Genomic DNA, 144,179 nt, shown 5'->3' on the forward strand with positions numbered 1-144,179 from the left:
GGAAATATTTTTCATTCCTCTAATTTCTCTCTTAATATTTTTGTATATCGTATGCCTGGAAATTCTGGACTTTTTGCATAATAGTAACAATACATAATTTCTTTCTTATCCTCAATAATCCACTCTATCATCTTTATGGCTCTTCTTTGGTCTATCAGTTTTTGTGATTTTTGTGGACTGCTACTTTTTTCTACAACAGGGAGGTGATCCTCCCCCTGGGCCTGGCCCCACTGTAGAAATGTTTCCATATTTTGAGGATTCTGCGCTGTCAATTTTCCAGTCCTAGCACCAGTGTGCCTACCAGGACTGGGCACTTTTTTATCCTAGGTCGCATCCAGCTATCATTTTTAATTTTTGACCTATTTCTTTCCATGATATATGCTATATAAATACAGTCTTCATATCAATGTCGGCTTGGCTAGGTCTTGTGAAAAACAGGGTCCACCTCATGAAGGTATGCACAAAGACTTGCAGATGAATTAAATTTCAGCAATACTACTCTCATTTGCTGACTTATCATTTCTCTATTTGGAGCCCCAATATTCTGTATGGCTGTTGTTATTTTCCTTAAGGGCCAGCATCCAAAATCTGTCTCCTTATTTCTTGAATTCCCCCTCCCCTTTATCATCGTAATTTTACACTTAGAATTAATAACTTTGAGTTCAGTATATACTCTTTAATTGCGTAGCTCTAAAATAATATCCCTTAGTTCAAATCAAGTATTCCTAAACCACCTTGTTCTATTGGAAGGATCAGATTATCCCTCTTAACCATTGCCCTCTTCTCCTCCCAGATACATTCCTTCAACTTTGTATTTATTTTTGTCTACATCTTCTCCTCTGGTGCATAAAAATATTCCTGAACTGTATATAAAACTAAAGGGACTAAAAACATTTTTGCTGCTTCTAACTAACCATATCCATAAACAAGAGATTCCAGTTTCTCAGTTTTTGTATTAGCTTTTGTTTAGTCTATTCCCACATATCTTTAGCTGCCATAACAGAAGCCTTTTTAAACCATACTCCCAAACCCTTCATCTTATTGTGCCCCCATTAATATGGGCATTACTGAACCAATTCATGTGTGGGTACATAATTTACAGCTATAGCCTTTGTTTTATCTTCATTAACCTTACATTCCCTAAGTGATTTGAAATTGTCTCAAAATGTTCCATAACACTGAAATGTCATGTTTTAGATTCATCAGGTACAAAATAATATCATCTGCAAATAAAGCCAAATTTTTCTTGATTACCATACCAATTATATCCCGCTTGGTTCTTCTTTTTCATAGGTTCATAGGTGTATACTAGGCTAATGGCCCTGCGACCTTTACAAGCCTAGCCATAGGATTACCCCGGCATCGTGCCACCCAACCTTAGTTTCCAGTGCCTCTGTCAACTAGAGCCACTGGAGTTATCCCCGGGTGAATTTTCTATTTCCCATCCACTTATCAAGATTTTCTTGAAGAGGGTCAGTGAGGTGCTCTGCTTGACATGTATGGGAAGTCTATTCCATAGCATGGGCAGTCTCTGGGTTATGAACCTGTCCCTCCACCATGTTCTGTTGATTGTGGTAATGAGGTTGAGATCTCTGGAGCATGTGATACGGACGGACTGGGATTTCTTTAGATGTAGCATTTCTAACAGAGCTGGGTTAGACATAGGTTTGTAAGTCAAGTAGAGATCACCTCTAAGTAGGCGATATGAGGCAGAGAATAGTTGGAGTTTTTTGAGGTTGTCCATATAGGACAAATGTTTAAAGCCTAAGATCCTCTTTGTGAGGTACTTTTGTGGCCTCTCCAGTTGTTGCAGGTGTCTAGTGAGGTACATGCCAAATGGGCCATTGTACTTGATGATTGGCCTAATGAGGGAAGAGTAGAGGGAGACAATGACCTCTTTCTTCCTGGATGCAAAACTCTAGTAATGAGATGTGCCACATAGAAGGACTTTCTGACCACAATGGCAATTTGGTGATCAAAAGACAGGTTGCTATCAACCTGTGTTCCCAGATCTCTTATAATGCCTTCTGTGTTCAGTGGACTACCATCGATGTGGTAATTCATGGGAACTGGGTTTTTCCCAAAGGGGATGACAACACATTTTTTGGCATTGAGCTTAAGGCCATAGTTCTGACACCAGTAATTGGTCTCAGTGAGACCATTCTGTAGGATGTCAACATCACTTGGGGAGTTAATAATAGCTCCCAACTTGCAATCATCTGTGAACTTTGTCAGCCAGAGTCCCTTCATGTTGGCCTGGACTTCAGAGAAGTAGATACCAAACAGGAGAGGACCCAGGACCAAACTCTGTGGGACTCCACTTGTGACTAGTCAGCAGTCTGACATGGAGTCAGCTACTTTCACACTGTGGGTTCTATCTCTGAGCCAGTTTGCAACTCACCTAGTGATATAGGGGTTTATGCCTAGCTTAGTGAGTATTTCTATGATTCCTGAGTGGGGAATGGTATCAAAGGCCTAGGCCAGATCAAGGTAGGCTGTATGAACCACCTTGCCTTCATTCATAGCTCTGGTGACTGACTCATAGAAGTTAACCAACTTGAGCAGGCATGCTCTACCCTTCACAAAACCAAACTGTGTGGGATCCAGAACTTGGAGATTCCCTATATCCTTGTTTATTAGTTCCACGATGATGCATTCCATAGCTTTGCATATCAGACTCATCAGGCTAATGGGGCAATAGTTCCCAGGGTCTCTAGTCACTCCTCCTTTGTGGACAGGGATGACTGTAGGATGACTGTAGCAGTGCTCTATTCGGCAGGGACAAAGCCTGAGCTAAGTCTGTGACTGAACATGGCACACAGGTGAAGTGCCAGTTCACTCTGTAGTTCATGTAGAACACAGCTAGGGATATTGTCAGGTTCCATAGAAGCTATATTCTTGGCCTTGGACAGTGCTGTTTTAACCTGTGCAGCAGTAATATTGGGTGCCTGGCAATCTACTGGTATTGTGATTGGTCCTTTGTGGGGGAGGGGTAAAGGTGGCACTCAATCTGTCGCCCAGTATATTGGCAATATCTGTTGGAGGAGGTACCACTGTGCAGTAGCTCAGAGCAAATCTGGGTATTGCCATGGAGTTTCTTTACATAACTATAGAAGGCCTTGTGGTTGCTTTACTATCTTCTGCAATTCTGTTTTCATAGCTAGCTTTAGAAGATTTGATGAGAGATCTCAACTTTTTGTTGAGGCTGATGAGGGAGTTTTTCCAGTCTTGGGACTTCACCTTATTCCATATCAGTTTCCTCCTTCTGTTGTAGAGTTTGCTTATGGCAGGGGAGCACCAGATTGGCTTCCTATTTTGGAGTAGAGCATCTTAGTTCTATTGGGTATGGCGAGAGCCATGCATTTGTGTACGTGTTTGTACAGTGCATTGGTGTATGATTCGGCGGTCATGCAACTATTTTCCATTTGCATGGGTGCCGTGAAGTTAGCCACCTCTGTTTTTAGGAGCCCAAAGTTAGCTTTGGAGAAGTTTTTCATAGTGATTACCTTTGCAGGGGGGTGGGAGGGATGTGGATTTCCAAGGTGATTAGTTTGTGGTTAGATCTAACCAGGGAGGAGCTGACTATTGGTGTAGAGCAACGGCTGCCCATGTTATTAATGACCAGGTCAAGAACGTTGCTACCTCTAGTGGGGGTAAGAACGAGCTGGTCCAGGGCATTGGAATTAATGAATTCCAGGAAACGTTGGGCAAGTGCATTGGTACATGAGTAGTTTTCCCAGTTAATGGAGTGGTAGTTGAAGTCGCCTAGTATGAGAGTATTAGGTTGGACCCTAATATTCTCCAGAGTGCTTAGGAATGTGGAGTGCAAGTCTTGGGACATGGTTGGGGACCTATAGCAGGCTATGACCTGAATCACTGTCTTACCCAGTATTACCTACACCTGAAATATCTCTGATGCATTATGTTGGGCTACCAGTCTGGAGGTGTGCACATCATTTATGAATATGGAAACACCACAGCCTTTGGAGCTTTGGTCCACATTCTGGTGGAGAAAGGTGTGGAATGAGTTACAGCCTGGTAGTGCAGGGGTGCTGTTTGCTGCCTTGAACCAGGTCTCTGTTACAGCACAACTGTCGATGTACTCCATTTTAAGGATTGCTTCAGACACAACTTGTCAGAGAGGACCCTTGCCACTTTAATTCTTGCCACCAATCCTTTATATACCCAACTAATTAGTCTTATTCTATCAAGGAATGCAAATGTTTCCATTGCCATACTCATAAAATCTGAGCTTACTCTGTCAAGTGCTTTCTCTGCATCAAGACCCAACAGCAACAGTGATATTTTCTTACATTCTGCTTCCCTCTAGATCATCATTGTTCTATTAAAGTTGTCAAATGTTTGCCTCCCCTCCACAAAACCACATCAGTCCATATCAGGTTTTGCAACATCTTTGACAGTCTTTAGCTAGCATAGACATAAACAATTTATAATCATGGTTTACAATTGAAATGGATTGATAAAAAGTTGGGTATGATGGGTCTTTACTGACTGTAGGTGTTACAGCCATTACAGTTTTCTTTCAGTATAATATATTTGCATTTCTCCTCATTTTTAAATACAAAACAAAACCTTAAAGATCTTTATCACTTTCTCCTCTCCTCTCCTAACTTCCAAACTTCCACAAGAATACCATCTGTTCCTGGAGACTTTCCTGCAGATTGCTTATACGTCACTGTTTTCTATCTCATTCCTCCTAACTTAACTGTTCATTTTTGAGTCTTATCTACCTCTAGCCTTGGCATACTTAAGTCTTCCATAAATATTGTGCTGTTTCTTGATTTTTACCTTTCTCTGCAATACACAAATTTTATAACATTTCTGAAATATCTCGAATACTCCTATAGGATATCTTGTTATTTATTTATTTATTTTTTTTTATAGGTTCCCTAAGTCTGGTGACAACACTTTCTACTGCCTAAATCATTGGGCTAATAGTTTTTGTGCTCTGGAATTATTATCAAAACAGTTGTTTAACAGCAATCTTTTTAAATCCATGCATATTATCCAGATACTCCCTTATTTTCTCTTTAGCACTCTGCAGTTGCATCCTCCTCTTATTCTGTAAGATTCCCCTTATTTTGCAATACTTTAACATTTGACAGCCCATGTAAAGAATTCCTATTTCTTTCTATTACTTCTTAACGATATATCTTTCTCTTTTATTTCTATCTCATTTTAAACTTCATTTTATCCCCCTCACTAGCTATAGCTCCTGAAGAAATGTCTATCTTCCCTAATAACTCGTGAATAATTTCTACCACCCATTCCTTAAATTCCTCTCTTTTTTAACAGGTAGGTGAGAAAGCAAGTGTCTAATTTTTACTTCATTACCCTGCATTTTTTATCTTAGTTTTTATTGGAGCATGATCAGAAACAGTTATTAGATGTGTGTCAAAACTTTTACTCCAATACATAAGTTCCTGTGGATATAATTTCTATGTAGTCTAGTCCAGTTATTTTACTTTGGGGAAGAATGTGTAAATTTTCTCCAAGTTCCTATTACTGAATTTGTGGCTTCCATACCAAGTGCATTCATAAATGTCTTCAGAAATCTACCTTCTTTTTTTATATTTTCCCTTCTAACCCCCCCCCCCCCGATACATCTCCACTGTTGCAAATCAAGTTCCAATCCCCATCTATAAGTAATATTACCTGCTAAAAGCTGATTATTTCTCCCAAATTTTTCTTAAGGTCCATAATAGAAGTTTTTGGTGGAATACAAATACATGCCAATGTAATCCTACTCCTTTGCAAGTAGGCCCTTACAACCATAAATCTAACATTGTTATCTTTTTTCCTTCTTTTATCACAACTGAAGCTCCTCTAGTAGTTAATTTAACTATCCCCCTCTTCCTTTGTCCCTGATATATTGCTGAATATCCATCCTGGAGTTCTTTCTTTATCAAATTCACATGCTCATTTCTTTCCAAATATGTCTCCTACAGCATTGCTATTTGCAGTTTGCATTTCTTGCCTTTTGGTGTATACCTGTGAGTTCATTTATGTTCCAAAATAATGTGGACAGAATAGTCATTATGCTAAGAGGTTACTGTTACCACATATTATATATGATATCTTTTTCGAATGTGTATTTTCAGCTTTTGTGTTACATGGCACATTAATGTTTGGCAGGTTGGATTTTTATACAGTTTTTTTTGTCATCTTCATTTGAACCTATGTCACATTGTTCAAGATTTTTTGTTTTAATGAAAACATCCAAACAAAAAAAAACATTTTCAGAAGACCCTCATAACTTATTAAAATAGAACGAATACACATAACTATGTACATCTTCAAAAAATGAAGTTTAATCCTCCAGATAGGAAAAATTGTCCCAAATCAACAGCTGCACCCCACAGGCATTGTCTAACCTAAAGTTAAGGTTTACCATGCTAAATAGCATGTTAAAGCCTGTGTTCTCATTTATACTGACTGCTGTATGTACTTTTCTTATCTTTATTACCCTCCCAGATGTGAAAATCAGCTTGTATGCATTCAGAAAACATTAATCTTTAAGAGAAGGTGCACTGGCTATCATTAAATAAAACTAAATTATCATAGGAAGTTATTAGGCTATTGGCTCTGAGACCCTTATAAGCCTAGCCAAGAGTTTAGCTCATGTTTAGACAAGTCAGCACCCAAAGCCCCTGTCCAGCAGGGACACAGGAGGAATCTCAGGGGGTGTATTTTGTGTTTCCCATCCAGTTATACAGGTTGCACTTGAAAAGGGATAATGAGGTACTCTGCTTGATGTGGAGAGGGAGTCTATTCCACAGATGGGGGAGTCTCTGGAACACAAATCTGTCTCACCAACAAGTCCTATTGATGTCAGAGAGCAGGTTGAGGTCACGCATGTGGGTCACTTGAGTGGAGCTTGACTTGCGGATATGCAGCAGTCCCATCAAGGCGGGGTCTGAGATGGCTTTGTATGCCAGACAGAAGACACCTCTGAGGAGTCTGTATGAAACTGAGTAGAGCGACGGGGCTTTAAGCCTATCTGTGTAGGGTAGATATTTGAGGCCCTGTATTCTTCTGGTGAGGAACCTCTGTGGTCTCTCCAGCTGCTGCATGTGCTTTGAGAGTTACATGCTGAAAGGAGCATTGTACTCAATAATTGGTCTTATAAGGGAAGAATACAGGGATGTTATGGCCTTCTTATTCCTGGATGAGATATCCTTACTTATGAGGTGGGCCATGTAGAAAGCTTTCCGTACAACGGAAGCAACATGGTGGTCAAAAGTCAGGTTGCTATCAACTTTGGTGTCCAAATCCCTCAAGACTAATTGCATGCTTAAGACATTGCTATTAATGTGATAATATGTGGGGATGTCACTCTCCCCAAAGGGGATGATGATGCATTTTCTGGCATTCAGCTTGAGGCCATGTTTCTGACACCAGTCACTTGTTTAGGTGAGACCCTCTTGGTGGATGTCCACATCACTTGGGGAATTGATGACCACACCCAGCTTGCAGTCATCTGCAAACTTGGTTAGCCATAGCCCACTGGTTTTTGCCTGCACCTCAGATAACAGAAGCCCCAAGACCGATCCCTGGGGTACGCCACTCGTTACAGGTCTACTGCTTGAGGTGACTTCCCCTATTTTGATTAGGTGGGTTGTATCAGTGAGCCAGTTTGCTACCCATCTAGTATCATATGGATTGATGCCTAGTTGAGAAAGTTTATCTATTATGCCTGAGTGGGGAATAGTGTTGAAGGCTTTGGCCAGGTCAAGGTATGTGGTGTGCACCGTCTTCCCCTCATCCATGGCTTTGGTGACTGTCTCAAGGAAGTTAACCACATTAAACAGACATGACCTCCCCTTGACAAAGGCTGTTCTATTAAATGCATTAAGGTATTAAGGCTACTAGGGAAGCTGCTATCTCTTACTTACTTCAAATAATTTAAGACTTTTATTTTCTACTGAACTGCTTGCCCTTGTATCTTTAAATTTTGCATTTCCCTCAGCAAACAATTCTCATAAGTTACAAGATTAATTGCTTGTACCTGCAAGCTCATCATCTCCATGGAAACAGCAATGGAAAAAAAGACAAATAACTCTGCAGATGCATAAAGGAATGAATCCTTGTCAGTTTCACTCAAATCAGAACAGAATGTATGAAAGCATTCAGCTGCAAACTTCTTGACTCCCACAGAACATTTACTAAAGAAAAAAAAGCTAATATCATTGCATATGCAAGAAACTTAGCACTTTACTTGACATTCATCATTTTGTCTTATTTTTCAAGCCTACTTGCTTACAGAAAAGACTTGCTTTTAGATTAAACAGAGGTCATTAATCCAAACACCTATGCAAAAATAAGAGAAACATCTCAGTTCTATATGTAACATAATCAATGCACTTTTAAACACCACCCCATCCCTGCAGCCTAAGATTACAACATTTTAACTTAAAACTTGCTTTTTTCCAGCCTTTCATCTCATTTTAAATTGTAAAGCCTGTATTAATTAAAACTTAAAAGGGTACTTCTTTATTTTAATATCTTTATCAGATAGTACAATCAATGAAAAGACTCATCCTCAACACCACATTTAAAATACATGACTACATACTACACAAAACTGCTTTGCAACATAACATGCAGTTTATACATTGAAATGTGTTATACAAAAACTAATAAGAACAAAAATTGTTGTACTTACTGTTATCCTTAGTGTCTTTCTAAACATTAATGACAAGGTATATTATTTACAATCCACCCACAAGTTTAACAAAGTCAACAAAAGTCCAGTCTTTCTTAGTCACTTTTTCTTGCAAAGCCATGCTGCAAAAATGTGATTGATGCTTTATAATCTTATTTATTCACTAATTTCAGTGTTGCTGGTCTTCTTGCTGTTCATCTCCACCTCCCAACACCCGACTCTGGTTTATGTCTAAGGTATTTCAAATTCTTCGCATCAACTCCTGTGCTTTTTCTATTTCTCAAGCATTTTCCTTCAGAACATCGCTAAAGGTTTTACTCTCAAAGTCTTTCTAAGACCTTTATTGTCAGAAGAATGAGAAGAAGGGCTACCTTCTCTCTGTTGGCTTACTTTATGTTGTATACATTTTTATATTTCCTCCTTAGCCTGTTCTACATAAAAAAATGTCTTTGAATCTCCAGGAAAAAAAAACATTCTGAAGACACCTGCCTCTATACCTTCCCTGACTGCTGGGATACATTTGCTTCTCTTCTGTCTGGTGTATAGTGAATAATTATTTTCCAGACTCCGCTGTCTCCAATTTTTAATACTCTTCCCTTCTGCCAAAGTTTTGTCAGGATCAATATACTCTGGTATGATTACATCTTTTCTAAATAAGACCTTGACTGCTTTATCATCAGGTTTGGAGCATAGACTTGATGCATATCTCTCAAGCTCTTAGCGCAAGAAATCTGGACAAAGCCTAAATGAATGGGGGACAAAGGCCCAAAATAGGGACAGATTTTAAATATTGCTCTTATAAACTTATAGAGTTGCTAGAATAACAGGATTTCTATTAGCATGCATTTTCTGATGAATATAAAGTCTGGAACTCAAATGCGTGTTGCTATTCAGTGACGTCAATCTTCAGTGATCTGCCAGCAAACCACAAATTTTATGCTGGACAAACCAAAAATATGAGGCAAAAATCTGGGCATTCTTTGAAAATTTGGGCAGTTGAGAGGTATGACTCAACATGCTCTTTTGATTAACAAATTCTTCTGTGGAATACCAGTCCAGTTGCTTATTTATGCTTTTATAAATTTAATACAGCCTCTTCCTTTCAGTTTCTCTGGTACAGCAGAAAATCTCAGGTTTTCTCTATGTGCTTTGTCTTCTAACGCTACTGTTTTGGAAACAGCTCTTCTTGAGAAGTGGCATACTTGGCAAGCTTTTTCTTCATTACAACCTTTGATTTTTGCAGTTTTATTTTATCAGCTCATCTGAATAGCTAGTTAAAGCGTCTTCTATTTTTTCAGCCTTTTGTTATTTGAGTTGGCATACTTCTTCATTGTTTTATTTATTTTAATGAGCTCTGAGTACATTTGCTTTATTTTTCCTTTAAATTACTGAAAACCATCTCTTGGTACCAAAGTTGAAGCTTGAGCTACTTTTTGCTGAACAGCTGCAGGATTCTTCCCAGTTAGTATTTTCTCTTCACCTTTTCTAGTTGATTTTTTCAAGTTGGCTAAAAGTCTTGTTTGCTGGCATCCAGGTAGCGTATTTACTAGCCAGTAACCAAATTTTTCTCAAGCTGGAAAAATTACTAGCTCTTATTTCTCGCTTTCTTTTTTTGGACTGCGGAGCTAAAAATCAAGCTGTTGATCGGTGTGCAGCCATCTTGGAAGTTATCTTGGAAGTCATCTTTTTGACTCATGAAATATCCAGTCCTAACTGACTACTTATTTCTTCACAAATCAATGAATCTACAAATACCCAAACTAGAGAGCTAAATCTGGACCAACAGATAAAGAGTAGTAGCTGGAAGTTTATGTTCCTAACTCAACATATTCCCAGTCTAGGGAATAAGTTAGCATTACAGGTAAAAAAAAAAAATAGTACTATGTCTACCTTTTTTGGCTAGTCTTGAAGAATAGATCGGTAGAACCTTAGCAAGCTTATCATGTATGGCCCTGCTAGATTTGGACTATGATGTACTTGAAAAGTGTGGCAAGAGCTTTTAAGTGTGTCAACCTACAGTTATATATGACTACCCATCATATGGCCCCACATGATCGTTTGCCTTGTGTTATTCTTATGTTTCTTAAATGATCCTAAGCTTAACAACAAAAATGTCAACTTCTATTGATTAGCCTGACTGAACACTCAGTGTTAGATTTAAAAGTGGACAGAGAATGTATATTAAACCAACAAATAACAATGTTAACATTGCACTTAACAACAATATGCTCACACCTTTAATGTTATCTAATTTTAGATATGAAAAAAACTGAATACTTTTTCAATGCAGGCAAATCGCTGATACTGACAGGCAACTGGAAGTTAAAGGTCAATGATTTGCTAATAATGAACCACTGCAGAAGTTCTGAATCAGAGTACCTGACAGTACTGCCTATACAAATGAGAGATCCAGGTTTGCTGAAAGAATGTTTACAAAGATCCCAAGCCAAGAAAATCATCTCAACCATTAATAATGGTACAGGTAAAATATATGTTGGATTGGGCCTATATTAGTTAGTCGCAACGCAATTGCAGTGAACACTGGATCGTTGACCTTCATTTAGCAAAAATAATTTCAGTGATTTGCTGAATTTACTGAGGGCACATAAATACTTGCCCTACAACACAATGAGCCAACAGCTATGCAACTCAAACCCACCCAATTAGGGGCTTGACCCCCCCCCCCACATCCCCAACTATGTATACCAAATCTGAGAGTGTACTACAATAGAGAAAAGGGCAAAGTTGTGCTGTTGGCAAGTATTTACTTACCTTCAGTAAATTTAGTGAATTGTTAAAGCCATTTTCCCTGAATAAGGGTTGACGATCCAGTGTTCACTGCAATTGCATTGCAACAAACTGATATAGACCTGTTGGATTCTGCATATATATTCTAAATTTCTGGGACAAACTTCTGTGGGAGGATGGTAGTGTTATACAAATTATTTTGAGACAATGCATACAGCAGCATTCCTTTCTCCAAGTTACAATATGCCTACTTTATGATCAACCAAATCTATTAATACTCCCCAGCAAAAGTAGAATTATTTGGACTACAGGTATCTCTAAATTGTTCCATTTATGAGAATGAACTGGTAGACATTAATCTCATATTATGGGATTGTGTTAAGGGGCAGACTTATGAATTTCTGCTCAACAGGTATAGACAGGAACATGGCAAGAGGAGAAGAAGATGTTCAGATAATAGATACATGAACTGCATGTGACAGAAGACCTGTGACAAGTGGGAGTGATTGCCAAAGAAAGTGGGAGTATAGCTTTGTTTTGAGACAGGTGGTGACAGCTGAAATGGCACTCAGGCCGATATAAATTGGGAAAATGAGAAGGTTGATGATGATGATGGTGGTGATGTTCAGCAAAGTTATTAAAGAAGGCATGTTTAACTTAGCTCCATCATGGTGTACCTGCATCCTTAATGTCAAATATAGGAACACTATGAAAGCAAGTGTTGTGATAAATATCTTGCCATAATTATTACATGGTTAAAAACTGGCAGTCTAGAAATGAAAAACCTACACAGGATGAAGGCTCCGAGTCAATCATCAGATTACTGTAAGCAATATTACAAAATGTAGGAAACCTTCGTAAGATTCCTTGCAAGGATGTGACACAATGCAAGTGAGACAGCAAGCACTTTTACAATGTAAACAGGTAAAGCATATTAAGTACAGAATACCTTCGAGTAAATATGTGACAGGCACCATCCCATGCATTTTGTGATATTCTCTTTCACATTTTATAGTATGTGTTGATGTTATTTCAAAGAACATAATAAAGTAGTTGTAAATATGCTTGTATTCTGATGGTTGTTAAGTAATCTTCGAGGGAAAAAAATCATATATTTTTATGGCTGCCATCCAGTTGCACTGCTTAGCATGATTTGGTAAGCTGTTATAGCTTTTATGTAACTCAATAATCCAAAAGTTGTTTGCTGACTTCCCTAGAAATGCTATGTAAGTGCAGCTGTGAACCTATAAGGATTTTCTATTCAGATTACAAATTACTGGCTACAGCATTTATGAGAAAGTCTGAGGTACTAATGTAATTTTACCAGTGTGCTTTAAAAGGACCTTAAAATAAGAATATGTTTTATAACTGCTTGCTGCTACTAATGACTGTAAAGGATCACTTGTTTGTTACATTTCTGTGCAGCTACCAACAGTTGTGATATGGCTATTATATAAAAACATCCACATGTATACAAAGAACAAAACTGTAAAGTCAAATTAAACTGTAAAAGTGTCCAGACCTATTGGTTTTAGTCTTATGTTTGACATTACAAATGTTCACAAAAAATGCTGCTGGAAGAGTAAATTGAAAAGTGCTAAAAGCTTGCCACATTTTTCTACATATTGTATCATTTACAAATGTAGAAGAATGAGCTACTGCAAAATTATATCAGTTAGAACTGAGTAATGCAAAACATTTGGGTAAACATGCAAATTCCTAGGAAGGAAGCCAAACAAAGATTATAGCCAACATATGTCTTTCTTTTTTTTAATTTTTTAAGACTCTTCACAGAATAACACTTCTGCTCAGACAACAGCTAACTCTAATGTATAGCATGTGAGCAGCATCTATTTATTTATTTAAATATATATATTTATTTCCTTCCTGTCATACCACACTTGGTCTGAATGCCAGGCTGCCAACCAGTTGTGAAGAAAGGACCGAACTGCGCACACACACACACACACACACACACACACACACACACACACACACACACACACACACAGACACAAACACAGACACACAGACACACACACACACACACACACACACTCCCAGGGGAAAAAGTTGGCAAAATTCTGCAATTCTCATAGCTTTACTACTGGCACAGTAGTGCTGCTTCCACTCTTTATAAGGTTGAAGCCTAGTTACACCAGTTACCAGGCCACTCTTGATTTAGCCAAATATAAATTTATAAAAAAAAAATGAATATTTCACAGGGTAATAGGTTCAACCAATCTGGCAAATTCATAAGATGGATACTAGAGTATGATCAAACCACAGTGTTCAATACTCCCTTTTCAGATATTAAATGCAGTACAGAAATAAATATGTGCCAATTACAATATCTTGATTGAATAAACAAAGTTTACTTAAACAATAAGTAAAAACAATTGTAAGTGCAGATTTAATATGCAGGGGAATGAGAAAGTACACAGTGAGTATCAAAATCACAGTCAGTTATACAGAGTATGTTAAGATCAATCTAATCTGCATCTAATTAAATATCCCAAATGTCTCTTATTAAATAAATACTACACCTAATAATTTATTTCAAAAAAGATTAATAAATAAGACATAGCTTCATCCTCTTCACAGATGGGTCACCAAGGCATTCCAAGCAGATACTATCTTCCCATGTTTACTGGGAAGTGATGTGCAGTGCTTGCTGAGCTGAGTACAGTCCAAGCAAGTGCTGTGACAAATTCAAGAATGATAGCTAGAGTACATGTGCCCACCTTGGCAATCCCATCCACTCTCCTGTATTTCAATGTTCTGGAGCTGCAAAATCTGGCCAGCCAACAGGTGACAATACTGCTGTCAAACTCTGCCAACTCCTTTCTCCCAGAAGGGGCAAGCTGCCATTGGCTGCTCACTCCTGCCCTCCCTGATCAAATCTTGAAGTGATCAGACTTGCTATTCAAATGTGAGTTGGATGGGGTATAGTCCTACAAAACCATATGCACAATGGAGCAGACTTAACAGATTAATGGAAAGATTAGGAAAAAAACCACTTGTGGAAAGTAAATTCTGGTCTGCAGAAAATTCTAAGTCTGGTCAAAATACAGTGAGTTGATACACTTTAAGGATTCCCTGCGAGGTGCACTGTTGGAGATGCAGAGTGGGCAGACTGGTATGACGAGTGAGATGATTTTTCTGAGCTATGATACAGAATCGGAATTGCCTAGACAAGGTAAGGCCTTGCTGTCTCTAATTATGGTAGCTGCTAAAAAAGCAATTACTTGAAAATGGAAATCAAAATCTAACTATATTACAAATAGTGAATATAGTAACAGAGATAAAACAACTGGAATTGAGATATTTATATAAAGGTATGAGCAAACTACATTAGAAAAAAATGGGAATTGTGGGAACAATACATACAGAGGAGGATGGGGTTTAAAAAAAGGCAGGACTTAATTGAGCTATGTATGTTGGGCTAAAAACGATTGGATAGATTATACGTGATGCATAATGTTTCCTCAAAAACAAGGTGGAAATAGTGCCTTGAAAGTCACAATAACCAAAACACACCAAAGCACACAAGAATCCAGTAACCACAGCTCCACGAAGTGAATAAGGCAGCAAAATTTAATTTTGTTTTAACGCTTCAAACAAAACAACCACGTTTTCGTCCACCTACATATAGGACTTCATCAAAAATACAATAAAAAAACAAATTCCCTCCTTTTATACTACTTCCTATAAGATTGACTCACTTGAAAACCCTTTAATATAAATTAACTAATTAGTAACTAAGCAACTATAATTATCTAAAATTCAAGTTACAAGCAAACTATAGTAATGAATGTTAGTATAAAAATTTGATATAAATTCACAATACTACATATAAAATGTCAAAAAGGAATGCATTTTTCAACCCATTTAAAAACACACTAGTGTGCAAAACAATGTTAACATTCTAACTATATACATACAATAAGTTAAAAGTAAAACATGTAAAATGCTATAAATATAATGGATATGGTATACAAAACTAAACAATACTGCTATCTCTTGGTTTTGTAAGCACAATACAACTAAACAAATTTCAACCAAATCTTGTCTTAGCAGAAGCCAACTTTTTTTTTTTTTTTTTTTAAAAAAGACCCAGTTAAAGTTTAGTAGGCCTGAGTTTAAGAACTGAGGCCAATGAGACATGATCATTGAGTCCTGGTAGCCTATTGGCTTCGAATTTGAATTGCCAAAATAGCTCCCTAAACTTAATTGTGGTCTCCCAGGGACCTCCCCTAGGGTCCAATTCCACTTTTTCAGTGATAAAAAAAAAAAAAAAAAACTGCTTCAGTGCAATACGCACTATGTTTGTAGAGGGCATTATTAATGTCCTGCTTCTTAATATCGTTAAGGTGTTCATATATATGCCTCTTAAATTTCCTGTTTGTCTTTCCTATATAGAAACACCCACATATTTTACAAATAGCAATGTATACAACCCCAATAGTATTACAATTACAGTGTGTGTTAGTCTCTACCCTCTCATTCCTATCCTTTAAACTCACACCGTTTCCCTGAAGTACATAAGGACATTGCGTGCAAGAACCACACTTGTATGTGCCCTTCCTTTGCCTGCCCTGTTTTGTTTTAAGATTTTCTAACATTTCCTTAATATTCTTGCCCTCCCTGTAAATGAGTTTCAGGGGGTCCTTAAATAGTTGTTCTAAGTCTGAATAGTTACCAAACCTCTCCCAATTCTTGGAAACAATGCCCCTAATATAATGAACATTTTTATAAAAAAAAAATGTTGGCTTCTGCTAAGACAAGATTTGGTTGAAATTGGTTTAGTTGTATTGTGCTTACAAAACCAGGAGATGGCAGTATTGTTTAGGTTTGTATACCATATCCATTATATTTCTAGCATTTTACATGTTTTACTTTTAACTTATTGCATGTATATAGTTAGAATGTTAACATTGTTTTGCACACTAGTGTGTTTTTAATGGGTTGAAAAATGCATTCCTTTTTGACATTTTTTATGTAGTATTGTGAATTTATATCAAATTTTATACTAACATTCATTACTATAGTTTGCTTGTAACTTGAATTTTAGATAAATATGATTGCTTAGTTACTAATTAGTTAATTTATATTAAAGGGTTTTCAAGTGATTAAATGTTATAGGAAGTAGTATAAAAGGAGGGGATTTAGTTTTTATTGTATTTCTGATGAAGTCCTGTATGTAGGTGGACGAAAATGTGGTTGTTTTGTTTGAAGCGTTAAAACAAGATTAAATGTTGCTGCCTTATTCACTTCGTGGAGCTGTGGTTACTGGATTCCTGTGTGCTTTGCTGTTTTTTGATGTATATATAATGTTTGCAACTGGGAGTCTGACAGTATGGTTTGTGATGTAAAATGCTTGCAACTAGGATTGTGTCAGTGTGGTTTGTTTTCATTTATATAAAATATATGATTGCTTATCTCGTAAGTGATGGTTTAATAAAGATGTTTCTTGTTAAGAAAATGTTTGGGAGTCAAAACATCAAAAATCTGGCAAATATATGAGCTTTCATTCACCAGATAAGTGTGTACTAAAACTTGGTGTGGTTCAGCATTTTTACTTTATATTTTCAGTAAATACAACAGTAAAGATAGAGTAACTGTGTGTTGTAGCTCTTACTTATCTTTGCAGACACTGAGAGATGTGATACCTCATTCACAGCATCCTGGAATAATGTCCTATTCCCTACCTGAATATGGTCTGTTTAAATCCCTGTCAATGATCACAGAAGATTAAAACTTTGAACTGTTAAAGCTACTTCCTGTAGTCTATAATACAGGATTTGATTCCTTACGCCTTCATTTGCTTACTGTGTAACTCTGAGCAAGTTATTTAACCAGGCATTGCTCCCAAGTTGGCCCTGAAAAGAAGTATTTGTATCCAGTGGGCTTACCCAGTCAAAAAATGAATAAAATAAAGTAAATAAACATGCACTCACTTTCTCATAGTTATCCGGGTCTACTTTCAAAACCCAAATTGCCATAATACCAAACCTCAAAACAGAGATGAAAACACTGAAGTATCAAAACCCTGAAATTCAGCAACACCAAATGCCAGAATATCGAAACATAGAAAAGTAGAGCTATACTCTATGTAAAAAAAATGGCATAGTGAAATCGTAGTCATTGTAAAAGAATTGGCTGCAGTTTACTGAAATGTGTTTAAACATAGAAACGGCAAGTGGTTTGTTGGTGTGGTTTTCCTTTAAGGGTTTGTAGTACGTATGTAGTGCAATATGGCAATTTTTATGTACAGTGGCTGTGTTGTCTGTGGGTATGTTCATTTTAGTTTGAAGTAGAAAATCAAGTTGTTATAATTGCAGGATATGTGTTGCTGTAGGAAGCAGGTATTAAAGAATGTTGGTATCTTGTGTAGTGATCACTGCAGTGTCCTCTTTTACTCAACATAGTGCGATCTCGGAGTAAACATGTAGGGGGTGTGAGGGCGCAGCTCCCCTAAAAAATTGCTGAAATAAAAACTGTAAGTTATTTCTGTTTTTTCGGTTTTGACATTTTGGGATTGAGTGTTGTTGAATTTCAGGGTTTTGATACTGCAATGTTTTCACCTTGATGTTTTGAGTTTCAGTATTATGGCAATTCGGGTTTTGAAAGTAGACCCAGTCATCCCCTGAAACAAACAATCACTTAGTGGCAATGAAAGTAGACCCAGTCATCCCCTGAAACAAACAATCACTTAGTGGCAATGCTATTTTATCAGTAACACTTTTACAGTGCTCAAATATTAAATATGAATTTCCTAAAAGAAAGTACAATCTCCATAGTATTTTAAAAGCTTGAACACTAAAGTCATTTTTACACCCACGACCACTTTAAACTATCGTCTTCTTTACAATTCAATAATCTTGTTCCTCATTTAATTATAATTCTCTTAATAATCATTTGACAAAAAATGTTTTCTGATGCCACTGCTTAACCAAACAGCAGTGATCATTTCAGTTGGGTCAGATTTTTAAAGAGACAAATTTCATTTATCTGAGGCCTGGCAAAAGATGTATACATGAAAGGTTAAGCATTTACAAGAAAATAATTCTGAGATGAGGTGAAACTGTTTGTGGGTAAATGTTCATATGTTGTAGCCATATCACAACTGTTGGTAGCCTACCAGAAACTTAACAAGACTGGAAAGGCAAATTCCTTTCAATGGCCTAAGACCTTTATGACCATTTGTTACATAGTACGTTCACCATGTAGTCACCCAGAATGAATTCCAGTTACAGAAGAAAACATAAACATGGTTTAATTTAAACATGTTTCTACAGTGCAATGTATTAATATGTGCTGGGGCTGGAATAGAAAAGTATAGACTGAAGGATGTGGTAAACAAAAGGTAGACACCTGAAGCAGAAACTATATTATAATTTTTGATAAACACTGTTCTCCTTGAATTTGACAGTTTTTCTGTAATGACTGGCCTCACAGTTAAGGGTCTAGGAATTATAACAGGGAGCCTGAAAACTCACACTGTTAACAGTCGCAATATACTGTACAAAACTGGCAGTGTGGTTCAATGTTTGCAATGTCAATAGGTAACAATCTTCAAAACCCCAGGAGAAGTATCCTGCCATAACCATCATATAGATAGTGTTACCACACACTGAGTGTAACTGGTATTTAAGTCTATTTAAAATTGTAAAACTCACCTATTCTTCCTCAATACAGGCAGTCTTTTATATTTTCATGGATGAGATTGCCTGAAGGTAACATATTGTGTTTTGGTACCATTCTAGTGTTCAGTATCAGCATTGATAGTATTACTAAGTATTTGGTACCATTCTGACTTACACACTACCACTGATGGGAACATATAGTGCTTTGATACCATTCTGACCTATAATATTATCCCACATAATAGCATATAGTACAGTAGCACCATTCTGACCTTTGACATTACCACTGAAGATAACATATAGTGTTTTGGTACCTCTCTAGTGTACAATATCAGGATCGATAGTATTATATAAGTATTTGGTACCATTCTGACTTACGCACTACCACTGAAGATAACATATAGTGTTTTGGTACCTCTCTAGTGTACAATATCAGGATCGATAGTATTATATAAGTATTTGGTACCATTCTGACTTACGCACTACCACTGAAGATAACATATAGTGTTTTGGTACCTCTCTAGTGTACAATATCAGGATCGATACTATTATATAAGTATTTGGTACCATTCTGACTTACGCACTACCACTGAAGGTAACATATAGTGTTTTGGTACCATTCTAGTGTACAATATTAGCATTGATAGTATTTATATAAGTATTTGGTACCATTCTGACTTATGCACTACCACTGATGGGAACATATAGTGTTTTGGTACCATTCTAGCGTACAATATCAGCATTGATAGTATTATATAAGTATTTGGTGCCATTCTGACTTGCGCACTACCACTGATGGGAACAAATAGTGTTTTGGTACCATTCTAGTGTAAAATATCAGCAACACTAGTATTATATGCGTATTTGGTACCATTCTGACTTACGCACTACCACTGAAGGTATCATATAGTGTTTTGGTACCATTCTAGTGTACAATATCAGCATCAATAGTATTTATATAAGTATTTGATACTATTCTGACTTATGCACAACCACTGATGGGAACATATAGTGTTTTGGTACTATTCTAGTGTACAATATCAGCATTGATAGTATTATATAAATATTTGGTACCATTCTGACTTACTCACTACCACTGATGGGAACATATAGTGTTTTGGTACCATTCTAGTGTACAATATCAACATTGATAGTATTATATAAGTATCTGGTACCATTCTGATGTACGCACTACTACTGAAGGTAACATATAGTGTTTTGGTACCATTCTAGTGTACAATATCAGCATCGATAGTATTTATATAAGTATTTGGTACCATTCTGACTTATGCACTACCACTGATAGGAACATATAGTGTTTTGGTACCATTCTAGTGTACAATATCAGCATCGATAGTATTTATATGTGTTTGGTACAATTCTGACTTATGCACTACCACTGATGGGAACAGATAGTGTTTTAGTACCATTCTAGTGTACAATATCAACATCGATAGTATTATAAAAGTATTTAGTAACATTATGACTTACGCACAACCACTGATGGGAACATGTAGTGCTTTGGTACCATTCTAGTGTATAATATCAGCATTGATAGTGTTATATAAGTATTTGGTACCATTCTGACATGCACTACCACTGAAGGTAACATATAGTGTTTTGGTACCATTCTAGTGTACAATATCAGCATTGATAGTATTATATAAGTATTTGGTACCATTCTGACCTATAATATTATCCCACATAGTAGCATATAGTACAGTAGCACCATTCTGACCTTTGACATTACCACTGAAGGTAACATATAGTGCTTTGGTACCATTCTAGTGTACAATATAAGCATAAGTATTTGGTACCATTCTGACTTATGCACTACTGCTGATGGGAACATATAGTGCTTTGGTACCATTCTAGTGTACAATGTCAGCATCGATAGTATTTATATAAGTATTTGGTACCATTTTGACTTATGCACTACCACTGAAGGTAACATATAGTGTTTTGGTACCATTCTAGTGTACAATATCAGCATTGATAGTATTATATAAGTATTTGGTACCATTCTGACTTACACACAACCACTGATGGGAACATATAGTGCTTTGGAACCATTCTAGTGTACAATATCAGCATCAATAGTATTATATTAGTATTTGGTACCATTCTGACTTATGCACTACCACTGAAGGTAACACATAGTGTTTTGGTACCATTCTAGTGTACAATATCAGCATTGATAGTATTTATATAAGTATTTGGTACTATTTTGACTTATGCACTACCACTGAAGGTAACATATAGTGTTTTGGTACCATTCTAGTGTACAATATCAGCATTGATAGTATTTTATATAAGTATTTGGTATCATTCTGACTTATGCACTACCACTGAATAGTGTTTTGGTACCATTCTAGTGTACAATATCAGCATTGATAGTATTATGTAAGTATTTGGTACCATTCTGACTTATGCACAACCACAGATGGGAACATATAGTGTTTTGGTACCATTCTAGTGTACAATATCAGCATTGATAGTATTATATAAGTATTTGGTACCATTCTGACTTACGCACTACCACTGAAGGTAACTTATAGTGTTTTGGTACCATTCTAGTGTACAATATCAGCATTGATAGTATTATATAAGTATTTGGTACCATTCTGACTTACGCAGTACCACTGATGGTAACATATAGTGCTTTGGTACCATTCTGACCTATATTATTATCCCACATAGTAGCATAATACAGTAGCACCATTCTGACCTTTGACATTACCACTGATGGTGACATAGTGGTTTGGCACCACTGTGACCTATGACATTAACATAATCATAGCCTACACAACTTCGGTTGCATTATGACATTCCCATCATAGTGCTTTGGTATATTTCTGATCTATGATATTATCCCACATTGCAGCATATAGTACCGACCCCATAGTATTTTTAATGATTATATCATCTTTTACCACTGATGGTAACATATAGTGCTTTGGTACATTTCTGATCTATAACATTACCTGATAGCAACATGTAATGGTTTGATATCAGTTGGACCTGTGACATTTAGCACTAATGGGGATACTAAAGTATGTTGATACCATTCTGACCTATGGTATTACCACTTATGGCATCATATTGTGCTTTGACAACATTCTGACGTATGTTATTACAACTGATAATAACATACAGACACCTTGCCAGAATTCTGACTCATGACATTACGCAAAGTGTTAGCACATAGTACTTTGGCACCATTCTGACCCATGGCATTACTAATTATTGCAATATCTAATACTTTGTTACCATTTTGACTCATGACATCACCACTGATGGTAGCATATGGCATTTGTCATTATTCTGAGCTATGATTTTCCACACATGACAAAACATAGTATGTTGGCACCATTCTGACCTATGACATTACCCCTCATGGTATCATACAGTACCTTGGTTCCATTATGACTTGGGGCATTACCATAGATGGTAAAATATATCACAGCGGCACCATTTTGACATGTGAAAGTACCACTAATAGTACTATATAGTACTTAAGGAGAACTCTGACCTCTGACATTAACACTGATGGAAGCACATATTCTGACCTATGACATTACTAGTTATGGTATTATAGAGTACTTTTGTTATCAGTGTGACTTATACGATTATCAAAGATGGTAACACCTAGTAATTTACCACCATATTGATTTCTGACATTTCCACTAGTATAGAGTTTTGGTACCATTAACCACTGAGGTAGTATAACGTGTTTAGTAACATTCTGACATTTGTAGTGATGGTAAAATATAGTTTGACACCGCACTGACCAATGTTATTGTGACTGGTGGTGGCATACAGTGAGACCTAAAAGATTACCACTCATTGCAACATATGTTTTAGCACTCTTCTGACCAATGGCATTACCACTGGGGTTCTGAGAGATTCACTATCCCAGGAAATGTGTGGGAATTGACACTGGCTGCCTGTTGGCTGTGTTCCTTTTTGCTCAGAATTGGTCAGATTGGGACTACTGGGGTGAAGGATGCATGAACAGCAGTTGGTCTAGAAGCTCTAATCCATCATTAGCATTAAAATCATTCTCAAAGTTGTGAATTAAAAGTTTCTCTATTGTGAAAAATATCTAGCTGTATGTCAAACCGAATAAATCCTAGAAAGAAGAATCGACTGAAAAAGATAACATTTTAACCAAAATTTCAAAGGCAGATCATCTGGCTTACAGTGGGAATCAGGAAAGGAGCCAGCAATGGTCCATTCATTGGGAGAATCTAATCCGACAACAGAGCAAAAAATCAACCAGATGAATGGTCAGATCTTCAAAATAAGCAGTGCCATGCCTGATTATATTGCTGCTACCAACAAAAGGGTGGCCAAAATAGAAGAGGCTTTAACGAGGCATGAGCAGCACTCTTAGAGCTGCAATAAGTGGAAAGGGGAATTAAAGAGAAGGTAGCCCGGCACAGTATTCTTTGTGATGAGGTGGTGCACAAACTTGTAGATCTGAAAGACAAGACTGGAAGGAAAAATCTTGGATTGTCACTATTTCTGAAAATGCAGAAGTACTGAACTGTAAAAATACCATATTGATTGCATACAGCAATGGACTGAAATATTGCTACAAGACATTACAATTGAAATAGCTCATAGGGCATGTCAAGAACCAGATCACCTAAATAAGCTAGACCTATAGTTAAGAACTTTGCTTCATTCCATCTGAAAGAAGAGTTCTTATACAGCCTATGGAGGAAAGGCACAATACTACTAACGTGAGACTCGAGAATTTTTATTGGCTTTGATTGATCCTCCTAAACCCAGACTAAATGAGGTGTTTTCATCCCATGTTTTAAGTTATGCATGGAGCAGAGACAGCAGTTTAAACTTACGTACCTGTCTACCTTACAGATATTCTGTCCCTCAAGGGCCAAAACCTACATTGATCCTGTGAAAACCAAAAAGGAGATGACTAAATGTTATGAAGAGAGCGGCAAATCTGACCCGAACTACAATGATAGTGTGGGTTAAAAGAGGCACTCTAGTGTAAAGGAAAACTTTCCCATTAAGCCATTCCCCATGTTTCAGAAACATACAATGGACAGATAGAAAATGGTGCAAGAATTTGCCAAGAAAATGAAAGCTTTGTGCGAGCAGGATATCATAGAAGTTATGGAAGAAAAAAGGGATGATGAAAGTTTAATGGCAGCCAAACCGAAATTAAGCCTCTTGCAAACTAAAAGAATGGCTTTCTGATATCCTGCACAGTAAACAACAAAGGAAAGGAACTTAAATAGCGTGAAGAACAATAAATCAATCTTTTAGACCATAGCGTGCGCTTAACAAGTTACATGTAAAGATTACTGCTTACTTATCTGTAATAATGCTTATGGTTTAAGTATGGATGCCAAGAAAAACATGTCTTGGGGTTAAGTACAACTGTGTTTTTTTTGTTTGTTTTCTAAACATGGTTAGAAAAAAAAGTTAACTTGGGAGGGCGTGTGAGGAACAGGCAGGCTCTTCATGTCAAAACTGACTAGCATATGAATAGTGGTATGAGAATAGTCCTTGACTGGCGAAGAGGGTTGCCTCCTTTGAAAACTGATAAATAGATAAGAGGAAAAGGAATTATGTCATTGGTGGGGAAAAAATCTAATTAAGGAATGGGGAGGCAAATTACAGGATCTTTGCATAACTCCTTTTATAACATTATAAGTGTACACATGAGGTGAAATAGAGTGTGACTTTTTTACATCCACAGAGGCAAAGAAGGCATTTTTACATGACTGTCAGATGCTCACAATCCTTTTAAGGGATGAATAAGAGACAAACTGTAAAACATACGATTCAGAAATACGTTTTGAAGTATATAAAGAGGGAAACTGCGAATGGAAATGATCAGGAAGGAGGAGGTAAAAAAAAAAGAAAAGAATGACTGTTTTGAGTCAGGGCTACTGGCTGCTGAAGGAGCTTGTGAAGGATCAGAGTACTTGCGACACATTTTTTTTTCACTGTATTAGATGAGTGTTAGGTCAGTAAGGTGGTTTGGAGTGATGCAAGCCTTGACTACAGTTATAACTATTGGTTACTATAGGATGGGGGAGACATAGTTAGAGAGGGTTATGTCAGCACCTATAAGATAAGTCCCTATAGTATAAGGATGACAGATACTATTATAGGCACTGATATAAGAACTGCCTAAAGCTCACAGACGTTGGATTACTACTGGACACATATGATACTATTTGTGAACATGGAGGCTACTCTCTTTTATGAGTACAACACAATACCACCTGAGCCTCTGGACCAACACAACAACCTGACATATGCTGTACAGACAAAATGTCACTTCCAAAGTCTCTTAGAACCAAGGAGATAAAGTCTCAGCTGAAATCTACTAACACAGCATCACTACCCTCAGACATATCAAATAGTCACCAAAAAGCAGACTGTAAATGCTCTTTTGCCAATTAGTTAGGGAGTTCAAAATAAAAATGGCCCAGTAATTGGGGACTCCACCATCAGGTAGAGGTTCAATGTTTATAAAGCTGGTAATGGATACAGCATTGGTTAATTGTCTTTCTAGATATGGTTTTACAATGTTATGAGTACCTTCTAGTCTATCATCTTGAGCAAATATGAATATAACCTATTGGTAGCCCATGTGGGCATGAATGACTGCACTCACCCTTGAGGGAGATGCAGAAAGGCATGTTGGATCTCACCATGCATGTGGGAAATGCAGGGAAGACTGTTGTTAAAAAAATCCTACCTTTACCCAGAATGATGCACAAACACAAAGAAAAGATGATTGGCTTCAATAATTGGTTAAGTAGCTGGTGTCATTCTTGGAGAAGGGGGGTTGTCTTATATATGTCAGGCTGGGTAAGATGGTAAACAGGCCTACTTGCTTTGCAAGGGCTGACCTGTACCTCTTGTCCCATGGCTTCTGTCTCTTGGCAAAAGCCCTCATTGTCCCCATAGTGCCTTTTTAGGCAGACATCAGATACTGGACATCCCAGTGTAGGATATAAATTACAGAAAATCCAAATTTTGGCTGTATTAATGTTGCTGTTTTTAATGGCAGAAGTCTTAATAATATGCCCAACCTCAGGGTTTCCTGCAACTTGAATGCATCCATGTCTGTATCTTAACAGAAATTTAGTCTTACTGTGATAACAATACTCCCTCCTTACCTGGGTTTTGACACATCATGCAGTCAAACTAAATGGAAGCTGCAGATGAATTTCTATATTTTAGAAGCCATACTATCTCTAGGCAGACCCCTGAGGTCCACAAATTTAACTTGTTGAACTCTTTCCCTAAACAACACAAATTATCAATTGGTAGCCTGCAACAGAACATCTTCCATGTCTCCTGGAGAGCATGAGAGATTCTTAAATGCATTCACTAAAGTGGTCATAAAGAAAAATGTTTTTGATGGGGGATTTCAATTGTCCATTGATTAAGTGGAGCACTTATACCTCAAAAGTTGGGTATCCCCAAAGATTCCTAGACATAATAAATGCTAATTCTCTAGAATGAATAATAAACTAATGCAATGAGGATTGGAACATTCTTGATCTGGTCCTTACCAAAACAGACTCCACTTAAACCACCACTATAGTGTCTCCATCAGACCATAAATTAGTGGCATTTTCCTTTAAAGTCTCAAATACTACCACGGTAAATGGTTCTGAATGTAAGGACTTCAAAGTTATTCAAACTATGCGATGACCTCTTGAAATTTAGGCTGGGATTCAGAAAGGCTCAGTGTGACTGGAAATAGTTTGCGTGTTTGAGGAAGTGTGTGTATGCCTGTATAGTTAAGAATGAAACTGCATGAATGTGTATATAAGTGTGTGTGTGTGTGTGTAATTAGAGTATGCATGTTGGTATATGGTTGACTGTTCCTGTGAGTGTGATCAATGTGTGTGTGGGGGGGGGCACTTGATGATTTTGTGTGTGTGTGTGTGTAGGGTGTACCTTCATTAACATGATGCATGTACCATTAGGGAGAACACTAGCTCAGTCAGGTCTGTTAGCACTAGTGTTCAATTCAGAGACATGCTAATGAGCCAATAATGAGGGCTCTCTGAGTCACATTTTCTCATTACTGCATTAATTGTCCAATCCGCATTGGGTAATTAACACAACCAGTATCCATTTTCCTGTATCTTAAGGTTATTTCACCAGTCCACAGGTACCCTCAGCTGATACCTTTTCATCTCAGCTCTATTCCCCTCCTACAAAAGTGTATAGCTCCAGCAGTCCCTACCAGAACCAAATATAACAGGAAATTTAAAACTATAACAAATCTAAATCTACCCGCATTAAAGACTCTATCAAAAAGTTCAACTGGAAGATCAGAGAAAAGTGTGAACTGAAGCTTGCATTCAAAGACAAAAATAATTGCAAATCCTTCTTTAGTTGCGTCAGAAAATTAAGAAGTAACATTTAGTAATATTCTGAACTAATCTGAAATGACATCTCCCACTCAGACACTACATACCTTGCTTATATACTTGCAGATAAGCTTAGTTCTAACTTTACCCCCATAACAGTCATCAGAATTCTGCAAATCATGAGGGCTTACAGCCCCTCAAGATTATCAAGGAACCACCTAATAGGAACAATTCATCCAGACCACCTTTCATTGCATCATTAGTATTTTCAGGCTAGTTTATATAATGTGTATACATGCAAGCTGTACATCATCTTAAACCATCACAATAACAGGTTACAGCGGCATGCATAACTGTGTCTTCTATTAGACTGTTGCATATTTAAGCTTGGAGTTTCTGTTTCCATTTTGCATGTCAGATTTGACCTTCTCCATTAAGACAATAACTTCATATGAAATGCTCTTTGCTTCTTGTTACCTTTATCTTCTTCTTTCAGCTTTTCCCGGTTAGGGGTCGCCACAGTGGATCACCTGTCCACTCATGATTGGCAGTGGAGTTTTACGGTGTCGAGTTGCCAGCCCTACATCCAACCTTCCACAGAAGGAACACACACTCACATACTCATGCCTAGGGCCAATTTAGACTGTCCAATCCACCTGCAGCATGTCTTTGGGATGTGGGAGCAAACCGGAGCACCTGGAGGAAACCCACACGACCACAAGGAGGACATGCAGACTCCGCACAGAAGTCACCCCAGCCGAGGATCAAACCAGAGAACCTCTTACTATGTTACCTTTTTAAAACTGATAAATCCTTCTACTGTTGTATACTTATTCCAGTGCATATAATTTAAAAAGCATAACCACTAAGTATACTTATGTATGAAGGCTTTACTATATTTTAAATTGCACAGCGTTCTCTCTAGCCATACCACATCCCTATGCCATATGATGGGATCATAATCTATCAGCTACAATTCGCTGCTACTATAGGCAGCTCTCTCTCTAATGCTTCACATGCTATCAATAATTCTTCCAAATAATATCTTCCGAGTTTAAATAGGTCTCTATGGATTCCTTGACCTTGTACTAGGGCCACATATTTTCTCATTAATTTGTTTTATTTATTCACTCACACTTATTAATTCTATCAGTCCTTCCTAACTTCCCTGGCACACACAACCCTTCTAATTATTCATTCATTCATTCATTGATGTATTCTTAGATCACTTTCATAATCCTGTTCAGGGTCACAATGGATTAGGAGCATATCCCGCAATTAATTGAGAAATGAAACTAATTTTAGATTTGATGCCAACACAATTCTGTACCTTGTTAGTGTTAACATTTTCAACAATTCGTCAAATAAACTTAAGTTATTCCAAAACCCATCTCCTTTACCCATTTATAACACAGTTTTATAGTGTTGTGTCTAAAAGTATGGCATCTGTTAAAAACTCAAAGAACATTGTTTGCAAAAAAATAAATAAGACTAGCAAAATACCCCCACTATCCAAATCGCTGACCAGTTCAGCAGTCAGATAGAAATAACGTCAACATTTAGATATCTGGGTATCAGGCTTGATCAATCCCTTAACTTTCAGGAACACATTGAAAAACTAAAATCAAAGTTAATTTCCTACTCAGCTTATCAAGGAACTCAGAAAAATCTGGAAGGGATGATTAGTAAAAGCCTTCATCGCTCTATAACCCCTGACACAATGGCAGACCACAATGATAATCTAATTTAAGGATGCACAGTGCAGATGTTAAAGCACCCAGAATGCACATCTGATTGAAGCAGAACTTAGATTAACAAACTAAAATTCAAATAAATCTTATACCAGACATAAATTTAGTTCTCTTCTTCTTCAGTGTGATTTTAGACATACTGAATAGTGTGCACCTACTAGAATCAGTAGTGTGAAAAACACAACATTATCCGGCAACAGTGTGGTTAGAAATACAAACAACACCACCAGATAATCCAACAGAATTTATTGTAGCAAAAAAATTGGTGTTATCTTTGGTATTTCTACAACAGTGGCAGTGTTATCGTTTGTATTTCCAAAACAGTGTGGTTAGAGCCAGATGAGATGAAGCACTGAAAATTTATTAAAAAAAATAAGATGTGCAGCAGGTAAGGGTGATAAAGGATAATGAGGGAAACATACTCACAAGTGAGGAGAGTGTGTTGAGCAGATGGAAAGAGTACTTTGAGGGGTTGATGAATGAAGAGAATGAGAGGGAGAGAAGGTTGGATGATGTGGGGATAGTGAATCATGACATGCAGTGGATTAGCAAGAAGGAAGTTCCCGCCCTTGTGGCTCTGATGGATCTAGATTTTTGAGGTGAAGCATTCATCAAATCTGGGGGTTTTTTGACTTGTATGTTAGATCTAGATGAGAATCCCTTCATGATAAGGTGGGCAATGTAGAAAGGTCTCCTAACTACTTTTAGCTACATGGGTTGTGAATGACAGACTACTATCATCAACCCCCAGGTCCCTGATAACTTCTTCTGTGCTCAGTGGTGGATTGCCACCTATCCAGTAGCTAGGGTCTTGTTTTTTTTCCACTAAGCATATGACTATGCATTGGCATTTAACTTTAAGTTTGCAGTCATCTGCAAACTTTGTCAGCCATAATAACCCTCCTTGCTTTGCTTGTAAAGTAGATGCTAAACAAGAGTGGCCCCAGGGGAGCCCTGTAGTGGGACACCCAACTCTGACCCTGTGGGTTCTGTCACTAGCCAGTTTGCAACCCATCTTGTGATGGCCAGATCGAGGTAGCTGTATGACTGCCTTTCCCTCATCACAATGTTTGGTGTGACTTTCAAAAGTCGTTGGATCCAAAGTCTGCAATTCCCCTATGTTTTATTTATGAGGTCCATTATGATCCTCCTCATGGCTTTGCAGATCAGGGTCGGTGGAGGCACCGCCTTGTGAAGTGGGGACCCAGTGCAGTGCGCCACTCCCCCCTGGGTATATCCAGAGGTAAGACTTTGAAACAACAGTCCTAGCTGTGGGTTTAATTCCTCAGGGTTTGCACTGAACCTGTCAGCCAGTATGTTGGCAATGTCTGTAGGATCAGTAATCTTCATCATTTTTGTTCTGAGCATGGAGCATATCTGGGAGTTTCCTAGGTTTCTAACATAGCTAAAGAAGGCCTTGATTGTCCTTTGGATGATTTTATGAGAGCTCTTAGTTTTACTTATAGTGAGGTGTCTTTTATTTCAGGTGGGGGTGGGATGAGGACCTCAGCCGAGATTAGTTTGGATCTGATCTCACCAGTTTGGGCTCGAGTAGTGTTCCCAGTCTATAAGGGGGTAATTGAAGTCAGTATAGGATAACTATGAAGAGGATGAAGAACGGAAAGGCAGTTGGTCCAGATGACATACCTGTGGAAGCATGGAGGTGTTTAGGTGAAATGGCAGTGGAGCTTTTAACCAGATTGTTTAATGAAATTTTGGAAAGTGAGAGGATGCCCGAGGAATGGAGAAAAAGTATTTTGGTACCGACTTTTAAGAATAAGGGTGATATGCAGAGCTGTAGTAACTACAGAGGGATTAAATTGATCAGTCACAGCATGAAGTTATGGGAAAGAGTAGTGGAAGCTAAGTTAAGAAGGGACGTGATGATTAGTTATCAGCAGTATGGTTTCATGCCAGGAAAGAGCACTACCGATGCAATATTTGCTCTGAGAGCGTTGATGGAGAAGTACAGAGAAAGTCAGAAGGAGTTGCATTGTGTTTTTGTAGACTTAGAGAAAGCATATGACAGGATGCCTAGAGAGGAGTTGTGGTATTGTATGAGGAAGTCGGGAGTGTCAGAGAAGTATGTAAGAGTGGTACAGGATATGTATGAAGGTAGTGTGACAGCGGTGAGGTCTGCGGTGGGAGTGACGGATTCATTTAAGGTGGAGGTGGGATTACATCAAGGATCAGCTCTGAGCCCTTTCTTATTTGCAGTGGTGATGGACAGGTTGACAGATGAGATCAGACAGGAGTCACCGTGGACTATGATGTTTGCAGATGACATTGTGATCTGTAGTGAGAGTAGGGAACAGGTGAAGGAGACCCTGGAGAGATGGAGATATGCTTCAGAGAGGAGAGGAATGAAGGTCAGCAGGACTAAGACAGAATATATGTGTGTGAATGAGAGGGAGGGTAGAGGAATGGTGAGGATGCAGGGAGTAGAGGTGGTGAAGGTAGATGAGTTTAAATACTTGGGATCAATAGTTCAGAGTAATGGTGAGTGTGGAAGAGAGGTGAAGAAGAGAGCGCAGGCAGGATGGAGTGGGTGGAGAAGAGTGTCAGGAGTGATTTGTGACATACGAGTACCAGTAAGAGTGAAAGGGAAGGTCTACAAGAGGGTAGTGAGGCCAGCTATGTTATATGGTTGGAGACAGTGGCATTGACAAAAAGGCAAGAGTTAGACCTGGATGTGTCAGAGTTGAAGATGTTAAGATTTGCACTGGGTGTGACGAGGATGGACAGGATTAGGAATAAGTATAATAGAGAGTCAGTCCAGATTGGAAGGTTTGGAGACAAAGCCAGAGAGGCAAGATTACGCTAGTTTGGACATGTGCTGAGGAGGGATGCTGAGTATATTGGGAAAAAGATGCTAAGGATGAAGCTACCAGTTAACAGGAAAAGAAGAAGGCCTAAGATAAGGTTTATGGATGTGGTGAGAGAGGACATGCAGGTGGTTGGTGTGACAAAGCAAGATGCAGAGGACAGGAAGAAATGGAAACAGATGATCCACTGTGGCAACCCCTAACGGGAAAAGCCGAAAGATATATCTATATGGATGGATTCACTTTGAATCATTGAATGTTCAGAACATAGACATTCTGATCATCGAGACCAGAACATCGATGTTCAGAAAATCGAAAATTCAAAATGAACCGTAAAAAAAAAAAAAAAAAATCACAAACACTATATTAAGCAGGGGGCCCCCTTGCACCCCCACACACCCCCACTTTAATATTCCAACTCCAAGTTCGCACTACAGTGGAGTAAGGGAAATCTCCCATTTACCGCTATATGCTGTAGCGCTAAATGGGTGATTTCCCGTACCTTACCTGCAATGCCAACACTCAGATGGCGCACACACAACATGCAGGGGACCTTGCTGCCCTGCATATACACCCAACATTCCACAATCTCACTTACCTGGCACTTCCACTTTAAACCTTCGATGTTCTGAACATCGATATTCTGGTCTCCATGATCAGAACTTTGATGTTCTGAACATTCGATAATTTAAAGGGAACCTGCATATATTGGGTGACACAAAGTCACACAATGCTTCCAGATTTTTTTTGAACAGTAAATGCTAATCTTTAGCCTGACAAGTAAAGAAAGACATCTACTCAGGCCTATAGCATAAAAATTTGAAGCAACCGTAAGGATTCTGGAAGGGTATTAATAATCTGCTAGGTAAAAAAAACAGCAGTACCAAATAAGATTCACACTGACTGAACTCTTCTACTAAAACCACCAAACCTTTCATGGACTATATTTTTAACAGCTCACTAAGGTATTAGTGGTACCCAGGGAGCAACAATGGCCAGTAACCACCCAGCCTTTATTCATTTCTGTCTTGCACCAGTGTCTGTCACTTTCACAAAAAAGAGTATTAGGAAAAGCAGAGCTGTTGCAAGGTTGGTTGGCACTGGGTGATTCTTCCATTTGGCACCTTCATTCCTAGACTAACAACTAGAAAGAAAAAGTCTTTGCCCTAAGCAAATAGTGACTATACAGATAGATGGTAGTTTTTGTTAAACTACAGCAAAGACCCATTCTGCAGACATATAATGACATTTTGTTCTAGCACCTCATAAACACTGCCATTTCAGAGGTTATAACTTCATTATCATGGTACAGTAAACTCTCAGTTAACCATAACTCTCAAGTAACCAAAATAAATCCAAGAAATACAGTACAATTTTTATGTGTTGCACTTTCCGTTTCACCCCGCAGAAATATACCTTACATTTTTAGAGTTTTAAAAAGGAAGATAAGAATTAATTCCCTCAATCCCCAACCTAAGAAGAAGTCAAACCAAACAAACAGTATAGGGTGCAGTATTAGTCAGGCCTGTTTTTAATAGTAACTCTCAAGCAACCAGAAACTACAGTTATCCGGCATCTACCAATCCCCATGGCTGCTGGTTAACTGAGAGTTTACTGTAGCTTTAATGCTTCCCATTAATGATTTCAAATTTCATTGACTGATTGTTGCGCAATCATCCCTCCTAACAGTTTGCATGTGGGGCAGCCATACCCTTCACCCACTCTTACTATAACTTTAATGAAAATGCAAGGATTATTGCTCACTATCTGAAAACAATGTACCTCCAGTATGTATAAGAAGCCTGACACCCAATATTCTGAACTAGTGTGCTTGGCCAGCAACAGAAATCTATGAGCAGGCTGTGTATTAGATATCTGGAAACATGCAAAAAAGATCCAGGTACCAGTGGGGTGCAAGCATGGCCATGCTTATGAATGAACACATCTAACTGCAATTCTCCCACACAGGTGAATCAAAAGTTATTGACTGCTGTAAAAGTGACTTGCTAACTGAAAGAAAGTTAAATCCTTAGTGTCACATATGTATTGCCATATAATAGTTCCCTTTTAGTACACCCTGGTTCACAGATAACTGCTTATAGTAGATCTAGTCAGTCAGGCTTGAGCTGAAATGGAAGAGCAAAAGCTTGGCAAACAACCTGCTTATCAAAGAGGAACTTGGGGTAAATTCACTCCTTTATAAAAGTTTGTTTGTGTCTTTCGGCTTTTCCCAGTTAAGGGTCGCCACAGCGGAACTCCGGTCCGCTAATGATTGGCAGTGGATTTTTATGTACCAGGTTACCAGCCCTGACGCACATCCTTCAACGAAGGCACGCCCCTCACTCCTTTATAAAAGTGCTGTCTGAAATAATACACACCTCTGCAGAGGATGTTAAACAAATTAAAGCAGTACAATGAATCATGACAATCAACTCGACTCCATCCCAGCTGCCTTATCTCATCAGTAAGCAGACCACATGGAACCTCGTGGAAGAACGTGCCACCTCTGCTACACTCTCACAGAATATACAAGGTCTGCAACTTTACTCTTAACAGCCTGAGTGAAAAGTGAAAGAGCCTGAAGTCTGACCGGATAGAATAATTTAAGTCATTGACCCACCTGAAAAAAATTTAAAGTACTGACCCTATTTCTTTAATAAAAAAAGGAACTCTAGTCACTGCTAAATGTTAGCAAGGACTCTGTAATTAAACGGGACCACTGCATTGCACAAAGCATGCATAACAATATGTACCTAGTCACTTAATCCTGAATTGCTTCTATTTTAATGATTGTAAAATCATTTTATTCAGAGCTAGAGAGCTGACTCCTAAACTGACTATAGCTGGGTAGCATGTTTACATAACTCCAGATTATAGTGCATCACAATAAATCAGGAGAAAATCAATGGCTCCTTATCTAAGAAAATGCAGGGAACTTAGTTATTTGGTCCATTACCCAGACACCATTCACCTTATGAAAGGAAACATTCAGATATCCCTGAACTCTCCACAAGAAGAGGAACAGTTTTTATGAAGTCAGTCAGCCAGGACCCAGCACATATATGGAGGTGACTAATAATACAGAGGCTCAACCAGTTTTATATAAAAAATAGGCTAGACCACTTTCCACCTTCCCAAATAAAACTCCAGCGTCTAAGGGTCTATATTAAAACACCAAAATCTTAAAACTTTGAATGTTCTAATATCGACCCCTATTCAGTGAATGCTTACAATATCGAACATGTAGAACAGCAAATTTTTTCCCAGGGAAAAAATTCACTGTTCCGAAACACATACACATAACACAAGCACACCAAAAAAACAGCAATCCACAAACATATACTTAAAACCCTACATCTAACCCTACACTAAACTGTACATACACTACTATCTATCCACTTAGCTTAACCCAAACCCTAACCCTAAAATCCGTCACTATTGCACACTCACCTCACCCGCGCCCTAACACTAACTCACCTACCCTGCCCTAACCCTAACGTCCATCACAATCGCACACTTACCTGACCCGCACCCTAACCCTAACTCACCTAACCCGTGCCCTAACCCTCATGTCCACACAATCGCACACTTACCTGAACCCAACCCGTAACTTTCCACCACAGTGCTGAAAATAGTGACGTGACAGAAACGGCCAACCAAATTCTTTCCCTAGGTAAAAATTTGGTTCTGCAGCTTCGCTATTTTCAGCATTCGCTGAATAGAGGTCGATATTAGAACATTTGATGTTTCAAGACTTCAATGTTCTAATATAGACCCAGTGTCTAAGAAAAGCAAAGGGGTACAATTATGCTCCCTCTGTGACCTGAAAAAAAGGAAAAACATTTGATTCTAGGTCTAATCTTTTCAGCCATCCTTTACAAACCAGGTTGCAGGTGCTGAATGATCACACTGATATAGAGGTCATGGTGATAGAAAGTGAAAGGATAGTTTATCCTCGTGAGATCTCACCTGTGGAAATAGTACTACAGGAACCATCATAGTTCAAGAATTCTGAGCCATCCACTTCTAACATGGGAGTCCAGAAAACTGCCTAAGAAAGTCCATTCACATGACCTTTTATGACACTTATTGCCCAGCTTTTCATGTTTCTATCCCTGTAGGTTTAATTCATAGAGTATTAATTGGGAGTCTCTTACAGCAGTTCCTTTTTCCTCATCTATGTATATTGTTTTATGTTGCTGCTGTATAATCTGTAGTTGTTGATGCACCAAAATGTGTTTAAATAAAGCAGTTCTACTCCATTTACTATATAACTCAACTACAAACTAACTCATTGAGCATTCTTGGCATTTGTCCAAATCAAAAAGAATTGCAAACACATTGAGCTAAATAAATAATAGTGATAGTGATATATCTAATAGTAGCTCCAATGTCAAACATCTTAAATGGATTTCTAGTGAAAACATAAGAACTGATCATCTTGTTAAGAACAACACTGGCCTTGATGATGTGGAAAATATATTGCTGAAAAAAGAAAGAGTCTAGATATCTGTAGCTGGTGTCCTTTTCTGTCCCTGGTTTAAATCAAACATATTAACATTGAGGGTTTATTTATAGGGTACAGATGTTTATGTTATTTCCCACTGAAGTAACTTTTCAGTGAAACCAGTTTGGGGTCACCAGGCAATCGGTGTTGGTATTAAAAAAAAAATAAAAATTTCTTACTCCTTCGTACATTGCAGAAGGGTGGTGTGCTCCTGGCATGGTTTGTTTTTATGCACATATGTATGTGTGTGTGTGTGTGTGTGTATATGGGAAAAAGGGGACTGATACCAAGATACACACTCACATCTATCTATCTATATAAAGTAACAATTATAAGATTATAGGAAATAAAAGGCTAATTAGTCAATGACTGTATGCACCTTTCCAAAAATACCCTGAGGCTTTATTACCATTTTCAAAGGAGGAGAGGCCTGATTAGTCCAAGTTACACTTAAAAGAGGACAAAGAGTCACACTGCTTATTCCAGAACAGGGGAAGACAATGAGTGAGGATCTTATCCCTTCAGTGTGTTTTATTTATTTGCTGAAGTATGTTAGCACCTCAACCACTACTCAACAACATCACCAGGATCTGTTATGATATAGTAAGCAAGGCACATATCACTTCTCAGATGTCTATATGACACAGAGTACAGGGACAAGGTTTTTAGTCTTTCCTGATAACTAAAATTCTTAAGACCAGAGTTTTTTTTTTGTTGTTAGTTAGGAGTCTCTGTTTTCTTTTCTTGTTTTTATATAAAACTAATGAAGTACATGCCAATGTGCATGTTATATTCTATAATGGATCTGACCAGTGCTGAATATAGGGGATCAGTCGCTTCGATGGATATGCAAGAGACACCTTTGGCTATTAGTTGTGAAATATGGGAGGATTGGTGATCAAAGGAGAGGGAACTATCCTCCCAGGTGCCCAGACCTCCAACTACTGTTTCACTTGATAATGCAGTGTTGTCAATACTGTAGGCTGCAGTGCTTTGCTGCTTCCTGAAGGGGATAGGACTACATTTATTTGCTATTTAGTTCATCCATTTTTGTATGCACCAGATGTTTACTAGTATAAATAAATTTTGAAGGGTGTAAGCATCTTCAGAGGTTTTGACAATGATACCCAGTTTGCAATTAGCAGTAAATTTGGTCAACCAGACATCCTGATTCTTGGTTTTGAGGTTAGAAAAATAAACCCCCACCAGGTGAGGGTAAGGCATGGATCCATAGGACACGCCACTAATCACCTTCTCTCTGTTAGAAGAGGCATCTGCTATGCAGACAATGTGCATTCTGTCTTTGAGACAGCTGGCTATTCGTCTTACCACAGAAGGATCCATGTTTAAAGATGATAACATCTTTACAATTGCGTCATGTATTAAATTCCTTAACCAGATGTTGATAAGTAGCATGACCAGCTAAACAACTGTCAGTCACTTGAGTCATCTTCTTAACGAAGTTTGCAAGATTTAACAGACATGTTCTACTCTTTACAAAGCCAAATTGTTGTCAGTCAAGCTTAGTGAGATTTTTGATATCATAGTTAAAGATGAAGCTGGTAATAATGCACTCCATGGCTTTACAGATCAGAGTTGTAAAGCTGATGGGCTTGTAGATTCCAGGGCTAATGGTGGGACCACCCATATGGAGGGGCATCACTACAGCAGTATGGTCAGATTTAGGAATATAAACTGAAACTGGGCTTTGGTTAAACAGTTTAAGAAAGAGTTTAAAAACCTGGTGTGCTATCAGAACCCATAAATACAATGTTTTGTTTTTGTCTTTGAAGGTATTTTAGGATAGGTTTCTTTGTAATAGAGGGTGAGAAGAATCAGGGATGACTGGAGTTAGACTGGGAGTTCTGGAGAGAAATTGGGATGAAACTTATTGGTCAGTATCATTTGTCATTTGGGTTAGAGAGAGGTGCCCCATTGTGCAAAAGTTCAGATCAATTTTGCAATTTTCTTAGTTTTCTAACAGTGAAAACCTGGCTTGCAGTTATCCTTTGCTTCAGATGCTAACTTCAGTGCATGGGATGTTTGGCCATTGTATTACTTTCAGTTTCTTGGTGAGATTTTTTATACTGTCCTCATTCTGATAAGTTTTGGTCCTAATTGTTGTTTTAAGGATTTTCTTCTTCTTGTAAAGTTTATTTATAATGACTGACCAACAGTTTGGCTTATTTTTGAATTTCCCATTGTATTTGGTTTTAGTGGGACTGCTAGATTGATGCATGTATCTCTCCTGGAAAATGCAAGCAGATGTATGTACTGTTTAAAGTTGACCCAGCTGGCAAAATTAAGCATAAAAGTAAAACTGATTCTAAGAGAAACTGCCTTTGCAAAAATAAATCAGATAAAGTGGTTCACCAAAAAGAGCACGGAGTTCAGAAATTGTTTTAGCTGAAATAATAGCTACAGAGAAGAGTGTCTTCCACATAAGGATAATTAACTACCATACTAGCAGCTGCAAAGAGGACATGAGTATTTTTTTACAAAATGAAGTAAAATTCCCAAGGAGATACTGGATCTTGTAAAACAGATTTCAGGAAGAAGATGCCTCTAAGTGAATCTAAGGAATTACAGTCTCAGCCTACAAGGAAGTTAGAGATGGCAGCTTAATGGACTTTAACACAAGAATAACTTAATCCATGTCAACATTATCTGAGCGATATTCTAGGAAAGAGGCAATAGGAGCAGAAAAGGGATCCAAACCCTTGGAATAAGTGTGTCCTTTTGTCTCTAAGTTTTTGTCATACTGGGTTTCTGAGAAACACAAAATATACTAATCACTTTATTAAAAGAAGATTACAAGTAATTACTGAAAAAGCCACCTAGAAAGCTAAAGAAATTAGATACCTGCGTGAGATTCATCTCTTGGATGGGTCTATAGCACTATTTTGGGACTCAAAAAGAATATCTTCTCCAAAAGATGAGGCAGAAGTAGAGGGAATCAGATCCATCATGGTCAGTAAAGAACTATGAGGATGGCTTTAACTTTGTGGAGCTTTTACTTTTGTATGAATTTAATTATACAAAGGAGAGATGGAAATTGTAGAGAAGACCAGGTGGCCACTTGTGGGCTAGGACACCCCTCAGTGGTTTCTTCAGCAATGGAATGAATGAAGCAAACAAGTCCCCCTTCCTTTGGTGTTGGTCAGGGTTTCCTTCAATTTTGAAAAATCTTTCTCATTACTGTGATGCCAGTGGCTGAGGTGAGCATCTCTTCAGCTTGTTTGCCAAGGAGTTGAACTTTCAATGGATATGGATGGCAAGAAACTAACACTTGCTTGATATCAACCATTTCCAAACTCTCATAACTTCCCATCAGAAAGCAAAGGACTGGGCTTCTGCTTGCTTGTTGATATATGACACCACTGACATCATGTCGATCTGTCTTATAGGTTCATAGGTTGATACTAGGCTATCTATCCTAGGGCATTTATAAGCCTAGCCAGAGTGTGTTTGGCTTTTGCCACTCTTTTAGATTAGTTGACTGTGCCTCTGTATAGTAGGTCACAGAAGATAGTCCTTTTAAGGTTAGTTTACTGTGCCTCTGTCTAGTAGGGACACAGAAGAGATCCCAGGGGTAAACCTAGGATCTCCCATCCACTTGTCAAGATTTCTCTTGAAGAGGGTCATTGAGGGGCTCTGCCTAACATGGATTGGGATTTTGTTCCAGAGAGAGGGGAGCCTCTGGGATATGAATCTGTCCCTCCAGCATGTCCTATTTATTTCTGTGCTGAGGTTTAAGTCCCTGGAGCGTGTAGCTCTAAGGGATTTGGATTTCCTGAGGTGGAGCATGTCCATTAATTCTGGGTTGGACATGGCTTTATACATCAGGCACAGATCGCCTCTGAGTAGGCAGTAAGCAACTGAGTAGAGCTGGAGTTTCTTTAGCCTAACTGCGTAGGGCATCTGTTTGAGTCCCTTGATCCTCTTGGTGAGGTACTTTTGGGGTATTTCCAGTTGCTGCAGGTGTCTGGTAACATCCCAAATGAGGCATTGTATTTAATTATGGGCCTTGATGAGTGATGAGTAGAGGGGCACAATGACCTCTCTTGATCTAGATGTGAACCCTTTCATGATAAGGTGGGCTATATAGAAGGTCTTTCTAACCACTTTGGCAACGTGATTGTCAAAGGAACGATTGCTATCTACTTAGGTCCCCAAATCCCTAATTACTTCTTCCATACTTAATGGATTATCACCTATTGGTAATTTGTGGGCACTTTGTTTTTTCCAAAGGGGATGACTATGCACTTTTTGGTATTTAGCTTTAGGCCATGGCTCTGGCACCAGTTATTCGTCTCTGTGAGACCCTTTTGGAGGATGCTTGTGTCAGTTGGCGAGTCGATTATGGCACCCAGTTTGCAGTCATCTGTGAACTTGGTCAGCCATAGTCCTCCCGTGTTAGCTTGTACCTCAGAGAAATATATACCGAACAAGAGAGGTCCCGGGACTGAGCCTTGTGGGATGCCACTTTTAACTGGTTTAGAGTCTGACATGGCACCTGCAATTCTGACCATGTGGGTTCTATCCCTGAGCCAGTTTTCAACCCATCTTGTGACATAGGGGTTGATATTTAAGCTGGTGAGCTTATTTATGATGCCCGAGTGGGGTATTGTGTTGAAGGCTTTTGTGAGGTCCAGGTAGGCTGTGTGGACTATCTTCCCTTCATCTATGGCCTTGGTGACTGTTTCAAAGAAGTCGACCAGGTTCAAGAGGCAAGATCTGCCCTTAACAAAGCCGAATTGGGTAGGATCCAGTATTTGGAGGTTCCCAATGTCTTTGTTTATGAGTTCCATGATGATATGCTCCATATCTTTGCAGACCAGGCTAGTCAGGCTTATAGGGTGATAGATTCTGGGGTCCGTTGTGGCACCACCTTTGTGGAGTGGGACCACTGTTGCTGTTCATAGGTTCATACTAGGCTATCTGCCCTGGGGCAATTATAAGCCTAGCCCGATTCTGTATGGCTTACGCCACCCCTTGATTTGAGTATACTGTGCCCTTTTTAAGGTTTAGTTTACTGTGCCTCTGTCTAATAGTGACACAGGAGTAATCCCTGGGACAAACCTATGATCCCCCATCCACTTATCGAGATTCCTCTTGAAGAGATTCAGTGAGGTGCTCTGCATCACATGAACTGGAATTCTATTCCAGAGCGAAGGGAGCCTCTGGGTTATGAACCTGTCCCTCCAGCAAGTTCTATTTATTTCTGTGCTGAGGTTCAAGTCCCTCGAGTGTGTGGCTCTAAGGTATTTAGATTTACTGAGGTGGAGCATGTCCATTAATTCTGGATTTGACATAGCTTTGTATGTCAGGCATAGATCACCTCGAAGTAGGCGGTATGCAACTGAGTAGAGCTGGAGTTTTTTTAACCGAGCAGCATATGGCATCTGTTTGAGACCCTTGATCCTCTTGGTGAGATACTTTTGGGGTCTTTCTAATTGCTGCAGGTGTCAGGTAAGGTACATCCCAAAAGGGGCATTGTATTCTATGATGGGCCTGATGAGAGATGAATTAAGGCACGATTACCTCTCTTGATCTAGATGTGAAACCCTTCGTGATGAGGTGGGCTATGTAGAAGGTCTTTCTAACCACTTTGGCAATGTGGTTTTCAAAGGAGAGATTGCTATCAACTTGGGTCCCCAGGTCCCTAATAACTTTCTCTGTACTTAATGGGTTTCTGCCTATGTGGTAATTTGTGGGCACATTGTTTTTGCCAAAGGGTATGACTATACATTTTTTGGCATTTAGCTTTAAACCATGGCGCTGGCACCAGTTATCTGTCTCTGTGAGACCTTTTTGAAGGATGTTTGTGTCAGCTGGAGAGTTGATTATGGCGCCCAGTTTGCAGTCATCTGCGAACTTGGTGAGCCATAATCCTCCCACGTTTGCCTGTACCTCGGAAAAGTATATACCAAACAAGAGTGGTTCCAGGACAGAACCCTGTCGAATGCCACTTGTGACTGGTTTCGAGTCTGACATGGCTCCAGCAACTCTCACTCTGTGGGTTCTGTCTTTGAGCCAGTTTGCAACCCATCTTGTGACATAGGGGTTTATATTTAAGCTGGATAGCTTATCTTTGATGCCCGAGTGGGGTATTGTGTCAAATGCCTCTGCAAGGTCCAGATAGGCTGTGTGGACTACCTTCCCTTCATCTATGGCTTTGGTGACTGTTTCAAAGAAGTCAACCAGGTTCAAAAGGCAGGATCTGCCCTTGACAAAGCCAAACTGGGTAGGATCTAGTGTCTGTAGGTCCCCAATGTCTTTGTTTATGAGCTCCATGATGATCCTCTCCATAGCCTTGCAGACTAAGCTAGTCAGGCTTATGGGGCGATAGTTTCCAGGGTCCGTAGAGGCTCCACCTTTGTGGAGTGGGACCACTGTTGCTGTATGCCATTCTGTGGGCACATATCCTGTAGTGAGGCTGAGATTGTATAGCTGTTTTATTTGAGGGATTAGTTCTTCTTGGAGTTCATGTAGCCTAGTATGAACCTGGGATGCCATCTGGTCCCATGGAAGCAGTGTTTTTGCTTTGGAGTGGGCAGCCTTCACCTGAGCATCTGAGATGTTTGGGAGGCAGCCCTCTGCCGGGATAGATACTTGCTCTTTTGGGGGGGTGGAGAAGTTTGCACTGAACCTGTCTGCCAGGATAATGGCGATGTCTGTGGGTTCAGTGTATTTTTTGTCGTTTAGAATCAACTCAGAACAAGTCTGGGAGTTGCATCCCAGGTTTCTAACATAACTGAAAAAAGCCTTATGATTGTCTTTGGTGTCCTGTGCAATTTTTCTCTCGAAGCTGGCCTTGGAGGATTTTATGAGGGATCACAATTTTTTGCTAGTACTGATCAGAGATGCCTTCCCTATTAGGGATTTTGCTCTATCATGTAGTAGCTTCCTCCTTCTGTTGTACACTTTATTTATGGCAGGGGTCCACCAGACCGGACGCCTGCCTTTGGATGATTGGGTCTTGGTTTTGTTTGGGATAGCATGATCCATGCATTCCTGGAGATGTCCGTAGAATGCATTTATATAGGATTCTGCAGTTTGGGCCATAGTTTCCACTGGCCCTGGGGCCTTGAAGGATTTCACTTCAGTTTTGAGAAGTGAGAAGTTCGCTTTTGAGAAGTTTTTCACTGTGGTTTTCTGGGCTGGGGATGGGGTCGGGATGTGGACATCCAGTGAAATTAATTTATGGTCTGATCTTACCAATGAGGGATATACTTCTGGTGTGGAGCATAGAGTCCCCATGTTGATAATGATCAGGTCTAGTATGTTGTCCCCTCTTGTGGGAGTGGTGACCAGTTGTTCCATAGCATTTGAGTTTATAATTTTCATGAATCTTTGGGCTAAGGTGCTGGGGCTTGTGTACGCCATTTCCTTGGGTACATATCCTGTAGCAAGCCTGAGATTGAACAGTGACTTTATGTGAGGGTTCAGTTCTTCTAGGAGCTCGTGTAAGATGCAGCCCGGGACACTGTCCGATCTAATTGATGATGTGTTTTTTGCTTTGGAGAGGGCAGATCTCACCTGTGCATCTGTGATGTCAGGGAGGCTACACTCTGTTGGAACAGACATTTGCTCTTTTGGGGGGAAGGGGGGGGGAGAAGTTTGCACTGAACCTGTCTGCCAGGATGTTGGCAATGTCTGTGGGTTCAGTGTATTTTTTGTCATTTTGCACTAACTCAGAGCATATCTGGGAGTTGCCACCCAGGTTCCTGACATAACTAAAGAAGGCCTTGTGATTATCTTTAGTGTCTTGTGCAATTTTTCTTTCGAAGCTGGCCTTAGATGATTTTATGAGGGATCATAGTTTCTTGCTAATACTGATCAGAGATGCCTTCCCTTTTTGGGATTTTGCTCTATCATGTAGTAGCTTCCTCCTTCTGTTGTATAGCTTATTTATGGCTGGGTTTCCACCAGACAGGTCTCCTGCCTTTGGAGGAGTGAGTACTGGTTTTATTTGGGATAGCACAATCCATGCATTCCTGTAGGTGTCAATAGAATGTGTTTGTAAAGGATCCTACAGTTTGGGGCATATTTTTCACTGGCCTGGGGGCTTTGAAGGATTCCACCTCAGTTTTGAGAAGTGTGAAGTTGGCTTTTGAGAAGTTCTTCACCGTGGTTTCCTTGGCTGGGGGTGGGGACGGGATATGGATGTCCAGTGAGATTAATTTATGGTTAGATCTTACCAATGAGGGGGTATACCTCTGGTATGGAACATAGAGTCCCCATGTTGGTGATGATCAGGTCCAATATGTTTTTCCCTCTTGTGGGAGTGATGACCAGTTGTTCCATAGCATTTGAGTTTATAAATTCTAGGAACCGTTGGGCGAGGGTATTGGGGCTTGAGTAGTGCTCCCAGTCCATGTTTGGGTAGTTGAAGTCACCCAATATAATAGTGTTTGGAGAGACCTTCATATTCTCCAGTGTTCTCATGAAAGCCGAGTGGGGTTCCTGAGTTTGGGAGGGTGGTCTGTAGCAGGCTACAAACTGAAAGGCAGTTTTGCCCACTGTTAGTTGCACATGGATGGTCTCCGATGCTTCGTGCAGTGCCACTAACCTGGAGGTGTGGGTATCTTTGATGAATATGGATACTCCCCTGCCTTTTGTGGTTCGGTCTGAGTTTTGGGGCCGAAAAGCATGGTATGAGGTATAACCTGGTAGTGCTGGGGTGCTCTCGGGAGCCTTGAACCAGGTTTCTGTTACTGCACAGATATCGATATTCTCCATACTGAGGAGAGCCTCAAGTGCATGCATCTTGAGGTTTAGACTTCTGGCGTTGAGCAGCATTACCCTTAGTTTCTTTTTCATTGTGTTGTCTATGGAGGTGGGTTTGTCTTTTGAGCCTTGCATAAAAAAGGCACTATGGGGGTGGCAAGAGCCTTAGCCAGTATTCGAAAGCCCAGGGGTGACAGGTGCAAGCCGTCCCTAGTGAAGCAACGTGGCTTGTCGAGCATGTCATCCCAGGCTGACAGACATTAGATCCCCTTTGAATGACACCAATACTTTAGCCAGTTGTTAAAATTGATCATTTTGTCTTTATACTGTGGCATCATTCTTGGTGAGGGTAAGATGCTACTCAAGGTCAGGGTCATACCGGCCTCTATGTCTCTTTTCATGTAGTCCAGGGAGGTACGTCTCAGGTCATTCACACCAGCATGGACAATGACGGAGTCATATTTGTACTTGCTTTGGAGTGACCTGAGTGCTTATGTTATGTGGCGGATCCTGGCACCCGACAGGCAGCTTACAGTGACCTTCTCCTTGTTCAGCCTGGTGAGTGGGACGTCAGTGTGTCTGACAACAGAGTCACCTGTTATAAGTGTATAAGGCTGTGACTGTGTGAACTATGTGATACGTGGGCCTGTCTGGTTATAGCTCCCATAGGGAGGGAAGCATACAATGCTTGGAGGGTTAATGGGACTGTACACACACACACACACACACACACACACACACACACACACACACACACAGACACAGACACAGACACAGACAGACACACACACACACACACACACACACACACACACACACACACACACACACACACACACACACACCTCTTGAGTTGCAGTTCTGTTTAAGACATTTAGAGTGTCTGTTTTTGCCACTATCTTTTGATGGGGTGGGAAATATAGCAGAAAACTGCCTTCACCCACCCATCTGTGTCAGCTGCTTTCCATGTAAAGAGGTGCAGGACATATGACTCCTAACTAAAGACACCAGTATCAAACAAGGCCTCAGAGTTTCTACTAGTGATGTGTAGACTGGGCATAGCTACCAGATTGCTAAGAATCCTTACCTCAGGGCCCAAAACCCCAGTGGAACTGATTCTGGTTGTGAATGAGGTTTATCCCACTGGTGGACATGCCTAAACAACATTTGGCAGGGGCTTCTCTGCATTTCAGAAAATGTGGTTGATGGGGCTAAACTCTAACTTCAACAGCAATAAGAGAGTCTTCTATCCCAAGTTTTCCACTATATCCATATCCTTTACTTCTAGCTTTAACAAAAGTTTTTTAGAATGCAGCATTCATAAAGATCTCTTTGGTGTCTGTAGATCAGTATGTATGTATACCTTTAAGAAGCTTTCCATGGGCTTGCACGTGTATAAATATTAAGCATGTACGAGACATTTTTTGTATAGAGTTGTTGAGATGTAAGTATGCATGTATGTAATGGTCGGTCAGTTAATCAGTTTGTTTATATTTTATGTTGCTGCTATCCATCCTGATGTTTCTATATAATAAAGAATATAAATGAACTACCCCACCTGTTCATCTTGAATCATAACATAGGATGACAGCGTTCTCCACAAAGTTGTTTAACTGGAGACACTAGTGTCAGTAATCAGCTATGTCAAATCTCAGGGGCCTTAGAAGAACCTTCATCAACATAAGTGTTGTGCAAAATGAAGTCTGCTATGGCAGCTGATGCTGCCAGTTGGACATGAATTTGTCCAATAGGTCATTCAGACAACTGGATAATAATTTGGGGAATTTCATCAGACATACCTGTTTTAAATTTCTCCACACTAGCCATGTAGTCATGCGTCCCTAAAAGAAGGTGTAGCTATACTTTGTAAATGTCTTCCTCAAAGTTTCATAACTAAAGTCAAAAGTGAATGGAGTAGGTCCCTGCTTTGATTCCAATGGTTGTGAATTTAATATTATGCCAAACTCCTTCCTGGGGCTGTATTAATTACAAGAGATAATGCAGGAGATAGTATGTACCGAAAAAAAGTTATGTACTTACCATAACGTTCCATCTGTGTTGTCCATTTTCATTCTTCCTCAACTGATGGGTTTGGATCAGATCCTCAGATCTGACTCGGCCGTTACTAAAGCTTATGGCAACCAAAAAATTCTTGAGCTTCTCTTACCCATAATGCACCACCCTAGGTTATCTCAGATCTTGTTTGCTGATGTTATGCCAGAAAGGAAATATCTAATATGAATAAATATAGGAGATACAACACTGCATTTACACAAAACAGAAAGAAAGTATATCTGGAGCTCAATATAAGAACAATAATGTCCCTCTAAGAGATCATTCTTCCAGAAGTTTGTAAATAGAAAGGATGGGGGTTGGTGGGTGGGAAGTTGAGGAAGAATGAAAATGGACAACACAGATGGAACGTTATGGTAAGTACATGACTTCTTTATCTGATGCTGTCCATTTTCATTCTATCCTCAACTGACAGGACAGAGTCCCCAGCTACCTATAATCCCAGGTGGACTCCACGGAAGGATATTCCTGAGCACAGTTGAACCAAATGATGTTCTACCACTGGAGACTAGATCTAATTTGTAATGAGTAATAAAAGTATAGGGAGTAGCCCAAGTTACTGCTGCACATATGTCGCCCATGGACGCTCTGAAAATAGAAACTGAAGAAGTTGCCACGGACCTAGTTGAATGAGCTCGTATTCTCTCTCATAAGGTAATACCCAATTTGTTATAGACAAATGAAATACACTCAGTTAGCCATCCGGCTAAAGTTACCTTTGCAACTGGTTTGTCCAATTTCAATTTTGCAAAGGAAACAAATAATCTGTCTGTTTTCTGATGTCTTTTGTTCTATGCAGGTAAAAACGTAATCGTCTGTGAATATCCAATAAATGTAACATGTATTCACCCTTGCTTGCAAAATTAGGAAAGAATACTGGCAAATTAATGGATTGATTAATATTAGATTCTGATACCACCTTGGAAAGGAATGAGGCATTAGTTTGTAAGGTCATTCTATCCTTGTGAAAGATCAAGTATGGAGGTTTTGCAGACAAGGCTTGAATCTCTGAAATTCATCTAGAAGAGGTAATGGCTACTAGAAAAACAGTTTTCCAAGTAAGATACTTAAGGTTGCATTTAGCTGCTCGTTCAAATGGGGAATGTATTAGAGCCTGCAGTACCAAACTGAGATCCCATGAAGGAATAGCGCCCTTAAACTGGAGTCTCAAAAATAGAGTGCCTTGCAATGTGAGAGACACCTGAAGAACCTTTGAATCCAATGTGAAAATTTGACATTGCTGCTAATTGAACTTTAATGGTTGAGGAACTAGCCCCTTCTTTAAAAGGTAAGGCTAAAAACTCAAGTATGTTAAGTATCTTTGCTGAAAATTTCTCAGTGTGATATTTTTTTGTGTCCAGTAAGCAAATCTTTTTGATTTACTTGTATAACGTTTTCTTGCTGAAAGTTTACAGAAAGATAAAAGAATATGTCGAAAAGGGGAAAAGAGCATCAGTTGTCTGGCTGTTAATGGGACTGGAGAAACCAGGCCATCATACCAAGATTTGAGATGTCAGGATGGATCATGCCCTTTGGGTGAGACAGGAGGCATGGATTTGGATCCAGGATGTTGAAGTAAGTGAGGCCAAAGGATAGGAAACCAAATCTGTCAAGCCCAATATGGTGCTATGAGGATGACTTTGCTCTTCAAACTGACACCTTTCTGTAGAAATTTTGGAATTAATGGGATTGGTGGGGAGGTGTAAAGCAGACTGGAGGATCGATCTTGAAGTAGAGCATCCCTCAGAAATTCCCCCTGTGGGGAGATTAGGTCAAAGTAGCTGCTGCATTTGCTGTTCAGGGGAGAAGCAAAAAGATCGCAGCAAGGCTGCCCCATTGATGAAGAATCATTTTCATCATGATCTTGTTGAGAGATCCCTTGTGAGGTAGAAGAATGTACCTGCTCAGTTTGTCTGCGCTCAAGCTGGCCTTCCCCGGAATGTGTGCGAAAGCAGTTGGATGAGATTGCCCACTGCCACACTCTGAGTACTTCTCGACACAAGGGATATAATCTGGTCCCTCCTTGTTTGTTGATGTATGAAACTATTTACATATTGTCCATTTGAAATGCAATTGCCCCCAAAGGGAGGGCATTTTGTAAAGCTTGCAATGCTAAAAGCACTGCTCTCATCTCTAGGACATTGATATGCAAGCTGGCCTCTTCGGGGGACCAAGTGCCTTGGACTGTGTCCCCCAGAAAATGCCCCCCACCCCAACTGGGAAGTGTCTGTGGTCACTATGGCCTTGGGCTGAGGGGGAATGAACAGACAGTCTTGTAGAATGTGATCTGACTGAACCCACTACCTGAGATCTCTCTTGCATGTCTGGGTAATTCGAATCAGAGTTGACATGGGTTGTTAAAGTATGGACCATTGTGTTGCTAACATCCATTGGAGAATCCTCATATAAAATCTGGATAAAGGCACTAGTGTTATTGCTGCTGACATTAATCCTAGAGCTTGGTGGACCAATTGGGCTGAAATCTTGATACTGCAGATTATTTTGCTGACCTGTGATCTTATAGTCTGAACCCTTGAGGGAGGCAGTGAAGCTATCACTGAGTTTGTGTTGAAAACTGCTCCTATGAATTCCCAACTTTGAGTTGGTTCCAATTGAGGCTTGTCATAGTTTATGGTTATTCCAAAATGAGAACAAGTCTGGAGAACCTGATTTCTTGCCCATATCAATTGATGCCTGGGTGGGGTGATAATGAGCCAGTTGTCTTGTTATGGAAACACCTGGAATCCATGCAGTCTCAGGTGAGATGCTACTACTGCCATACATTTGGTGAACTCCTGGGGGCTGTGGTAAAACCAAAGGGCAGAACTCTGAAATGGTAATGACTGGCTCCCAACTGGAAGTGTAAGTACCTTCTGGATTGTCTGATCATCCTTTTGTGATAGTACGCATCCTGAAGATCTATCAAGCACATCTAGTAGTCCTTGCTCAGAAAAGGGAGAATGGACTGAACCATGACCATCTGAGACTTGGTGTGTTGAACTGACTTGTTCAAATTGCTGAGATCCAAAATTGGTCTCCAATCCTCTGTTTTCATTGGCCTAAAAAGAACCTTGAGTAAGCTCTGGATTCTATCTGGTCTGGCAGGGCTTCTTGGATGATTCTTTTTTTCTAGGAACATTTGAATTGCTGCTTCTTCCCTTTGATTGGGTGGAACATTGGGGATTTTACTTGAGATTGGCGGTGGAAGGGAAAAGGGTGTTTTATAGCCTCTGGATATAATCCTCTGCACCCAAATATCTTTTGTTATGTCTAGCCAGTCTCTCTGGTGCAGGGATAAATGATCCCCAATTGCCTCCAGAGAGGCACAATCAGGCCTCCTTTCAAGAGCGCTGGTAGTGTCTGTCCAAGAAACAGTCTCTAGACCCCTGGTTTTGTGGGCCTCCACAGTCTTGGGAGCAGCACTGACCACTGGAGTTCCCCCCTCTACCCCTGGGGTAAGTTCTCCATGTGTGTACTGGAAAGGGCCCTGGGACTTCTTAAACCACATCCTTTGAGTACCTCATTGATTCCTTGAAAATGATCTCTGAGGGGCCGAAAGATGTACACCCACTGCAGACAGGGTATTTCCATACTTCTTACACCTGGATAATGTGACCTTCACTTTGGGGCCAAACAATGACAAGAAGCATTGACGAATGAATATTTGAAGGGCTCCGCAAAATCACATAAGCATATCCAGGCATGGCTCCTGATAGAAATGCCTGAACCCACTGCCCTTCAGGTTCCTTCCGCTACATTTGAAAAGAGCCTCATGGATGAATTTGAAATAGACTGCAGTGTAACCAACTGAAAAGTCACAGATGATTGAACTTCTGCAGAAACGGATCCTGAGAAGGTATTTAACAGTTCCTTTATCAAATCCCTCTGTAACCTTGTAAAATGTGCTAAACAATTCATCAACCTTAAGGCAAAGGTCAATGAAGCGTAGGCATGCTTCCCAAACCTGTCCATTGCCCTATACTCCTCGTGAGGGAGATGAACAGTGGAACTCTTCAGAAAGTTCCTTTTTGTTTGCTGCCACCATGACCATGGCATCAACGGGCACTCCTTTACCCCAAAGCTCCTTATTCGCAGGTGGTGCCATAATCTTGTCTGGTCTTTTGGGTATGGGTTCAACTGCATCAGGTTCCTTACATGCTCCCTGACAGAATAACTCAACAAGCTCGTTGGTGGATGGAGTGACCAAGGAGGTAGATGGGCCCAGTACCAAAAGCCTCCAGGAATACCAACTCTTCACATGAAGGGTTGCTGGGTGTCCAGCCACCTCTAGATCTCAAGGATGTCTCCAAATGAGACATCTTCAGGAGGTGATTGTGGGGACCCTTCACCTTCATTGAACTTCGTATCATCTGTGACTGAGACTTGAGGAGAGTCCAAGTGCTTCCTCTTGTGATTCTTTTTCATAGGAACCTCCTCAGTGGGATGCTCTGGGGGTTATTGGAAGAAACTGTAATACCCTGCTGAGAAGCCTGGGGTTTTTGGACTGGCTGTCCTATGGTAAAGAGTGATGAGCCTCCAAGTGCAGAGACATCAAGGTAGAAGGCTGAAAATCTGAGGGGGTTGGATCCATCTGTTCAACCGAGGAGAAAACACTCTCTTCACAGCCTCGAAGGCAGACAACTCTGGAGAAAGAGAAGACCTTGGCTTCAAAAAGACAGGCTTATGGATCACCATCCTCTCCACCTCTGAAAGCAATCTTCCTGAGGTGGAAGCTGGAGCTGAGCTATCAAGTGCTGAGGGTCCAAGGTGCAGAGATGGTTCCAACAACTTCAGAGTTGACTCTAACAGCCCAGATCTGATGGGGAACCTGTAGCTTTGGCAGCCCTCCAGATCCGACAGAACTCTTTGGATCTGAGCTAGGCGGAGCTGGAAGGCTTGGCTCCAGAGGCTCTGAAACAGTCACAGGAATCAGTGGAGGAACTTGAAGTGGGGATGTAGTCAAAGGATGGACTTTCCAAAGGGGGTAGGAATCAATAAGACACCCATCTGACCCTGTACTGAGACTGGATCTTCTGCGCCACTCTCTCCACATCTTCCAACAACAAACTTCTGGAAGAATGAGTTGAAAGTATAGAGGAGATCTAGATCAGTGACGCTCCAAAAAAGTTGAAGGCACCATTTAAGGCACTGGATGGAGAATATCTAGTCCTGGGAAGAGAAACAGGGCTTGAGCTAGTTGGATCAGATAGCTTTTTTTTGTCGGATCTGAGGTAGTTGGGTCCATCAATTTCTTCTTTTTTGGATCTGAGGGTGAGGTCAGATGTAGCTTAAATCTTTTTAGGATGGCTCCAAAACTGGAGTGGATGATGTAGATTTTTTCCAAGATGAAGTTTTCAACTCTTTACTTTTGGGAGACTGAGCTCCAGATATAGCCTCTCCAAAGGCAGAAAGAAGTAAGCCTTTCAAAATAAGCTTATTTTTTCTTTCTACATCATGCTAGGGTTGAGCTCATGGTGGATGGAATAATATTCTTGAAGATGTAAAGGCCCAGGACAGTAAACACACATGGTGTGGGAATTAGACATAGGAAGCTTGTGCCCACACTTAACACACTTTTTAAATCCGGTGGGGCCTTTTTCTGCTATAACTACCACTATAAAAAAGCAAAATTAGGTAGAACAGATTTTTTTTAATATTAGGACATCAAGAAAGAAGAACAACCACCAGTCATAGTAATAAAGGCTACACCAAGTGTAGAGAGGAAAGGAAAATGCTAACAATAGTATTTTAAAGTAGTACACACTGTACGCTAGAAAAAGTAAGGGATAGTAGCTATATAAAAAGTAAGGCAAATTGGAAAATATTAAGATTTAGAAAGTTTGAAAGATAATTATATCACTTAACTGAAAAAACACACAAGAGCTATGGTCAACCACGTCTTTTGCTAAAAGTGGCAAACGAGATCTGAGGTAACTTAGGGTTGACTTGGTGCATTATGCATAAGGGAGAAGCTTGAGAGTTTTTTGGTTGCCATGAGCATTTGTAACAATTGAGTTGGATCTGAGGATCGGATCTGAACCCATCAGTATATAGAATGAAAATTGACAACATCAGATCAAGAGAGAGAGACATCTCTGCGATTTCAGTGACTACAGGACATGCAGACTTTAATGGGAACCTTTTTAACAGCATGTTTCATATTTTTTGATGCTACGCTTGGCTACAGGAGAAGAAATACATGGGTGCCTGTGAATCTTAACCTTCTTTTTGACAGACACAGAAGCTGAATCTTTAGCTGCCTTTGAGCCCATAGTTTTAGGTGGTTTGAAACTAACAAGGAAGTAGTAGGCTTTGCACAGCCTATTGGGACAGGCTCTGAACAAAGATTTTTTTTCAAGTCCAACAGTAATTTATCCTTCATGTGAAGAAGTGAGGAAGAGGAGAATTCTACACAAACTGCGCACTTAGAATATGTCGCTTTCCCCAAAACAGATATGTATTTTTCTGTCTGTGCCATGGAGGGATTTTCTCTTCACAGGAATATCTGTGAAACACACACTTCAGAAATAAAATATCCAATTACAGTGCATAAAAAGGTCAAAGAAAACAAGATATTCTGGAATCGCACCCAAAATAACCCAGGCAAGAAAATAAATAGCAAAACTTTAATAAAAGATTAAGCATTTTCATTCAATAAGAACTCTATCAGCATCTACTGTTGTAGTAACAGAGAAACAGTTTGACTCAAATCTGCTGCAGGAGTATCACAGCTTGAGCCACACAATTTAAGAGGGCAAGCACAGAATTAAAGGTAAAAAAGAGTTGACTAGTCTATGGAGGAGTTTTGGGGAAGCGTATTATAGAAAGCTGAACAAACTACTGGATTTTGCATGTTCTGCATACATCCATGTGGATATTCTTATAGCATTTCGATTTCTTCCTTCCCTCCTGACAAAACACGATGTTCAATGACTACTCTAAGTGACCTAGAATATGGTTGCAAAAGATCTACATATATTAGTCCACTTATCAAATTTAATAAGTAATTGAATACATAAAAACAAACATTCATATACCCATTAGTGAAGTGATGTTTGAGCAATGCCATTTCTAAGGGGGCCTGAGATTGTTACTGTTGTTGAACATTCTGAGGGAGATCAGCATTTTTATAGGGTTTTGTGCAAACACAGTGACAGTAACAAGGTATGAAAATTATCTTGGGAAGGAATTCCAGCCATTCAGAGTAAGAGCAGGAGATGCTTGGAAGCCCATGAAGAAAAAAGGTCTGTTATGACATAATGATGTATAACGAAGGTTAGAAAGTGAATAATCTTTCCAGCCCCTTGACTTTCCACGGGCATTAAAAACAGCCACATTGACTCATTTGTCTCGTAACTCCTGGCATCCAAGGACAGTGGGCATGGGAGGTGAGAACTAGGGACTGTGATGAAAAATATTTTTTTTTCAGGTTTCATGTATCAGTATAATGTGCTACTTACAAATATATTTTTATTTATTTAAAGTATATTCTTCAGGATATAGCACTGATACTCCTAGACCAGTTTCAGGCTCAGCACAGCAGAAATACAATATACTTTATCAATATCACCACAACAATGGCAATGTAAGAGCGAGCGTCCTGAGGGATATTGTCAGGATATTATGTAGATAAATAAACACAATCAAATGTAAGCAAAATACAAGAATTCAATCAACAAAATATATAAGAAGAGTATGCATACCTCTCAACTGTACAGATTTTCACTGAATGTCCAGATTTTTGCCTCATAATTTTAGTCCATTCCTCATAAAATTTGTGGTTTTCTGGCAAATCACTGAGGACTGAAGTTACTAAATAATTACAGATATTTGAGGTCAGACTTCATATTCTTCAGAAAATGCATGCTAATGTAAAACTTTTTATTCTAGCTACTTGCTAAGTTTATAAGAGCAAATTAAAAAAAATGCCCCTATTTTTGGGCCTTTGTCCCCCATTAGTTTTGGATTTGTCCACAATTCTTGGTTGAGAGGTATGATCATTAAGTACATTTCTTGGATAAGGGGTGAGAAAGAGACTAAGGTGTAAGGCAAATGAGGAAAAGAAGGAGCAGGAAGGAAAAAAAGAAGTGCAGGGGAGATGGGGGGTGGTGGTGGAGTGCAGCTATCTCCTACCCAGGTTCAGGAGATCTGGGCAGTATTACAGGAGTTTTGGAACATGCATACTGGTAAGCCAGCATGCACCCACCTGATGAAGCACCATGTAGACAAAGGACTTCAGTGACCAAACAAACAGGCCCCTTCTAGTGTATCTGGGCTAGTTAAGTAGACCCAGACAGAGGAACAACAGGACATTTTTGAACTGGTTGTAATAGAAGTAATCTAACAATTAAGCATACTGTTTTATTTTTAATTCACAGTAATAGCATATATTCCTGACACTTAATCCTGAAATGATCGTTAGAGTGACACACACACACATACACACACGGCTCTTTTTCCCTGTTATCTTTTTGAGGGAAAATTCCTGACTTACCCAAGAATAGGGAGATGAAAAAAATACAGTTTCACAAACTTGACTAAGCTTTTATTTTCCTTCAGTCTCTTAACTTATTCTATTCTCAGTAGCAGGAAGCTAGTTAATCCACTTGCTTCCTGAAGTATTTTATGACAGGAAAGCAGTTGCTGAGAGATTTTCTCCCAGATCCTATGAGAATATAACTCATATGCTCTATAATATCTCATAGGTTATGCAAGTCACAAAAACATAAAAGTACAAAAGCTGTACATTAGGCTATGACCTACATAATGGTGCTAGCATTAAAAGTGTGTATTGTGACACTGAACGCTTATTGCAAATTTATGAAAGAAAAATGGTGCTTTTCTTTGCTAAAAATTAGTAATGTTATGTCAGTTGCATTTTTATAAGCATGCAAGATAGACCCAGGGTATCAGTGAGTTCTGTCAAAGGACTTTCCAATGATTGTGCTATTTTATAATAACATCATTTCAAAACAGCCAATAGTAATCTACAAAACCAAGCATGTTAGCTGGTAAATATGAGTGGGAAAGCTGTGCTTTAATGTAGGTAAAGTGTCATCACTTCCTTATCAGCAAGTTCATATATTAACACATAGATGAAATACAGCTAATGTTCATAACTGCTTTACTCTTTACAAGTCTTACCTTCATCCAACTGTCATAACCCAGTTCATATTTATTATAAATATGGAAAATGACATATTTTTATAACTTTTTTGAAACACTCCTTAAAAACACCAGTCCTGTACGTCCCATGTTGAGTTAGTATGCATACCTAGCAAATCACGTCAGCCTGTGGGTCGACTTCACATGACTGAAATCCCATTTGAATAAATTTCATTTGACTGAGACCACAATACCGAATTTTCAAAATACTGAAAACTCATTTGACTGAATCTCATTATACTGAATTGTAAGCCATAGACATGATGCGGGTTTCCCTTCTCCTGTGACTTGCCTGTGATAAAAGGAATTACTGCAACTTATAGTGCTGATTGTCAGAATATTGATAATCATGTAGAAAGTAGTGTTTCTAAATGCGGGTATGTCTGTTTACATTGTCATGGGAAGTATCTAAAGTGATATAGCGGATGTTATGTGCGCTCCCAGCAGTAGTGGCAGCATGTAGACTACTGTAAGGTAAGTAAAGGTATATGCCCTTTTCTCCACTGTAGTGCAATCCTGGAGTTAGTATATATAGTTAGGGGGTGTGTTGGGGCACAGCCCCCCACACTGCAGGGTGCGAGGGGGCATAGCCCCCACCTAGTTTGCTTTTATATCGTCCAATTTCTGTTAAGAGGGTATGTAAGTAGTTTTTAAATTCTAGAAAGAGTTAGTCATTGGTGTTGTAAGTGAGCATGTCTATGGTTTACAAGTTAGTATTTTGAAATTCAGCATTATAAGCTTTCAGTATTATGAGTTTCAGTCAAGTGAGTTTTCAGCATTTTGAAAATTAGGTATTTTGGTCTTGGTCAAATGAAAGTCAGTCAAATGAGATTTCAGTCATGTGAAGTAGACACCAGGCTATAAATGGCACCTTGCTCTCAAACATGACCAAACATGAGATATTAAGTTTCCATATTACAATACTGTTAATGTTAATACAATGTACTTCAAACAAATACTTAAATATGTAGTTATATTTATCTTGCCCAAGTGTGTGTATAGTGTCATTTTTCTTCTGGCACCCACCACTTGCGTAGGACCGCAGCATGGCAGAATCATACTCAACTTCTATTTTAGTAATGTAAATTATTTATGTTTTATAACCATTTGCAAACAGTCTTTATGACCTTCACAACTATATAACCCAGTGTTTTCACTGAAGATACCTAGCATCTTGAAAATGTCACCTGGCTTCCTAATGCCTCATCTACTTTTAAAGAAATATTAAAGCCAGCATTCGAATGTTAATAATAATACTGTCTGTGTCAAATAAATGATCTTCTTGCTGCGTTTCTCATACTCGTGTTTAGCATCAGTTTTTACTAACACCCACTGCTTGGCAGGACTCCCATGTGACCATGTCATAGGCCACATTTTTCATTATGCTTCTTTTTGCACATTCCTGCTAGCTGTCAAGCTATCTCTTGTGAGACTTAGCTGTCATCCTCGAGCTGTTTCAAGGTAGCAATCATGTAGGTAGTCATGAGGGTTCTTTGCACCCCTGTTTGGACCTAGTCATTCCATTCTGCAAGTGCACAATCTTGTCCCTGTCTAGGTAAGTCCTGTTATATACCCAACCGAGGCTGTATAGCACCCTATCTTGTTTGCCCCTGTGAAGGAATCATCATGATGTTGATCTGCTAGAAGCTTCAAATAATCTATGATGTAAGCTATGGCAGCATTTGCTATTTAGTCCTATCACCACCCTTGGTGGTAATATGCACATCTGCATCACCACAGGGACTAGTGACACCTCTCTATCCACACGAGTTCTCCTTTGGATGGAAGAACAAGGACTACCATCACTGGCTTGGGTAGTACCACCTGCTTTCTGTGACTTTGGTCTTCTGTCCTTAGCACTGGAGCACCATTAGAGCCAGTTGTTAACCCATACCCACTCCTAGGATGAGAACACCATAGCTACTCATTTCTCATCAGCTCTTCCAGTCTCTGAGCTAATAATTAAACTTAGGTTGTGTGGTCGCAGTCAGGGATTTATCCCCCAATACCACAATGCCAAATTACAGTATATTGCATTTTTTTACTTATTAATGCAAATATGGAAAATATTTCCGATTTTTCAAAATATTTTGCAAATAGCATTTAGTAACTAAAGCCATATGTACTCAACAGGAATGCTTTCAATGTGGATGATTTGCATATCCTGTCAGCTGGCAGATTACACTTTTCGTTATAATGTCCACTCTACTGCTCATGAGATGTTAATCTTAACATTAGAAGAATAATATTAATACAGTGTTGCCCAAACAACTTTATATTTCTTGCTGTTCGTCTTACCTAAGGTATAGTAGTATTACTTTCCATAACAATTGCTGCTTGCAAACATCCCTAAATATAACAGTAGACTACTCCATTTTTGATTTAGTGATGAGAATATGGAAAATATTTGATATTTTCATAACCTTTTGTAAACATTCTTCAGGAACCCAAGCCCCGGATATCTTACAGTGATGGCTTCATGTGCATGCCTTCCAAATCATATAACATGACACGATCACATTAATTGTTCCATTAACTGTAGTGAGACAAGAATTTCCTAATATATTGCAAACTATGCTCATATCTGATTCCCCAAAAGCAAAGAAATAACTTAAGAATACATATTATGCAATAACATACAAAATGATAGCAAAGCACCTTTTTTCTGAAATGGACAGCATTATTTTTTTGATATTTCATAACAGCACACTAACAATATGAATCAGAGATGCACAGAATTTTTCATCTTAAAAATGCAAAATGAATAGATTTGCTGAGAACTGAATGAGGACTGTCCAATGGCTATATAAAGCTTTTGTTGGTATGTAGCAATAAAGGGTCTTATCACTATAACCGTATAAAATACTACAAAAAATTTCTCTGAATAATACCTCAAGATCTCACTTACAAAATGGACATAGGTAATGAATCCATCCCTTTTTTATATATCATTGTTGTGTTCATAAATCCTGAAAGTCAATGCTCTCTCAGTTTTCCTAATGTAAAATGAGAAACAAACTCTATAGTAGGCTAAATAGACAACACCCTTAGAGGAACAGTTAAAATATTTATGATTTTTAAAAACCCTATCAGTTTTTGGGATTTCTAATACATCCCCATTGGTAATACATGCACATTGTTTATATATGCCACACTTGTATGTTCCTTTAAACCTTCTGTTTTCTACCAGTTTTCTGCCATCCTGTCCTTTCTCCCTTTTTCTAGGATGTCCTTGACATTTTGTTCCCTCTTATATGTAAATATCTGGCTTTGAAAAAATATCCAAACAATTAGGCATTTTTGAAAAAATATTCCAATATTTACTAACGATCTTCTGAATTTCCCTGGTGTCTTTGTTATATTTCAGAATGAAGGACCTATTGTAATCTACCTCACATCCTCCAGACCCAGAAAGTAATCCCAACCCAGAATCCTTCACTCCCAGCAACATGTTAAATTTAATACCGCATCTTTGTAGGACGTCAGTTGCTACCCCATTTACCAGATGGGGTGGATAGCCACACTGCAAAAAATAATTCTTTGATTTTGTTTAATTCATCTGTGAACAAGATTTTATCCTTGCAGCCCTTACCATTTGCCTCTTAACTATATTCTTCTTTTGGTGTGTGTGTGTGTGTGTGTGTGTGTGTGTGTGTGTGTGTGTGTGTGGAGGGGTGTTCACTACAATAATGTAGGTATGAGTTAGAAAAGTTTTCTTTTCTATATAATCTTGAAACAAACCTGTGACATTTTGAGTTCTTCTTGATATTAACATCCAAGTAGTTAATCTCACTGAGCTCATAATTGTATGTTAACTTTAAAAAATCAGCGGTCTCATTGATATACACCAAAAACTCTTCTAAATCATGTATCAAAGTGTTCCAAATCAAAAAGATGCCATCCAAAAGAAATCTGTTTTAAAAAAAATCAAGATTTAAACACAAACTGCTGTTCCTAATGATATAAAACCATACTAGCAAACAAGGGGGACAGGCAACACATATTGCTACCCCAATCAACTGTTTTAAAATGTATTAGAAATACCAAAAATTGAAATGATTTTTAAAGTTCATACATATTTTAACTATTCCTCTAAAAGTGTTGTCTATTTAGCTTACTGTAAAGTTTGCTTCTCATTTTAAATTGGGAAAACTGAGAGAGCTTTGAAGATCAGGATTTATGAACACCGCAAATATATAAAAAGGGGGTGGAGACGAATGCACTGTTTAGGCATTCCACACAATGTAAGGCAAGTTGTTTATTTTATTTATTTAACATTTGTTTACTGGGAAAGTCCAACTTGGAACAAAGCCAATTTTTAGAGGAGGCCTGGTGAGAAATGTTTCAGATGCATGTCTTTGAATCATGGGAGGAAACTGGAGCACCAGGAGGAAACCCACACAAATGCAGGGAAGACATGTAGACTCTGCACAGAAGGCACTCTAGCCAAGAATCGAACCAGAGAACCTCTTGTGAGGCAAAAATGCTACTACTGCACCACTGTGACATCCTAAGTAGTTTTCTCTTTTTTTTCTGTTATTGAGCAAGTAGATCAAAACCCAAGGGGTAGACAATGGGAAAACTTAATATGGAACCTAAGATTAAAACTATTGTTTAAATGCAATATTGGTTTGAACAGGTTATGAAGTCATTTGACTGATGGCATCTGGTACCATTTACCTTGTGGAAATGGATTTAAATGGACTTCTAAGGATGTATGGTTCAGTTCTGATGAAGTCTCATGTATAGAGAAGAAAGTGCTTAATTCTATAGTTAATAAAGGAATTGTTTTGTACATGGTCTCAGTGTTTCTTTTCCAGGGTTCCGCTGTTCAAGGTCTGTGGTGGTTTATAGATATGATGAAGATGTTGGGTGAGCTGGGGGAGAAATGGTTCCTAGGGTACTCATTGCAGAATGGAGAGGCATATCCCAGATGACTGGAGAGTAAGCATACTGTTGACAGATTACCATTACAAACAAGAGGGAGAGGAAATATCAACAAAGTTGCTGTATGCAGAAGATGTGGTATTTCAGGCAGACTCTGAGTAAAAACTTCAGCAAAGGCTATGGGGAATGCAATGCATAACTGAAGGCACATGGGATGAAACTATGCACAGATAAGACAGTTGTAATGGGAGCAAATGGGAGAAATCAGAACAGTTAACAGCTTAAGGTATCTGAGAGGGTAGATTAGGAGGAGGGAAATCAGAATAAGGAGGCCTAAGTTAGAATCCAAAGGCTGCAGCCAACTGGCACAGAGTGTTGGGGAGGTATATGACAGAATAATGCCAAAGAAGCTGAAAAGCAAGGAGTACAAAACAGTGCTGTGACGAGTATCACTGTATGGTACAGAAACCTGGGCAGTAAAGGCACAGCAGCTGAGGAAGTAAGAGGTGATGGAGATAAAGTGACTGAGCCAGGTGGTAGGATGTGAACTGTGGGACAGACAAAGAAACGAGGACATTAGAGTAGAAGCCCAAGTTGCTGACTGTTGAAGAAGGTAGGAAAGTGCCACTGAATTGAGAGATATAGCAATACTCTGACCCCATGTTGAAAATGGGAAAAAGGGGACTGATGATGATGATTCTATGACAGGGTAGGTTATAATTTCAGTGACAATCATCTGTGTTCAAGCAAAATATAAATATTTTGTACTTCTAATGCAATGACAGCTCAGGAAGGAAGCATTCTCCGGTATTATTGCAATTCGTTTAGATAGAAGCTGATCAGCACAACACAGCCAATGGAAACTAGGCATAATACATACAGAGGTATTGTGGTACTGAACACCTCTTAACTAACAGATCTAAACATAAGAGGCCATATGTCAACTCCATTAAGGCAGGTGACAAATCAGAGAATTCTATTAGAAAGATTTGGGTTCAAAACATAATCAAGAATGTCATTCTACCCCCAAATATTTCAGTGCTTCACAATATTGATTTACAAGGCAGCATAGTTAACACATTCAGTAGCCATAGTGATATATTTCACTTTCTTATCAGACACTATACAGTGTCCCCACACAACAACACTTTTTTCAGTAATCAGGCAGGCACTGTCTTCATCCATAATAAGAATACCAATACATATATCAGCTCCTGCTGAGCACCAGTGATACGTGATCAGCAAAACCAAAGAAATTATATTAACAACTAAAGTATGCAAATTATGCATGACATATAAAATTCCAGCCACTATTAACTGTTTGTGAGAAAAAAGCATCACCTAGTGTTTACTTTATAAGAACAGATGTTGTTTATCTTGTTGTTTACCTTTTGGCTTTTCCCGGTTAGGGGTCGCCACAGCGGAACTCCGGTCCGCTAATGATTGGCAGTAGATTTTCATGAACGCTGAGGTGCCAGCTCGACATTCAACCTTCATCGAAGGCAAGCCCATTTACACGTCTTTCGAACGCCCACCCAACCGTGGGGAAGACATGCAGACTCCACACAGAAGGCACTCCCTGCACTCCAGCCGAGAATCAAATGAGAGAACCTCTTGCTGTGAGGCAACAATGCTACCGCTGCACCACCACTTATACTTTATAAGAACACATCAATAATGTAAACCAGATGCATGTAGTTTGTCAGCCCCAGAAATGCAAAATGTACATTTTTACTGTGAGCAAAATGACAACCAGAGCACCCAGATGGGGATATAAGACTACTGGTGGTACATATCAATATGGGACCATATCACTATAACAATGTGAAATATTACATCACATTTCACAAAATATCAAAATACCACCTACAAAAAAGTCAATTGACTACTGATGCAAGTAGCCATGAACAATATTATCACAATGTACTTTACTGCATGCCAGTCTAAACCATGGGCCAGAATTTCAGTGACAGAAGAGTTCTGGATTCAACAGGATCAGAGACATAATTGGCAATTGAAATCACACGGTTTTCTGGGGTCACATAGAACTAGAATATATGAAGAATGGCAGTCAGCACCAAGTGAAGGCAGTGTGTGCAACAAAAAGCTTAAAGCATATGGTAACCTGAGAAATTAATGCTCTAACTGAATAAAGAACCAGCCAATGTCAAAATGCCAAATAGATAAATAAGGGCAAGACTCTGCTTGGAAATTAAATATCACTTATTGAAGTTATAAACACACATACCAGTACAAAAGCACACATATTAGTTTGAGATATGTATCCATTATAATACTTGGCTCCTCAGTGTCCAAGGAGTATAGTGAAGTCTACTCTTAAGATAAAGATACCTCTGCAGGCTACACAACAACTCAGTTTGCATGAGACGTATACTTTTGCAAGAAGCAACAAATTACACATTTTAGCTGCTGAGGGTCCAAAAACAAGATCCTTTACTAATGGGGTATTAAGGAACAGTGCTTTCACACCCTCTGGCAAGGGCTGAATCCTCAGTTAGGCAAACCTTCTTATAATAGACCTCATGGCTACTGCAACCACAGCATAATAGCTACATTTGATTATTTTCTATCTGAATAACTATATCTGCCCAATTCTTCTCTTCATCTTATTTGGATCATATGAGGTCAGTAAATATATATGGAGGCCCACAACTGCAGACAAATACATATAGTCAATTTTGCGAACAGCCATACTTCCTTCAGAATGAGGAACATGTATAATCTTGGTACGTACTGTCTTTTTTAAATATCGTTTTACAAGCATGAAACATCTTTCTTAACTGATTCTATGCTGTTTGGAGCCAGTCAATCACACCAAGACTGTAATTTAGAACAAGAAGAGTAAATTGATTTATAGTTTATATGTCACTCCTGGAAGTCAAGGCAGTTTTGAATGTTAGTTTTGGTCTTCTGAAATACTCCTAAGTTTTGTTCTCCTTTGTTCAAATTTGATTGTTGACCCTTTATCTATTCCTAAATATTTATAACTTATAAAGTGCCTTTATATTACATTTCTGTCCTAGGATGACATTTTCTTGGTGCTGCAAGATTTCCTTTTATAAATGATCGTTTTGCACATTTATCAAGACCAAATGGCATTATTGTTCATCTTAAAAAGTTTTAAATCATTTGTACTTGAGTTTCATAATCTCATTTGATGAAGATGAAATGTCTCTGAATAAGGATATCTTATGCAGCAAGAAATAAATGAAAATGGAGTAGGCAGACACCTACATTATCTTGGGAATGCAGTGACACCCCGGAGATGTGGACACCCATCTGGCTTGAAGAGATAGGTTTCCTATCTCTGGAAATTAGCTCAGACACTGCACATTCTGTTGCAAAAGCCCTAGCAGTCAATACTAGTGCAACACTTATCCATATAATGAATATCAACCCTGTCAAATATCTGTCTGTGAACACGTCTGAAAGCAGTTTAATTTTCAGCATTTTTGCTACCTTTCTGCTGGGAAAAAAACTACATGTACTTAGTTTAGGTCAGTGCACATTTTCCACAGAGGTGATAAGGCTGGCACAGGCCCCAGATCAAAGAGCAATTTCCAACAAAACATTTCTTGAAAATGCATAAATATATAACTGTGACTGTAGGTGACAAAGCAATGTTGCAGTGACAAAAAAAAACTGATAGCATTCACTTAGTAACCTAAAGATATCACTACTTTAAAAATAGTAACCAGGAACCATTTTGGTGAGCATCCAAGTTCTTTTTTTGGTCTTCTATCGGACATCATTGTCATGGGCCTGGCCCCCCAGTGCCCACATCCACACCAGGTCTACCAACTTGTCTCCTACCCCCTGGACTTAGTTTGGTATCTCTGGGGACAGTTGTGGATCCTAAGGGTGGTCATCTCCATTACTGTCCTGTTTTTTTCTTCTTTTAGATACCCTACCCACTCCCTGCCCTGCCGCCTATACTCATTGATTCATCTGAGTGCAACTTCCCTCTTTGGACTATGCCTCCCCTTAGGGAGCATCATCAATGAACACCCTCCCTCCCGGAACTGGCACACTCATCTCTCCCTGCTGCACCATCAGGTGCCTGAGTCACTAATCAAACTGGGTCAACAGGTCTGTAGTTAGGGCTTTATCTGTCTAAACACCACAAGTTCTTTATCTGAAAGTGAGGATCTGGATAGGGAGAACAGCATGGTGCATTATGGACAGGAGACAGTACTTAGCAACCTTTGATTGCATTGTCAAGGAGACAGTACTTAGCAACCTTTGATTGCATTGTCAAGTAGTCCTAATGCCTGTGACCTCAGTTAAGTTGCAGAAGATAAACCCACTCTTATCAGATCCTAGGATACCCAAGATAGTTTCATAGAATCCATGTCAAAATATCAACAAGCAACATATTTGGACCTGCACTGATTCTTCAGGGGGAAGGCAGCTACTACCTGGAAAACTCTGGCCATAAATGGTATACTGAAGATGAGCAGAACAAATGGTGTGATTTACTGTTACAATGACCCTCTTTGAAGGTTAGAATAGATCAGAGAGCATTCTTCAGAGCAAAGCCTCCATCATGTTTCAGTCATCTGAATGATGACGGCCTACAGGTAACAGGCAACAAGCACTAAAGGGTCTATATCATAGGAAAGTATAGTGGTCCAAAGATCCTTACTATAGCACTATTACCCCTGCTATCAATCTTGACCTGGCATGACTTTCCAGGAAACTTCTCATTGCATAATAGGGATGTCTGTCTCATGCTAAGCTTTGAACAATTTCAGCTAAAAAGACATACAAATGTGCATTGGTGTGTGCCATGTTAAGTTCTTTTAGAAAGAAACAGTGGAATTTAATGATATAAAGTGATGTAAACAACTAATAAGATTAGCACTGTAAGTACACCTAATAGCTTTCAAAGAATATTCTTTAATTCATAGCTCTAAGGATGGAACTGGACTGAGTGACCACAAACTTCATGTTGAGATACAGCATAAGCCTGCAGCAAAAAGAGAACTGCAGCTGAGTCAGACTGACTCTATTTTACTAATGATCCACGCAAGTGTCACACCCTGTGGAACAGCTGGCCATGATTAGAATATACACATAGTTTTGGGAATTGAGCCAACTGGGTAGACTTCTAGCTGCTACTAATCTTCATACATACTGAATGCAAACACAAATGATCCATATAAGAGTAGCTGCGTGTATGTATCTATGTATGTATGTATGTATGGGTTTTGCCTTCCTTATTGATTGGTGGAAAATAAATAAATAATCATCATTGACATCCAAACTAGTATAGTTGTAAATGCAATAATTATATTCTTCATTTTGAAGTTGCTACCTTCTTTAATGACATAATCATGGTTATTGTCATTTCACACCATTTCAGTATTTATTAATTGTCTTATCAAAATTGTTTTATACTGCTCAAACATTAAATCAGTCCAACTGGATGGTGAAGATATAAGTTTCTGTTTTTACACAATTGAGATGATGATGAAGTATATTATATTATATTAGTTAGTACCATTGTGTATATATATATATATTATATATATATATTATTTTTATTATATATATAATATATAACAACAACAATATAATACATTAGGTTATTTGATAATTAAAAATGAATTTTTTTTTAAAATTTAATGATTTGAATAAATACTATGTGATGTCATGTGGTTTTTTTATTAAAAAAAATTGATAAAAGAGTGGAATAAAATGGAGGTTATAATTTTATATTTATTTTTACATTCTTAAATGTGATGTGATTGTGATTTTTTTTATTTTTGCAGTTTTTTTTAAACATTCTTTTATTAGTTTCTGCCCTGGTGGGTGTTTGTGCTGTCTACTTTTATGTATGCACACACACACACACACACACACACACATATATATATATAAGGTGGATTACAAAATTAAGTAAATAAGGACCCTTTCCTCTCTTTCTGCACTGGAAAGAAAACAGGGAGATGAGTGCAATGGTATGACTATTTCAAGGACAACCCAGACAAAACTGAGACAAACCTTTAAGAAAGAAATATAAATTATAAAGGATACACCCGAACCTTGTGAAAACAACTGCCTCTACAAATAATAGCCTAAAGCTCAGTGATTATGTGAACAGAGGTGATGCCCATGAAGAAAATCATCTTCCAACAGATGTCATTCAAAACCTATGAACCTGCAGGATTAAAAGGGATGAGCAATTCTGTGGACCTGCAGTTCAAGTATTCAAGTACTAAGGAGGTAAGGACTTCTTCAAAGGACAGACACTTCAGGCACTAAGGTGCCATCTTATAATTAACATGATTCTACAATGCTCCATTGTGAAACACCCTTAAATATGAAATTGTGGCTGATGGAGAGGATCAACCCAAGCCCAGCATCTGAGGTTCTATCTTGATGTACCAAACAGGCTTAAACTAGATCAGTTCGGAAGCTTGATTCCCACACCCCATAGGACAGTAGGCAGTTTACCACCCCATCAAAGCCAGACAATGTCAAACCTATGTATGCTGAGCTCACTACCTAAGCCTCCTAGCCACTACTTAGACACACCTCAGCCACAAAGTGCCATAGCCAGAAATACACTCTTCAACTGCACCTTTGCCCTCACACAACAGGAGTTTCGCAGGCATAAGAGAGCCACAGTCATTGGTGTCAGAGGTGCCTGGATCTGAGAGGCTACCAAAGCCCTTAGTTCCTTTCATCATCAGATACAAGTATGATCTCATAGTTGCCCATATTGCGGTAAATGACTTTACATGCTCCATCCTAGGGGAGATGGAGAGACATGGATGAGCTCTTTGTGCATGTATTTTAGGATGAAAGGACACATGTTGTATGTAGCACCTTGCAATCTCAGAGAATAATACCATAATTTGAAAACAAAATCCTCAACAACTAGCATAATTCCAGGGGCAATCCAATGAGTGTCAGCATATAAGGGAACAATTCACAATTGGGCCTGTTTTACCAGGGGTGGTTTGCATCTCTTTTCTCAGGACTTCTACATATTGGCCAAGACTTTTTTCCTGCCCCCATATTGTAAAGGTTCATAGGCAAGTACTAGGCTATCGGCCCAAGGGTTTAAGTAAGCCTAGCCAACAAGGTTTCCTGGCTTACGCCACCCAAGAAAGTTAATTTCCTGTGCCCCTGTTGAGCAGAGCCACAGAAGTGATCCCCGGGGTGTATTTCCTATTTCCCATCCGCTCATCAAGATTTTTCATGAAGAGTGCTAATGAGGAACTTTGCTTGACATAGATGGGCAGCTTGTTCCAGAGTATAGGAAGTCTCTGGGACAGGAATATATCACTCCAGCATGCCCTGTTTATTGTGGTGACAAGGTTTAGGTCCCTAGAGCGTGTAGCTCAGAGGGATTGGGATTTCTTTAGGTGTAGCATTTCCAACAGCTCTGGGTTTAATATAGCTTTATATGTTAGGCAGAGATCTCCTCGGAATAGGCGAAAGGCTACAGAGTAAAGCTGGAGTTTTTTTAGATGGTCAGTGTAGGGCATATATTTGAGGCCAGTAATCCTCTTTCTGAGGTACTTCTGTGGCCTTTCCAGCTGCTGAAGATGTCTTGTGAGGTACATTCCAAAAGGGGCGTTGTACTCTATAATGGGTCTAATGAGTGCCAAGTAGAGGGGAACAATGACCTCTTTTTTCCTGGATGAGAACCCTTTTGTGATGAGGTGTGCCACATAGAAGGATTTCCTGACAGCTGTGGCGATGTGATTATCAAAGGAGGGACTACTGTCCACCTGGGTCCCAAGGCCTCTTATCACACATTTGGCATTAAGTAGACTGCCGCTTATGTGGTAGTTCATGGGTATAGAGGTTTTACCAAAGGGGATGACAATGCACTTTTTGGCATTGAGCTTGAGGCCATGCCTCTGACACCAGGCATCTGTCTCAGTGAGGCCCTTCTGTAGAATGTCCATATCATTTGGGGACTCGACTATAGCACCTAGTTTCCAGTCATCTGCGAACTTCATTAGCCAGAGGCCTTCTGTGTTAGTCTGTACTTCAGAGAAGTAGATACCAAACAGGAGAGGTCCCAGGACTGTACCCTGTGGTACTCCACTTGTTACTGGTTTGAAGTCAGATTTGGAGTCTGTAACTTTTACAGTGTGGGTTCTGTCAGTGAGCCAGTTGGCAACCCATCTTGTGACATAGGGATTTATACCTAGTTTAGTGAGTTTAGCTATAATTCCAGAATGGGGGATGGTGTTGAAAGCCTTGGCGAGGTTAAGCTAGACTGTGTGAACCACCTTACTCTCGTCTACAGCTTTGTTGACTGTCTCAAAGAAGTCGATCAGGTTCAGAAGGCATGACCTGCCTTTCACAAAACCGAACTGGGTGGAGTCCAGAGTTTGGAGGTTACCAATGTCTTTATTTATGAGTTCCATGATGATACATTCCATGGCCTTGCAGACCAGGCTAGTTAGGCTAATAGGGCGATAGTTCCCAGGATCAGTGGTGGCTCCCCCTTTGTGGAGTGGGATAACTGTTGCTGTGCATCATTCGGTGGGCACAAAGCCTGATGTGAGACTATGATTGAACATGGTGCTTAGGTGGGGAGCCAGTTCATTCTGAAGTTCGTGTAAAACGCAGCCTGGGGTGTTGTCCAGTCCCATGGATGCTGTGTTTTTGGTTTTAGAGAGTGCAGCTTTTACCTGCATAGATGTGATTACAGGGACTCTGCATTCTTCTTGTATAGATATGGCCCCTTTTGGGGGTGAGAGGGGATAACGTTAGCACTGAATCTATCTGCCAGGATGTTGACAATATCAGCTGGTTCTGTAATTTTTGCGCCGTTGTGCTGTAACTCGGAGCAGATCTGGGTGTTGCCATTGAGATTCTTGACATAGCTATAGAATGCTATGTGGCTGCCCTTAGAATCAGTGGTGATTTTGTTTTCATAACTAGCTTTGGAGGATCTTATAAGGGATCTCAGCTTCTTACTGAGGCTGACCAGGGAGCTCCTACACTCATGGGATTTTACTCTGTTTTGCAACAGTTTCTTCCTTCTGTTGTAGAGTTTGTTTATGGCAGGGGACCACCAGATTGGCTTCCTTTTTTTGGAGGATAGTGTCTTGGTGCTGTTTGGGATAGCACGATCCATGCACTCGTGTAAGTGCTTATAGAGTGCATTTGTGTAGGATTCAGCAGTTGTAACTGTATTGTCCATCTGCATGGGTGTCATGAAGTACGCCACTTCTGTCTTAAGAAGCGTGAAGTTGGCTTTGGAGAAATTTTTTACCATGGTTTCCTTAATGGTGGTTGGGGGTGGGATGCAGATATCTAGGGTGATTAGCTTATGGTCGGATCTGACCAACGAGGAATTGACTTCAGGTGTGGAACACTGGTCACTCATGTTGGTAATGACTAGGTCTAGGATATTGTTGCCCCTGGTGGGGGTGTGGATAAGTTGATCCAGGGCATTGGAATTTATGAATTCCAGAAAGAGTTGAGTGAAGGAGTTGGCACATGAATAGTTTTCCCAGCTAATGGTGGGGTAGTTGAAATCACCCATTATTTGGGTGTTTGGTTGAACCCTAATATTTTCCAGTATATCAAGAAAAGAGGAGCGGGAATCCTGGGGCATGGAGGGGGATCTGTAACAAGCTACAATTTGGATTGGAGTTTTTCCCAGAGTTAGTTGCACTTGAATAACCTCGGATGCATTATGCTGCGCAACTAGCCTGGAGATGTGGATATCCTTAATGAATATGGACACACCTCAGGCTTTGGTGTTCTGGTCCAGGTTAGATGGCCAAAAAGTGTGGTATGAGTTATAACCTGGTAATGCAGGGGTGCTCTCTAGAGCCTTGAAGCCAGTCTCAGTCACTGCACAGATATCGATGTTCTCCATTTTAAGGAGTGTCTTGAGTGAGTGCATTTTGAGATTTAGACTTTTAGCATTGAGTAGCATTACCCTCAGTTTTTGCTTGCCTGCTCCTGTTACAGTGGTGAATTTGTCATTTGAACCTTGCCTAAGAAAGGCACTATAGGGGCAGCAAGACCCTTAGCCAGTATCCGGAATCCCGGGGGTGACAGGTGCAGGCCATCTCTGGCAAAGCATCGTGGTCTGTTGACCATGTCGTCCCAGGCAGACAGACACTGGATCCCCTTAGAATGACACCAGAAGCTTAGCCAATTGTTGAAGTCAATCATTTTGTTCTTGTACTGCGGTATCATTCTGGGTGATGGCAGGATGCTACTCAGGGCTAGGGTCATACCTGCCTGGGCGACAAGATCGGAGAACTCTTCCATGTTTCTTTTCATGTAGTCCAGGGAGGTATGGCTCAGGTCGTTCACACCAACATGCACAATGACAGAGTCATATTTGTACTTGTAGAGTGACCTGAGTGCATGGGTTATGTGGCGGATCCTGGCACCTGACAGGTAGCTGACAGTAACCTTCTCCTTGTTTAGTCTAGTGAGTGGGACATCAGTGCGCCTGACTATAAAGTCACCCATGACTAGTGTGTTGGGTACATTGTTTTGCCTTATGGGCTGTGGTTTATTGGCACACTGAGTCTGTGGGCGATGTGTCATTTGGGTTGTGTTGGGGGGTGGAGGTTGCTTGCGTTTCTGCTTTGGAGGTCTCTGTTGCTTGAGCAGATTATTATTGAGAGCCTCTGTGAATGTTTTTGTGTTTTTATGTGTGGATTTTGATAGTGTAGGTTTAGTGGGACTATGTGATGAGTGTGGTGTGGTGCAAGTGTTTACCTTCTCCTCTTGACTGTCAAGTTCAGTCTTGGTTGGAGAGAGCTTTACCTCCAGTTTGGCTAGATAAGTGCATCTCTCACAGGTTGTGGTGTTGGGTGGTAGGAGGAGAGGGTTGTCTGTGTACATGAGGCAATTGCCGCATTGACCCAAGTTGCCCAGATTCATAAGATAGACAGGAGAGAACACTGGGAGCTGACCCTTGGACATGCCTGAATAAAAAACTACTTTCTTCTAGACAAGTGAGGAAAGTGAGTATAAGAGCTGTTTTTCTCTAAGCAAGTGAGGAAAGTAAGTACAAAAACTGTTTTCCACTAGGTAAAGAGGAAGGTTGAGTGCTGTAGTAATTTGCAGCTTATTTAGTGCTAACAAGTTCTGAACAAGTGCTGTGCATGAATAAGCAAATTCAAGTGCTAAAACTAAGAATCTGTACCTGGATCTTGTGGTAGATAAGCTACCTACTACCACTGATAAACTAGAATGCTTCCCTCCAACACAGAAAGGCTTGGAGGGCTCAGAAGCTTACAAACAGTCCTGGATACAGCAAATCTGTATCTGGGCTAGACTAGTTACAGGAAAGGTGGGAAACAAGTGCAAACGTGGGCTTTTAAACCAACCTAGCAAATTCTAGTGTGGCTTTCTGAGCAAAAAATGTCTGATCTTGAGACTTTTTGTAAGCTGAACATATGCATACGTGTGTAGTTAGTTAGACTTGGTTTCTCTGCACTGATAGTATTCCCTCCATACCCGGGTACTGTGCCTATCACTCATTCAAGACCACAGAAATTAGCAAGGAAGTATTCATATTTATTTGTCTTTATTTTCTCATACTAAATCCTTCATAAAACCTGTTTGATCTCCTACACATTTTATTCACACTAAATAAATCAGTTGTCAAAGCTCATGGTAACCTTGACCTCTCGAGCTTCTCCCTTACTCAGAATGCATCACCCTTATTACCTCAAATCTTGTTTGCAGACTATAAGAAAACATTAGGCATGTTATTCCTATGAAAAAAATCTTAAGCAGTATTATAGCAGAAAAGGATAGCACAAAGCTATATCTGGAGCCCATAGAATACAAAGGGAAGACCTCAAAAACTTGCTCTATCCACTCGCTCTTCCAAAAAAAACATTAGTTGGGGGTTGGTGAGTAGGGTGATGAGGAAGAATGAAAATGGACAACACAGATGGAATGTTATGGTAAGTACATAACTTCTTTATCTGACGTTGTCAATTTTCATTCTATCCTCAACTGATGGGACAAAGTCCCCAGCTACTGGAATCCCAGGGTAGCCTCAAGGAAGGATATTCCTAAGCACCACTGAGCCAAATGATGACCTTTTTCTAGAAACTAAATCTAGTTTGTAATGAGAGCTGAAGGTGTGAGGTGAAGCCCAAGTTACAGGCGCACAAATGTCTTCCGTGGAAACTCGTGAATGAAAGGCTGTGGAAGCTGCTATCGATCTTGTAGCGTGAGCACGCAATTGCTTAGTTAAAAGCAAGTTCAATTTATTGTAAATGAAGGAAATGCAATTAGTAAGCCATTTGGCTAGGGAAACTCTACTGAAATAGACTTGCCCAATTTCCTTTCAGCAAAGGAAACAAATAACTGATCTGAATTTCTGAAGTCTTTTGTTTTGTGTAAATAGAAATGCAATTACCTATGCACATCCTGTGAATGCAACAAATAGTCTCCTTTGTTTGTATAATTTGTGCAGAAAACTAGTAGAGTGATAGATTGATTAATGTTGGAATCTGATATCACTTTTGGCAAAAAGGATGCATTTGTTAACAAAGTAACTTTATCCTTAAGAAAAATTAGGTATGGAGGTTTTACCAGTAGGGTCTGAATTTCTGAAATGTGTTTGGCAGATGTAATGGTCACCAGAAACAAAATCTTCCAAGACAGAAATTTTAGATCACAAGTATGTGCTGGTTCAAATGATAGAAGGACCAAAGCTTGCAACAACAATTTTAAGTCCCATGGAGGAGTCGGATCTTTAATGGGGGGTCTCAACAGAAGTGTTCCTCATAGAAAGGCCTTACAAATTTTATGAGAAGCAAGAGAAGAGCCATTCAGACCAACATGGAAATTGGAAATCACTGCTAGTTGGACTTTCACTGTGCAAAAATTGGCCCCTTGATTAAAAAGAAAAGAAAAGAATTCACTGATCCGTTTAAAAAAAAAAAATCAAAACACAAAATAAAGTGGGGGGCTTTGCCCCCCCACACCTCCCGATGTGTGGGGCTGTCCCCCTCCACCCCCCCTACTTAAATATACCAACTCTGAGATTGCACCACAGTGGAGGAAATGGCAAAGTCCCAAAAACGTTTTTTTCCCTAGGAAAAAAAAAATCGCTGTTCTGTGCCTTCGTATTTTGCCATTTCGCTTAACGACGTTTGACTAAACAGCTTTCGCAATTCATTGCATTCACTAAAATAGGAACCCAGATTTGGTTCCTCCTTGTTTCTTGATGTACCAAACTACTGACATACTGTTTGTATTGCAATCATTCCCGAGGGGAAAGCTTCCTGAAAGGCTTGCAACGCTAAAAGCATTGGCTCTCAACTCCAAGACGTTAATATGCAAATGTGCCTCTTCAGGGGACCACATGCCTTGGACTGTCTTCCCCAGGTAATGCCCTCATCCCCAACCCAGCTGGGAAGCATCCATTGTCACTATGACCTTGGGTTGAGAAGGGACAAATAAACAGCCCTGTAGCAGTTGTTCCGACTCGGTCTACCACCTCAGATATTTATTGTATTAGTCGGAGATTTGTATTTGAGCGGATAAGGGTAGCTGATGTATCGACCATTGAGAAGCCAGCATCCATTGTAGAATCCTCATGTGAAATCTGGCCAGCAGGAACAAGGGTTATTGCTGCCATCATCAAACCTAGTGCATGTAGGACCAGCTGAGCTGGGACTGTGGTACTGCAAAGTATCCTGTTGACTTGCGATCTTAAAGTTTGAATTCTGGAGTGAAGAATGGAGGCTCTTGTTGATCTTGTGTTCAGCAGTGTTCCCATGAGCTCTACAGTTTGAGTTGGTTGAAGATATGATTTTTTTTTTTAAATTTATGGCTATGCCTAACCATGCACAAGTATGGATTACTTCCTCTCTTGCTGTAATGAGCTGATGCCTGGTCGGGGCAGAGATAAGCCAGTTATCTAAGTAAGGAAACACTCGGAATCCATGCAGTCTCATGTGAGCTGCTACCACTGTCATGCATCTGGAGAACACCCTGGGGGCTATGGTGAGACAAAAGGGCAGTGCTATGAACTGGTAATGACTGGTTTCCACATGGAAGACTAAGAATTTCGTGGATCATCTGTTCATTTTTATATAATAGTATGCATTCTGGAGATCTATGGAGCACATCCAATTGTCCTTTTCCAAAAATGGAAGAAAGGACTGAACCATGACCATCCAGAATGTTGTCTTTCGAACAAAGTTGTTCAGATTGCTGAGATCCATAACTGGTCTCCAGTTCCCTGGGTTCTTTGGCACTAAAAATAATCGAGTCAGTTCCAGATCCTTTCTGCTCTTGGGAGAGTTCTTGGATGACTCTTTTGTTTAGCAGTTTTTGTATTTAAATGGCTGCTTATTCCTTCCAACTGGTGGAACATCGAGGATTTTCTTGGAATTTAGAAGAAGGGAAAATGGAATTATTTATCCTCTGGAGACAATCCTCTGCACCCAAGTATCTTTTGTTATTTCTAGCCAGGCTCTCCTGCGCAAGGACAAACGACTCCTGATTGCCTCCAGAGGGGGACAATTGGGCCTCCTTTCAGGAGCAATAGAATGGTTTGCCAAAAAAAAGATTCTCTAGACCCCTGATGTTGCAGGCCTCTTCTGCTGTGTGTGTGGCATCTAATATTTGTAACTTCACCCTCTGCCTCTGGGGAAAGATACGATGACCCACCACTGAACCAGTAATCAAGGGGCCTCAATCCTCACCATTGGCAACAGTGGGGGACATACACTGGGAGGATAACAGGTACACACAGTATTTCCAGATGCAGCTCTCTTCATTAAGTGCAATTTCCCTTAAGAGCACACAGAGACCACAGTCAGCTTGGGGCTGGTTTCTCCCTCATTCTCCAGATCCCCAATAAGACTCCCCATTGGCACAGCTATAGGGTTGAGATCTCAGCTGGGTGGCCAAGCCAGGACCTCCAGCACCCTCTCTGTCCAATCAGTGCTTCGTGTCCCTGCCCAAGTAGCTGACACACACACAGACACACACACAGACACAGACAGACAGACACAGACACACACAGACAGACAGACACAGACACACACACACACACACACCTGGGAAAGGCTGGCAGAGGTTTACTAGCTATGCCCCTTTTGCCCAGACGATAAGGTAGTTTATCACTGCCACCAGCCAACTCCTTATTAGCTACTTTAAGGCCTTCAACAAAGTGTGTCCAATCTTACTGTGTAATATTAATATTAATACAAATGGTAGTTTGACCAAGAGCAATGCTATTAGGAGTGGCCCACAGTGTCACCAAATAAATATGCAAGTACTCTCAAAATTGAAATATGTCTCACAAAGATCAGCCACAATGAAAGGTTTAAATATATTTAATAATAAAAAATAACAAGAAAATAGTATATACTCACAGTGCATCAGAGTTCAAAACAAACAGTCTCAAATAAAGAAAAACATCTAAAGTATGCTTCACTATATTCCTGATTGAATCTAAGAGAATTACTATACCCTAGTTAAATTATTTAAGAGCAAAGCAGATGTGGTGAATGGATCTTCTAGTTGTTGTCAGATCCAATACAGAATGCTATGTCTCACTCAGAGACTTTTTAAATTAAATTCATCTCTCAAATATTACTGCTGGGATAGCTTGCAGAATGACATCATTTCTTGTCATCTGACTATATCCCAGGTGAAACCCCCACTTCTGGAAGCTAGCAGTATTTAGCATCTACCTGTGAAAATACATAGACCTCAGATCTTTGGCAGATGTTGGACGACACAAAACAATTACATCCCTTCACATTTCAAGACTAGTAATTATTTCACCTTAGAGACAATACAGAAGACATTGCGTTTCTTTCCTGCATTGAAATTGAACCCTATCATATTTTATTGCGCAGCCATAAAGTAATTTAATTTCAGCTATTTTTTTGAAGTTAACCTCCTGTATTTCAGTTTCCACTCTTAAAATATATACATTTAAACTGTTACAATAGTGCATGTATATTTCTATTCTATACTAGTCGGGCATGCTGTGGTTACATTTTAAGAACAAGCACTTTATAAAATATCTTTTCAGCATACTTGTCTGTGCAAACCTAGTTTGATATACACATGATATACAGTTCTAATAAGGTTGTAACATGAGCATCTTATGTGAATCATGTTGATATTCACAAATCACATATAAATGTTTACAAAATTCCAGATAGCTGGGCTGGAATTCTCTCTCTGTCACAGAAGGCCCTCCATGTGTCCTGGAAAGATCCTTGTGATTACTTGAACCATATATTTCCACCACCTTGATGATTTCTCGAGAAGTATATGGGGGGGTGGAAAAATGTATGCCCAAGACAGAAAAGGTCTTTCCATCCTTCTCTCACCTGGATAATGTATTTCTTACTTTGGGGCCAAAAAGAGAGGTGCTGTCAAAAGGAGGATTGATGAATGTACACCGAAAGGATCCACAAAATCACTCAAATGCATCCAGGCATGTCTCCTAATGGCTACGCCTGAACTCACTGCCCTTGAGTTTCCTTCTGTCACATTAGAAATAAGCCTCATGGATGAGTTGGAAATTGATTGCAGGGTCGCCAGCTGAGAAGTGATGAAATCTTTCACTTCTTCAGACATGGCTCCTGTGAGGGTATCTGAAAGTTCCTTAATCAGATCCCTCTGAAGTCTAGTAAAATGTGGCAAATAGTTCAGAGACCTTAAGGCAAAGGTCACTGAAGCATAGACTCACTTCCCGCATTTGTCCATTGCCAGAGACTCTTCATCAGGGGATGAACAGATGTGCTTTCATCAGCAGGTTCCTTTCTGGTGGCTGCTGCCATGACTATGGCATCAACAGGGAAGCATTTTGACCGAAACTGTTTAGTCTCGGGGGGGGGGTCATAATCTCATCTGGCTTCCTGGGAGTGGGCTCATTGGTGTCAGGTTCTTTCCATGTCCGCTGTGACACCAACTCCAGGAGCTCTTCAGTGGGTTGGGATCACCCAGGAAGTAGGTGGGCTGGTATCAAAAGCCTCCAATAGCACTGATTTCTCTGATGAAGGGTTGCTGTGCTTTCAAAATCTGTGTCCTCTGTGACAGATACAGGGGAATCTATATGCTTTCTCTTGTATGCCGTCTTCTTAGAGACCTCCTTGATGGGATACTCCGGGGAGGTATCAGAAGAGGAAGGAATATGCTGGTAGGAAGTCTGGGATTTTGTTATCGGCTCCCCATGTAAAGAGGATAGTTGAGTCTCAAGGCACAAAGGTAGAGCAGAAGTAGACATAGGCTATAATAGGGCAAGCACTGCCTGAGTCTGAGATGCAGACAGAGCTCTTTCCAAAACCCTAAAGGCAGACTGTTCTGGAGAGGTATAAGGACCAGGATCCAAGAGGCCAAGCCTCTGATCCGTAGTACCACCCTGCTCCAAGGACAGCCACCCTGAGGCCAAAGTCAAACCTGAACTGACAATCACAGAGGCTCTGAGATGCAGAGATAGCTCCAAAACCTTTGGAGTCGACTGTAGTTCCTCAGACCCCATGAGGTATAATCGGCTCCAAGAGCTCCCCTGATCTGACTGGAATGAAGAGCTTAGAGCAAGTCTCTGATCCGGGGATACAAAAATCCCCTGATCTGAAGTAGATAGTGCTGGACAACTCAGACCCAAGGGCTCTAAAACCTGAATAGGAGTCAAAGGAGGAATTGGTATTGGAGGAGTTGTGGATGTGTGGGATTCCTGACCCAATGGGGTAGGAGCCGAGAAAAGGCAAGGCTGGCTCTGCGCTGAGAGGATCTTTCTCATTAGCGCCTCTACGTCTTCTTCATTGAGACTTCTAGATGATCGGGTGGATACAACCAATGGAGATTTTGATCTTTCTAAAAAGGAGAAGGTACTCTAAATGGAACTGGATTCAATGAAGGGGAGTACTTTTTCTAGCCAGAGTCAGTAAAGTAGATAAAAGATCTGAGGTCTTTGGATCTGACAAATCCTTGCTCTTTGGAGACCAGATCCGAAGAAGCCACTGGATTCAGGGACTGGGAACTTCAGGATGCAGAAGAGGTGCTTAGAGAAGTAAGAGATGTTTTCTTGGTTTTTCCTTGGATGGTCTAGATACAGCTTCATCAAAGGAGGAAGGTGAAAGTCCCTTTAGAATAAGTTTACTTCTGTGATCTAATAATGGTCTAGCTCTAAAAGCATGGCAGACTGCACAATTCTCCAGGAGGTGGAGACAGCCTAAGCAAAAATACACACAAAGTGTGCAAATTAGACAAACGAATCTTCTGACTGCATCTTCCACATTTTTTTGAACCCCGCTGTGCTATTTTCCTTGTCAGCCATCACAAAAGAAAAAGACCAATGACAACAAGTACTACCACAAGCCAAAACGGTACTGAAGGACACTGGCAGTTTTTTGACTGACTTGAGAAGAGCGACAACAAATTTAAGAGATTTACGAGATATACTTTTAGTCACGATGGATATTAATAGCCTATTCACGGTTATTCCCAATGAGTTTGGCATTAATTCCATTTGCAATTTTTTTGCGCTCTATAGGTGTACCTACAGATCCCCTTTGCCATCTATTAGAGCTGATTCTGGAAAATAATGTCTTTGTATATGGACAAGATCTCTATCTACAAACATGGGGAGTCACTATGGGTACCCCATGTGCGAACAGATACTCTAATTTAGTTACTTGCACTGGCTATAAATTTATGACTAGTATTTTAGTCTTGAAATACAAATAATATGTCTTCCTAATATCTAATTTGCATATGCTTTAGCAATTGGATGCATTCACTGTTACTGCTTCAACACCACCTCTTATGAGTCATTGGTTCATTGTTTTTAAAGTAATTTACGATTGGGTGATATAGAATTGAGTGTTTAGGATAGCAGGAAATGTTTTTCATTGGTCGGTTTGCTTTAGCAATGAATGTGATTGGTTGTCATTTATTTTTAAAAGATTTCTGATGATTGTACATTCACGATCTGATGAAGGCTATTACAGCCAAAAGCGCTCATCAATTTTTCTGTGTTTTTATCAGTAAAAGTGGTTTACATAAGGGCTCATCTCACCAAGTATTTACTTTCAACAGTAACCAAGCTGTGGTGTTTTACTGAAGATTTTGCTTCGTTAAATGAAGAGAGAGTTTTTTTTTTTTTTAAGGCAGAAAGGAAAGAAAGAACGTACTAACAATGGTACTGAAGACTACAACAAAACATGGAAGAGACAGAGAGAAATAGGTTACTAATGATAGTAGCAAGAAATACCTGTGTATAAAGGTAAGGGAGAAAAGTAACTAATTAATACAAAAAACTTTTGTTAAGATGTTTATAAGAAATTAAAGGTACATATTTTAAGTTTTAAAGCTACTTATCACTCCAAGCTTGAGAGAATGAAGGACCACGTCTTTTCACTGGAACCAGCAAACAAAATCTGAGATAATAAGGGTTGGATTCTGGGTAAGGGAGAAGCTCAAGAGTTTAAGGTTGCCAGAAGCTTTTACAACAGCTGAGTTGGATCTGAGGTCTCACATCTGAACCCATAAGTTGAAGACGGAATGAAAATTGACATCAGATCTGAATTAATCCTGGATGACTAACAACTCATGCAGTAACTGGAAATCTTACACAGTTATATACTCATTAGGTATATGAGCATATGAGACATGCATGGGAAATGGATCAGGTTTCCTACATAAGCGTTCATTAATAAAATAATAAATTAAGTTTCCAAGCTAACAGGGCATACATCTTTTACATAGTCCAAACTGACCTCATTCTTACAAATATTGCCTCTGCCTGCACCCTACTAATGTTATTCTCTTTTTGATTAACTGGACAACTAAATTATCTTTTCTCTCCAAATTAATACCATCTTTCCCAACAGCACTATCATATTCAGAGTTTACTTTAAAGCCAACCTGTTATCCCTAAGAGCCTGAATAAATTCAAAAGCACCACAGTGCTGACTCAGTTACTAAGACTGCAATTTATACCTCAGACGTCTTCATCCATTTAAACAATGTATAGAGAACTCCATCCCAATCTAGCATAACTATGATGGAAAATTTAAATATAAATTCTGATTTGGAAACTCCCAAATAAACAAATTCTTATGGGAAAAATACTTTCTTCATATAAAAAATTCCATACCTACCACAATGACAAGATACAAAGACTAGTTAGCAAAGAACTCAAGTACATCATTAGGAGGACTGAGGCAGAATATTAAATGAAAGTAGCAACATACTCCACATATAACCATAAAGGCCTTTAACATGAAACACTGCACCAAGATTCAACTGAACGATATTATCTATTCTGATCCTGAAGCCATACTCAATGATTTCTCTGAAAAATTCAGTTCTATTTTCACCCCATGACTTGTCCGCATGCTCTTGCCCTAAAATCGCTAATCTCTTACTTCAATACCATTACAGTTCAAGTCCTAGAAGCTATATCCAAAATGAAAATCAATAACTCTATGGTTGCAAATTATTCTGTCTCCTAGCCAGTTCAACATACAGCATTTGCTGACCCTCTCCTAAATCTTTTCAAGCTCAGTCTCTTTACATGTACTTGACCTCTAGAGAATGGTGCCACTTCAGAAGGACAATTTTATCAGAGACAGCCGTGACCATCACCATATTAATCTCCTCGTACCATCTGTAAAGTCATGGACAACATCTAAGTCAGTTTCATGAACAATGGCACTGCTGAACTACAAACCCTCAACCTTAGAATTCATAAAAGGCAGATCCTGTAGTCTTAATCTGGTTAATTTCTTTGAAAATTTAAAGAATGCCTCCAACAAAAGCCACTCTGCTCATATTGCACATATGGACCTTGCTAGAGCCTTCAATACGATTCCCACGCTGGTACTGACAAACTCACTAGTGTAGATATAATCTCCTATTGTCACACTTCTTTAGTTGCAAATTGGCTCTTTGAATGAACACATACAGTAAGGTTGGTGGTATCTTCTCATCTAAAATGTGTGTTACAAGCAGTACCCCTAAGGGATCTGTCCTAAGTCCCCTCCTCTTCGGCACCTACTTCACCACTGTGGAAGCAAATGTCAAAAGTCTATGGCTAACCAAGTTTGTCTGACTGTAAACTGGGTGGCATTATGGATTCCTCCACAGAGACTCATTCCAAGGTGTTTTGCCAGAACCAAAACTTAGTGTACTGATCACAGTCTTAAGCTTAATGCTAGCAAATATTGTGTGCTTACCTTTGGCAAACAAGTTTACCCTTCTCACTGCCACATACAGTGCCCCACTTAGGAATGACACAGTCAGTACACATTTAAGCACCTTCCTTAGCAATGAACTATCCTTCAGTTATCATGTATCAGTGATAATTAGATAATCCTGTCTTGCCCAGTTACCAAGAGTATATCCCTCAGGTCCACAGATGTCACAGTCTTTCTATATTCTTCTCCCATCAGAAGAATCATGAAATACAGTGTACCATTTGGAATATATTGCTCCAAACATCTTGCTCAACTAGAAAGGCCGCAAAACATTTTCTAACTAAACAAAACATGCATTTAGCTACAGAGAAAGAGAGAGAGATAGAGACGGAGAACCCCCTCAGTGTTCTCTCTCATACTGGCTCCTGCATGGTGATGTATGCCTCATCTTCCAGGCTGTGAAAAATCCTGTGCTATTTAACATCTTCCATCTTAGAACTACATTTGTAACTAAAAATACTCACCCCAAAGATCTCAACCTTCACTGCAACAAGTGATCTCCTGAGGAAATTAATCCCTCACCCCCCAAAAAACTTCCTTATGCAACAAGCTCCACTTGCATGTCAAATAGTGTAATACGTTGGCATCCTTCAGGGTCTGCCTTGATAAGTGGCTTGATATCTATACATTTTTTTCTGGGAATAAGCAATATAGCCCTTAATGAATGGGGTAACTAATCCACACACTAAAATTTCTAGGTTGTGTAGCTGGGCTCTATATGGTTGCCTAGGCCATCTACCTAGTAAGAATGTATGAAGATCAAGGTGGGATAGATTCAGCAGTAGAACTCTTGGCATCATTCTAAAAGAAAGAGGTCCTCTGTGGCCCCTTTTAAGTAAGGTACTTTGGGCTCAGTTATAACATCTTTAAAGACAGGTGTTTTAATCCCTGAGCAGACTTCTGAGCCAGAACCCAGAATTTATATTAAGTAGATATCAAAAACTACTTTTAGGACCTAATGGCCCTTTGTGATGGCACTTTAAGACTGGGCATGCTCTGAGAACCCTTATCCTCCCACAAATAGTCCTAAACTTTAGCCAAGACTGGGCTTCTGGGAGAAAACATAGTGGCTAAGGGGAATGTATTCACTGAGGCTCCTCAATTGTTCTGATGGCCATAAAAATCCTCAACCAGATCCTAGAAATGCTGTCTGAGAGTATGTACAATTGTACAAGAACTTACCATAGCAGTAAATCTTCAACAGGATCATTGTTGCAGCAGTCCTACCTATTGGGACATTACCCATAGGAGGCCAAATTTCCAGAGCTCAGCACTCTTCTGTGTGTAGGTTGGGTGGATGTCCACCCACAAGAGACATTAGGATGAAAGTAGTCTGCGCCATTTTACAGCTTCTTGCTGCCAAAGATGTCTGCAAAGTATCCACTATATCTGGCCCCAAGCTAATTCCTAGAAGATCCTAGTCAAGAAGGAACACATACACTCTGCATCAAGAACTTAAGAGAAACAGGATTCCCAACACTATCCAGACCAGAGCAGTCCCTTAGGATTCCCTGAGACTATTCAGACTTAATCCTTTGACAGGGGTGCAAAAGAGAGGTAGTTTGTAGGGACAGATCACAGTATTCCACCCTAGGTTGCCCAAGAAAAGAAAAGAAAAAAATGGAGGGTGGTGGAAGAGAACCAGCACTGCAGTCATCTACTATTATGGCATGTTCTTACACAGCAGTACTATGTTCTTTGCACAGTTTATCTTGCAGCCATCACAGTGGTATTACTGCAAGAGTTTAGAGGACTAAGAAAACGGACAGAATGGCAGGATGTGGCTGCAACAACCCATGCAGAATGGCACTTGTAAGTTCAACCTTCACCCCGGAATTAGGGTTTACCCTGTAGTGTTTTGGAAATGTGTGCACTAATGACCTTGCAGCTGCTACAAGAATAGATTGTGATCTCATCTACTCCAGATAGGGTGCAGTGGTTGCTTTATCCCTACTGTAATGGGTTTCACAGTCCCTTTCAAACTGTTTTCATGATGAAAGTAACTGCAAAAAATACAAGTGTTTATAAATTGCCTTTTCCTCCTTTCTGGATACAAAGGACACAAACCAGCAGATATGAGGTTCTGATCTAAATTTTATTTAGATTAATACCTCAGCTGTATGGCAATGGCTTTTTTAATACAAATCTATCATACAAGTATCAAAACAATGAATTTTTACTTATGATAAAGTTGACCCTGGGTGCAGTGGGGGCTTTGTTCCCCAAACATCCCTATCTTATATAATTAATACTCTAGTTTGCTTAATTCAGGGGGGTAGGGTAACAGGATAAGTAAAATGTACTGCTTATCACTTTTTTTTTTTTACATTCAGCAGGTCTTTGCACAACTAACGGAAGACAACAGACAGCTGAATTAGTCTGGAGAAACACAGTCACTGCGTCTTACATAAATGTGAGGATCGGTTCTAAATTGAGTTTTGTCTTTATAGAAGGCTAAAAATGGATCATTGCACATGAGGCTCTGTAGTTCTGAAAACTTCAGAGATGAGGTTACAGCCAGTAGGGAAACAGTTTACCAGGTTTGATATTTGAGGTGGCTGAGACTGCAGGCTCAAAGGGAGTCCTGTTAACTTTTCCAGGGCATAGAAGTAATAGTCTTTCTGGGTGTTTTCAGATAGAGTTCTTTGAGGAAGTATTTAACAGACTGCAAAGAAGCTGGGAGATCTAAATGCAAGTAAGCTGAAATGGTTGAGCGATGTATCTTTATAAAGGTATATGCCAAGCCTGAAATGAAAAGCTCACATCGGTATTGTGCTATTGCCACAAACCTTCCTGCAGCACCAGAGAGCAAACTTTTTCCATTTGACAAACTAAAATTTCCTTCTGGCATGCTTCTTAACCTCAAGTGTGCTAATAAGACATTATGTCATCCAGGCAGTAAACTACAGTATCTAAATGATGGGATTTGACAAGGTTGTCTTGACCAGAGTTAGAATGCCCACTTGAAAATCAAGGATTGTAAGCCTTTGAGGCCTGGAATGTCCAGATGAATCAGGCCTGATGGGTGTGAGAGGAGAACTGGACTGTGGTCCAGTGTCAATGGAGGACATATTAGATGAGACCATAGGAAGGGAAACCAAATCTGCCAGGGCCAAAAGGGGACAATGAGGATTACTTTCTTCTTCAACCTGAAAGCTTTGTGAAGAAACTTGTGAATTAGGGGTAGGGGGGATAAGCATAAAAAAGACTGGAGGGCCAAATGTGGACTAGAGCATCTCTCAGTGACTGTCCCTTATGGGGATTAGGGCAAAGAACCTGCTGCACTTGTTGAGGGGAGAGACGAATAGGTTTCAGCATGGTTGACCCCACTGGCGAAAGATCATATATGCCACTGACTGTTTGAGAGACCACTTGTGAGGCATCAGAATAGTTCTGCTTAGCCTGTCTGCTAGCACATTTGATTTCCCTGGAATTTGTGTCACTATAAGAAAGCAGTTAGATGAGCTTTTCCATTGCCAAACTCTCATTTCTTCTCGGCAAAGAGATTAAGATATGATTCCCCCATTTGTTGACATACCAAATCACTGACATGTCCTTTTGAACAGCAATTATCCCAACAGGGAGAGAGTTGTAGAAGGCCTGCAATACTAACAGGACCACTCTCATCTCCAGGACAGTTATATGCAATTTGGTATCTACTGGGGTCCATGTGCTTTGAACCATACCAAGTAAAGCCCCCCCCAACTGGGATGTGTCAGTGGTCAACGTGGCACTGGGGGAAGGAAGTATAAAGGGAAAACCTTGGCAAATCTCATTGGATTGGATTCACCATACTAAAAAGTCCTTCCATACCCTGGAGAGTTTGATCGGAAATTTTAAGGGTTGGTGTAGAATGCAGCATTGCACTTGTGAAGTTCACTGAAGGATTCTCTTGTGAAAATGAGCTGTTGGTATCAATGTAATTGCAGCAGCCATCGATTCCAAAGCTCTTAAGACCAGTTTAGCTAGAGGACAAGGATGAGACAGAACTTGATTGACATGTAACCTTAAAGAGAAAATACTGCTCTGTAGCAAAAACGCTTGAAGATTCACTGTGTCTAGGCAAGCCACTCCAAGACTTGTACTGGCTGAAGCTTGGACTTTGCAAGATTCGTAATGATCCCTATAGACTGAGTCAACTGAAGAAGATAGTCTCTTGTTGTTATCAATAGGTGCTTGGTTGAGGCACTAAGAAGCCAGTTGTCTAAACATGGAAACACCAGGATTCCTTAGATAGATGAGCTGCAACTACTCCCATACATTTGGTGAACACCCTGGGGGCTGTGGTGAGACTAAAGGACAGGGGGCTCTGAACTAATGACCGACTCCCAGCCAGAAGTGAAGGAATCTTCGGGATCATCTGTTTATTTTTATGTGATAGTACACATCCTTCAGATCTGTAGACCACATACTGTCATCTTTCTGGTGCAATGGGAGAATGGATTGAACCATGACCATCTGGAATATAGAGTTCATTATGAATTTGTTTAGATAACTGAAATCCAGAATGAGGATCTCAGGTCTCTTGCTTTTTTTTTTTGGCACTACAAAGAACCTTGAGTAAAAACTGAATCATTTCTAGTCTGGTGGGACCTCATGGAAGACTCTTTTGTCTAGTACCTTTTGAATCTCTAGAGCTGCTTGCTCCCATTGATTGGGTGAAACACTGGGGACATTTTCTTTTATCCTAAGTGGATTTTGTAAAAGGGAAATAAAATACCCTCTGGATATGATTCTTTGCACCCATGCGTTTTTTGTGATGCCCAGGCTTCTGGATGAAAATACATGTGTACCCCGACTGTCTCCAGAGAAGAACAGTCAAGCAACCTTTCAGGAATGTTGGCAGGGTCTGTCCGAGAAAGAATCTTTAGACCCTTGATTTTTGTCAACCCACTCTGCCTCATGAATCTTGAAAAGGCCCTTAAGATATCTGAAACCAAATTTTCTTACCACAGTGCTGATTCCTGGCGATGGATCTCTGTGAGGTAGAAAAACAGATTCTTATGGCAGATAAGGTCTTTCCACCTTGTTCACTAGGGGAAAGTACCTCTTTAACAGTGGGCTCAAAAAGGAAGGATGCATCAAAAGGACCACTGATGAATGATGCTTTAAAAGGCTATACAAAGTTGCACAAATCCATCCAGGCATGCCACCTAATGGGTATACCTGTACCCGCAGCCCGTGAGGAAACTTCAGCCACATGAGATATTAACCTCATGGATGCTGTCCAGTTGTGAAGAATAAACTTTCGTCACCTCTGCCGACATGGACCTAGGGGAAGAGTTAGAGTTCCTTTACTAAGTCTTTCTGTAGCCCAGTAAAATTTTCCAGGTAATTTGGCTATCATAAAACAAAGGTCGCTGATGCATATACTTGCTTCTCATATTAGTCCAATGTCCTAGATTCTCAGTTACTGGGATTTATAATTGAGCTCTGCTCGGTTAGCTCTTTTTTCATGGCTGCCATGAGAACCATGGCATCTACAGGAATACCTTTGGATCAATGTTGTCTGTCTAGTGGTGCACTGAGGATCTTGTCTGAGCATTTAGGGATGTGCTCTACAGAATTCGGCTCCTTCCATGGCCGGCAAGAGAAGGTCAACAAGCTCATCCTCCAGGGGGATGAGGTAACCCAAGATGTTGATAGGCCAGACCCCAAAAGCTTCCAGGAATGCCGATTCCTCCTGAGAAGGGCTCTGAAAATACCTTTCTGGTGCAGGATTTCTAAAATGTCTTCAAATGAGACATCTTCAGGTGGACATCTGGGGGAACCCTTCTCCATCAAAAGCAAGTCTTCTGTCAATGATTCCTGAGGGGAATATAAATGCTTCCGTTTGCATTGTTTCTTCTGAGGAACCTCTTCAGTGGGATACTTTGGAGAGGAGTTGGAAGAAAGGGGAAGCCCCTGTGCAGGGACTGCCTGGAAGCTCTTATGGGTTGGTTGTCCCTGTGGAGTAAGATGATGAGACTTAGCAGTCAGATCCAGTGGAGTGATATGTTTAAACCTTTCATTTGGTGGCTACAGCTAGTAGCTGTAATAGTTTTAGTTTCCCACTCCCCCTCCCTATTGCTGTGGTGTTCTTATACTTGGTGGCTTTGCAGTTGCCCGCCCATACTGTACATTTGATCTGGGACACTCCTCTCAGTCTAGTGTCTTTAGTTCATTCAATCTAATAGAGAGAGAACATTTGTGAAGGCCAACCTACTCAGATTCTTAAGCTTGAATTAACTTTGGTTCTAGCTTTCTCCATTTCCACTTTACTGGAAAAAAAAACTCAGTGTGCCACTCAACTATAGCCCATAAGGCATAACGTACCCAACACTCCAGTCATAGGTGACTCTATAGTCAGGCACACTGATGTTCCACTCACCAGGCTAAACAAGGATAAAGTTACTGTCAGCTGCCTGTCGGGTGCCAGGATCTGCCACGTAAAGCACGCACTCAGGTCACTCCACAACAAGTACAAATATGACTCTGTCATTGTCCATGTTGGTGTGAACGACCTGAGACGTACCTCCTTGGACTACATGAAGAGAGACATGGAGGAGCTCTCTAATCTTGTAGCCCAGACAGGTATGACCCTAGCCCTGAGTAGCATCCTGCCATCACCCAGAAAGATACCACAGTACAAAGACAAAATGACTGACTTCAACAACTGGCTAAGCTTCTGGTGTCATTTTAAGGGAATCCAGTATCAGTCTGCCTGGGATGACATGATCGACAGACCACGATGCTTTGCCTGAGATGGCCTGCACCTATCACCATTGGGATTCCGGATACTGGCAAAGGCTCTTGCCACCCCATAGTGCTTTTTTAGGCAAGGTTCAAATGACAAATTCACCACCGTAACAGGTACAAGCAAGCAAAATCTGAGGGTAATGCTACTCAATGCTAGAAGTCTAAACCTCAAACTGCACTCACTCGAGACACTCCATAAAATGGAGAACATCGACATCTGTGCAGTGAGGAGGGAGGATGGCCTAATGGTTAAGGTGTTTGCCTTACAAACACAAGGTGCAGGGTTTAAGTCTCACGAGGAATAATTGGCTAGGCTTAAAATGGCTCACAAGGGCAATTAGCCTAGTACTAATCTATGAACCTATGAACCTGACAGAGACCTGGTTCAAAGCTCTAGAGCTCCAGCTGCATTACCAGGCTATAATCCATACCACACCTTTCAGCCACCTAACCCGTACCGAAACACTAAAGCTGGAGGCGTGTCCATATTCATTAAGGATGTCCATACCTCCAAGCTAGTTGCTCGGCATAATGCTATAATAATAAGGCATAATGAGATTATCCAAGTGCAACTAACTCTGGGCAAGACCGCAATCCAAATTATAGCTTGTAACAGACCCCCCACCATGCCCCAGGATTCCCACTCCTCTTTTCTTGATACACTGGAAAATATTACGGTACAACCCAACACCCTAATAATGGGTGATTTCAACTACCCCACCATTAACTGGGAAAACTACTCATGTACCAACTTTTTTGCTCAACATTTTCTGGAATTCATAAATTCCAATGCCTTGGATCAACTTATCCACAACCCTACCAGGGGCAGCAATATCCTAGATCTGGTCATTACCAACATGGGCAGCAAGTGTTCCACACCAGAGGTCAATTCCTCATTAGTCAAATCCAACCACAAGCTAATCACCCTAGACATCCACATCCAGCCCCCATTAGGGAAACAGCTGTAAAGAATTTCTACAAATCCAATTTCACACTTCTTAAGACAGAAGTGGCAAACTTCACAACACCCATGCAGATGGACAATAGGGGTACGACTGCTGTATCCTACACAAATGCACTTTATAAGCACTTACATGAGTACATGGATCGTGCTATCCCTAACAGAACCAAGATGCTATCCTCCAAAAAAAGGAAGCCAATCTGGTGGTCTTCTGCCATAAACAAACTCTACAACAGAGAAAAGAAACTTTTGCAAAAAAAAGAGTAAAATACCATGACTGGAGGAACTCCCTGGTCAGCCTCAGTAAGAAGCTGAGATCCCTCATAAAATCCTCCAAAGCTAGTTATGAAAAAAAAAAAAATCGCCAATGATTCTAAAGACAACCACAAAGCATTCTATAGCTATGTCAAGAATCTCAATGGCAACACTCAGATCTGCTCTGAGTTACAGCACAATGGCACTAAATATACAGAACCAACTGATAGTGCCAACATCCTGGCAGATAGGTTCAGTGCTAACTTTACCCCCCTTGCACCCCCTAAAGGGCCCATCTCTATACCGGAAGAATGCAAAGCTCCTGTAATCATGGCTGCACAGGTAAAAACCTCACTCTCCAAAGCCAAGAACACAGCATCCATGGGACCCGACAACATCCCAGGCTGCATTATACATGAACTACAGAATGAACTGGCACCCCACCTAAGTACCATGTTCAATCATAGCCTCACCTCAGGCTTTGTGCCCATTGAATAGCACACTACAACGGTTATCCAACTCCACAAAGGGGGAGCCATGACAGACCCCGGGAACTACCGCCCCATTAGCCTGAAGAGCCTGGTCTACAAGGCCATGGAATGTATCATCATGGAACTTATAAACAAAGACGTTGGTAATCTCCAAACTCTGGACCCCACACAGTTCAGGTTTGTAAAAGGCAGATCATGTCTCCTAAACCTGATAGACTTCTTTGAAGCAGTCACTAAAGCCACAGATGAGGGTAAGGTGGTTCATACAGCCTATCTAGATCTCACCAAGGCTTTCAACACCATCCCTCACTCTGGAATTATAGATAAACTCACTAAACTAGGTATAAATCCCTATGTCACAAGATGGGTTGCCAACTGGCTTACTGACAGACCCCACATTGTGAAAGTAGCAGACTCCAAATCCAACTTCAGACCAGTGACAAGTGGAGTACCACAGGGTTCAGTCCTGGGTCCTCTCCTGTTTGGTATCTACTTCTCTGAAGTACAGGCTAACATAGAAGGTCTTTGGCTAACTAAGTTTGCAGATGACTGCAAACTAGGAGCCATAATCAAAACTCCTAACAATGTGGACATCCTAGAAAAGGGCCTCACTGAAACAGATACTTGGTGTCAAAGCCATGGCCTCAGGCTCAATGCCAAAATGTGCATTGTCATCACCTTTGGTAAAAACTCTGTACCCATGAACTACCACATAGGTGGTAGTCTACTTAACACTGAAAGTGTGATAAGAGACCTACATCACTCCAGTGGTCAGGAAATCTTTCTATGTGGCACACCTCATCACAAAAGGTTTCGCATCCAGAAAAAAAAGAGGTAATTGTTCCCCTCTACTCATCACTCATTAGATCCATTATAGAGTACAACATCCCTTTTGGTATGTACCACACAAGACATCTACAACAACTGGAAAGGTTGCAGAAATACCTCACAGAGAGGATTACTGGCCTCAAACAGATGCCCTATGCAGACCATCTCAAAAAACTCCAGCTTTACCCCGTCACATATCACCTACTCAGAAGCGATCTTTGCCTAACATACAAAGCAATGTCAAACCCAGAGCTGTTGGACATGCTCCACTTAAAGAAATCCCAATCCCTCTGAGCTACACACTCTAGGGACCTAATCCTTGTCACCACAATAAACAGAACATGCTGGAGGGATAGATTCCTGTCCCAGAGACTTCCCATACTCTGGAACAGACTACCTATCTATGTCAAACAGAGCTCCTCATTAGCACTCTTCAAGAAAAATTTTGATGATTGGATAGGAAATAAGAAATTTACCCTGGGGATCACTTCTGTGGCTCTGCTTGACAGGGGCACAGGAAAATCATTTTCCTAGGTGGCGAAAGCCAGGGTACCTTTTTGGCTAGGCTTATATAGGCCCTAGGGCCAATAGCCTAGTACCTACCTATGAACCTATAATAGGACACGAAGAGGTGAAAGTTGAAGGACACCCCCCCCCCGGACAGGAGAAAACTTTTCCCACTACCTCAAAGGCAGAACGTCCTGGAGAAGTGGAAATCAGCCTCCCTGGAGCCGAAGCTCCTGGATCAGCCAACCTTCCACTCCCTCCAGGTTCTGTCCTGGAGGCAGGAATCAGACTCAAGTTGTCTAATGCCAATCCAGCAAGGGGAAGAAGTCACCCCTCTGGACCCGACGCTTCAGCTCCGAGAGTTGTTCTGCTCCAAAATACTAGGAACTAAACAGATCGGGGAAGGGATCAGAGTCGAGGAATGTAACATTCTCAGATCTGACATCTCTATTCTCAGGATCTTTGGAACCAACAGCTCTGAAACTACAGGTTGGGTCAGAGAAGGAGTCAGTAAAGGGTGTGCAGACTGAAAACTCATGGATCCAATGGGGGAATGGAGCCTGAAGGAACCCCATCTAGGTCTGAGCTCTAAGAAACTTTCTAATCCTCCTATCCATATCATATTCTGAAAGACTCAGGGAAGAACTGATGGAGGAGGATGCTAAGGGAGGATGAGAAGTGTCTCTAAGAGTCTCTTGCAAGAAAGGGGACTTCAATCTTTGAGAAACCAGTGCCAGAGAGAAAAGTGGAGACTGGATCTGTGGAGACCTGCTCAGACATGTAACCAGATCCAACAATGCTGGATATGAAACATTTTAGCCTTGGTGGTAGTAGGGTCTGACAAGGTCATATCCAAGACCTTTTTTATTTTAGTGGACAGCTCCAAACTTGGAGCTGAAAGAGGATATCAGACAGGAGAGTGTTTCTTAGACTCCCTGGACTCTGAACGTTTTGACTTCTTGAGGGGATTTGAGCTCATGAAGTAGAAGGAAGTGCAGAAGCAGAAGAAAGAAACATACCCTTCAGAATCAGTTTATTACACCTATCAATTATAGTTCTGGCATTGAAACCTGCACAGATTTCACAAGAAATCTAAAGGTGAACTGGGCCTAAACAATACACACACTCCCTGTGGGCATCAGAACTGGATATATTATGCCCACAGGAAGTGCATTTCTGAAAACCAGTAGGTTTGTCTGCCATACCAGAAAAAACTCTGGAACAACTAAACAAAAACCAGAAAGTTATACAGATTTTTTTAAAGAGAAGCAAAAGGGAGAAAAATACCAACAATCGTATGACAGAACTACCTCAGGAGAGGTAAGAAAAAGGAAAAAAAGCTACCAACAATGGTGGAAAGGAGTCTACACCAGCAGTTGGAAAAGTTCTAATGGAACATTAAATTAGCTCTAAAGGTAAAGAGAATTTAAGATGACTTCCCTGCTTAACTTAGCAGAAGCATATCGTCGTCAAGCAGGAATGGAAATCAAACCAGAAGCAAATAAAAATCACTCAGCAACTGAATGTGCCAAAAAAACAAAAGAAAGAATATAAGGTGAAGGACCAGATGAAAAGGCAAGAAATGTGGAAAATGCATAAATATAGTTGCAAGTTTAGAAAACTTCTGGAAGAATCTCATGTTGATCAGGAACGAACACAGGAATGGTTAAGGAGAGGTGAATTCAAACCAAGAGATGAAAGGTTAATATTGGTGGCTCAAGATAGTGGGCTACATACATGCTTGTTTACAAAGTCTATTGAACATGTGGGAGAAACAGACAAATATATTGCAAAACCAGACTGGAAACAGTCACACACCTTGTTGCTGGTTATGACATACTAATGGCAGAAGGACTGTATATTGAAAGGCACAATAATGTGGCAAGACTGCTGCACTGAGGACTGTGCAAACATTATGGTTTTGAAGTGGCTGAAAAGCACTGGAAACATGAGCCACAAAGCATCATAGAAAATGATGAAGTCTACATCACATGGAATCATCCATTACCAACAATTCAAAAGATAGATGCTAGAAAACCGGATATAGTGGTCCAGGAAAAGAAAACAAGAGTTGCATTGATCATTGAAATTGCCTCACCCAGTGACTACAGTGTCCTACGCAGAGAGAGACACAAAGTCATAAAATATCAGGATTTGCAAGCAGAAATGAGAGCAATGCGGAAGAAAGATAACCAAATAGTTCCAATGAGCAATGGGTCTTATAAAAAAAAAAAAAAAAAGAGTCTAAAATCTTATTTAGATACGCTACCGATACATGTAAGTCCATATGAATTACAGAAGGAGTCATTACTGGGCACATTGCGGGTGCTGCAAAGAGCACTTTTGGCTGACATCAAAGAATGAAACAATACTAATTTCATGAACTTTAATTGTACTTTGACTTAGGAATGGGGTCCATTCCTGTCATGGTATTAGAAACCCAAAAGGCTTGGAGAAATTAGCAAAGAGAGGAAGGAAAGAAGAGATTTAGTAACAAAAACTCCAAAAATATATGACTCAATAAATTCCAAGCTGAACTGGAGGTAGCCACTGTTCTAGTAAAATGATCGTTAGGAGCTTTAGGTAATGATAGTCCCTTTCTCCTTTCAGACATGTGAAATACATTCAGATAACTAATGAAAGAGATATTTCAGACACTCCCTTACCTAGATTGGCTGAGGAAAATGAAATGAACATTTGGTCAGTCTTTTGATCCTTACTAGTGTGATGGAAATAAAAACAAAGTTGACGATGCACATCCAGACAATGTACCATTTATTTTCCCTTGGTGGCAAATCTTGGAAAGAAAAGAAGGTTGATAGACTGGTTAAATGGCAATTTAGAAGCCACCTTAAGGAGAAAGCTATTTGTTCTTAAAGTAACTCTACCCTTTTTGAAATCCAAATAAGGTGGTTTATAGGAAAAGGTGTGAAGTTCTAATAGTCTCCTTGCAGAGGTAACTGTCTCCAAAAATTGAATTTTCCAGGCCAGGTATTTTAAGTCAATTGTGGCACAAGTTCAAAAGGGGGTTTCATTAAGGCCTGTAGAAGAGCAGTAATTTCCCAAAGAGGAACAGGATCCAGGGGAAGAAGTAATATACTCCTTAAGAAGGCCTTGGACAATCTAAAATAAGTGATGGATGATTTATTTTCCCCAATTTGAAAACTGGAAATGGGTGCTAGTTGTACCTTGATAGTAGAGTGGCTAACCGCATTGTGGAAAAGAGAAGCCAGGAAATCTAAGATCACTGAGAGGGGAGATGAAAAGGGATCCAAATTCCTACAGGAAGTCCTGATTGAAAATCTATTTCATTTGCACTTACAAATCTTTCTGGTAGAGGGTGTTTGTGCAGAGGTCAAAATGTGAATGACTTAGATGAATGCCTGTATTGTTTAACAATCACTGGAACGGGAGAAACCGTGCCATCAACTTTAGAGATTCCATGTTCTGGTGAGGCTTCCTGGAGGGATGAAAGAGAAGATCTGGAGCAAGGACCAGCACACAAGAGTATGAATCAGATGAAGACAGAGGCAGGAAAACCACACCTGTCGAGGCCAAAAAGTAGGAATGAGGATCATTGTAGCCTTACCACATTGCTTTCTGCAGAAACTTTGGGATGAGAAGACTGACAGGATAGGGATAAAGGAGATGGGGGGTCAAGTGTGGGTCAAAGCATCCATCAGAGACTCACACTCTTGGTGAATTAGCCAAAATACTTGCTTCATTTGGTGTTGGATAGGGAGGCAAAAAGATCACAGCATAGTCAGTCCCAGCGGCTGAAAATCTGATCCATCACTACTGGGCTGAGGGATACTCATGAGGAAAAAGCAAAGACCTGCTTAACCTTACCGCCAGAGCAGAGGACATCACTAGTATGCGCGATGCTATCAAAAAGTGGTGAGAAGACTTTGCCCATTTCCATACCGTCATGGCCTCTCAACATAAGGGGTAAGAGCATGTTCCTCCCTGTTTGTTGTTGTACCAAACTATTGACACACTCTCCATTTGAATGGAGATCACACCTCTGGGAGGGGAGTCCTAGAAGGCCTGCAATGCTAGGAGAACTACCCTCATCTCCAGGATACTGATATGAAGACTGGTTTCTGAAGGGGACCACATGCCTTGTACAGTCTTCTTCAAAAAATGCCCCCGCCGTGAGTGGGAAGCATTTGTGGTCACTGTGTCTGGGGTGAGGGAAGAACAAAGGGGTGATCCTAGGATACAGCTGAGGATTCCCACCAATACTGAATATGACATTTGCTAATTATTATGAGGTATACTGTAAAGGTCATTGGTTGACATCTCATTGACCACTGTACTGTGAGGTTCCATTGAAGCACCCTCCATACTTCTCAACTGTCCAAATTTTTGCCTCATATTTTTGGTCTATTCCTCAAAAAATGTATGGTTTTCAGGCAAATCATTTGGATGATTTGAGGACTGAAGTCACTAAATAATGACAGATTTGAGTTTCAGACTTCCGATCCTTCATAAAAATGTATGTTAACTCAAACTCTGTTACTCTAGCAATTTTCTAAGTTTATAAGAGCAAAAATTAAAATATGTCCCTATTTTTGGGTCCTTATCCCCACATTTTGTCATGCTTTCTCCAAATTTCTTGTACTTAGAGGTATGGCACCCTCATATGAAATCAGGACAGAGGAACTAGGGTAATGGTGGCTGCCATCAAGCTGAGAAGACACAGAATCAACCTTGCTGTAGGCTTATGAAGGGACAGTATTGCCACCACCATTTAATAAATTGTGAGAATCCACGGAGTCCAGTAGTATGGGTATCAGTAACTTGGTATCCACATGTGCTCCAACAAACTATATGGCTGTAACAAGTTGAAGTTTGATCTTGGCTATATTCACTGTTCTCCCTAGTTGTGAGCAACGTTGGAGCATGGAGTCCCTGGCTTTAAGAAGAAAATTTCTGGTGGGTGCAGTTACAAGCTAATCATCCTAGTATGGGAGGCCTCGTACATCACAACAGCCTGAGAGGAACTGCATCTACTGCCATACATTTGGTGAACTTCCAGGGGGCTTTGGTTAGACTCAAGGGCAGAGCTCTGAACTTGTAGTGACGGGCTCCGAAATAGATAAACCTACTGGAGTGTCTGCCCATCTTTATATGGTAGTACATGCCCTGAAGGTCTATCAACTTATCCTGTCATCCTTCTTCTATAATGTTAGGATGGACTGTACTGTGGCCATTCAGAATTTCATCTATTTCACATACTAGTTCAAGTGACTGAGGTCAAAAATTGGCCTGAGGTCCCCACTCTAATTTGGTATGCAAAAGAATCTTGAGTAAACTATGGATCCTGGTGTGGTGGGACCTCCTGGATAACGAGTTTTCTAGCAGCTATTTTATTTATAGTGCTGCTGCCTTTTGTTGAGAGAGTGGAACATCGGTAATCATCTTGAATGAGAGGGGAGACAAAGAAAGGGAATGGAGTAAAAAGAAGTTATGTACTCACCATAATGTTCCATCTGTGTTGTCCATTTTCAGTCTTCCTCAACAATTGGGTTAAGATCCGACCCAGTCATTATTTTTAGCTCATGGCTACTAATGAACTCTCAAGCTCCTTTAGAAAGAAAGCATCTCTTTAGTTACAAACTATAGAAATGATTCCTGAAAGTATAATCTCCTCCTTTACCCATAATGCTCTATCCCCTAACAAACCTCAGATCTTATTTGCTGGCTTATAGTATAAAGGGAAAATTAGCAATATGTTAACAGAAATGCATATCTGGAGCACAACATAAGAAACAGTGGTTCCTTTACAAGGTCTTTTTCTTCTAGAAGTCAATATTTCAAAGGTAGGAGGGAAGTTGAGGATGAATGAAAATGGACAACACAGATGGAACGTTATGGTGATTACATAACTTCTTTATTTGATGTTGTCCGTTTTACTTTGTTCCTCAACAACTGGGACAGAGTCACCAGCTATCTGAAATCCCAGGAGGACTCAAAAGGTGGATACTCTTGTGCACAGTTGAGCCGAGGGGTGCTCTTCCCCTTGAACCCAGATCCAATTTGTAATGAGTAATAAAGGTATGAGGAATAGCCCAAGTAGCCGGCACAGATATATTGTCCATGAATGCTCTGGAAAGAAATACTGAAGATGTTGCCATGGATCTGGTTGAATGTGCTCTCAATGCTTTTTGTAAAGAAAAGCCTAATTTGTTATAGACAAAGGATATAAAATTGGTAAGCCACTTGGCTAAGGTTACCTCTGTGGCTGGCTTGCCTAAGTTGAAATCGCAAATCAGACAAACAATTGATCTGTTTTCCTAAAAAAATTTGTTCTATGTAAGTAAAAACATGATTGTCTGTGAATGTCCAGTAAGTGTAACATATATTCACCTTTGTTTGTAAAATTTGGAAAGAAAACTGGCAAATTAATAGATTGGTTGATGTTTGATTCTGACCCAACCTTAGGAAAGAAGGTAGGATTGGTTCATAAAGCCACCCTATCCTTATGAAATACTTAGTAAGGAGGTTTAGGAGACCGTGCTTGATGTTCTGAAAGTCTTCTAGCAGAAGTGACGGCTACCATGCCCTGAAGGTCTATCAACACATCCTGTCATCCTTCCTCTATAATGTTAGGATGGAATGTACCATGACCAGTCAGAATTTCATCTATTTCACATACTAGTTCAAGTGACTGAGGTCCAAAATTGGCCTGTGGTCCCCGCTTTTCTTTGGTACCAAAAAGAATCATGAGTAAACTGTGGATCCTGGTATGATGGGACCTTCTGGATAACTTGTTTTCTAGCTGCTTTTTTTATTATTTCTAATGCTGCTGCCTTTTGTTGAGAGGGTGGAGTATAGTTTTCCAGGTCAGAAATTTTAACTTGCATTTAGCTGCTGGATCAAAAGGTGAATGAATTAGGAACTGTAATACCAAATTTAAATCCCATGGTGGAGTTGGATCTTTATAAATGGGTAGCAAAAGAAGGGTACCTCTCAAAAAGGCTTTACAAAATTTAGATGAAGCCAATGAGGAGTTTTCAATCCCAATGTAAAAATTAGAAATGGCAGCTAGTTGTACCCTAATAGTTGAGGAAAGTACAGTTGTGTACACCTACCATAAATATAGATGTTCGTGTGTCTTGACTGTTGCAGTCATGACTGCAGGGTTCTCCCCTGCCAGCAGGCAGCCCTCAGTCGGCCAGAATCCCAAAGTCTGGGTCCAGCGTCAGCTGTTCAACCATGCTCCCTGACGTCAGAGCGCCAGGAGTATAAAGCTGACAGCCGACGCCATCTTCTCCAGTTTTTCTTGCCCCAGATGTCAGGAGTCCCAAAATGAAAAAGGTCCCATAACCTTTGCAAATACACCTCAGAAGAATGGTGAAAAAAGGAAATACACAAAAGTAAAAATAAGAGGGGACAGGAGGGAGGGAAACCCAGACTGCAACAGTGAAGACACTCGAACATCTACATTTATGGTAGGTGTACACAACTGTACTATGTTCATCGTGTTTCACTGTTGCAGTCATGACTGTAGGGTAGAATCCCAAAGCTGAAAGAAAGGGAGGTGGTCATAAAGAAGAAGGGGCGGCTAAAAGGCCCTGCAAGACTGCAGAGGCAAAGCCTGCCCTAAACTTAGAGTAGAGAGGTAGATTGTAGTGCTTAGAAAAAGTATGCACTGAACTCCAAGTTGCAGCTTCCAAAATGTCTTTGGTAGGCACTCCCCTGAGGAAGGCCACAGAAGTGGCAGCAGCTCTGGTGGAATGAGTCCGTATGCTCCCTGGGATTTGCTTTCCATGGTGTGAATAACAAAATCTGATTCCATGAGCAATCCATTTAGAAATGGTTTGTTTTGAAATGGCTTTACCTTGGGAACTTGAAGCATAAGAAACAAACAATTGTTCTGATTTTCTGATGTCCTTGGTTCTGTTCAGGTAAAAATGTAGTTGTCTGTGTACATCCAAGGAATGTAAGATCCTTTCCCCTTTATTTTGAGGAGTGGGGAAAAAGGTTGGCAAGTGAATAGTTTGATTTAAAGCCACTTTGGAAACCACCTTAGGCATGAAGGTAGGATTAGTCCTCAAAGATACCCTGTCTTGATGAAAAATAATATAAAGTTCCACAGCCATAAGAGCTTGTAACTCTGAAACTCTCCTGGCAGAGGTTAGTGCTAACAGGATAGCTGTCTTCCAAGATAAAAACCTGATGTCAGAAGAAGCGGCAGGCTCAAAAGGAGGCAAGGTTAGTTTTTTTCAAAACATAGTTGAGATCCCAAGCAGGAATGGGAGGAGATCTAGGTGGTCTTAAGTTCTTAACTCCTCTGAGGAACTGTCTCATGAGCTGGTGGGAAAAGATGAGAGGGTCTGTATTATAATGAGCAGGAATAGCAGAGGCATGTATCTTAATGGAAGAGAGTGAGAGACCCTTATGTAAGAAATCTGTCAAGTAAAGTAAAATTAAAGTAATGTTAGGAAGAAGAGAATCAGAATCCTGAGCCTGCATCCAGGAACAAAATCTTTTCCATTTTCCTGCATAAGATTTTCTAGTGCTAGGACGTCTGGCTTCTAAAATGACATCCATAACCTGCTTGGGTAGGAAAGAAGAAATCAAAGGCCCTGGATTAACCAGGCCGCCAGGCTGAGAGTTCTGACATGAGAGTGTAGAACCTGATGTTGGGACAGAAGGTTCAGAGACTGAGGTAAAACCCAAGGGGGCTCCAGTCATAGGTTTTTTAGAGTTGGATACCAAAACTGCCGAGGCCAACTTGGAGCCAGCAAGATTATCATCTTGGGCTTGTCCTGTTTTATCTTCAATAAAACTCGTGGAAGAAGAGGAAGAGGTGGAAAGGCATATCCCGAGAGGTTCCTCCAACTGAATGACAGGGCATCCACTTTCTGTGGAAAGTCCTGGTGCAAAAATTCTGTAGCTGATGATTTAGATGGGATGCAAAGAGGTCTATGTGAGGACATCCCCATACTGCTGTTATCATCCTGAATATTTTGGTGTCCAGCATCCACTAGTGTGGATCCGAAAGGTTTCTGCTCAAACTGTCTGCCAGAAAGTTGAAACTGAGCTTGAAAATTCAGATTGCAAGCTAGAGCTGTGTTCCATAAATCCATGGCTAGTCTGCAAAGGGGGTAGGAATGGGATCCCCTTGCTTGTTTATGTACCACATAACTGTGGTGTTGTCCGTCCGTATTAGTAGTTGTCCTGGTTGTATGAGATTTCTGAAGGCCAATAGAGCTTTCTGAACGGCTAACATTTCCTTTAAGTTGATATGCAGGTACTTCTGATCCTTTGTCCAAAGGCCCTGCAGACAATTGCCCTGAAAATGTGCTCCCCAAGCATAATCTGAGGCATCCGTGGTTAGAATCTGAGTGGCAGGAGGCAGACGGAAGGGTTTCCCTTTGTTTAGAGCACATGCCCTGGACCAACAAAGAAATTCCTTTTGAAGGCAAGGAAGGACGGGGATCAGTATGTCCAAAGTGTGGCAATGCTGAGACCATACACTTTTTAGGTACCACTGTATTTTCCTCATGTATAGTCTTGCATATGGTACGAGAAGGATGCAGGAGGCCATGTAACCCAAAGCCTGCAGGAATTTCCTTGCAGATAGTTGGGTTAGAGTTGCCAAGGTTTTGAAAGTTGAAGCCAGCTGTAATTGTTTTTCGGATGTCAGAAATGCCATCTGGGTTGTAGTGTTTAGAAGTGCACCCAGAAAAGTTATCTGTTGTGATGGTGTCAAATTTGACTTTATGTTTACAGAGAATCCCAGGAACTTGAGGAGGTTCTGTACAAATTCTAGATGCTGGAGTAAGACATCCTTGCTGTCTGCCTGAATTAGACAATCATCCAGATAAGGGTAGATTTGAATTCCCTTGAGTCTGCAGTAAGCTACTACTGGAGCCAGGCATTTGGTGAAGACCGTGGGCGCAGTAGACAATCCAAAGGGCAGCGCAGAGAATTGAAAGTGCCTCAATCCAGCCTTGAACCTGAGGTATTTTCTGCAATCCTGCCTGATGGAATGTGTAAATATGCCTCCTTTAAATCCAAAGTTGCCATCCATGCATCTTTGGACAGCATTGGAAGTAACTGCTGTAGAGTAAGCATCTTGAATTTTGGAATCCCTAGAAAGGTGTTCAAGACCGACAGATCCAGAATGGGTCTCCATGAATTTTGCTTCCTTGGGACTAGAAAGAGCCTTGAGTAAAACCCTTTTCCCATCTCTGAAAGAGGAACCAGTTCTATGGCATTCATAGCCAAAAGGGCTTCCACCTGGTTTAAGGCCTCCGTCCACTGATGTTTTGGAAGGTCTGGCCATCCGCTTGGCCTTGGCAAGGTATGAAAATGGAATTTGTAACCTCTTAAAATCATATCCAAAACCCATTTGTCTTGGGTTATTTGAGTCCAATTTTGATAAAAAAGAGAGAGTTTTCCTCTGAGAGGGGCTTCCAGGCAAGACGTTCCTGTAGCCCAACAGTGGGAGTCATTGAGTTTGTTTCCTTTGAGATTGTGACCTGTCCTCTCCTCCCCTAGGGGTAGAAGCAATCCACTGTCTTGGTCTATAAGCAGCTTGTGTTTGAGGCCTCCCTCTGGAGCGTCTATATCTACCCCTCTGAGGCCTGTCTGAAGAGGGAAAGGACCAGTTTTTTGAAGGCCAATTCCTGCTAAATCTAGGAGGCTGTACTTGTAAGAAATCTTTAACTGTTTGCATGGATTTCGCCTTATCCTCCATCTTTTTAATCACCTCTTCAGCTTTAGATCCAAACAAAACATTATGCTGAACAGGAGCATCCAATAATTTAGCCTTTACTTGTTCAGGTAAATTTTGTTCCTTTAGCCATGCATGTCTTCTAATGACTGTGCCAGAGGCCACAGCCCTACAAGAAGCCTCCAATGCATCAAATCCACAGTGTAAAACATGCTTCCCAACCTGTTCAGTGGCATGCAATAAGTCATGTAATTCCTTATCATCTGCACAGGCAGAAATGGAAGTAAATTTTTGTTTTAAGACAGACAAGAGAAATTGCTGATATTTAAGCATATGAAACTGACAGTTTAAAGCCCTAATGGACAAAGCAGCAGAAGTGTACACCTTTTTTTTCCCCCCATCTTTCCAAGGCTCGAGAATCCTTTTCAGTAGGAATGGGATTTTTAGCAGAAGTGGCCTTAACTCCCTTAGGACCCTGAGAAATGGTTTCAGGCTCAGCAGTAGGGTTCTTGTATAAAAACTGAGGGAATCAGGAACCCTGTAATATCAGGCTTAACAGGAGCAGGAGGAAAAGAGTCAGGGGTTAAGTTAGCCTCCGAAAAGGCATCATCCACAATATCCAAAACAGGAGGAATAGCCAGGGGTCGATGTTGGGGAAGAAGAAAATCCCTCAGTCTTTTCTTGGATTCCGAATACTCCTGTCCCTCCCAGTGGAAATGTTCCCTCATTTCATGCAAAGTTTCCCCAAAAGAGAAATCCTTAGGAGGAGAAGCTGAAGGAATGGATTCTTCCGCATCAGAATCCTCATAAGGAGGGAAAGAATATTCCTGATCAGAAGAAGAAACTGAGGAAACAGAAGCCTGATCAGAAGAATCATAATAAACATCCTGCCTTGGCCTTTTGTCTGGAGGGGGATGAGAACCCCTAATCATAGTAAGTAAATCCTCTGCCATCTTGAGTAACTGTTTCTGTGACTTGGGAGCCGGTTCAGAAGAGGCCTGTGTTGAAGTCTTTGATTTTGAAGGAGTCTTTGGCTTTGCCTTTACTAGAAGCTGAGTAGGCCTGAAAACCCCTTCGGAAGCCCGTACCTGCACAGCGGCTCCGGACCCATCCAAAGGAGCATTGTCCGAAGATCCTGCAACAGAGATATTTAAAGGCCTGGTTGGCTCCTCATGAGTGTCCGTTTCGGCCATCGGTTCTGAAATGGCCGACGACAGGGGCTGCAAAAGCACCTCACTGATGATGGCCGAACCTGAAGCTGGCTCTGCATGAGCGCTATCATCAGATTTGGACCTTGGAGGCCTGTCTTTATCCTTGCGATGTTTGTGAACTCCGGTAGCCGGAACCATATCCGACGACATTTTTTAGTTAAAGCGCCTACCAAAGTAATGAAAAGCAAAATCGTACCTTCACTTAATTGTACGTTGATTGAATCTAGCACAAAACCGACAACTAGCTACATCGTGGTCAGGGCCTAAGCAAGGAATACAGTAAGAATGAAAATCCTTATGAGGTATTTGCTTCCCACATGAAATACAATTATTAACTTTTTCTGACATTGGAGTGGAGCAAGAAAAAAGTTTCCCCAATGGGGTACTTAGCTTTGAGTGGAGAAGAAAGTCTTCGGACCAAAGTATATAGAAATATTCGTCAGGAGTCAACCGACCGGCACTTGCAAACTGCTATCACCGCACGGCAAGAAAGACTGGAGAAGATGGCGTCGGCTGTCAGCTTTATACTCCTGGCACTCTGTCAGGGAGCATGGTTGAACAGTCAACGCCGGACCCAGACTTTGGGATTCTGGCCGACCAAGGGCTGCCTGCCGGCAGGGGAGAACCCTACAGTCATGACTGCAACAGTGAAACACGATGAACATCTGGCTGCTTCATTGAAAATTGTTGCTAAAAATTTAATGTCACTATGTACTGGTGCTGTAAGGGGGTCAATATGTTTCTGCTGCACCCAAAAAAACAAATCTCTTCCATTTACTTCTGTAAAGTTTCTTTGCAGAAGCTTTGTGGGAAGACAAAAGTATATGATGGACAGGGGAGGAGAGCTTATCTTGTCTATCAATGGAAGTGGGAAAACCATGTGGTCAGTCTTAGGTTTGAAATGTCTGAGGTTTGAAATATCTGGGTGAATCATTCATGCCTGTTGGTTGACACAGAAGGTCCAGAATTGGACCCAGATTCCAAGGAAGGTAGATTAGATGACGCCAAAGGAAAGGGAACCAAATTTGTCAGGGCCAGTAAGGGACAATGAGAATGACGTTGCTCTTCAGCCAGGATGCTTTCTGCAGAAATTTAGGGATTAAGGGAATTGGGGTATAAGCATAGAGGAGACCAGGGGGGGGGCAATCATGTAGGACAGTATCGAGGTCGGACCCAAAATGGAATTTATTGTGAACACCACGAACATAAAAAACAAACAGCAGCTCAACACAGTCGATTAACACCACGAACATAAAAAACAAACAGCAGCTCAACAGCGACGATTAGGTTAATTGACTCTGTTGAGCTGTTGTGTTGAGCTGCTGTTTGTTTGTTATGTTCGTGGTGTTAATCGACTCTGTTGAGCTGCTGTTTGTTTTTTTATGTTCGTGGTGTTCGCAATAAATTCCATTTTGGGTCCGACCTCGTTCTTCATTCCTTGGTGTTGAGGTTCATCTTGGTTCTTTGGTAATATGTAGAACAGTATCTCTTGCTGTCTCCCTGCCAGCAGTGGAATTAGGGCAGTAAACCTGCTGCAATTGTTTAGGGGAAGACACAAACAGATTACAGCATGGCTGGCCCCACTGAGGAAAAATCATTTCCACTACAATTTTGTTGTGAGACCACTGGGTGAGGTAGTAGAATGGGTCTGCTCAACTTGTCAGCTATCACTTTGAATTCCCCCAGAATGTGTGTTGCTATCAGAAATTGGTTAGATGAGATCACCCATTGTCAAACTTTGTCAGCTTCTCGACAAAAGGGGTAGGGGATCTGGTTCCTCTTTATTTGCTGATGGACCAAACCACAGACTTATTGTTTGTCTGTATCACAATTGTCAAAACAGATCAGAGCCAGCACAAAGTGTGGATTAACATTGTTTAATGCATAAAAATGTATAACATCACGGGTGAGAGGAAAAATATATATCCCAACCCCCAAACCAAACCGATTTCCGCTTAATAGCCTTCTTCAGTGGAAAACAAACAAAATACAAACATTAGGATCAAAAAAATCCTTCTTACATAGCGATAGGCAGGTGTCAATAATCCTCCTATTGGTCAGTTTATAGATATTCATTTAAACCAGGAGTGAAAAGCCCCCCTAGTTTAATTATCCATTTCTACTCCTTAACATTCAAAATACTGTGCCAACCAACTTTATCCCTACAATTCCCTATAATGTGATCAACAGTAAATCTAAATACTGCAATATTATGTTTGCAAGTATGTTTGAAAAGGGATTGCTTTTTATGTCTTATGTCACTCATATGCTCCCCAATTCCAAATTTGAGAGGTCTAGAGGTTTGGCCAACATAAAATGTGGAGCATGTACAAGTGGCTAAATAAATTACCCAACTTGTTATGCAATTGGTTAAAAAAGAGATGTTATAAACCATGGATGTATTCTTACTGTTGAATTCTTTGGTTTTATTTACCCTATGACAGTGCGGACAATGACCGCAAGGGACACATCCCACCAATATGTCTCCTGTTAGTGTTCTTTGGGTTAAAACATTACCCCTATAATCAAACCTTTTGCAGTGATTGAACAGGGAGCCCAAAGTGCGGCCCCTGTGGAAGGAAAAGGAACATCTATCCCCCAGATAGACAGATAATCTGTTTTCAGCTAACAAAGTATTCCAGTGCCTGATGATGGTCTGCATGAATGATTTAGTATTCCTACCAAAAGTAGTGACAAGTCTTATTTTGGACTTACTGTCTGATGATTGTACCTGGTACTCTAATAATATTCAGGAGGTTGAAGCTTTATGTCAGAATCTCAATGTGTTTGAGATTTTACCTTGTTATACACCTTGTGTAAATCAGCTGAGCTATGATTTACTTGATTTGGAAAAAATACTTAAAAGAAAAAAAGATGAAAAAATTCAATAGGGATGTAGGAAATTATGAGAAAGGTAGATCATTTGAGATTTCCAAAAATGTTAAATTTATGATTTCTGATAGAAAATCATTTACTCCTAAACACAAGAAACCAAAATCTATTCTCAAAAGGAATAGGGAGTCATTTACCTCAGGGGATGAATCATCATCCAATACTGAGGTTGATGATGGCCACACAGAAATGTCACCGGACCCGAAACGCAACATCTTGTCACACCCTTTAGGGTCAGGAGAGGGGGGAGGAAACATAAGGGCAACAACCGATTTGGAGGGGCTACTCAAATTGATGATACAAAGATAGAAACCAGCATGAATGTGCATAACACTTCTTCTGCAAGTCTTTCTGAAACTGAAATAAAGATTTTGAATAAGGGTTTGAGTTTTTGTGCCTGTTTTTGTCCCTGAACACTCCTTTGCTCAGGATATGATGGATTTTTGCTAAATCTAAGGCTACATTTTGATAATACTTCAGACAATATACAGCGAGGCTTTAAATTTCGTGGATCAACGTTTATGCCCCCTATGTCACCAGTTGTATCAATTTCTCAAGGTAACGTTCTCAAAGATCTTCATTTCAACCCTTGTGAGTATAATAATTTTCATAATAATCTTACCAAGGTGGGAATGGAATGTATTGATAATTTGAGGCATAATAGGAACATTGTGATCCTACCTGCAGATAACGGAGAGGCTGTTGTCATACAAGACTGGGTTTCGTATTGTGGAGAAGCACAGAAACAGTCAGAAGATGGCAGGTACTATATGGTTATGCCACTGGATCCCACTAGGAGGTTCAATGTGGAAATTGATACCTTATTGGATGAAGCTCAAAAACAATGTATCATCACGGTGATCATTTTCATCTGAAGGTACTTGATCCTAAGCAACAGTACCTGTATCTTCTACCCAAAATCCACAAAGATCCCAAAAATCCACCGGGAAGGCCAATAGTGGCAGGTAGGGGTTCTCTTACGGAACTCCTTTCAGTATTTCTAACATTATATCTGAAACCATTGCTGTCTTGTGTGCGTGCCCAAATTCAGGATACTATCCAATTTTTGTGTATCATTTCAGAAATGCAATTGGAACCAAATTGGCTGTTATGTACCCTGGATGTCACCTCTTTGTATACCAATATCCCAAATTGGGCAGGTTTGATAGTCCTACAATATTGGCTGGAGAGATCTAAATTATATGAACCAGGTTTCGATACTTTTCTTGGCTGCCTGGCTGAACACGTGTTAACAAAAAATGTGTTCTACTTCCAAGATCAATGCTTTTGGCAAGTACAAGGAACAGCCATGGGGGCTTCCTTTGCCTCCATTTATGCCGACTTGTTTACGGTGTATTTGGAGGACTTGATATACGATCCTTGTCATAATTTGTACATCAATGAGATTGATATCTGGAGGCATTCCTTCGATGATTGTTGGTTGGTGTGGCGGTCGGATGAGACCTTTTTGCAGGAGTTTGTTGACTATCTTAATGACAATAAATGGGGTATAGAGTTTAAGGCTAAATTCAGCAGGACTGAGATTACCTTCTTGGATGTCCTGGTTAGTAGGAATCCGGATAACACCTTGGATACCAAGGTATATAGGAAATACCCCCGGTACAACTCTCTCCTGCATGCAACTAGCTTCCACCCACAACATATCATCAGAAATATTCCTAAATCTCAGTTTTTGAGGGTGAAAAGGATTTGTTCTAACTCCTCCACATTTGACTATCATACACAAACAAGATTTAATTCATAGATTTAAGGATAGGGGATACAAAACAGGTGACATTAATAGGGCTTATCAATATGCCTCCAATCAAGACAGGACCCAGTTATTAAAGTACCAGATACAATCATCAGACAATAAGTCCAAAATAAGTCTTGTCACTACTTTTGGTAGGAATACTAAATCATTTATGCAGACCATCAACAGGCACTGGAATATTTTGTTGGCGGAAAATAGATTGCCTGACTATCTGGGGGATAGATATTCCTTTTCCTTCCATAGGGGCCGCACTTTGGGCTCCTTGTTCAGTCACTACTAAAAGGTTTGATTATAGGGGTAATGTTTTAACCCAAAGAACACTAACAGGAGACATATTGGTGGGATGTGTCCCTTGCAGTCAGTGTTCGCGCTGTCATAGGGTAAGTAAAACCAAAGAATTGAGCAGTAAGAAAACATCCATGGTTTATATTGCAGTACAAGTTGGGTAATTTATTTGGCCACTTGTACATGCTCCACGTTTTACATTGGCCAAACCTCCAGACCTCTCAGATTTAGAATTGGGGAGCATATTAGTGACATAAAAAGCTATCCAATGTCCTTTTCAAACACACTTGCAAACATAATAGTGCAGTATTTACATTTACTGTCATTGATCACATTATAGGGAATTGTAGGGATAAAGTTGGTTGGCACAGTATTTTGAATGTTAAGGAGAAGAAATTGATAATTAAACTAGGGGGGCATTTTCCTCCTGGTTTAAATGAATAGCTATAAACTGACCAATAGGAGGCTTATTGGCACCTGCCTATGGCTATACAAGAAGGATTTTTTTATCCTAATGTTTGTATTTTATTTGTCTTCCACTGAAGAAGGCTATTAAGCCGAAACCGGTTTGGTTTGGGGGTTGGGATATATATTTTCCCTCACCCATGTTGTTATATATTTTTGTGCATTAAACAAAGTTAATCCACACTTTGTGCTGGCTCTGATTCATTTTGGACTATAGAGCCATTGCACTTGCAGTACATGCGGGTTGGAGTGATTTTGAATCACAATTGTCCCAGAAGGCAGAGAGTACTGAAAGGCCTGCAATGCTAGGAGCACTGCTCTCATTTCCAGGACACTGATATGCAAATTGACCTCTTCAGTGGACCATATGCCTTGAACTGTTTTTCCCAGGAAGCCCCCCTCCCAAAATCTAGGATGCATCCCCAGTCACTATGGCCTTGGTTTGAGGGAGAATGAAGGGACGGCCTTGTAGAACCTGATCTAAGTGGATCCACCATCAAAGGTATCTTTTGCACACGAGTAATTCTTATCTGAGCAGACGTGTTGATGAAGAATAGACCACTGATTTGCTAACTTCCATTGTAGAATCCTCATATGAAATCTTGCTAGTGGAACTAGAAGTACAACGGCAGATATTAATCTCAAGGCTTGTAGGATTAATCGCGCTGAGATTGCTGAACTGTGAATTATCTTCCTGACCCAGAATCTGTACTCTTGACCAAGGAAGAAAAGCTGTCACAGACATTGTGTTGAAAATGGCTCCTATGAATTCCAATGTCTAAGATGGCTCTAACTGAGATTTGTTGTAATTTATGGTTATCCCTAGATGGGAGCAAGTACCTGGTCTTGAGCTCTTATCAGTAGATGCCTGGTCGGCAGCAATGAGCCAGTTGTCCAAGTACAGAAACACTTGCAATCCTTGCAGTCTCAAGTGAGCTGCTACTACTGCCATGCATTTGGTGAATACTCTGGTGGCTGCAGTGAAGCCAAAGGTCAGTGCTCTAAACTGGTAATGACTGGCTCCCAGATGTAAGTGTTAACACCTTCTAGATCATCTGTTCATTTTTATGTGATAGTACACATCCTGAAGGTTTGTCAAGTACATCCAGTCATCCTTGCACAAAAAGGGCAGAATGGACTGAACCGTGACCATCTGGAACTTGGTGTGTTGAACTCATTTGTTCAGACTGCCGAGATCCAAAATCAGTCTCCAGTCCCCTGTTTTCTTTGGCACTAGAATCTTGAGTAAGTTCCAGATTCTATCTGGTAAGACCTCTTGGATGACTCTTTTTTTCTAGCAGCTTTTGTACTTCTAGTGCAGCTTCTTTCCTCTGACTGGGTGGAACATTGGGAATTGCGCATAGAGGTGGAGGCTGTATTGAAAGGGGAATTCTATAACCTCTAGAAATAATCCTCTGTGCCCATGTACCTTTTGTAATGTGTAGCCAGGATTTCTGGTGCAGGGCTAAATGACCCCCTAATGCCTCTGGAGGTGGACAATCGAGCCTCCTTCCAGGACCACTGGCAGGGTCTGTTGAAGGAATCTCTGGACCCCTGGTTCTATGGGTCTCCTCTGCCGCATGGGTGGTGTCTTCCATTTGAGTTCCTCGCTCTGCGCCTGGGGGAACCATCTCCACAGGGATCTTGAAAAGTACCCTGGGACTTTCTGAACCACATTTTCCGACCTCCTCCTGGATTTCTGGAAAACGTCCTTTGAGGGTTCGAAAAACATACTCCCACTGCAGAGAAGGTCATTCCATCTCACTTGCACCTGTACTGTGTGTCCTCTACTTTAGGGCTGAACAAAGAGCTTCTGTCAAAAGGTGCACTGACGACAAAGGACTTGAAGGGCTCCACAAAGCCACACAAGTGCATCCAAGCATGTCTTCTAATGGAAATGCCTGATCCCACTGCCCTCCTCAGCCATATGGGAGATAAGTCTTATTGATGAGTTAGTGATCGATAGTAGGGTAGCCAACTGTGAGGTCACAGAAGACCGAGCCTAAGAAGTACTGGTCCCAGAGATGGAATTAGAAAGCTCCTTACTCAGATCCCTCTGTAATCTTGTAAAGTGCACCAAATAATTCAGCGATCTGAGTGCAAAGGTCACTGAAGCATATGCACCCTTCCCAAATCTGTCCAATGTCCTTGACTCTCTGTTAGGGGGATGGACAGAAGACCTCTGCTCCGCAAGTTCTTTCTTGGTGGCCACCACAATGACCATTGTATCTACGGGTACTCACTTGCTCCAAAATTCCTTTCCTGCAGGTGGTGCCAAAAGCTGCTCTGTTATTTCAGGGATTGCCCTCAGCTATGTCTTGTTCCTTCCACGTCTGCCTAAAGTTCAAACCAATGAGCTTATCAGTGGGCAGAGTTACCTAGGAGGTAGATGGGCCAGACCTAAAGGCCTCCAGGAATACCAATTCCTCACTGGAAGATAACAAAAACATTTTTTTTTTTTGGTTATATTCAGGTAAAAGAGAGTCAGTTACCAGCAATGGTATCATAAGAAACACACAGAAGTGTAGGAAAGGGAAGTAAAGTAGAAACTACAATAAAAGAATATATGAAAAGATATAAAAATGGAAAATACAATAACATTGGACTTATCTCTGAAATAACTACACTAAGATCAAGAGCTCACAGTGACGGCATCTCAACACGAGAGTGACAAATGAGATCTGAGCCATGTTAAGGGATACAGCATTATGGGTAAGGAAGGAGACAGAGTTTGTTAGTGGCCACGAGCTAAAAATAATGGCAGAGTTGGATCCGAGGGTCATATCCAAACCCAGTTGTTGAAGAATGAATGAAAATTGACATCAGATTCTCTGGTTATAATCCTCTGCACCCAAGTATCTAGAGTGATGAACATCTAGGCCATGATGTGCAGGGATAGGTGCCCTCCTGGCAGGCTCCAGAGTGATGCATTTGGCCAACTCCTCAGAAGCCCTGAAAGCTTTGATTTTTTGTGGACCACCTTTGCCATGGGGGTAACATCCACCATTATTTTCTTCCCCATGTCTGAGCGGGTCTACCACCAAAAGTGTTGGGAGCAAAAACCTTAGGATATAGGGAAACCACAGATTCTTCACTCCCTTCTGGTTTCTGCTAAAAGTATTTTGGGGATAGAAAACTGAATCTCTATGGCAGACAAGTTTTTTTTGTCTTGCTCACTTCTGGATAGTCTCTCTTTTTACATTTGGTCCAAACAGGATGGATCCATCAAAGGGGGAATTTAAAAAGGACATTTTAAAGTGTTCCACAAAGTTGCACAGCCACATCCAGGAATACCTTCCAACAACTATGCTGCTGCCTGCAGCTCTCAAAGTGCCCTCCAACACATTTGAAATAAGGTGAACAGACAAATTTGATAAGGGCTAAAGGGTGGCCAACTGGATGATGACAGTTTTATCCTCCACACAGATTGTACCCTGAGATGGATTTGGAAAGCTCTTTGGTTAAAATCTTCTGGAAGCATGTAATGTGTGCCCAATAGCTCAGTACCCTGACAGCAAATGTCACTGAAGCATAAACCTACTTCCCAAATATGTCCGATGTCCCAGATTCCCTTATTATGGGGTGGACAGTGGAGCTTATATTAGCTAGCTCCTTCTTGGTGGCCAGAACTAGGTAGAGCCCCACCATGATCTTCCAAATCGGTGCATGAAGTTACAGATTCTGATGGGGAGTCAATGTGCCTCCTTTTGCATGGCCTTGTTATTGCAATGTCAGGGTGGGATCCAACTCCTCAGAGATCACATAGAAGCACAACACATACAAGAGCCAGTACCTAGTCTACAAAAATTTTGAAAATGCAGCATATCTAAAACTATTGCTTAAATCCTAAGAACAACAAACTTTTCCTGTCAAAAAAAAAAAAAAAAAAGAATGGCAATAGTAGAGCAAGGTTCGAACACCAAGACAACAAAAATGAAGTCACTCAGAGGAAAAGTTTCGTCATGGACAACATAATTATTAATATTGATCAAATATCTAAGAAAAATGGAAAATTAGAGTTATGCAGATAAATAATTCTGAGGAGGAGCACTTAGCTCTGCAGAGACAACAATCCACATCTAATTACTATGGCAGCAAATAAGATCTGAGGTAGCTTCACACACTGAAGCATTATGGGAAGAGAACATTTAAAGGGGCTTGATGCTGGAGCACTAGCTTCGCCAGCCATGATGGACAGGATGAATAGCATTCTATATTTAGACAGACTGAAATGCAAGCAGCATGTACTTTGATGTGTAACCTAAGCCAGTCTGGCAGGTACACTAGGACCATAGCCACCTTAGCCTTAGTTGGGTCACGATTCCTGGAATGGAACCAATGGAGACAAATTTAATTTAGTTAATTAGGATTTTCTAGTGCTAGGTTTCCCAGCCACTATTATTTTTAGCATGCCGACTGAATGTGTGCATCCACCTGGATCAGCACAAAATATTCAAGTTGACTGCCTTAGACTGACCAAGTGGGCTGAAGGGGGAACCTTTGTTTTGCGTCTGTGGGTCCCCACCATGAGACAATGCTTTTAGAACCTTGTAGTGATCCACAATGGGTCTCTATGTTTCCTCTTTTCTTGGAACAAGATCCTTAATTAGAAACCTTTGCCTTCCTCTCTGGTTGGAGCTTTCCCTATTGCCTCAGGCTGCAATATGGCTAGGCTTAAAAAGGCCTTTGTGGTCGTTAGCCTAGTATACACCTATGAACATCTCTTGAGTAACCACAGGGATAAGGTTCGTCTGGTCCATTGGTGTAGCTGGCATGATTCTATTATTTGGTATTTCTTGGAACTCTAGTTTATGACCTTTTTTTTACCATTCACTAATTCTGGGTGATGACCTCCCTGTTTTCTACAAAGGAGATTAATTGTCCTTCCACTTTCTCTATGATGAAATGGTAGATAATGGGGAGGGAGAGTGAGACAGAGAGAGGTTTGCATGAGTTTGGAGAGGGTAGCCAGACAGTCACTACTAATCTCTATTGGTATCACAGCCTTGGGGTCCTGCAGACTTGTGTTTAGCTTTGCCATTTTTTCCATCTGCACTCCTGTCTAGGGTATATGGGCCATATCATTATAAAACAATTCTAGCTTAGCTTCAGCCTGAAAAAGTTGCTTCACAGACTGTATGGTCTTAGTTTTCTCCTCCTATTTCTTAAAGACTTCTTTAGCAGGGGGTTCAAAGAGGAAAGCTTTATACTATGGCATGTTACAAAGTCTGTCTTCACAAACAGGCATGTTTTCTTGTAAACACACTGTGTAGCTGCTGCCCTGCATGATGCATCCACCGCATCATAACTGCATTTTCTGGAGTGCTTGTCAATTTGAACTAAAAAGTACACAGAAGCCAAGCATCTCCTATTTCAGATCTTGCTCTTTATTGCCTATATCTTATTCATTTTTCTGATACAGTCTGTAGGCAAGCATACGAGACTGGCATTTAAATGCTCTGAATGCTACAGTAGCAGAGGTGTAACCCCTTCCGAATCTATTTAACACTATATCACTAAGAAAGTACAGTTTTGTACCTACCATAAATGTAGATGTTCGAGTGCTAATACAGCTGCAGTCATAACAGATGGGTTCTCCTGCCGTCAGGCGGGTCCTCGGACGGCCGAATTCCACAGTCTAGGTCCGGCGTCAGTTGTCGTCGCTTCTTCCCTGACGTCAGTGCGACAGGGGTATAAAGGAACCAGCCGACGTCATTTTCTTCAGTTTTTCTTGCCCCAGATGTCAGGTGCCCCCAGAAGGAAGGCAATAATAAAATTGTGTGATAATGCAGTGCTATATAATCAAAATACAGTAGTTGCAAGCAAAAACATCATAAATGAAAACCCCAATCAGGTTGTATGAGGATGTGTAAGCCTATATGCCTGTCCCAAGAGGAGAAGGAGGGAGGGAAACCTGGACTGCAGCTGTATTAGCACTCAAACATCTACATTTATGGTAGGTACAAAACTGTACTATGTTCATCGTGCATACAGCTGCAGTCATAACAGATGGGTAGAATCCCAAAGCTAAGAAAGGGGTGGTAGGCACTAGTTGGAACTAGGAGGAGCCAAAATGCCCTGCAAGACTGCAGTGGCAAAGCCTGCTCTAGATTTGGAGTATAATGGTAGGTTGTAGTGCTTGGAGAAGGTATGCACAGAACTCCAAGTGGCTGCTTCCAAAATATCCTTGGTAGGAACTCCTCTGAGGAAGGCTGCAGAGGTGGCTGTGGCCCTGGTGGAATGAGTTATAATGCCTGTAGGAACAGTTTTGCCATGAAAGGAATAGCAAAAGCGTATGCAGTGGGCTATCCATTTTGAGATTGTCTGTTTGGAAATTGGTTTCCCTTGAGCTCCTACCGCATAGGCCACAAAGAGCTGTTCTGATTTTCTGAAAGGCTTTGTTCTGTCCAAATAATAACGCAGCTGTCTGTGGATGTCCAAGGAATGTAGTAATCTCTCCCCTTTGTTTTGAGGATTAGGATAAAAAGTAGGTAAATGTATGGCCTGATTTAAAGCTACCCTGGATACCACTTTAGGCATAAAGGACGGGTTGGTTCATAAGGAAACTCTGTCCTGATGGAAGATGATAAAAGGCTGGACAGCCATGAGAGCCTGTAGTTCTGAAACTCTACGAGCTGAGGTGATAGCCAGAAGGAAAGCTGTTTTCCAGGACAAATATTGCAAATCTGATGAGGCAGCTGGCTCAAAACGAGGCAAGGTAAATTTTTCCAGAATGAAATTCAGATCCCAAGCAGGTATTGGTTGTTTCCTTGGAGGCCTTAAATTCTTAGCCCCTCTGAGGAACTGTCTTAAGAGAGGGTGAGAGAATAAAGGTGGATCAGTGTTGTATTCTGCAGAAATGGCTGAGGTATGTATTTTGATGGAGGAGAAAGAAAGTCTACTGCTTAGCAGTTCAGCCAAATATTGTAGTATTTGAGGTAAATTCAGTTTTCCAGGATCCTGGCCCTTTTTCTCATTCCAGACACAAAAACGTTTCCATTTTACAGAGTAAGCTTTTCTAGTTGATGGCCTTCTGGCCTCCAAAATGACATCCTGCACCTCCTTGGAGAGTAGGGCCTGTTGAGATGCTAAGGAATCTTCCATGCAGCTAGATTGAGTGTTTTTAGCTGGCTGCGAAGAGTTTTGAAACTGTGCTGAGTCAGAAGAAGAGGCATTAGAGGCAGGGTCCATGGTGGGGAATGCGTCAGGCTCCTCAGGAGTGGGTACCAGTGTTGCCTTGGCCAGTCCGGAGCAATGAGAATCATCTTTGGTCTGTCTGCTTTGGTCTTTAATATAACTTTGGGCAGCAGAGGAAGAGGAGGGAAGGCATAAACTGTCATTGATGTCCAACTGAAAGAAAGAGCGTCCACTCTCCAGGCCTTTGGATGGAAGATCCTTGAGCAGAATTTTGTCAATTGATGATTCTTGTGGGAGGCAAAGAGATCTATGTCTGGCCTTCCCCATTCTTGGATTATTTCTGTAAAAACTTTTGGATGCAATTTCCATTCGTGTGGATCTGTCATATTCCTGCTTAGGTTGTCTGCCAGCGTGTTTTCCTTACCTGGCAAGTACTGTGCTTGTAGTTCCATTTGTAAGTCCATGGCCATGTTCCAAAGTAACATGGCCAGTCTGCATAGGGGGTAAGAATGTGTTCCTCCCTGTTTGTTTATGTACCACATGACTGTGGTGTTGTCCGTTCTTATCAATAATTGACCTGGTTGTAGAAGGTCCTTGAAAGCTTTCATAGCATTTATTACTGCTAGCATTTCTTTTTGATTGATGTGAAGGTGCTTTTCTTTTTGGGAAAATTTGCCCTGAATGCACCGATCTGTCATGTGCGCCCCCCAGGCGTAGTCCGAGGCATCTGTTGTGATGACTTAATTTGCTTGAGGCTTGCTGAATGGAAGACCTGTGTTTGTTTGACATGCTTGAGCCCACCACAGAAATTCCTTTTGCAGACATGGAATTAGTGGTATTACTGTTTCCAAACTGTGGCTGTGTTGAGACCATATGTTTTTTAGGTACCATTGTAGTTTCCTCATATGCAGCTTTGCACATGGGATTAGTAAGATGCAAGATGCCATGAATCCCAGAGCCTGCAGGATTTTCCTTGCAGTTAGCCTGGTGCAATTTGCTAGTGTTCTGAAGTATTGTATTAGTTGCCCCTGCTTCTCTGGCATGAGGTAGGCCATCTGGGTGTTTGTGTCCAAATTGGCACCCAGGAAAATTATCTTCGAGAGGGTATTAGCCTTGATTTCTTTTGTTGACTGTGTATCCCAGAGATTTCAATAACATTATTACATAAGCCAGATGTTTCAGAAGAATGTGCTTGCTGTCCGCTTGGATCAGGCAGTCGTCCAAATAGGGATATATTTGTATCCCTTGAAGTCTGCAGTAGGCAATTACTGATGCCAGGCATTTCGTGAATACTCTGGGTGCAGTAGATATGCCAAACGGCAATGCAGAGAATTGATAATGGGTTGAACCTGCAAGAAATCTGAGGTACCTTCTGCAATTTTGTCTGATTGGGACATGCAGGTATGCCTACTTGAGGTCCAATGTTACCAGCCAAGACTCCTTGACCAGCATGGGAAGAAGTTGCTGTAGAGTGAGCATCTTGAATTTTGGTACGAGTAGAAATGTGTTTAGGATGGATAGATCCAAAATAGGTCTCCAATCTTTTCCCTTCCTTGGCACCAGGAATAGCCTGGAATAGAAACCTTGACCTTGTTCGTGCGTAGGTACCTCTTGAATAGCTTTCATGTTTATGATATCTGTAATTTGCTTTTGTGCCTCTGCCCTTTGATTGTGTGGCAGGTTTGGCATGCCTCTCATTTTTGGAAGGGTGTGAAAATGGAATTTGTAGCCTCTGTTTATAATGTCCAGGATCCATTTGTCCTTTGTGACATGCCAATTTTTTGAAAATAATGCTAGCTTTCCTCCTAAGGGGGCTGCCATTTGAAACCTGGTTGGCATGCAAAGGGGAAAGTCATTGGGTTTGCTTTCTGAAAGATTGCGAGTTGTCCTCACCACCTCTTTGTGTAGGAGCTTGCCATTGTCTGCCTCTATACGAGCCTTGGGATTGTCCTTTGCCCCTTGGGTGCCTGTATCTGCCTCTTTGGGGTCTGTCTGTGGCAGGAAAGGACCAGTTTTTGGAAGGCCAATTTCTACTAAAATGTGGGGGTTGAACCTGTAGAAATTCTTTCACAGTTTGCATTGATTTAGCCTTTTCCTCCATTTTCCTTAATACCTCCTCAGCATTAGCACCAAATAGTACATCCTTTTGAAGAGGGGCGTCTAGTAATTTAGCTTTGACATGATCAGGCAAGGCTTGTTCCTTGAGCCAGGCATGCCTACGTATGACTGATCCTGTAACAACAGCTCTACATGAGGCCTCTAGAGCATCAAAACCACACTGTAAGGTATGTTTACCCATCCTGCAACTCCTTCAAGTCTGGTTGTTCAGGTTGTGACATTTTACTCTTCAATTGTGATAACAAAAACTGTTGGTATTTTAGCATATGAAACTGACAGTTTAAGACCCTCATGGATAAGGTAGCCGAGGTATATACCTTTTTTCCCCACCTTTCTAAGGATCTGGAATCTCTCTCGGAAGGCAATGGATTTTTGGCAATGGAGGCCTTAACACCCTTGGGGCCCTGTGGGATGGTTTCTGAGTCAGCAGCATGGCTTTTGTAAAGAAATTGGTGCGAGTCAGGAACCCTGTAGTACCTGTCAGGCTTAACTGGAGCTGGAGGTAGAGAGTCCGGGTTAAGGCAGGTCTCCGAGTAAACATCATCTAAGATGTCCAAGACAGGAGGTATAGCCAGAGGCCTATGCTGAGGTAACAAGAGAAATTCCCTGAGCCTTTTCTTGGAATCTGAATAATCCTGGCCTTCCCAGTGGAAGTGTTCCCTTAAGGTATGCAGTTTCCCCAAATGAGTAATCCTCAGGGGGGGATACAGAAAGGATGGACTCCTCCACATCAGAGTCTTCAAAAGGGGAGTAAGAATGTTCCTCATCATCAGAGTGCTCTGAAATAATGGAGCCCTGATCAGAGGAGGGGGAATCTTCCTCCACTCTGGGCCTTTTGTCCGGTGGGGGCTGAGAGCCTCTGATTAGAGTAATCAAATTCTCAGCCATTTTAAGCATCTGTTTCTTAGGCATGGGGCCTGGAGATGGGCCCTGTGTAGCTGGTCTCTTAGGGTGCATGGTTGCTTTAGACTTTGTGAAAGCCTTGATGGAGAAAGAAGAGGAAGGTCTGAAGACACCTTGAGTGGAGGTGGACCTGTCCACATTCTGAGTTTCAACGCCAAGAGTGGCTTCGGTATCTGTAGTCGGGGTGTGGGCCGAGGAGCCTGCGACCTCGGGCACAGGAGACACCGTCAAAGAAGTGTCGTTGATAATCAGGGGCTGCGTAGGCAACTCACTGAGAACTGGACCACGTGTAGTCGGCTTTGGCATGGTGTCGGTAGAGGCCGCGGATCTCGTGTGTCGGTCCTTGTCTTTGCGTTTTTTAGACAAAACCGGAGTCGGAGTATCCGACGACATAGTATAGTTAAATGCTTTTCCAAAATAATGCTGGGCGAACTCTGCCCGACGCTTAATAGTGCGTTTGTTGAATGTAGCACAAAAGCGACAGACCAAGACGTCATGGTCTGGGCCTAAACAAGGTATACAGAGGGAATGGAAATCCTTATGCGGTATTTGCTTCCCACAAGAAATACAATTATTAACTTTGTCTGACATCGGTCTGAGGCAAGAAAAGTTTCCCCAACGGGGTACTTAGCTTTTAAGAAGACTTTGGTTTCCAAATTTCGTAATTTCAGGAGCTGGCCGACCAGCACTTGTGAACTGCTTCTGCTTCGGGCACCGCGCAGCAAGAAAGACTGAAGAAAATGGCGTTGGCTGGTTCCTTTATACCCCTGTCGCACTGACGTCAGGGAAGAAGTGACGACAACCGACGCCGGACCTAGACTTTGGAATTCAGCCGACCGAGGACCCGCCTGACGGCAGGAGAACCCATCTGTTATGACTGCAGCTGTATGCACGATGAACATCAGGGCTATTGAACGGAGGCAAGGGACTTTTCCTCACTGGAATCCAAGGGCACCACAGCTACTATCAACTAAATGGTTCTTAAAAGAAATTTGTGGGAATCCTTTCTCCTATAAAAGCAGTCAATCAGATTTCAGCATAAAGTACGGTTGAAGGTCACTCTCTACAGATGTATTTCTAAATGCAACTTCCAGAACAACCACCACTGGAGAAAAGTACAGTTTTGTACCTACTATAAATGTAGATGTTCGAGTGTAAACACTGCTGCAGTCATTGCACTTGGATTATCCTGCCATCAGGTGGTTCCCCAGTTGGCCTGAGTTCCAAAGTCTTGGTCCGGCGTCAGTTGCTGTCACCTCCTCCCTGACGTCAGTGCGACAGGGGTATATAAGATGCAGCAAATGCCATTTTCTTCAGTTTTTCTTGCCCCAGATGTCAGGTGCCCCCAAATAGGTAGGCAATTCAAATTGCTAGTAAAGTATACAAAAGAAAAGCAAACAACAATTTTCAGATACCAGCAAATACTCCTCATAGATAGTAAAGGGTAGAAGACCTAGGTATGTACCAGAAAGTAAGAGGGGAAGGAGGGAGGGTAACCTGGACTGCAGCAGTGTTTACACTCGAACATCTACATTTATGGTAGGTACAAAACTGTACTATGTTCATTGTGTTACATTGCTGCAGTCATTACACTTGGGTGGAATCCCAAAGCTGAGGTAGGGAGACTGGTTCTATAAGGCATTAGGGGTGGCTATAAGGCCCTACAGCACAGCAGTGGTGAAGCCAGCTCTGGATTTGGAGTATAAAGGAAAATGGTAATGCTTGGTTAAGGTATGCACAGAACTCCATGTTGCTGCCAAAATATCCTTGGTAGGTACTCCTCTGAGGTAGGCAGTTGAAGTGGCTGTTGCCCTGGTGGAGTCAGATCTAATGCTGCTAGGTACTGCTTTCCCATGGTGTGTATAGCAGAAACGTATACAATGTCCTGTCCATTTTGAAATAGTCTGTTTCGAAATGGCTTTTCCCTGTGCTCCTGCAGCATATGCCACCAATAATTGCTCAGATTTTCTGAAAGCTTTGGTTTTGTCCAAGTAGAAGCGTAGCTGCCTGTGAATGTCCAAAGAATGTAGTAGTCTCTCCCCTTTGTTCTGTGGTTTTGGATAAAAAGTTGGCAAGTGAATACTTTGGTTTAGAGCCACACTTGATACCACCTTTGGCATAAACGTAGGGTTAGTTCTTAAAGACACCCTGTCCTGGTGGAAAAGGAGGAAAGGTTCCACTGCCATTAGTGCCTGTAATTCTGAAACTCTTCGTGCTGATGTTATTGCCAGTAGCAGAACAGTTTTCCAAGAGATATATTTTAATTCTGCTGTATTAGCTGGCTCAAAAGGAGGTAAAGTTCATTTTTCCAAAACAAAGCCGAGGTCCCAAGTTGGAGTAGGTGCTCTACGGGCGGTCTTATGTTTTTAGCCCCTCTGAGGTACTGTTTGAGCAAAGGATTAGATAAAATTGGTGGATCCGTGTTGTAATGAGCAGAAATGGCAGAAGCGTGCATCTTGTTGGATGAGAAGGAGAGGCCCTTGTCCAGCATCTAAGTTAAATATTGAAGTATCTGAGGAATGTTTGGGACAAGAGGATCAAGGCTGTGCGCCTGGTTCCAGGCACAGAATCTCTTCCATTTATCCGAATAGGCTTTCCTGGTGCTAGGCCTTCTGACCTCCAGAATGACATCCATAACAGCTTTGGAGAGAGGCATTGCTTGCTTGACTAAGGAATTTTCCATGCAGCTAGGTTTAAGGTCTTTAGGTGGCTGTGAAGTATCCGATTGTTGTGCTGTGTGTGTCAGCAAATGTGGGATTTGAGGCAAAATCCAGGATGGTTCTTGTGCTAAATTCTTTAAGATTGGGTACCAGTGCTGGTGTGGCTAGTCTGGTGCTATCAGGATCATCTTTGGCTCCTCTTCCCTGGCTTTTAAGAGTACCTTTGGAAGGAGAGGTAAAGGTGGGAAAGCATATACTTGCAGGTTTTTCCAGCTGAATGAGAGGGCATCCACTTTCCATGCTTGTGGATGGTAACTCTTTGTGCAGAATTTCTGTAGCTGGCAGTTCCGGGCTCCACCATTTTTGTGTTATCATTCTGAATATTTGTGGATTCAATTCCCATTCGTGGGGATCCATGATGTTTCTGCTTAGGTCGTCTGCCAGTGTATTTTTCTCTCCTGGCAGGAATTGTGCTTGCAGATGAACTTGGTAGTCTAGAGCTGTGTTCCACAAGGTCATGGCTTGTCTGCAGACGGGGTAGGAGTGTGTGCCCCCTTGCTTGTTTATGTACCACATAACTGTGGTGTTGTCTGTCTTTAATAGTAGTTGTCCTGGATGCAGCAGGTCTTTGAAAGCTATAAGTGCATTTTGTACAGCTAGCATCTCTTTTTGATTGATGTGAAGATGCCTTTGCTCTGCGGGCCACTCGCCCTGAATACATTTTCCTGCCATGTATGCTCCCCAAGCGTAATCCGATGCATCTGTTGTCAGTGTTTGCCTGGCTGTGGGTTGAGTAAAAGGCTGTCCCTTGTTGAGGTGACAAGCTTGAGCCCACCATTGAAATTCCTGTTGAAGGCAAGGAATTAGTGGTATAACTGTTTCCAAACTCTGACAGTGTTGAGGCAATACACTCTTTAGGTACCATTGCAGTTTCCTCGTATGCAGTCTGGCATATGGAATTAGTAGTATGCAGGATGCCATGTAGCCCAAGGCCTGCAGACATTTTCTTGCAGGGAGATGGGTCTTTGTTGCCATCAATTGAAAGTATTGAGTCAGTTGTCCTTGCTTGTCTGGCATGAGATAAGCCATCTGGGCCGTTGTGTTCAAGCTGGCACCCAGGAATATTATCTCTTGTGAGGGCACTAGTTTTGATTTCTTTTCGTTTACTGTGTACCCCAGGCAACTTAACTTTTTTATGAACGCCAAATGCTTTAGAAGAATGTCCTTGCTCTCTGCTTGAATCAGGCAGTCGTCCAGGTAAGGATAAATCTGAACTCCTTTTTGTCTGCAAAATGCAATTACTGGTGCCAGGCACTTTATGAAGACCCTGGGCGCAGTAGATAAGCCAAAGGACAGTGCAGAGAATTGATAGTGCATTGAACCAGCTATGAATCTGAGGTATCTTCTGCAGTTTTGTCTGATAGGGACATGCTGGTATGCCTCCTTGAGGTCCAAAGTCACGAGTCAAGCTTTCTTGCCCAGCATGGGAAGAAGCTGCTGTAGTGTCAACATTTTGAATTTTGGAACATCCAGGTAAGTGTTTAGAGAAGAAAGATCCAGAATGGGCCTCCAGGTGTTGTCCTTTCTGGGAACCAGAAAGAGTCGAGTAAAATTCTTGTCCTTGCTCCTGTGGTGGTACCTTTTGAATAGCTCTCATGTCCATGAGTGCTGTAATTTGTTTTTGAGTCTCTGCCCATTGATTTGGTGGCAGATTTGGTGTTCCTTTTAACCTTGGCAGAGTGTGAAAGTGGAACCTGTAACCTCGAGATACAATGTTGAGAACCCATTTGTCTTTGGTGATGTAATGCCAATTGTGATAGATAAGTGCCAGTTTTCCTCCTAAGGGGGCTGCCAAGAGAGAGCCGATTGGCAGCTGTAGTGGGAAGTCATTGAAGCTACTTTTTATATGGTTGGGGCCTGTCTTCCCCTTCTTTCTGGCCTGGTGTACCCCATTGTCGAGGCCTGTAAGGACCTTGTGCTTGACCTCTACCTATTGGACGTCTGTATCTGCCCCTTTGAGGTCCGTCTGTGACTGGAAAGGACCAAATCTTTGTTGGCCAATTTCTGCTAAAACGAGGAGGCTGAACCTGCAAGAAATCCTTCATCGTTTGCATAGATTTTGCCTTATCCTCCATCTTCTTTAATACCTCCTCTGCCAAACAACACATCTCGCTGTAAAGGTGCATCCAATAATTTTGCCTTAACATGATCTGGTAGCGTGTTCTTTTAACCAAGCATGTCTTCTAATGACAGAGCCTGTAACTGCTGCTCTACAGGAGGCCTCTAAGGAATCAAAACCACATTGCAAAGTATGTTTTCCCTGCATTTCTTTAAAATTAGGAGGATCTGAATCTGAAAGCATCTTTTGTTTCAACGGAGACATCAACAATTGCTGATATTTTAGCATGTGAAACTGGCAATTTAAGGCTCTCATTGCTAAAGTTGCAGACGTATATACTTTCTTTCCCCATCTGTCTAATGCTCTGGAATCTCTGTCAGAGGGAACTGTTTTTTTGCTGATGAGGCCTTAATCCCTTTGGGTCCCTGAGAAATAGTTTCAGGGTCAGCAACAGAGCTTTTATACAGAAATTTGTGAGAGTCTGGGACTCCGTAATATCTATCAGGTTTAACTGGGGCTGGAGGTAAGGAGTCAGGGTTTAAGCTGGATTTAGTGTACATATCATCCATAATATCTAACACTGGCAGGATAGCAAGGGATCTGTGTTGAGGTAATAAAACTAAGTCTCTGAGCCTTTTCTTGGATTCTGAGTAATCCTGGCCTTCCCAATGGAAATGTTCCCTCATGGTATGTAAGGTCTCCCCAAAGGAGTAGTCCTCAGGTGGAGAGGCTGATGGAATTGATTCCTCAGCATCAAAATCCTCATAAGGGGGTAAAGAATATCCTAGGTCTGAGGATGAATCTGAAGAAATGGAAACCTGGTCGGAAGATTCATAGTCTGCATCCTGTCTGGGCCTTTTATCAGGTGGGGGATGGGACCTCCTGATCAGGGTGATTAGGTCTTCGGCTATTTTGAGCATTTGTTTCTTAGGCATGGAGGCCTGTCCTGGAGAATGCTGTATCTGTTTCTTTGTTTTTAAGGGGGGGCTTAGACTTAGCAGAGGCTTTAATGTTTAACTGGGTTGGTCTGGAAACACCCTCTGAAGCTGTGGATTGTTCAGCTACTTTGGTTCCCTCTGGAGGGTTAGTTTCGGTAGGCTGAAACCCTTGTGCGTCCGAAGGCCCAGCCAGCTCCATGTGGGAGTCGGAGGCAGTCTGTGGTTCTGTGGAAGCGGTCGTCAGGAGCTGCGTAGGTGCCTTGCTGAAAACCTTAGAACCGGCGAAAGGCCTAGAAGAGGCCTCATCGGCAGTTTTGGGCCTCGGATGCCAGTCCTTGCCTTTGCACTTTTTATGTATTCCGGTCATCGAAAGTTCCGATGGCATGGTGTAATTAAATTTTCTGCCAAAATAATGTCGGGCAAAATCAAACCGACATTTAATACTGCGCTTGTTAAACCTAGCACAAAACCGACAACCAGAGACTGGGCCTAGGCATGGGATACAATAGAAATGGAAATCCTTATGAGGTATTTGCTTCCCACAAGAAATACAGTTATTAACTTTTACTGACATCGGTCTGAGGCAAGTAAAAGTTTCCTCAGCGGGGTACTTAGCTTTGTAGAAGACTTCGGTTCTGGATTCGGAATGAAAATCTCAGGAGTCGGCCGACCGGCATTTGCGAACTGCTTTTGCTTCGGGCACCGCGCGGCAAGAAAGACTGAAGAAAAAGGGCATCAGCTGCATCTTATATACCCCTGTCACACTGATGTCAGGGAGGAGGTGACAGCAACCGACGCCGGACCAAGACTTTGGAACTCAGGCCGACTGGGGAACCGCCTGACAGCAGGATAACCCAAGTGTAATGACTGCAGCAGTGTAACACGATGAACATCAGCTAATCCTCTAGGCCCCAGCAGACCCATGAAACCTTGCTCTTGGTCCCCAAATATCCACACTGAAAAACACCTCCCACATTCTATGATGTGTCAAAGACACCATCTGGTGGTGAAGGAAAATGTAGAGTTTTATTCCTGGGTCTGATTCATCAGGCCTAGCAGAGGGGATCTGACCTACATAATCCAGTTCATGTACTTCTAAATAAAGGGCAGCATAATTTCCCGGGTTGAGGTTCCAACCTTCTATTTAGAAGGAGCCCCACACACAATTAATATTTTTAATTTGGGCCTTGCAGATTTCAAAAGACAGAAACCTCAGCCAGTTGAACCAGCTGGTTGGCAAAAGCTTAAGTAGTAGTGAAGGCTGAGACACAGCTCAGCATAAGCAAGTTAGCTGGCACCAGTTTGTTTTTTGATGTCTTGTGGTTTCAGAAAACAGTTGCCCTTGAGGCTCAGGTTGTAGACAGGAGACCAAAAAAACTCCATCTAATCTCTAGGAGCATCCTCGTGTACAAAAATCCTATAGATCCTGTTTTCAATTTCTGAGATGAGAATCAGTGCCCAAAGTCACTGGACCTATGGAGATCAAAGTCAGCCAAATGAATAGCCTTAGTATTCCATTGTTTCAACCAGCCTCTCTTCATTTTTGGCAAGAAGTTCCAAGATGGGTTCAATTCTGTAAATTCCAAGACTGCAAGTGTGAGCCCCAGAATTATAAACATACAGAATAGCAGTGAATGTTTAACATCACCGTTCTACTTTACAGTTTACTTTTGCAGGGAGGCAAGCTCCCCAAACATGTATATACCACCTCCAAGATCACCATACATCAGACAAAAGTAAAATCTGAGAAATGGCAATCTCAGACTTGATGCAGGTAAATCCAGATTTTCAATCATTCGCAGTCTCGCTATTCCAGGACTCACTAACAAGTCTCAGGATATCAAGTAATTACCTCCAGGAGGCCTTGGCTGATAATACAGGGGCACAAAAATGAGCTATGTGATAATGCTAGATCACTGTTCTTCTGTCTGTCTCAAACAGTTGGTTATATTAGATCCAAGGCCTGCAACTAGACTTTGGCTCCAAGGTTCAAGCTCTTGCCCTCTCCCATAATGCATCAACTGTTGTACCCTCAGATCATGTTTGCCCCAAAAACATATCAACCATAATATGAACAAATTACTATCTTTTAGACAAATTACTTTAACCACATAGTACAACCAAGACTAGGCTACAACCATGAAAGGCTCCAGGAAGGACCAGTAGGATCCATAAGAGTGACAGTTTGGAAGGGGGTCAGAAAGTGGGGATGTTAAGATGAATGAAGGCCGACAACATGGATCTAGCATTAAGGTAAGTACATAACTTTCATATCCGATATTGTCTTTTCCATCTGCTACAACAGATAGATTTCCCAGCTAGAAAAAAAAAACTGGGATGCACTACATAAAGACATTTTGGAGAAAGGTAGAACCAAAAGCAGTTCTGGATCTGAAATGCAGGTCGAGCTTGGAATGATAGACAAATTATGAACGGTGTGATATGTGGCTGATGTGCAGATATCTGTAAGAACATGGGTAAAGAAAGCTGCAGAAGAACATACTGCTCTGGTAGAAACTGTCTTCAGTTTAGAGGACAATGGCAACCGCTCAACCCTGTAGACAAAAGTAATACAATGAGATAACCACACAGAATCTAACCTTAGACACTTTGGAACCCAACTTTGCCTTGGAAAATGAAATGAAAAGTTGATCACTTTTCTAAAGTCTTTTACACACAAAACTGAAACTGGTGATGAACATAAGGAATGGAGAAGATATTGTCCTTTATTTGAAATAACAGATGATAAAGTCTTCAGAGCCAAGTGCCGCAAAAGGCTTTAATAAATAGTAACACACATTAAGCGCTTTTGTCCACCGGTATCAGGACTTCTTTAGAACAACACAAAAGCAAATAATCTCCATTTTTATACCTGTGGGTGGCTATCCTCCAATTGTTAATTACATCATTCCATAGTTAACTATTACAACTCCCCCCCCCCTTTTATATAAAAACAGTGAAACAGACTGAAAAGAAACATTTTAAAACCATAACCAGCTGGGTTAAACACAGTATATACCCATCCTCTTTGAGGAAAATAACCGAAGCAGTTTTGACACCCTATTTTTATAAATCAGGTAATGGTGTTGTTCTACTTAACTATATACACGTTTAATAAATAAATAAATAGTGGCCTTCATGACTAGCAAAAAACATACATCCTTCTATGTATCCAAATATAAACAAAAATAATTTTCTTTCAGTTAAAAAGTTGAAATTTGCAAGTTGAGTTTAAAATTGGAAATTAAAAATAATAAGATGTCTTTAGTTTAAGTAAACTGGTAATGGTGGCACTATCATTTAGTCCTGGGAGTTGGGTGGCATTAGTTTTCAGTTGCCACCTCAATTCTAGGTATTCTAAATAGTCCTCCACAGGACCCCCCCCATTCACCCAGTTGAGCCTAGTCAATAACACAAAATTTAAATGAATGCCCAGGATGTTCTTTCACACATTTTGCCAGTGGATTATGCTCATCCCCCTTTCTAATGCCATAATGCTGTTCATATACCCTCTGCCTTAATGTTCTCTTAGTTTTCCCAATATAAAATGCAGAACATTCTATACATAGGGCCAAATAAATCACTCCCTTACTCTGCATAAGAATCTACGTTGGAGGTGAATTTTTCCAAAACCAGTACAATGAATGACCCTTCAAACATAAACCTGCAAAAATTGCAACTCCCATATTTGGACATGTTCCCAGTTTGTTGGAATTTGATCTTTCCAGTAACATCTTGAAACAAGGGGCCTTCTTGCATATCACCATAGGTTTTGGTCCTACTGTATCCTGATATTCACTTTGCAACTCCCACATTTGGACATTTTCCCTGTTTGTTGGAATTTGATCTTTCCAGTAACATCTTGAAACAAGGGGCCTTCTTGCATATCACCATAGGCTTTGGTCCTACTGTATCCTGATATTCACTGTTGGTAGAAAATATAGACCAGTTTCTTTCCACTAATTCTTTCAGGCCTTCAAATTGAGCTGTGTAAGGTAAAAGTAACCTACGTTGAAAACCGCCCAGCTCATTTGGTTCAATCTTTGGTTCTCTTTCAACTGTGGGACTGGTACCCTTGCCCTTTACCCAATAGTGGAGAAAAATAACTGGTACCCTTTTTTCTAATGACTTCTCAAAAATAGAAGTTATGTTCTTACCATAACGTTCCATGTTAGTTGTCTTCTTCTCGCCTTCTTCTTGCTGGATGGGTTCGAGCGACCGGCCCACTCTAAAGCTCGAGTTGGTTCCACCGCTCGAGGCTCCCCTTATATCCCACAATGCTAGGCGATAGTTACCTCAGATCTCGCTTGTAAGCCAACCCCAGCTTATAACAGAAACAGTATAACTGTAAAACAGAATCCACCTCTAACAACAGGAAGAAGAAGGGTGACCTACATCCTGAAACAAGAAATATGCATAATAGCATATAGCTAAGAAAGAGGTGGTAGAAAGAGAGGTCACGATCACAACTCCTCTAGGTCTGTCCAGGCCAGGGGAAGGAGGTGAAGAAGGCGAGAAGAAGACAACTAACATGGAACGTTATGGTAAGAACATAACTCTATATGTTGTTGTCTATCTCGCCTTCATTCTTGCTGGATGGGACCGGCACCTTGTCCCGGGTGGCCTAACGGAACAGACTCCTGAGAACAGTGGAACCAAAATTAGCTCTATGCCTAGAAGCTAAATCCAACTTATAATGGGAAAAAAGTGTGAGGAGTAGCCCAAGTAGCCGCTGCACAAATGGTGTCAATAGGCAGTCTGTCTTGGAAGGCTAGAGAAGTAGCCAAAGCTCTGGTGGAATGGGCTTTAAGCTTATTAGGCAGTTTTGGTGTCTAATCTCATAAACAAGGGTAATCAGAGATGTTAGCCATCTGGATAAAGATACCTTTGAAACTGGAAGTCCCTTTCTGCTTTCCGCATAGGGAGACAAACAGCTGATCAGATTTTCTGAATTGTATTGTCCTGTCCAAGTAGTACCTTAATTGACTATGAACATCCAGACAGTGTACTTTTTGTTCAGATCTATTTGAATACTCCGGGAAAAAGACAGGAGGTCAATGCATTGGTTTAGATTTGATGCTGAAACCACCTTAGGCAAAAAGGACGGGTTAGTTCGAAACTCTGTCCTTATGGAACACAAGGTAAGGAGAACGACAACTGAGTGCTTGAAGTTCTGAAATTCTTCTAGCTGATGTGATAGCCACCAGAAAGAGAGTTTTCCATGATAATAACTTTAAGGAACATGAAGCTGCAGGTTCGAAGGGAAAGAATCAAAGAAGCAAGAACTAAATTTAGGTCCCAAGGAGAAGGAGGATTTCTTACAGGAGGTCTGAGAAGAAAAACTCCTTTCAAAAAGGCTTTGCAGAGTTTGTGGGACATTAGGGCAGATTCAGAAATACCCACATGGAAATTAGAAATAGCTGCCAATTGAACCTTAAGAGTAGAAGGAGATGAACCTGCCTGGAAGAGTTCAGCAAGAAAATCAAGGACTAGTTGGATGGAAGCGTGAAAGGATCTATGTCCTTTCCTTGTGCCCAATATGAAAAGCGTTTCCACTTACTCAAATAAATCTTCGAGTGGAAGATTTATGGGAAGCTATCAAAATATCTCTAACAGAGTGAGATAATTGAGGAAGCCTGGCTATGGTTGGCAGTGGAGGAACCAAGCAGTGAGGTTCAGAGAGGGAGGGAGCGATGAAACTGACCCGACTGATGGATCAAAAGATCTGGAACTAGGTCCAGATTCCACGGTCGCCCAAAAGAAACGATGCAGAAAGGGGAACCACACTGCCGAGGCCAGTAAGGAGCAATGAGGATCAATGAGGCCTTCTGAGTGATAGCTGTATTACTTGAGAGATCAGTGGGAAAGGAGGAAATGCATACAGAAGTCCCCGGGCCAAACTTGGACTAGCGTCCCTGCTGGGTTGGCCTGGTAAAGGGAATAGAGTGAAGTATTCTCTGCACTTGCTGTTTTGGGGAGTAGCAAAAAGATCGCAGCAAGGCTGACCCCACTTGAGAAAAATCTCTCTCACTACAGAGTCTTTCAGGGACCACTCGTGAGGCATGAGAATAGCCCTGCTCAACTTGTCCGCAATGTGATTGGACTTCCTCAGAAAACGCTGAGAAGAAATCGCCCATTGCCACAGTCTGAGTGCTTCTCAACACAGGGGGTATGATCTGGTTCCGCCTTGTTTGTTGATGTACCACACTACAGACATATTGTCTGTCTGGATTGCAATCGTTCCCAAGGGAAGAGAGTCTTGAAGGGCTTGCAACGCTAAAAGCACTGCTCTCATCTCCAGAACATTTATGTGCAAGTGGCATTCGCTTGGTTGCCATGTGCCCTGGACTGCCCTGCCCTGATAATGCCCCCCCCCCACCCGATCAGGGAGGCATCCGTTGTCAGAGTCGCAACCGGAGGAGGTGGAACAAATTGTCTCCCCAACAGGAGCTGGGGAAGACATCCACCACATGAGATGCTTTTGCATGGATCATAATGGTGTGAGACATTGGAAGTTCCTGGTATGACCATTGAGAAAAAGCATCCACTGAAGGATCCGCATGTGGTATCTGGCCAATGGAAGGAGAGGTATGGCCGCTGCCATGATTCCCAACACCTTTAGAACTAACCTGGCTTTGGCTCTGTTGTTGTTGAGAAGTAGTGATACCAATTATTGAATGTCTGATATCCTTTGGTGTTGCAGACATGTTTATGGTATCTAAATTTGCCACACAGACTTTTCGCAATTTATTGAGATACCCAGTTTTTGAGAGACGAAAAGTGTAATCTCTGACCATCAGAAGGAGATGCTTGGAGAGCTGAGGTGAGCAGTCCTTGGTGGGAGCTGTGAGGAGCCAGTCTAAATATGGAAACACCTGGAAGAGAAGCTACCACTGCCATGCATTTGGTAAACACCGGGGCAGTGGTGAGACCAAAGGGCAGGGCCCTGAATTGAAAATGACTGGTTCCCAGCCTGAAGCGGAGGAATCTTCTGGAGCGCCTGTTCATTTTATATGATAGTGAAGGTCTATAGAGCACATCCAGTTTCCTTTTCCCAATAGGGGAAGAATGGATTGCAGCGTGACCATCCGAAATCTTGTTTTCTTGACCGATCTGTTCAAGATACTGAGATCCAAAATTGGTCTCCAGTCCCCTGTTTTCTTTGGAACTAAAAAGAACCTTGAGTAGATTCCGATCCTAGTTGGTCTGCTGGCACTGGCTGAATAGCTCTTTTGCAAGCAGTTTTGAAATTTCCAAAGCTGCTATATCCCTTTGAGCGGTGGAACATCTGGAAGGGATTTTTGACTGATTTGGAAAACGAAGAAAGGGAATAGAATAACCTTCGAAATGATGGACTGTACCCATTTGTCTTGTGTCAAGGATAGCCAGGCTTCTGGGTACAGTGACCGACTGCCTCAAGATGGGCAGTCGGGCAACACCTCAGGGATGCTGAAAGGGCTTATCGGAGGACATTTCTCGGTGCCTGGTTCTCTCTGCCTCTAGGACCATTGTTGTTCCCCTCTGCCTCTGGCGGGAACCGACCAGCGCCAGGCAAGTCCCTTGAGATTGTTTACGGAACCATTATTTCTGGCCTTTGGGGTAAGGCCTAGAAGGAGTAGAAAATGGACGAAAGGGTCTTGCCATCAGTCCTAGTCAGGGTTTCTTTCACTTGTGGACCAAACAGAGATGATCCATCAAAAGGGAGTTCGTGAAAGACGCCTTGTGTTCATTTTGTCTTTTGATCAAGTCCCTTTGAAGACGAAAGTGATGGCACAGGTAATTCAGCGAGAACATCCATCCATGGACCTAGATTCCTTGTTAGGTGGATGGACAGGCACTGAAGGATCAGCCAGTTCCTTCTTTGTGGCGCAGCTACTACAATAGCATCCACAGAGACCTTTGATAAAAATTCCTTGTCTGATGGAGCTGTGATGAATTTGGAGGGTCTCCTGGGAGTGGGGTCCACTGAATCAGGAGCCGCCCATGCCTTTTAGCAACCACCTGCATGAGGACACCCAGGAGGTGGAAGGACGAGAGCAACAACTCAAGATCTCTGTTTAAGGATCTCCAGAATGTCTGCAAATGAGACATCTTCAGAAGGGGAACGGGGAACCCTCAGAATCATCCAGATCTGTGTCCGGACGTGATAGACTCAGGTGAGTCAAGGACTCTTCTGCCAAATCAGGAGAGGCCTCGAAGAGGATGAAATCCCCAAAGGGAGCTCCTGAGGAGTTGGCTCTGCGGTCCGGGATGAGGGATTGAGTCGACTTACCCTGAGGCACCATAGAGGGAGGGGCTGACGAGCCGACTGTGGAGTAGAGCCAGGCTCTAACACACCCGCTCCGATGACAGCACCCCTGTCAGGCAGAGCCAGAGGTCCCCGCCCCGAGGAGCTAAGGACCCCGCACCGACAGTGATGGCTCCGAGGTCGGCGTCGGAGCCGACTCACAGCGCCGGCACCCGAGAGGAGGGAGGGGGGGGACAAGGGTCCGATGCCACTCAGAAGTCCGCCGAGATTCCTCCATGGAAGAAAACGGAGCCGACGACGGAGCCGAAGAACATTGTCTCGGCCCCCGGTGACCACAGTCTACTCAAGAGAGTCAAGGAGGAAAGAGTTGATGGACGGGCAGGCACCGACTGATGAGTCGGGCTCTGAAGCATCTGGGCTAGTGCCTCAGACTTGAGTAGTCGACTCACCACCTCTGAAGGTCATGATCGGACAGCCTCGATGACCTAGAGGAATGAGACCTTTGGCCTGCTCAGACAGCAGGGGAGATCCTGGAGCCGAATGAACGGAGCCAAGAGAAGGTGACCTAGACCTCTTTCTGGTTGTCGGCCTGTGGATCGAGTCTTATCGGCTCCAGCCGGAGCCGACAGCTGAGTCTTCGGCCCCTCCAGCCGGATAAAGGGCAAAGGTTGAACAACCTGAGGTCTCGGCCCAGAGCCGGAGCCGAGACCTCGATGTTTGGGAGGGCTTCCCTGTTGAGACAGACAGGGAATCCTCAGGCTTCAACAAGCCTCTCAATATAAGCTTGTTTTTCTTTCCTGCAGGACCCTGGGGCTGAAGCCATGGCAGACAGCACAGGAGTCCTGCAGGTGAACACAAACACACACTCAAACACACCAGTTATACCCTGTCAAAATTACAAACTTTTAGAAAAAAATACTAAAATAAGGTACAACAAAACAGTAGTACACTACACAAACACTCCCTAGGGAAGGGAAGGAAGAACTAAAAGTTCTTTTAAGAAGAAACGGAAAAAATTAGGTTCGGGATAGAGTTCAATGAACTACACTAATTTAAGATTAATTAAACTAAAAAGGGTAAAAGAGTAACTTTTAAAGAAAAGCTAAAACTCACCAGGAACCGGTAGAATAACCAACCTCGCTGTAGCGGCAAACGAGATCTGAGGTAACTATCGCCTAGCATTGTGGGATATAGGAGCCTGAACCAACTCGAGCTTTAGAGTACCCATCCAGCAAGAATGAAGGCGAGATAGACAACTTAACATATGTTATTCAGAAATTCATCAGGGTAGCCACGTCTTTTAAACATTGACCTCAGGTTAGACATCTCTACCTGGAAATCATCTTCACTAGAAACCATCCTGGCAATCTTCACACACTGTCCTTTTACTACCGAAAAAAAAAATAATTATGGAATGATGTAATTAATTAACAATTGGAGGCTAGCCACCCACAGGTATAAAAATGGAGATTATTTGCTTTTGTATTCTTCTGAAGAAGTCTTGATACCTGTGGACAAAAGCGCTTAATGTATTTAATAAAGCCTTTTGCGACACTCTGCTCCGAAGACTTCTTTATCATCTGTGAAGTTGCGTCTCTTGGTTTGTTATCTTTATTTGAAATATTCAGAAAGAGAACTAGTAGATGTATAGTCTATAGTCAAAGTTAGCCTTTGTTGCTGCCTTGGGAACAAAAAGTTGGGTCAGTCCTGAGGGAAATCCTGTCCTCCTGAAAAATCAGATAAGGTTTGCACACTAAGGCTTGCAATTCTGAAATTCTTCTGGCTGAAGTAACAGCCACCAAAAGCAGTGTATTCCAAGACAAAAATTTTAGATGTCCAAAGCTGCGGATTCAAACAGCTCCTTGGTTAGGCTCTGTAAGACTCTAACACAACATTGATGTCCCAAAGAGAAATGGGGTCTCTCAATAGTGGTCACGAGAAACAAGCACTTCTTAAGAAAGCATTCAAGCGCCTTAAGGAAGCAATGGAAATATGCTACTCTCCCATATGAAAATTAGAAATGGCAGCCAATTGTACTTTAATTACAGAATAACTCCTGAATGAGATAGACTTACCAGAAAATCCAAAAGTGACAGTAGTGCAGAGAATGGATCCAGACCTTTAGAATTAGCCTATATAGTGAACCTTTTTCACTTACTCCTGCAGGACTTCCTAATGAAGGGCTTTTGGGAAGACATAAGAATGTGCATGACTTTTCCAGAAATTCCAGACTTTTGATCACTAGAAGTGGAGAAATCAAGGAGTCAGATTGAAGGACTGAGTGTCTAGGTGATGAATGCCAAAGGGATGAGAAATTAGATCTACAAAGGAATCAAGGACCTGGGGTGGGTACAATAGGGGAGGCCAAAGAAAGAGGAACCAGACCCGTCAGGGCCAAAATGGCACACTAAGAATTATTTTTGCCTTGCACCATGCTGCTTTCTGAAGAAACATAACTATGAGTGGCGTAGGAGGGCAAGCATACAGGAGTACCTGAGGCCGATTACGGACTAGAGTGGATCATGCAGACTACTGCTCCTAAGTGATCAGGGTGAAAAAGCTAAAGCACTTGTTGCTGGTCTGAGTCACAAACAGGTTGCACCAGTCTTTGATGCCACTGACTGATGGATCACTTGTGAGGTAGAAGAAACAACCTGCTAATTTAGTCTGCAAGATATAGACTTGCCCAGGAAGTGCACTGCAGCAAGAAAGCACTGGAAAGTCATTGCCCACTGCCACACCCTCACGGTCTCTTGACATTAGGGGTATGATTGGTTCTGCCTTGTTTGCTGATACAGCAGACCACAGACATGTTAGTCTATACAGCTATCACATGCATGGGGAGGCAACCCTGAAAAGCTTGAAACATGAGAACTACCCACATATCCAGAACAGTGAGGTGAGGGCTGGCCTCTGTCTGGGACCATGTACCTTGGACAATCATCCCTTCATAATCCATCCCCTCCAGAGAGAACACGTGCCTGTCATTACTGTGGCCCTTGGGGAAATACAAAGGTTATCCAAAGATAGTTAACAGGGAAGTCATCCACCACAAGATGTCTGCAGATCCTACTAAACTTGATGAGATGTTGCACTGACTGAGATGACGTACTGTTGAACCATAAGAGTCCATTAAAATATTCTCATACAGAACTTGTAGTGTGGAACTCGAGTGATATCAGCTGCCATAGAGCCAAAAAGTTGAAGAATCTGATAGGCCAGTGGGACAGCCTGGTTGGAGGAAGTCTGGCTGTGTTCTGATATCCAGGTGGCAACCTATGAACTCCAAGGTTTGAATAGTATACATCTTGGACTTTTCAAATTTATAATAAATCCTAAGGAAGCGCTCAAGTGGAGTAAGGAGTCTCTTGCATGAAAGCAGAATTGTGTAAAATCTTAGCACAACAGTAGATGCCATTCTCTTCACTGTTGCAGGATTCTCCACGATAGGGATTCCCTGCCTTGGGTAGCCCAACATCCAGCCAGCATACTAAAGCCTTAGGATTTTATAGATGTACATCATGTATATGCTTCTCTGCTCAAGGCATTGGGCATAAAGGTGACATATGGACATACATGTCTCAGAAATAAACAGCCTCAAGAGGAACAACAGTTCTAGGAAGTAAGAGGAAAACATGCATCCAGAAAGGAGAGAAAAGGAAAAGAGTAGAGCAGAAAGGGGAAGAGGGAGGGAGTGAATAATGTGACAAAGAAAAAGACATTTACTGTTATGGTTAACATTTTAGGCAACTCTTATGTACTTCCATATTCTTAACTAAAGGGAGAGTACAAAAGCTCAAGAGAAAACTTGGGAGAAGTAAGGCCCAGAAAGTACAGTTGTGTACACTTACCATAAATGTAGATGTTTGAGTGTATTCACTGTTGCAGTCATCACACTTGGGTTATCTGCCTGCAGGTAACCCTCAGTCGGCCCGAATACCAGATTTTTGGGATTTCTGCATTGGATGCTGTCGCCTCATCCATGACATCAGGGGTATAAAACATGCAGCCGATGCCATTACATCAGTTTTTCTTGCCCAGATGTCAGGAGTCCCCAAAATAGGAAGCAATCAAATGGTGTGGAACACCACCAGTAAAAAGTAAATACCATTTCCATAAGATTATGGGTAAAAAAGAGGATATGTAGAAAGTATAGAAAGACAGGGGGCTGGAGGAAGGGTAACCAGGACTGCAACAGTGAATACACTAGAACATCTACATTTATGGTAAGTGTACACAACTGTACTGTGTTCTTCGTGTTTCACTGTTGCAGTCATCACACTTGGGTTGATTCCCAAAGCTGAGGAAGGGTAGAGGCAGTCAAGAAGTAGTAGGGCTGGCTAGCAGGTCTTGTAAGACTGCTGTGGCAAATCCAGCTCTGGATTTAGAAAAGATAGGTAAGTGGTAAAGCTTGGTGAAGGTGTGTACAGAACTCCAGGTTGCAGCTTCCAGAATGTCCCTGGTAGGGACTCCCCTGAGAAAAGCTGTAGAAGTTGAGGTAGCCCTAGTGGAATGAGGCCTGATCCCCTGTGGGGTAGGTTTTCCATTGTGTTTGTAGCAGAAATGGATGCAGTGCGCTATCCATTTAGAAATGGTTTGTTTCAAAATGGCCTTGCCCTCTTCCCCTGTAGCAAAGCTGACTAGCAGCTGGTCAGATTTTCTAAAAGGTTTAATCCTGTCAAGGTAGAACCTGAGCTGTCTGTGCACATCCAAGGAGTGCAGGATCCTTTCCCCTTTATTCTGAGGATTAGGAAAAAAGGTTAGCAAATGGATGGACTGGTTTAAAGCTACACTGGATACCACCTTGGGCATAAAAGATGGGTTAGTCCTGATGGAAACCCTGTCCGCATGGAAGATAATGAAGGGTTCCACAGCCATAAGGGCCTGTAACCCAGACAATCTTTTTGCTGAAGTAATGGTTAGCAATAAGGCTGTTTTCCAAGAGAGGAATTTTAACTCTGCTGTAGCAGCAGGCTCAAATGGTGGAAGCGTGAGCTTCTCTAGTACAGCGTTAAGGTTCCAGGCAGGAGCTCTCCTTGGGCGTCTTAAATTGTTAGCTCCTCTCAGGAACTGTTTGATCAGAGGGTGAGAAGAGGGGTGGCTCAGTATTGTAATGAACTGAGATGCAGAGGCATGAATCTTAATTGATGAGAAGGATAGGCCTTTGTGGAGCAGCTCTGCTAGGTAGTCTAAGATTTGAGGCAAGGAGGGCATGGCTGTGTCCTTCCCTTGAGACTGGCTCCAAGAACAATATCTATTCCACTTTTCTGAATAGGATTTCCTAGTACTGGGCCCTCCTGGCCTCAAGGATAACATCCAGCACCTGTTTGCTGAGGGTTGCTGGTGATGTATTCAGGGAATAAGTGAGGCTGCCAGGTTCAGGGTTTGCAGCTGAGGACAGCAGGGGGGGGGGTCTGATGTAGGTGCCAGGGTGGCACTGCTGTCAGACTTCGTAGGAGTGGGTACCAGTGCTGGTGTGGCCAGTCTGGTGCAATAAGGATTGTCCTTAGCCTGTCCTGTTTGATCTTGTGGAGTATTCTTGGAAGGAGGAGCAGAGGGGGAAAGGAATAGATAGAGAGGTTTCCCATGTGAGGGATAGGGCATCCACTTTCCAAGCTTGGCTGTGGGGAATTCTGGTGCAAAATTTGTTTAGTTGATGGTTTTGGGGGGACGCAAAGAGGTCCACCTCTGGTGTCCCCCACCTGTGTATTAGAAGTTTGAATGAGTTTGGTTCCAGTTTCCACTCGTGTGGGTCCATTAGAGTTCTGCTTAAGTCATCTGCCAGTGAATTTTGTTTGTCTGGCAGGAATTGAGCTTGCAGGTGCACTTGGTTGCTTAAGGCTGTGTTCCACAGAGCCATGGCTAACTTGCATAGTGGGTAGGAATGAGATCCCCCCTGCTTACCACATAATTGTGGTGTTGTCTATCTTTATCAGGAGTTGTCCTGGCAGGATAAGGTATTTGAAGGCTGTCAGTGCATTCTGTACAGCTAACATTTCTTTTTGATTGCTATGCAGGTGAATTTGTCCTGGGCTCCATTTGCCTTGAATGCATTTGCCTGCCATGTAAGCCCCCCATGCATAGTTGGATGCGTCTGTTGTCAGAGTTTGGACGGCGGGGGGTTGTGAGAAAGGGAGTTCCTTCTGGTTGCAAGCCTCTGCCCACCAAAGGAACTCTGTCCTTAAGGAAGGAATGATAGGAATCACTGTTTCCAGGTCATGGGAATGTTGACACCAGAGACTTTTTAAGTACCACTGAAATGTCCTCATATGTAGTCTTGCATATGGAATCAGTAGAATACATGAAGCCATGAACCCTAGGGCTTACAGTATTTTTCTTGCAGATAGCTGGGTTTGGGTGGCCAGTAGTTTGAAATAAGTTGTCAAGTAAACCTGCTTTTCTGGAGTGAGAAATGCCAACTGGGAAGTTGTGTTCAAGCTTGCTCCCAGGAATACAATCGTTTGGCTGGGTACCAGATGTGATTTATTTTCGTTGATGGTATACCCCAGAGAAGTTAGGAGTCTCTTTACAAACAGGTGCTGAAGTAGCAATTCCTGACTGACTGCCTGAATCAGGCAATCGTCCAAGTATGGGTAAATTTGAATATTTCTCTGCCTGCAGTAAGCAATGGCTGGAGCCAGGCACTTATTGAATACCCTGGGCACACTAGAGAAGCCAAGGGGAAGTGCAGAGAACTGACAGTGCATAGAGCCTGCCCTGAAACATAGATATTTCCTGCAAGATTCCCTTATGGGGATGTGCAAATAAGCTTCATTTAAGTCTAGGGTGGCTAGCCAGGAGTCCTTGGCTAGCATAGGAAGGAGCTGCTGGAGTGTAAGCATTTTGAATTTTGGTACCGCCAGGAAGGTGTTTAGGGATGACAGGTCAGAATAGGGCACCAAGTGTTCTCTTTCCTGGGCACCAGGAACAGCCTAGGGTAGAAACCCTGAGACCTTTGCAATGTTGGCACAGGTTGAATAGCCCTGATACTGAGAAGAGAAAGTACTTGCTTTTGGGCCTCTGTCCACTAGAATGGAAGGAGGTCTGGCAATGTGCTTGGGGTTGGCAGTGTGTGGAAATAGAATCTGTATCCTTGGGATACAATGTTTAAGACCCATCTGTCCTGGGTAATATACTTCCAGTTTTTTGCATGCAGGGCGAGTTTTCCTCCTAGGGGTGCAAGTACTAAGGCATGGCTGGGAAGGATTAAGGACAAGTCATTGTGAACTTTTCCCATGGGGTTGGATTACCATGCCCAGTTTTTGAGGAGGGAGCAGTCCATTGTTTAGATCTGTGCATACCCTGAGACTGTAGTCTTTGTGGTCTGTTGCCCTTGGGTTTGGGCTGAGAAGGTCTGGAAGGGACTGGAAAGGGCCAGTTTTTTGAAGGCCAATGCCTACTGAATCTAGGTGGCTGTACCTGTAAGAATTCTTTAACAGTTTGCATGGATTTAGCTTTTTCCTCCATCTTTTTAAGAACTACTTCTGCTTTATAGCCAAACAAACATTATTGGTTTAATGGAACATCAAGTAATTTTGCCTTGACATGGTCTGGCAAGATTTGTTCCTTCAGCCAAGCATACCTTCTCAGAAAAGACCCAGTGACAGCAGCCCTGCAAGATGCTTCTAAGGCATCAAAACCACATTTAAAAGTATGTTTACCAACTTGGTTTGCAGAATGCATTAAGTCTTGTAAGTCCTTATTTTCTACACAGTCAGGAATCAACAATTTTTGTTTAATTAGATCAATAATATGCTGCTGGTATTTCAACATGCGAAACTGGCAATTTAAAGCCCTGATGGCAAGAGTTGCAGAGGTATAAACCTTCTTACCCCATCTGTCTAGAGCCCTAGAATCCCTGTCCGAAGGGGTAGGTTTTTTGGCTGTAGAAGCCTTAATACCTTTAGGCCCCTGGGAAATGGTCTCTGGATTCGCAGTGGGATTTTTAAAGAGAAATTTGTGAGTCAGGTACTCTGTAGTATCTGTCAGGCTTTTTACGAGCAGGTGGTAAAGTATCAGGGGTAAGGCTGGATTCCATGAAGACATCTACAATATCCAGGATAGGGGGGATAGCAAGAGGCCTATGCTGAGGCAAGTCTAAAAATTCCCTGAGTCTCTTTTTGGAATGAGGGTAGTCCTGGCATTCCCAGCGGAAATGCTCTCTTAGGGTATGCAAGGTTTCACCAAAAGAGAGGTCCTCTGCATCTGAGTCCTCATAGGTAGATAAGGGTATGTCCTGGTAATCACAGGGGTCAGAGTCATCAGACTCATGGTCTGAAGAATCAGAAGGAAAATCAGTTTTTTGTCTTTTAGAGGGGGAAGGCTGGCTTCCCCTAATTAAAGTAATAAGGTCTTCAGTCATTCTAAGCATTTGTTTCTGGGGCATGGGAGCTTGAGAATGTGCTTTGGTCACCGGTTTCCTAGGCGTAGTGCGAACTCTGGGCCTGAGAAATTCGGTAGATTTAGTCTTCAACAAAGTAGTTGGTTTGATATGAACATCGGAAGGTCTGAATACACCCTCGGAAGCCAGTGCCTGTACAGCTGCTCCGGACCCATATAAGGTAGAGACATCCGCAGGTTCCATAGTCGAAGAAGCATCTAGCGGCATACCGGACTCCGAATGGGTCTCAGTAGAGGCCTGCAAATCTGTAGAAGTGGGTAACAGGGGCTGCAAAAGTGCCTCATTGAGTACTGGCGGACTGGGGACTAGCTTAACAGAAGCATTGTCGGCAGTTTTGGACCTATGAGGTCTGTCTCTGTCTTTATCTTTGCTTTTTTTAAGAAGATCGGTAGTCGGATGGCTTACTGAAGCCATTTCGGAATACGGAGAACGAGAGTGAAAGAATTTAAAGACAAAAATAGCCCGACGATGAATAGTTTGGGCGTTGAACAAGGCACAAAACCGGCAGCGAGGGACGTCATGGTCCGGGCTTAAACAGGTGACACAGTAAGAATGAAAATATCTGTGAGGTATTTGCTTTCCACAGGCAGGACAATTGTTAACTTTTTCTGACATTGGTTAGAGCAAGAAAAAAGATCCCCAACGGGGTACTTAGCTTTAGAAGACTTCAGGTTTGAAACTCGAAAAACGAACAGTTCAGGTAGCTGCTGACCGGCACTTGCGAACTGCTTCTGCTTCGGGTTCCCACATGGCAAGAAAAGCTGATGTAATGGCGTCGGTTGCATGTTTTATACCCCTGACTTCATAGATGAGGCGAAATCATCTGACGCAGAAATCCCAAGACTCTGGTATTCGGGGCAACTGAAGGCTACCTGCAGGCAGATAACCCAAGTGTGATGACTGCAGCAGTGAAACCCGAAGAACATCAGCCCTCAAGAAACCCATCCAGGACAGCTCTGGCAAAAATAGGCTCTTGCTCTAGAAACATCATCCAGTTTGTAACTCTTAATAAAGATATGGATAGTGGACCAAGTAGCAGCCTTAAGGATGGTATTGGTATGCAATTCTTTGAAAAAAAAAACACCAGAGAAAGCAATGGCCCCGATAGAATGAGCCTTTACAGAGGCAGAAAGGCACTTCCCATGAAAGGAGCAACAAAAAGAAATGGTCTTAGAGATCCATGAAGAAATGGTTTGCGTAGAAACAGCCAAACCTAGAGATCTGGGATGAAAGGAAATAAAAAAGTTACTTAGATTTGAAAATGGCCTTACTCTTATCCAAATAATATCTGAGCTGCCAATGCAAATCCAAAGTTTGAAGAACCTTCTCACTAGCAGACTACAGAGAAGGAAAAAAAAGGAGGGCAAAATAATAGGCTGATTAAGTGACAATTCATTAACAATCTTGGTCATAAAAGGATTAGTATGAAGAGACCCCATGTCTATGAAAAACTGAAAAAAAGGAGGAATAGACATAAGAGCCTGGAGTTCAGACACTCTCATAGCTGAAGTAAGGGGCAAAAGAAGAAGTAAGGGGCAAAAGAAGAACAATCTTCCATGTACAATTCTGTAAGGAAGCAGAAGCTGCAGGCTCAAAAGAAGCCAGAGTCAATTTTTCAAGAATAAAATCAAGGTTCCAGGAAAGTGGAATTGGCTTCATGGGAGGTCTGATATGAAAGACGCCTTTAAGAAATTGCTTGACCTCAAACCTAGAGACCAGAGTAGTTAATGGCAGACAAGCAGAAATAGCTGAAAGGTGAGCTTTAACAGTAGAATATGCTAACCCAGCATGGGGAAATTCACACAAATAAGAGAGAACCAGTGGATCCTGGTTACAAGCAACACACCAAACAGAAAATTTCTTCCATTTGGACATATAGGATTTCTTAGTAGTGGATTTCCTGGTCTCCTGCAGAATCCTAAGTGAGTCCCCAGA

General features: G+C 41.2%; 1 pseudogene; it reads right to left on the minus strand.

Moving 5' to 3' along the window:
- Positions 1–97,964: 97,964 nt before the first annotated feature.
- On the minus strand, positions 97,965–98,056 carry LOC122800581 (annotated as a pseudogene).
- Between the last annotated feature and the right edge of the window lie 46,123 nt (positions 98,057–144,179).

The sequence above is a fragment of the Protopterus annectens genome, chromosome 4.part0, assembly GCF_019279795.1.
Source record: "Protopterus annectens isolate FY-2018-M chromosome 4.part0, PAN1.0, whole genome shotgun sequence".
Classification (NCBI taxonomy): Eukaryota; Metazoa; Chordata; order Ceratodontiformes; family Protopteridae; genus Protopterus; species Protopterus annectens.